The sequence below is a fragment of the Phyllobates terribilis genome, unplaced genomic scaffold (genome assembly GCF_046119375.1).
Source record: "Phyllobates terribilis strain yellow unplaced genomic scaffold, ASM4611937v1 Scaffold_1__5_contigs__length_1240528914, whole genome shotgun sequence".
Classification (NCBI taxonomy): domain Eukaryota; kingdom Metazoa; phylum Chordata; class Amphibia; order Anura; family Dendrobatidae; genus Phyllobates; species Phyllobates terribilis.
Window position 1 is genome coordinate 317,194,821 of NW_027362761.1, and position 119,825 is coordinate 317,314,645.

The window sequence follows — 119,825 nt, forward strand, 5'->3', positions numbered from 1 at the left end:
AGCTCAGTTGGAGAATGTCTCCTCACACAATTGGTCCATGAAGTTCTCTATGGTAATTATCAAGGCTGGACAATCATTTAATTATTCTGTTTCATCTTCCTCAACCATTCCTTTATGTTCCCAGCAAGCACTTTATTTGTGCCCTAGTTGACTGCCAACTTTGAATTCCCCTCACCAAACCTCTAAACTCTGGTGTCCCTGAACACCCATTCAGATGAACACTGTTGGGTTAACCATTCTTGACACAACTTAACAAAATATGTAAAAAAAAAAATTAGCTTTTAAAGTGAGTATGTTACCACAAATTGACTTTTCAAACCAATAACAAGCTCTCAATGCACTCTTAGAATGACCATACAGTTTAGCGCACCTATCCACCTCCTTATTAGCCATCTATATTTGCCTCTTAATAATAATAATAATCTTTTTTTTATATATAGCACCAACATATTTTGCAGCGCTTTACAATTCAGAGACATTATGGGCTTTCTCCCCATTTAGGGTTCACAATCTACATTCCCTATCAGTAGGTCTTTGGAGCGTGGGAGGAAACCGGAGAACCCGGAGGAAACTCACACAAACACGGGGAGAACATACAAACTCCTTGCGGATGTTGTCCTTGGTGGGATTTGAACCCAGGACCCCAGTGCTGCAATGCTGCAGGGATAACCACTGAGCCACCGTGCAAACCTCTTCTTCCTTGTTTGACAACTCTGGATTTACAAGAGCCAAAGGATGGTGGAGATAGATGAAAACAAGTTGGTGATAAGTTGCATTGAACTGTTTGGCCAAGCCAAGGGTGCACTTGTTCATTGGGTGAAAAGATTTTTAATCCTTCTCGGCAGCATATTGTTCTGTGTCAACAGATCATACTGTATGTATAGCATTGTAGAGTCTTGTCAATAGGTTTGACCAGTACAAGGCTAAATAGGAGTTGTCTTTTTTGTTGGCTAAACTAACACTTCCAACATTCCAATTGTTCATAATATAACTCGGTGCAGCGCTTCAGGAACATTACCTTGATGCATGCTGATGATGATGATGATGGAAATTCTGCCAGTCAAATTGTACTCGAGGAGTTGCTTCCATCTTTCTGACCACGTCACAGAGAATATCCCAAGAATTCACTCTTTCTGTAATACTTTTCTTATGAGGCGGTTCACAGGGCACCAGTCTTGCAGCCACTGGACCAGGGTCCAGCGTAATGATTCTCTCATCTTTAGTACCGCGTAGATCCATTACTCTTATCTACAAAGTGGAGATTCTACCAGGATAGTTTTATCCTCTGTACTATTACTAGATTATCCTAAGGATTGCTGTTATTGTGGACAACCTTTTTAATATCTTTATTCAAATATCAGTGGTTTAGGCAGAAATTAATGTTGAAGCTCATGGGCATCAATGTCACAACAAGTAGAAGACCACCACATATAATAGGAGTTTTATAATACTGGTGTCTTGCACTAGTAGTTTCAGTAAATATAGCTATGGCCTATGCTTATCTCATTTTACATTTTTTTGTTTATTGCTATAAGACCAATAGGATGTACAATACAAAAAATCTATTGACCAAATTAACCCCCTCCATCCTTATATCTGTCTCACAGCCCATACATTTATATATACAGGTATTTTTATTTTGGAAAAAATATGTATGACTCATAGAATGTACAGTATTGTGCAAAAGTTTGGTGCTTGTGTAGAAAAAAAGCTGCAAAGTAATAATGCTTTAGAAAAATAAAAGTGTTAATAGTTTGTCAATTAATAAAATGAAAAGTGAACGAACAAAAGAGAAATCTAAATCAAATCAATATTTGCTGTGACCACCCTTTGCCTTCAAAATAGCACAAATTCTTCTAGATACACTTGCACAATATCAGGAATTTTGTTGGATTATAGTCGAGTGTATGAATAACCAATTATGCCAAGCAAGTGATAATAATCATCATTTTCATATCTAGGTTAAAACACAATCATTACCTTAAACAGAAACAGCTGTGTAAATTTTAGACACACTAGGTGAGGTGGATCCATCAAGCCCAAGGTCCGGGTGAGCACACTGGCCACAGGGTTGGTGCAGCAGCTAGGTGTGGCATGTGGGATACGGACAACCGATGGACAAGAGATAGCAGGCAGGCGGAGGACGTCAGGAAACCTCAGGCAAGCATGTGGAGTGCAGGAAACAACAAGCAGGCGGAAGACGTCAGGAAACTACAGACATGCATGTATAGTGCAAGAAACCGCAGGCAGGCTGAGGACGTCAAGAAACTGCAGGCAAGCAGGTGGAGTTCAAGAAACCGCAGGCAGGTAGCAGATAAAACTTCAGAGTAATAGGAAAGTCAGCAACACAGGAAGCCACACCCAACTAGGAAGACATTCTGAAAACCGAACGCGGACACAGAGAAGAGGTCCAAAAAACCCGGGGACAGGTAGCCGACAGAACTCCAGAGTCACTAAAAGCCGCAGATAAGTAGGAAGAGGCACTAGAAGCTGCTTGTTTACAGGAGACGTCCTGCAGCCTGCAGTCATGTTGCTGTGCACACACAAACTGCAAGTCTAGTCTCAGATTCAATCCCAAGACCCAGGTGTGCGTCTTAGAAGCACTTAAATAGTCCCAGATAGTTCATCACATGGAAGCACAGGTCAACTGCAAAGCCTGATGTGGAGCATAAGAAAGTTCAACGGACCAGGGCAGATGTAGCAGAGCCCAGACCAGGGACGGGTATGTAAAAGTAAGAGGCTTACAAATGGGTAAGGAAATATAACAGGGCACGGGGTGGTAGCCATGGGCAAGGTACTAGTTTTCCGAACCCCGGCCCACTACAGAAAAACGGAGTCTGTTTTCAGTGTGTGTGTGTGAACAGGTTAACGTAATGGACATGTCCCAGCTCTTCTGGTCTGCCATACAAGGAACTGATTCCCCAAGACCCCACAACGGGAAACCACAGGACTGGTCCCAGTCCCACTCGGTTGGGACCCTGAAATGTACAGTTCAAATTCTTTATTGATCTGGCCCATTTGGCCCACACAAGTAGCCGCCCAAACATCCATGGGCACAATCCTCCTCCTGCTCCTCTTCAACCTGGCACGACCCTTGGGTTGTCCATTTAGTAATGCAGCTCCACCTGACCCCGAGTGTCCAAGTTCCTGCAAAACACGGGTCCGACTGACCCCGCTCCCCTTGCTCCTGGGTACGCGGACACAACAGGTCCGTTGACCAACTAAACCTGCTCCGGGAACACAGGAAGTTTGTTTTAAACATAATGACCCAGTGGCCAACTCACCACCGCTCCAACAGTCCAGGAGTGTGCTGACCCAGCTCGATCTTCGGGTCGTCCAGTCCCGGTTTTCTCCATCCCTCCTTTTGGTAGAATATGGCCCCTTTAAATAAACAAGTGTGCAACTCATAAGCTCCTGTGGGGGAAAGTTCAAGGGAAGAATAAAAGCAGTTAGTGGGTAAAAGAGCACAATTCACAGAGCAGTTTCACACCGTCCGTTTCCACTATAAAAAGGGGTGGTTAAACCTGTAGGGGTCTCAGTCCCGTAATCCAGTAGGGAAATGCGCAACAGGTGCAAAGCAACTTGGAGAAGGGGAAAACGCACTGCACACTTTAATCAACTGAAAATTTTTGGTCACACTGGCCTGCACCAACATCCTCCAGTGCAGCCCTCAGGGGAGCGGAACAGTCCCAAATTTTTTCTTGTGCAACTAGCACAACCAAACTAAGGCCTGACATTTCTCATTAGGGGCCGCTTTCAATCTGTTGCTTCCTTGCCACATTCTGGCCCTGTACAAAGATAAAAGTTAGACCAGAGGACGATTCACTGGAAACTGAATCCCCACTTCCTCTTCTGACCCACTCCTTCACCACCGGCTTGGTGGTCACACTGCTTCTTGCAACTGCGGTCCTGTCATTGCCTTTGATGGATCTGACCCCAGCGCTGACGACTTCAGGGGGCTGGAGCCTGTCTGTGTCATGTCCGCTTGCTGCACTGTGGCCATCATCTGTGGCTTCACGCTCACGCCATGCCCCCACTTCTGGGTCATCCTCAGGGGGAAGGAGGGCAACCGAGGGGGAGTAGGGCAAACGAGTAGGCCGCTGGTCTTCCGGCCAGCCATAGTCCCCTCTCCAGGATGGCGCAGTTTCGCCCAGACCTCTTTCTCCCTCCGTTTCTTCCCCTCTGTTGTCCAGGAGACTTGTTGTTCCATGGGAAAAGGGGCCTTCTCCCTCCCCGTACTTAAGGGACAACTCGTGATCGGTGGCGGGGAAGAATTTGGACCGGTACCGGGGTTTCAGGATTGCGTTTCACTCACCCCCAGGTTTCGGCACCTTGTCCACGTGGCTTCGGGGTCACCGCCGCGACTGTTCCATGGGGTTTCGGTGGTTCGGCCGTAGCTTCTTCCTGGTCAGGCCTTGTTCGATCTCGCTCCCCTCGAGATTACGCGGTATGTCCTCCACGGCTGCTTCCTCTTTGCGACCGCTCGTCTCTTTACAGCCGCTTGTCACTTCTGGACGACTGTTGATCATCTCCCAGAGAGGAAGGGATAGGTCCTCATCATAGGGGTCTTTGCAAGGAACGTTCGGCTTCTGAAGTTCACCAGGCCATCCGTCCTTCTCCGTGATCCTCCACCTCCATTCCACGTGGCCAATATCACCGCGATATTTCACGCTGGAGTGCTTCATCACTGCTGGTGCCTTGTCTCCTAATGGCGCTGTACTGCCCTCCACGTGAGTCTTTTTTTCCGGACACCTCCCTTCCGTGGGTGGAGCCACTTCTGGTCGTCCCGCCTGTTCTGCCTCAGGCTCCTCCCATTCTTTGGGGATCTGCTGCAGGGGATGGAGCTTCTTTTTCTTGTGCCACACCCACCGAGGGCAGGCACTGTGTACAGGGGGCTGTAACCTTGGCTCAGGCCAGCGCCCCCGCCAGACGGAATTTAGCGTTTTGCTTGGAGGAGGCCCACAATGGGTGGAGATTCCGCCTGCCTCTGCGCCATCATCCACCATCTCAGATTTTTCAACGGCCGCCATCTCTGCCATTCTAGGGGTTCCTCTGCTTTCTGAACGTGAGGAATCTAAATCCTGCCGACTATGCCAATTTTGTGAGGAACACAGGGTGGTAGTTGTGGCGAGGGGCTGCTGATCTCCCATACCCTGGCTTCCCACAAACAAAAGATAGTGTCCTGTCTGTCGTGTGGTCTGGGTGTATTGGATAACACTCACGTTTGTAACCTTCAGCCTCTGCTGGTCCCACGGTCCCGGATCCAGACACCACTACACATTCAAGGACAGACTCTGTATTCATTTTCAACAGTCCAACTTTACTCAACAATAAAGATTCTATGGCAATTTCAGTACAGCACGTGTCCATTTTTGCTGCCTGAGCTCTCCCTTTCACTTCTGGCCCCTGTGACCTCCAAGATGCTCTCTCCGGCTCCTCTGTCCTCATGTTTCCTGTCCCACTTTACTGGCTCAGCTCTCTGTCCGGCTCCTCTTGCTGGGAGATGAAAGAGGCACTTGTGTCCATATCTGATTCGGGCCGTAGGCCCCGGATTTCCTGGGAGATTGCACTGAAAGTAATGGCGGCCATCTGCATTCTGCTTTTCTGAAGTCCCGTGCTTTACCCATACTGTGTGGCCCACTAGCCTATTCTGCCTTCTATAAGATCGCTCTCCAGCACAATCTTAACGTTGCAACACTAGTACTCCACACACCCAACCAGGAAATACTACCCTTTTTAAAACCTTGTACCCCCTCCCTAACTGGCGGCATTCCCATAACTATTAACCTTTCCCTTACTTTAACTATTTCCTGGGCTACATTGCCCTCCACTGTGCTTCCCCATCCCAAACACAGATACTTCCCTATCTTATCTTTAAATCTATGTCCTACTTCCTTACATTAACACCTTTCCATAATCTGGTCACAGTATCAAAACATGCATAAGTATGTATATGAGTCGTACACAATAAAACCACTGTTAAGACATGCAGAACTGCACACAGCTTATTAGTCACATTATTATAAACAAGGTACATATGTGCATTATTCACATTACATTACAATTCCTACAGGTGATGACCTTAGGGGGAGAGGCCTGTGACAGCTCCTGTCACACCCTTACAGATAGAAGCTTCCAATCAATAGAGGGTCCAGGGATTGTGGAAACTCATAAATATTGAGAACTACATAGCAGAGGGTCATCATTAGACGATTATAATCTTGCAGCAGATTTATTATGATTTGCTTATATAGGACCATCTTATTCCACAGCGCTTTAGAGAACTCATCATCACTGTCTCCATTGGGGCTCACAAACTAAATACCCTATCAGTATGTCTTTGGACTGTGGGAGAAAACCGGATTGGCCAGTAGAAACCCACATAAAAGTGTTTTAACAAAATTACAGCAAGAAGCCCAATAACTGACACACCACTGGAACCAGGGTCACTGTCACTATTTTATGCTGCTGTCAGATGGTGCACCAAAAACGTAGTGACGGATTCTTTTTACGTTTGGAGGATAGCAATTTCTGCACTTATATAAAATGAGCAACAATTTTAAAATTACATACATGAACTTGTTCCAGGTTGAGATATGTGAAACATGACATTGAGCAATAAATCCCTCATCAATTTGTATGCTTTATATACTACATGTGTGTTTTTGTGGGCACTTGTACTTGCGGGTACGTGTAAAAGTCTGTGTGTTTGTGTGTAGCCATACAGTATTTAATGCTCGTTCAGAGGCGGTGATGACATGGCTGATGGGTCTCATTACTGACAGCCTGGGTTTGAAACTGCTAGAGCTGTTGTGTAATGAGAAGCAGAAATGCCAGTAATATTTAGCTTCTTGGAGCCCATGTAGCACATTACTGGGCTGATGTCCTCAAATCTAATTATTATCACTTGTATAGAAGTTACAGAAAGCTGCAAAGAAATCAAGTAGAAGGCATAAACCATAAATATATGAACAGAGCTAAAGTAAGTAGCATTACTATACAGTCAGTCCCCGACTTACGAACATCGAATTTACATATGACTGATAGTTACGAACACAGGATGTAAACCCTCCCCCCAAAAACAACTAATACTCACGTAGTCGCTCACCTCTCCAGCCACCCTGCTGCACGCTGGAAGTCACTGCCTGTTTTAAGGTCGCCAAGTTGTGACATGTGCCGTGACCTTATGACGCACAGTGACCTGCAAGGCTTGGACACAGCCGGAAGTCCTTGGCTATGGTGAAGAGGCTGGAGATGAGCACCAAACGGTGGAAAGAAGAGGACCAGACAATGGGCATCTTGAGAGGTGAAGGAGATGAGTATTGTTAAAAAAAAGAAACAAAAAACGAATACCTCTCCGATCTTCTTCTTTCCACCGTTGTGAGCCACATCTATGACCTCTTCACTGTGGACCAGGACGGTGCGACATTACAACACACAGTGACCTCTGAGGCCTGGACTTGGCCGAAAGTGCTCACATATAGTGAAAAGAAACGGGTGGCACTCTGAGCAGTGGGGGGCTGCCGGAGAGGTCAGCAATGAGATATTCATTTTTTTTTTCTTATGCTGACCCTGTACCTGTTCCAACTTACATACAAATTCAAGTAGACTTGCCTGTAGCTGCATGAAGGGATAATACTTGCTTACCTATGTATAGTATTGACGGCTGACGTGTTAAAAAATTGACAGCCCCCCTTCTGCAGTCACACTTCCTGAGATCACTATTCAATGACCAAAGTTTGTATGATCTCACTCAAGAAGTGCTAAGTCCTGCTAAGGTTGGACTGCCCACCATTATAAAAGAAGATTCTCGTATATGTTTGTTGCTCACGATTTTATGCTTTAAATGAACCCATAGAAATATATACAGCTGTCACGCTCAGCTTGGGAGAGCCACCGGCCAGTCTGTGAATTGCGGGCAGATTTTTGTCCGATTGATATGGCCGCCTGACTGCGCCCTTACAGTAAGTCTCAAAGGGTTCCAAAGGAGGCAACCCAATATGGACCTCAAGTCCATCGCCTCCTTCATTTGAAAAACACCTCAGATGGGAAAGCTGTTTTTCATTTGGAGGAGGATGATGGACAGGTATGGTCACATGTTCCTCCACCAGTGACCATTGTGTGGACATGAGTGGGTGTATGACGAAAGCTGCGCTAACAAGTGAAGGAAAACCTGTAATACTTACTGTATTTAAAGTGCCACAAAGTCATGTCCTCAACCAATTTAAGGAATAATTACAATGAAAAGCTTCCACTGATTGTTGTTCATGTAGGTGCTTATTTTCTTCAACCTGCTATTCATAGTCAGCTGGGAGCGGTTTGACACTCTATTCACAGGTTGACATTTTTGAGTAGCACCTGTGTCTTGCTTTTGGCCATATATTGGGAGTGGTGAACAATAGTACTCAGAAGCGCTATACGTACTTTGCTTTTCAGTCATTTCCTTCATGTGTGTACTAAACAGTTGCCTGTAGAAATGTATGACTAAATGAATTCCTCAGGCCTCATATAGATAGATGTCCCTAAATCTTTTCCCTTATGTCTTCTATCTGTGTTTTAAATGAATAAAATATGACAAATTATAGTCTAAAGCAGGGATGTCAAACTCAAATACACAGAGGACCAAAATTAAAAACTTGGACAAAGTCGAGAGCCAACCTTGATATTTATTAAAAACAAAAACCTTAATATTCTGTGAGGTCACAGAGGAGCAAATCTCACAACTTTGCAGCCCTTACAGAGTAATTTTCCTCCTAGATTGCCCTTTCATTGCCCCCATAAAATATGATGTCAACAAAAGTGCCTCCCAAACACAGTATGATACCCCCACAGTGAATTCTTCCACAGAAACTTCCACACGTATGATATGATGACCCTACTGTACCTCCCACCCCTCAACTCCCCTGGCAAAGTATGGTAACCCAAACATAGCATGATGTCCCAAGTGTGATCCCCATACAGCCCTCCACACAGTATAATGGCCCCACATCGTCCTCCATACAGAACAATGGCCCCGCATGGTCCTCCATATGGCACAGCGGGCCAAATATAATGACCCTGAGGGCCAAATTTGGAGTTTGACATGTGTGGTCTAAAGGGTTGTTCAAGTCTGAATATATATATTTTTGAAGTGCCCTCAAAATAAGCTGTATATGTCTGTTTTTGATCTGAGTCACAGGTTAACCTTACCAATGCAAGTATATGGGTCTGTGAAATACTTGGACAGTTCATCAATGGCATTTCAGTTCAGTTTTCACTGACTGTTTGCTAGGACAAGCAAAAACGGATGTGTGGTTAAAGCCTAAGTCTATTCATCCACTAAAGGTGAAGGATTAGAACAGAAGTCGTTGCACAGTGGTGCTTACTTATAAATGCATAGGCCAGGTTCACATGTTCAGTATTTGGTCAGTATTTTACATCAGTATTTGTAAGCCAAAACCAGGAGTGGGTGATAAATACAGAAGTCGTGACTTGTTTCTATTATACTTTTCCTCTGATTGTTCCACTCCTGGTTTTGGCTTACAAATACTGATGTAAAATACTGACCAAATACTGAACATGTGAACCTAGCCTTATACTGTAACTTAAAGGGGTTGTTTATTTTATTATTTTTTAATCCATTGGCTTCCAGTGCATAAAACTAATAAATACAGCTGTACATAGCCACTGTTGCTCCAGCTCCGGCTCTGCCGCTGCCTCTGGTATTTGTTGATGTGGCTGCATTGCTGACATCACATGACTGCTGCAGCCAATCGCTGGGATCAGCCTTCTGCCACCATCTACATTAGCACCACCACTGAGTTCAGTGATTGTAGTCACATGAACAACTACTGAAGGCAGCAGTGGAGATTCAGCGCTGGGTTGGTAGAGGGTAAGTATTGCTACATTTATTATTTTTATACGAAGGAAAGCTAAGGATTAAATAATAAATACATAAATAACATTTTTGGTTTACAAATACTGATGTAAAATACTGACCAAATACTGAACGTGTGAACGTGGCCTTATCCTCATCTCAGCCATGAAAGGCAGTGTTAGCAATAACCCTTTAAAGTACAATCTGCGGTTTTTGAAATCTCGATATGTTTTATCAGCATATTTACTATTAATTCCATAATAATACCATCTTTATGATTAAAGGAAAACGGTCAGTAGATTTATGTTGCCCAAACCACAGGCAGCATGAATCTTGAATGCAAGACTGCAGCCAAGTATGTTTTTTCCCCAAACTGCTCTGACATTTCAGAGAATACATAGGAGCCAATTCATTGGGACTGGCATAGCTCAAGCTAGCGCTGCCCCAGTTTTGATGGAGTACAAGGCACCAAATTCATTAAGTCGCATGCTACTTAATGAATTAGATGCATCTTACAAGTGGCGTGTGCTGTGCCAGAAATGTTACTCAAGTCAAAAAAACAGGGTCATTTGTAATGAATTGAATGGGAGGCATGGTCACACCCTGTCCAACCTCTAAATTAGCTCCACCCATTTTGGCGGAGCTGATTTAAACTGACATGGAAATGGCAAAAGTCTAAATTTTGATACAACTCTGTATTTAAACTTTTTATTACTTTTCAAAGCTTTTATGTCAGTTTTCTTGCGTAAAAGCTGTGATGAATTGGCCCCATAGTTTAAAGATCTGGCCGGGAAACATAGCTGGAGATGAAACTAGTCTGGTGCCACCTAGGCCAACTTAACCCCTCACCTCTCTAGATGATTGGCCAATATTTCCCTTTATACTTGGCCGTAGCCAGGCTCTGATTCATGCCCGTGGTTTGGGCTGCATGAATTGACTGACAGATTCCATTTAAAAGTAATTTTTAGGACAGTCCTAAATTTCAGAAACTTCAATGACTGACTATGTTACTCTGGGCATTATTTGGGTGGACTGTAGACGTAGCATCATAGCCCTGATTCTTTACATTAGAAGTATAGGGGTTATTTTCTGCTGCATGGCCGCAATAGATGTGCTCATTTGGGTGTGTTTTAGTATTTTCCGACTCATTGTGAAAGTGTTCAGTGAAGAGTGCCTCTATGTCTAGATGAGGGATCCACCTCCTCTAAGAACAGCATTTAGGAGCAGAAGGCTTAGATTAGACAGTGAGGCTCCTGACATCTACAACAGGACAGAATTATCAAATGCAAGATGAAGAAGTAAATGTTGAAATACGTGAAACAAATCATTTCACGGGCTGTCTCTTGCTTTCGCAAACTCAGTTTTTCAATGACTGCACTTTACACAATGAACGATCAATAGGTAAACGCCCTTCTGCTTGGCTACTATGTATTTTTTTCTCTTCTATTACTGAATTTTCTTTTACTTATTGAAGGTATGGACCCAAAAATGTAAAAAACATCAATGTTCCTATGTGACCCATACATTATATAGTCAAGATTTGATTTCTGATTTCCACCGAGTCCATCAGATGCTTAAGAGAGTTGTCTAGGTATAATTTTGATGACCTATCCTTAGAATAGGTTATCAACATCAGTTTGGTCTTGGTCCGGCATCTCAGCCGGTGACTGGATGTAAACATTGAATGGAGCTGCACTGTGCAGCTCCATTCAATGTGTAGTGGCCACTGCCAAGCACTGCAGAACAGGTCCTATTCCATTGGTGACATGTTCCTTTAGAAATAATTTAGAATACAATGGCCATGGGTGAGTGAGATTTATTGCTCCCATTTGGGGATGGGGAATGAATGCAGACATGCACAGAAGACAGTTCATGAAAACTTTACTCACAAAGAGGCAACAAGCTTAATGGTTACAGAGTCTGTTACTGTGCAATGTGCTTGGTGGCTACATCCATTGAAAAGAAGTAGATAGCTATTCAAATCCAAAAATTGTGGGGGCGCTAGTAGGTTAGACAATATCATCTGCTGCGAATTAAGACAATAACCACACAGTATCAACAGAGGTATAAAATAAGAAATAATAAAATTTGCACTGATCTAATTGAAGAGCATAGAGAGTGGAATAATTAAAATAATAGTTTTATTTTTAAGTAAAGTTAAAATAACTACATGCGTATTATAATTATTTAATATTAAAAAGCTAAAATAAGGCTGAAAGGGTCCTGGGGTATCGTTCAGATCTGGATGTAGATTAAGGTGGGTCCTATAAAAAGAAAAGAGGAAGAATGAAATTAATATGAGTTATGTACTAGGGTAGGTTTGAAAAAGTTAGGAGGACAAGGACGTACCTGTGGAGGGGTACGGATGCTGGAGGTCTTCTATTAACCCTATGTGGGACCTGTGTGGATCCTGGTTAAGGCCTTGGTGGATCCTTGCTTGGGCTCTCTGAAGATTAGTACGTCGGCACAGTAATATTATCCTAGAATGATTTTAGGTATGCTAGGATTATGGAGGGTGTAAACGATGGTATTGGGTATAGAGGTGTGGTATAGGAGGGGTGGTTACCTGGTAGGATGTAATAGTGAGCAGCCAGCACCTGAGGTGTCAGGTGGACAGCCAAGTAGATGTGTTCAATCCTGGTGTGTCGGTCTAGGACTTTTGGGAATTTACTCAGTAGGTGGCTGAGGGGAGAAGAGTAAAGGCCCCGTCACACTTAGCGACGCTGCAACGATCCCGACAACGATACGACCTGTCAGGGATCGTTGCTGCGTCGCTATGTGGTCGCTGGTGAGCTGTCAAACAGGCAGGCTCACCAACGATCAGGGGAGCAGCGACATCGTGGAAAGAATCTTTCCACGATGTCCTGCTCCTGGTTACGAGCCTGCTGAAGCAGGAGCAGGCTAGTAACTATGGTAAACATCGGGTTACTAGGGGCACACGCGCTCCTAGTAACCCGTTGTTTATCATGGTTACCACTCTGCTACAGTGAGCGGGAGGTTACCGCTCACTTTAGCAGGTTCGTAACCATGATAAACAACGGGTTACTAGGTGCGTGTGCCCCTAGTAACCCGATGTTTACCATAGTTACCAACCTGATCGCTGCTCCCGCTGGTCACACACAGCGATGTGTGCTGACCAGCGGGAGAGCACCGACCAAAAAATGTTCCAGGACACTTTGTAGCGATCAGCGACATCACAGCAGGGGCCTGATCGTTGCAAAGTGTCACACATAGCGACATCGCTGGTGAGGTCGCTGTTGCGTCACCAAAACCGTGACACAGCAGCGATCTCGCTAGCGATCTCGCTATGTGAGACGGGGGCTTTAGGGGCGAGGAAAAATGACGCACAGTGGGTGTGAAAATGCGCCAGAGGTTGCTGGGGGTAGCCCTAGGTGAAATGAAATACAGGAGATATGTAGTAAATAGTACCTTATATATGGTGGATATAGGAATCCTTGAAGGTACAGTGGTTCTGAAGGCGATCCTTCAGAGGCAAGTAGAAGTTGTTGGATCTTTTTGACTGACCTGTAGTCCAACTGGTCTGTGGGTTGGAGGAGTAGGTCTTTAGAGGAGCACACATTGGGCAACACTATTTGTGCTATAAGATGCCGCAGTGCTGGTGGCCGACAGTAACTGCTCATTAAGTCCAGAGGTAGAGGCTGAAAGCGCTTGCTTGTAGCTGGAGGCAGGTGTGGCAGTGTGACCAACGCTGTCTGGGGCCGCTGATGTATGGTATATGGGTGAGCGGTATTGCCCATAGCGTCCAGGGATAGAGATTGTAGAGCTTGGCTGGTGGCAGGAGCGAGTGCGGATGCGTCCCGGCCGGTGACGTCTCGCTACTCGCGGTCTGATGTGTACGTGTTGCGCTCAGTAAGGTCCGGCAAGGACCTTCGTGACGTGGCGTCATGTGGTGGACACGTGATGAGCATGTGATTCGGATAGTTCGAATGCTAGTGAGGACCAAATCCTAAGAAGTAGATAGCTGTAAAACAGTGGGATTGCACTTATGACATATTGCCTGCTGGCACTCTCCTCAGCAGCTCCACCTTTATTCCGGCACAATCTCTATGTTACGCTCAATATATCACAGTACACTCTCAATGCTTGATCGAGTCCATTCTCACTCCTCTTGACAGAAAAATACTGCTGCAACTTTTATAGCGATCATGTCGATTCCTGTGGACTACTCACTCAGTTACTGTGTATCAGTCCCTCATACTCAGGCACCAGTTTCTTTGCCATTTCTGACGTGGCACTGTGCTTCACAGTTAGACATCCGCATGCAGACTCCCTGTGGTGTCTGGTGGGTATGTGGGCAGCTAATCTTCATATGATGCACTCTTTACTCACAAGACTAACCCTGTTTCCTCCCATCTGTGGTGACAATCCCAACCTTCTCACCATGCAATGTATTAAAAACAAAACATTTTTGCAATTGGGTTTCATTACAAATGTTGCACTGTTTGGCGTTTACAAGCTTTTTATTTCCCTGAACATTCAACTTTGTCCATAAACTAGCTGAGAGGACCACAGAGAAAAGAGTTACAAACTCCCTGTCAGATCCTGATGGTGGACATCCATCTCCTTGAGAGAGTCCCTGACTTGGCAAGATGCTGTGAATGGAAAGAATTCTGTGATCATCTGCTGTACTTGTCTTCTGGGCGCTTATCTCATATGTAGTAGCTGTAAACGGTTAATGCACTATCTTCTAAATTTGTTTGTTTCACTCACTTGTATAGCGCAATTAATTCCACAGCGCTATACAGACATTATCCCCCATGAAATAAAGCTGAAGCTCTACACTTCATTTACATTTTGGTGATTTTTGTTTCAGTTCTACTGTAATCATGTACAGAGGCTAAATTATAAAAATGCTGTCACAAATACTTCTGGACTTGACTGTATCTAATTATATGGTGCCCATATATATCGGTTATGAGAGTACATCATATTTTTAGTTATTCATGTACAATGTTCATATTCTGTCACTGTGGTTACTTCTAAGGAGATGTCCTTATATTATACATTCCTTGGTAAATGCCTTCTGTGGGCGGCTATTAGATGTTTCGCTGTATTTAGGTCTTGCTATTAATATAGCTAGTAGTGTCCTCATATCATAGGTTCCCTGGTAGATACAACTACTGTGAGCAGCTATTAGGTGTTATACGACATTCCAGTTCTCCCAGTAACATCAGTGCATTAGCTCAGCTATTGGGATTTGCAGATACTGTATATGGCATGTGGTGTCAGTGTATATGTGGGGAAGGGATGTGAAAAACCACAACACAGCCATGAGGATTCTCTTAAAACTTAACCTTTTCTTATATTTATAAAACCATTGTTTCATCCATCAGCATAAAAGCATATCAAATTCTACCCCTGTTAACATCAGGACACAGATTAGTTACAGATATCAATAATGTTAGGATCCTGTATCCATAAACTTAGATCTTTATATTCATATTCCTTGTCCTGATTGGTAAATAACATCAAAAATCACAAAAAAAGTGCTTTGGTGCATAACAGAAGGAAAAATTGTGTGGATCTCACCCATTTTGCTAGAAGACACTGTCAGGGATTTTCATCCATACTCTTAGATCTTGTTCTTGGACAAATACTACCATGTTGGAAGGGATGTGTATTTACAGTTAAAGGGATTATTTCATTTTTTTTTACTACGGACCTAAGAACTAACAGGCACCGTAGTTGCTAACCATCTGCCTGTTGTATCCACCATTGATCTCGACGGCCACTGGGACAGGTTCAGACACACAAGCCTCGGGATAGCATACAGGTACCGCCGATGTGACCACGGGGTACATATAGCGTCGACGCGGTTTCAGGATTCGGATACTGCCGAACGCTCACAGGACACAAGGACTAACTATACTGGACTAATGGGACACAGCATATGGGATAACTTTAGCAAACTAGGGATAGGGACCTGGCAACATACAGTTGCACACACAAACCACCGAACACTGAACTATAGGGGCTGCTCAGGCACCTCCCTATTGGGGGGGGTGCCTTTTATACAAGATGCCTTCCAGCAATTGGCTGGGAGACACCTTGCAGGTGGAGGCTTTAACTAAATGCCTCCCAGCTGTTAGCTGGGGGCATTTACCAAATGTGCGCGCTGCCGGAACACAGTGCGGGGTACACAGGAGGAGAGGAGGAAGCAGGAGCACGGGGGGCACTGCGCCGAGGGCTGGTACAAGGAGTAAGCATCCCTGCATGGAGGCTGAAGGGGACACCATGCAGGGGTGCTGGTAATAGCTCTACACATGCCTATCCAGGGGCACAACTATAGGGGTAAAGGAGTAGAATTTGTTCCTGAGCAATGGAGAACAAGGACGCTCATATGAAAAAACATATACTAATAAAGATCCATGGTAGTTGGGTGCCCTGTTGGAGATTTTCATTGGGGCATATGAGCTCAGACTGGCCTTAAAGGGAACCTTAAAGCAACCATCTGCCACACATCTTCTTTCTCTAACCTGCTCCTTCGGCCTTTCACAGTTTACTAACTCTCCTATGCATGAGGATAGGAATACTCTGGACCTGGTCTTCTCCCGGCTCTGCTCAGGGTATGACTTTACTAACCCCCCTCTCAGGCTTTATGACCACAACCTTCTTTCCTTGTCTGTCAAGAACTGTCTCCTCGCTCAGGTCACCCCCACTTACCACACATACAGAAATCTACATGTCATCAATACCCAGCAGCTTATGAACAATCTACAGTCATCTTTAGCTTCGATCTCCTCCCTCTCCTGTCCAGACTCAGCATTGTCAAATTATAATAATACATTGCAGATTGCCCTGGACGAAGCCGCACCAGCAACACACAGAAAGACCCAACATAGGCAGTGGCAACCCTGATACACGCTGCAAATACGTTTTCTCCAGCGTTGCTCAAGGTGTGCTGAACGTCTGTGGAAAAAAATAACTTCATCCACTATAAGTTCATGCTCAAAACTTATAACTCTGCTCTCCATCGGGCCAAACAAGACTCCCTTACCAGCATCATCACATCACTAGCCAACAATCCAAAATGACTCTTCAAAACCTTCCACTACCTCCTGAGCCCTAATGTACAGGCCCCAGTCACCAACCTCAGCACTGACTATCTGGCCACGTATTTCCTCCAATAAAAGCTTGCGAGCAGGCCCCCCCCCCCCTCCTGTAACTGTTGAATTATGCGCTACTTTATATTGTTTTTATTGTCTGTATAGAGTGTTAGGGCACAGTCATAACACTCTTTAATGGACAGCATATGCTATTCGTTAATCTGTCATCAATTAAGCAGATAAAAGGTTTGGAGCTGATTCCAGGTGTGGAATTTGAATTTGGAAGCTGTTGTTGTCAACCGACAACATGTGGTCAAAGGAGCTTTCAATGGAAGTGAAACAGACCATCATTAAGCTGAAAAAAAAAAAAGAAATCCATCAGAGAGAGAGCAGAAATATTAGGAGTGGCCAAATCAACCCTTTTTTACATTTGGCAAAAAAAAGAATGCACTGGTGAGCTTGGGAACTCAAGAAGGCCTGGACGTCCATGGAAGACAACAGTGGTGGATGATTGCAGAATCCTTTCCATGGTGAAGAAAAACTACAGCTTCCACGTAAGTGGAGAACTCTCTCCAGGAAGTAGGTGTTTCAGTATCTGAGTCCTCTATAAAGAGAAGTCATAGGGGTGTTCATTGCTGTATTCAGTCCAGCTTGTCCCCGCCCACTTAATTTGAATTTCCCCCCGGTTTGCGCCGACATGCACTGTATATGTTCACCCATGCTTGCGCAATGTGTAAAGCTGCACGTTGCCGTGCAGGCGCACGCAGTGACGTGCGGCTCCCGCGTGTGCGCAGTGACGAGTGGCTCCCATGCACTTGGGAGCCGCTCGTCACTGTGCACGTGTGGTAGCCACTCGTCACTGCATGGCGACGTGTGGCTTTACACTACACATTGCGCAAGCGTGGGTGAACATATACCGTGTACAAGTGCGGGATTTAAAAAAAGACTGTTCGTGTGACATTGGTGCAAACCCGGGGAAAATTTAAATTAAGTGGTCGGGGACAAGCTGGACTGAATACAGCAATGAACACCCCTATGACTAAATGAGCAGGTATGATATAAGTAGATAAAGTGCTTTTTACAAATGATTATAGCTCTGATTTTAATGCAAAAAGTGTGTTAGTGATGCAAATTGCATCACTAACAACAACCTGGGGGCAGTTTACATGTTCCACCTGACATGACAGGTTCCCTTTAAAAATAGAAAGGCCAGATTAGACTTTGTGAAGAACATCTAAAGAAGCCAGCCCAGGTCTGGAAAAGCATTCTTTGGACAGATGAAACTAAGATCAACCTGTACCAGAATGATGGGAAGAAGAAAGTATGGAGAAGGCGCAGAACGGCTCATGATCCAAAGCATACCACATCCTCTGTAAAACATGGTGCAGGCAGTGTGATGGGGCAGGCGTGGCTTCCAATGGCACTGGGTCACTAGTGTTTATTGATGTGACTGAAGACAGAAGCAGCAGGATGAATTGTGATGTGTACAGAGCGACACTTTCTGCTCAGATTCAACCAAATGCAGCAAGATTGATTGGACAGCGCTTCACAGTACAGATGGACAATGACCCAAAACATACTGCGAAAGCAACGGAGTGTAAGGCAAAGTGGAATATTCTGCAATGGCCGAGTCAGTCACCAGATCTCAACCCCATCGAGCAGCATTTCACATGCTTAAAGCGCACCTGTGCAGGGTCTCATTGTTAGCTCTACTCCATGTCATATTTGTCCTAACAGTAAGGGCGCAGTCAGATGGCCGTATAAATCAGAACGCAGCGTACGGACTGGCCGGCGGCTCTCCTGACCTGGGTGTTACAGCTTCACTGCCGCTGTCATGCTCGGAGCCGCTGGCCAGTCCTTGCACTGCAGTCATGTATACGGCACTGACACTAGCCCTTATGCACACTGCTTTTATCTATATTGTCTTTTTGCTAATATGTATAAATGTGTATTCAATAAAGATTTTGTCATATTTTTGTACAAGAAACTCCTAGTTCCTCGGTTTTTTTTTCATGTTTTTGGAGTTGCATAGGCACACTGTTACTTATGCATGTTGATGTGCCCTAGTTTAACATGATTTTGGGAAACTTTTATATAACTGATGTATACGACAGTCTGACTGCGCCCTAGTATGTAGTATTTGTTGCATACTTATTAGGGGTGTAACTATAATGGGTGCAGGGGTTGCAGTGCCTGGAGCCTAAAAGTCCCAAATGGTCCCTTTGGCCCATATGAGAAGGCCACTACTGTTACAGACCTGTTTGCATTGGGCTCAGGAGCCTTGCCTTACATCACCGCTACATACATAGGTAGATAAAAGCCATAGGTCCATCACGTTCGTCTTCTTGTGCCATGTGACTAACCCTGCTGTGGGACCCCGGTGCCACCACTGGACCACCAGGCTTATAATCAGCTCAGTAAATAGGACCCAGCGCACACTGACACCGCGCCGGGAAAGATAGACAGCTGGGGGCGGGGCCGGCCTGTGTACTCGCTGACGCTCATTGGCTGCACGCTGTAGGCTGGGACAGGCTCGGCCAATGGCTGCAGGCGCAGCTCAGTAATGCAGCAGCAGCCTGCTCTCCTCATCCCTAGGAGTCTATTGTAAGGGAGCAGCACAAAGAACACACTGCACTGCTCACTGCATCACACACTGCACTGCTCACTGGACACCATCACATCGCAGAACATGAGCACCAGCATCAGGTACAAGAGCAAGCTGCTGAAGACAGGTGAGCTGGAGGAGCGCCCGGGGTGCGGGAGCCCGTGTGATCCCAGCCCTGACCTGTCTGTTTCCTCTCTCCCCTCTCTCTGCTGGACGCCGTGCGGCCTCCCGGGTCCCCCACAGATGAGAAGGAGGTAAGGGCCCCGTTATGTGTGGATTGTGCATGCATAGTGCTACCATGGCTGTGGCTCCTGCCCATATGGCCGGGCAGCCCCAAGTACAAGCCCAGGATGGTGACCGGTATACACGGCATCAGGATCATGGCTCCCATCATACTGTGCAGCCCAAAGCATGGCATCAGCGGATCGTGCCACCCGCCTGTGTATGATCGTGCCACCCGCTGTATGCTGGCGCTGGCCGGGGCTGGGGAGCGTCACCCGCCCGCTATTCCGCTGTGTGGCCTCCGCAGCTCCCGGCCGCTTTCTTAAGGACATACTGGATGAGTGAGGGGAAGATGTCATCTGGACGAGGACTTAACCCATTCTGCATCTGCCAGGGGAGGGGAGGCAGACTGGGAGGGGTTCAAGCGTGCTGGGGGTCACTCACCCTAATATAACACACCCTACTATAAACACACCCTAATATTCACTCACCCTAATATTCACTATTCACTCACCCTAATATTAACACACCCTAATATTCACTCACCCTACTATAAACACACCCTAATATTCACTCACCCTAATATTCACTATTCACACACCCTAATATTCACTCACCGAACATCAAGCTATTATCTATCTATCCATCTTTCTGTCTATCTATGTCATAAGCTGCACAGTTATATTTCCCCCACAGTCTTTATTACAATAATAATATGCACTGCAAACAATAATATTTACATTTATAATATAATAAAGTACAGTATACACCTACACTCGCCACTGGGCTGATATATACATACAGCAACAACCCAGCCGTACACCCCAATAATATGTGTGTACCACTAGCGGACACAGACAGAAGAGGGCCCTGTGCAGCCCAATAGCTGCTCATAGAGCACAATTCCACCTACTTTAGAGGGGTTATTGGGCCCCATTACCTCCTGGGCCCCTGGTTGCACCAATGCTATGTCCCTCCCTGGTATGTGTACACAGTAAAATCTTCTGTAACATGTTATATATACACACATAGATAGAAGCAACCATGTAAGTCCTTACTGTTAATAGTTCATATTATTCGATTTTGGGATGTTAAACAGTATAGATAGATGAAGCAAATATGTATATTTCATCTATCTGTGCTGTTTACATCCCAAAAGCTAACAAAATGAACTGTTAACAGTAAGGACTTACATGGTTGTTTTTCCCCCTAATATGGCACCTGCTTTGTTCCCATGCTGTACCTCTCCCACTGATTTTACATAGAGACATAGGCTTTTGCTCAGATTATGTAGGTAGTTTCTGTTACTTCTCAGATGCCAGTGTACAGGGTCATTATAGACATTGTTGCCATGTGCAGGACTCTCTATACACTGTGCAGCTTGTATGCCTGGGTGTATGCACAGAATATATGTAGTGTATATATACACACATATAAATATTTATACACACATCCATATTATCTGCAATATTATGCACTGTAATCGTCAGCCCGGTTCCAATCTATTGTCTTGTATATAGTTATCATATCTCGGGAATGTCTTGGATGAAAGAATGGATGTTTGTAGTGACGGAAATGTGCAGATACGAGGTCATACACATTTGGCATCTCTTAGTAAGATGCAGGTGGTGTATTATTTGGATCTATTACTAATATAATGCATGTGTTGAGCCGAAATGCCAAACCATTTTCATTAGCAGGAATGTGGGCCCTGGAGCTATATCACTCACTGAAAATATTACGGATAGGACCAGAGCTGGGCGATACCTGCTAATCTCTATGTAGCGGTCGTATTATATCAGTTACCAGGTATTATAGCCTGCGGTGTGAGGTGCGGCCCGGATGGCCGGGTGTAGTGGTGCCATCACATGGTCCCTGAGATATCTTCAGTATGTCTGTCTTCTTTTTCCTCTATTAGTAGCCTTTTTAGTCCAAACAACATTGTCATATTGTGTTATTTCTAAGTGTGGCAATAAAATTTGCATTGCTGAAAATAAAACCCACACAGTTCCCAGTGCCAGTCTCTATGTTGCTTTCTCTATATATTGGTTTATTACCACAACTGCTGCCTATGAGAACATTTATATGAGACAGTCAAAATTCATAAAGAGTCACAAGGATGTGTGCAATTTTAATGTGAACGGTCACAATGTGGTTTTAACCACATGGTCAAAAAAGCCTCATATAAATATCCCCTATATCAGAGGTCCCCAACCGCCGGTCCGCGGACCAGGACCGGGCCGTTGGGGTTTTTCAGCCGGTCCGCGGCACCGCCACAGACAATCACTAAACATTGACAGTGTGCTCTGGTCTGCGGTGGTTCAGAGCACACTGTGTGGGGTGGATGCTGCCCGCTGTTCTAGACTCCCGCAGGGTAGACCTGTAGAGGACCTGTGATGACATCAAGGTACATAACTGTGATGTCACCACAGGTCCTGAAGCAGGATGAAGCAGGGGCGGAACTACCGCCCGTGCAGCCGGTTCATTGAACGGGGGCCCCTGACTCCAGTATGGGGCCCGGCCGGTAGGAGCCCCCTCGGAGCCCCCCTCTTGTGCGTCTCTCTCCTCATGGGGCCCCCGGCCCCATGCAAAGCGCTGGGTCCAGGACATCTCATAATTCCTCTGACTTCCGGTCATGTGACGGCGCCGTCACATGACCGGAAGGGAGGAGAACCTGGTGTCAGCGATTTTTACGAGCGCCAGGATTCTGCAGGGATCGCATGGGGGTAAGTATAACAAGTTTTATTTTTTTTTAAATACAATTAACTAGGAGTGGGGGGAATGGGAGATGCACATGGGGGGAGGGGAGAGATGAGAGATGCACATGGGGGAGGGGAGAGATGAGAGATCCACATGGGGGGGAGGGGAGAGATGAGAGATGCACATGGGGGGGAGGGGAGAGATGAGAGATGCACATGGGGGGGAGGGGAGAGATGAGAGATGCACGGGGGGGTGAGAGATGCACGGGGGGGTGAGAGATGCATGGGGGGGATGAGAGATGCATGGGGGGGATGAGAGATGCACGGGGGGGATGAGAGATGCACGAGGAGGGGATGAGAGATGCACGGGGGGGTGAGAGATGCACGGAGGGGATGAGAGATGCACGGGGGGTGGATGAGAGATGCACGGGGGGGTGAGAGATGCACGGGGGGTGAGCTGCACATGGGGGGGTGAGAGATGCACATGGGAGGGTTATGTTTACATAACTTTGTTGCCTTATAAAGAGCGGGGGGGGGGGCCCCCCAAAAATTTCTTGCACAGGGGCCCACTACAGTCTGTGTCCGCCCCTGGGATGAAGTAAATGCAGCTGAACAGCAGCTGTCAGGACAGCTGCCCTGTCCTGCTGCAGGGCGTGATGGGGCCTCAGTGATGCGGCTCCTGGCACAGCACATTATGTGGGGCTCCTGGCATAGCTCCTGGCGGGGACCTGGTCTACACTATATGATAAGTATGCACTAAACTCCAAATCCCTCCATTACCCCGCCCCCATATGACCAAAGCCCCGCCCACCCCACCCCCTCCTTGCTGGGCCATGGAAAAATGATCTTGCTTCAAGCCGGTCCCTGGTGCAAAAAAGGTTGGGGACCACTGCCCTATATGATCTATAATGGAAGTGTGCTCAATATCGCTCTAGGAGACAGAGCTAGTAATGGACTACTCAGCAGCTCTCGCTCCGCTGGACCTGGCGCATCACCCTATGATACCTTCTGATCACTAGAGGATGAAGCCAGACCTGTAGCGATGGCGATCCGCTGACTGCCGGCCAGCTTTAGTATAGAGAGTGTCATGCTCAGACGGCTTCATGCTCCGCTATGTCCATGCTCGAATGGTTGAAAATGTGCTTCACTTGCTTTATGCTGGTGGGTAAATCTGATATTACAGACCTGTGTTGGCCACTTATTAGACAATAAATAACGAATACAGATCTTTATTTCAGCATTTAAAGAGTTATTCCCAAAATAACTAGTTATCCTCTATGCATAAGAAAGTGGATAACCTGATGATGTAGTCATGTCGTGAATATGGTGGAAGAGCACATTCTCGATCTCCGCTCCATTCATTGTCTATGGCACTGCTGGAGAAAGCCGAGTACACCTCATACATTTCCAGCAGTCCCATAGATGATACATGGAACAGAGGTTGAACCTGCACACTTCTAATCCATTCAAAGCAGTACTGCTTGTGCCCTGTTCCTGGGGTACCAGGATTGAGGGGTTTCTAGTTGTCATAGAAATAGGAAGAAATTATTCACAATATTCAGAGAGATGTCTGAGCTATTTCTTATATGGTTATGCTTCCATTTTGCCCTGGTTTTGTATACGGTAATTACAGTATCTTTCTGTACACTGGTGTCTTAAAGGGGTATTCCCATCTCCAAGATCCTATCTCAATATATAGTAGGTGTAATAATAATAATATTAGCAAATGCCTCCAATTAGAAATTTAGTATAGTTTCTCTGATTCGCTTTGTCTTTCTTCATGTTCAGGTATTGCAGGACCTTAGGTATCCATGGTTATGACTACTAGCTAACTGTCACTATATCAGTGGTCATAATCATGGATACCTAAGGTCCTGCAATGCCTGCACATGTGGTAGGTGATATAGCGAATCCATGATTTTGACCACTGATATAGTGACAGTTAGCTAGTAGTCATAACCATGGATACCTAAGGTCCTGCAATACCTGCACATGAAGAAAGACAAAGCGAATCAGAGAAACTATACTAAATTTCTAATTGGAGGCATTTTCTATTATTATTATTACACCTACTATAAATTGGGATAGGATCTTGGAGATGGGAATACCCCTTTAAGTTCTTAAAGGGGTTTACCAAGATTGGGTAAAAATAAACAGTGATCGGTGGGGAAGGCTGAAGTGGCAGAGGTGGGACTGAGGCCACAGATTGGCTGAAGCGGTCACGTTTGGTAGATGGCACATCATTGCTGCAACCAAGAAAACAATAACTGGAGTTGAGGACTGTAGCAGCAGTGCTGGATGGGCATCAATTTAGCAGTTTAATTCTTGGTGTTTTATTATTTTATCATATGGCTCCAACCCTGGTAAAATGTTTCTAAACCCTGGAAAACTCCTATAAGAATATAAGCTCAAAACTGTGTTGAAAACTGCAACTTCTCGTGTTTTTAACGCAAGCTATAAAAAAAACAGTATTGCAAATCAGCAAAACCCTGAAGTTTTTTTGTTTTTTTTTAGCCGTGGCCTTTACATATGGCCTCACCCCTATACAAGTCACAGCCATTCAGACTTTTCTACTTCATAATTTATTTATACTACTTATCTCCAAAATGTGGATCTAAAGCTTTTGTGAAACTACAACTCCCAGCATGTTGTGATTGTCAGAGGTTGGAAAACTGCAATTGTGGAACTATTTTTATATAGCTGTAAAAGCTTGAAATTCACAGTCATTTTTGGTAGAGTTTTTTCTATTTTACAATACTTGAAAACGCCCCGAAAAATACATGTTTTAAGTCGTATAGAGAAACTTTTCTGAAACCCCCCCCCCCCAGAAAAAAGTCATACCCAGAGCATGCCACAAATGACGTAGATTAGACATCGTCTAGACAAAATGCTAGGCTTTTCAATATTTGCTGTAGGCAACTTCTGGCCACAGCATTTTTGACAGCTAAAGGGTTATTCCCATCTCAGGTTTTCATGGATAAATAGGAATAACTGCTTCTAGGTGCCATCCACCATAAGTGGGGCTGTGAAAAAATATGCTGGTTGCGTACGTTGTTCAGTGCTATACCTGTAAGTCCCATTAATTTCTATGGTAGTTCCGCAAGCAGTGTAGCACACCTGCGCTCTGCTCTTTTCTTAACCCTGCCTCTGGTAGCTGGGGCCTAGAAGCTGTTATTCCTGTCTTGGCCATGAAAGGCTGAAAAAGGGAATATCCCTTTAAAAATGCCAGCAAATGCAAGCAAAAACTGTGTGTGAACACAGCCCTATAGCAGTTTGTATATAGAGAAAGACAGGGGAGAAGATCAGGATTAATAGCCAATGCCATGGTCACCATTATACTTAGGAAGAGGTTATCCTAAGATTTAAAGTGTATAGAGTATAACTTGGTGATCCTTGGGGGAGTGGACCAGGGGGTGGGCCCAGCATTCCCAAGAACGAGGTTGAGAATGGAGGTTTTATTCCCTATGGGACTTCTGGAGATTGCTGAGCCTTATAATAGACCAAAGCCTCTGCTAGTAAATATTAAAGCACCACTCCAGCTTTTTTTATTTATTGCAGCTCTGGAGTGGTGCCACTAATCTACCTTACCCTGCCCCCGTCTCATACTCACCAGCCACCGTCTTCATTTGTTATAGTCGCTGCTACAGTCTTCTGCAGTCTTTCTGGAAGTCACTGCTCAATGAAAGTCTGAGAGCCAGAACAAAGCTTTCATAGACTTACATTGAGAGCTTGTGACCGTCATCTCTGACTTCCGGTTAGTCAGAAGTTACGGTCACAAGATGGTGGATCAGGACCGAAGCAGCGCCGGGAACAGCTGAAGACAGCGGCTGGTAAGTGTACTACTAGGGTCAGGGAATTTAGATCAGCACTGAAAAATCCCAAAATGCTGGAGTGGTGCTCCTGCTAATGTAATCCCACAGCTAAAGCCGAGCCATGTATAGAGTGACTAATGATTGGTCATATCACACTTATGATGCTGCTTTGAATCTAAATGTCCCAATTTAATTATATTTCCTTGGAAGAAAATAAGAAATGTCACCTTCAGGTCTCATTCACATGTCTGATTTTTTCTTGTATGTGAAAAAAGGACCTTTTTTTTTAGTGTGACCGCACTTGGATACCACAAACCGCCAGCACATGGATGGCATTTGTGTGTTGTTCTTCTTCTTCACAGTCACGGCCACTTGAATACTCTACTTTGATAGATAAACTGGATCAAAATAGGACGTTTCCACTTTCTTTGGTGGATGGAGTAAAGTGACGACCTCATGTTAAATATTTGGGGAGATTTTGATGTTGCAGATTTTCTGCACTTATTAGGTAAATTGAGTTTCTTGCATTGTTTATTGTGTTTTTGGGTGCTTCTTTTATGCTTTTTTGATGCTGCTGTTTTTGACTCTGTTTGGTATCTAAGTATTAAATTAAGCTGAATTGTCTTTGAGACTTCCTGGTATTTGTATATTGATTCAGTCATGTGCGGTTTACATGAGTTTTTAGCACGTTTCTGCAGCATATTGCGTATTTTACCTGCCATGTGCATTTATTTACCGCATCTAATGCAAGTCTATGGGGAAAATCCACACAGAAACCTCCACTTACCCGCATGAGAATTTGACAGGTTGCGGATCGGGTTGACAGGTTACTGGGTGGGGCTGGCGAAGACCCAGCGGATCGGGTTGACAGGTTACTGGGTGGGGCTGGCGAAGACCCAGCGGTCATGGTCCACATTGGCACCAATGACAAAGTGAGTGGTAGATGGAGGGTCCTTAAAAATGATTTCAGGGATCTAGGTAGGAAGCTTAGGGCAAGGACCTCCAAGGTAGTTTTCTCAGAAATACTACCAATCCCGCGAGCCACACAGGAGCGCCAACGGGAGGTTAGGGAGGTGAATAAGTGGCTAAAGAGTTGGTGCAAGGCAGAAGGGTTTGGGTTCATGGAGAACTGGGCCGACTTCGCTGTCGGCTACAGGCTCTACCGTAGGGACGGGCTGCACCTCAATGGGGAGGGTGCAGCGGTGCTGGGGAAGAAGATGGCTAATAGGTTGGAGGAGTTTTTAAACTAGAGACGGGGGGGAAAACCAAGGAAATAGGTGGGATGTGAGGCAAGCAAGGGGGAAGGGGAGAAGTGAATATAATGAGGGTGGAGAGGGGGGTGGGGATAGTACAGTTAGATCGTTAGAGAAGAATAGGATGCTAAATAACCCCAAAGTTTTATCTTGCATGCTGACCAACGCAAGAAGCCTGACCAATAAGGCGGATGAGCTGCAGGCGCTTATATCGGAGGAGAGGTATGACATCGTAGGTATAACAGAGACTTGGCTAGACGATAGCTACGACTGGGCGGTAAATTTAACAGATTATAGTTTATTTAGAAGGGACCGGAAACAGGGGAAGGGCGGAGGAGTCTGCTTATATGTAAAGTCACGTCTAAAGCCCAGACTAAGGGAAGATATAGGAGAGGGAGAAGAGGGGGTCGAGTCCATGTGGGTAGAGATAGAGGGGGCAAAAAATAATAAAATATTACTGGGGGTCTGCTATAAGCCACCCAATATAACAGAGGAGAATGAGAAACTGCTATTAGGACAAATAGACAAAGTAGCAAAACATAATGAGGTGATTGTAATGGGGGACTTCAACTACCCGGATATTGACTGGGAAACAGAAACCTGTAGATCGCAGAAAGGAAAAAGGTTCTTGACAAATATCAAGGATAATTATCTCTCCCAACTAGTGCAGGAACCAACGAGAGGGAAGGCCGTGTTGGACTTAATATTGACTAATAGGCCTGATAGAATAACTGAGGTACAGATAGGGGGGCACCTAGGTAATAGTGATCATAATATTATCAATTTCAAAATGCCCTTCAGTAGGGTTATCAATAAGGGAACAACTAAAACATTAAACTTTAGGAGGGCGAAGTTTGATCAGCTGAAAGAAAACCTTCAACTTATTGACTGGGACAAAGTTCTTAATCAAGGAAATACGAATAGTAAATGGGAAACCTTCAAAATAATTCTGAATACTCAGTGCGAGAGGTATATACCGTATGGGAATAAAAGGGCCCGAAATAAGAGGAAACCAATATGGTTGAACAAGAACGTAAAAGGGGCGTTAAATAGCAAAAAAGAGGCATTCAAGAGATTAAAACAGGAAAACAGTAAGGAAGCACTAATGTGTTACAAGGAAAAAACGAGAACCTGCAAAAAACAAATAAAAATAGCAAAGGAGGAAACAGAGAGACGTATTGCTAGGGAAAGTAGATCAAATCCCAAACTGTTCTTTACGTATATAAATAGTAAAAGGATTAAATCGAATAATATTGGACCGATAAAAAGTGATGAAGGCAAAATCATAGAGAAAGATGAGGATAAAGCTAATCTATTAAATAAATTTTTTTCGTCAACTTTCACAAAGGAAAAAGAACTAACAGGCGAAATGAGAAGTGACAAACTTAATCCTCCACTAAGTATGACAAATCTAACCCAAGCTGGGGTACAGAAACGCCTCAGTAACATTAAAATAAACAAATCACCAGGACCTGATGGCATACACCCACGGGTACTAAGGGAACTAAGTAATGTGATAGACAGACCGTTATATCTTATATTTAAGGACTCTGTTGAGACTGGGTCTGTACCACTTGATTGGCGACAGGCGAATGTAGTGCCAATATTCAAAAAGGGAGCGAAAAGTGACGCCGGAAACTATCGGCCGGTGAGTCTGACGTCCGTTGTGGGCAAAATTTTTGAAGGCTTTATTAATGAGGCATTCATGGAGCATCTTGATGCTAATAATCTATTAACCCCGAACCAACATGGATTCATGAGGAATCGCTCCTGCCAAACAAACCTGATTGACTTCTACGAGGAGGTTAGCTCTCGAGTAGATCAGGGGGAACCAGTGGATGTCGTGTATCTCGACTTCTCAAAAGCGTTCGATAGCGTGCCACATAATAGGTTGGTATACAAAATGAGAATGATGGGGCTGGGGGAAAATGTCTGCAAGTGGGTAGCTAACTGGCTAAAGGATAGAAGGCAGAGGGTGGTTATAAATGGAATATACTCAGATTGGGTAAGCGTCACTAGTGGGGTACCACAGGGGTCTGTACTAGGCCCAATGTTATTTAATATCTTTATTAACGACATAGTCAACGGGATAAATAGTAAAATATCAATATTTGCAGATGACACAAAGTTATGTAAAACAATTAATACAAAAGAGGACAGTGCAGACCTACAGAGGGATTTGGATAAGCTGGGTAGGTGGAGCATTAAATGGCAAATGAGGTTTAACGAGGAGAAATGTAAGGTCATACATATGGGAAGGAAAAATGGAAGTTACCAGTACTCACTGAATGGGAAATCATTGGGGAATTCAGAGATGGAGAAGGACTTGGGCATCTTGATTGATAGCAAACTAAATTGGAGTGCCCAAAGTCAGGCCGCTGCTGTAAGGGCAAACAGGGTAATGGGATGTATCAGAAGAGGTATAGCTGCAAAGGATGAGAACATTGTTCTTCCACTGTACAAAGCACTGGTCAGACCACACTTGGAATACTGTGCTCAGTTATGGGCCCCAATATATAGAAAGGATATAAATGAGCTTGAAAAGGTACAAAGGAGGGCAACAAAATTAATAAGGGGAATGGAGGGACTGCAATACCCAGAGAGGTTGGCAAAACTAGGACTATTCAGCCTGGAAAAGAGAAGGTTGAGGGGGGACATAATAAATGTGTACAAATATGTTAGGGGACAGTATAGAGACCTTGCCCGGGATTTGTTCAAAAGGAGGGATATTACGGTAACAAGAGGGCATTCACTAAGACTGGAAGAGAAAAGGTTTCAGCACCAGCATAGGAAGGGGTTCTTTACGGTAAGAGCAGTGAGAATATGGAATTCACTGAGTGAGGAGACGGTAATGTCGGATTCACTAAACCAGTTCAAGCGGGGACTGGATGCATTTCTAGATGCCAGGCAGATTTCAGCGTATACTTAAAAATAAAATAAAATAGTAGGTTGATACAGGGATTTATTCTGACTGCTGGTTTCAGAGTCGGGAGGGAATTTTTCCTCAGGTGAAGATTGGCCAAATCATTTGGGGTTTTTGCCCTGCTCTGGATCAACTTTAGCAATTACAGAACTAACAGGTCGAACTTGATGGACGCAAGTCTTTATTCGGCTTTACTAACTATGTAACTATGGATTTAAAACACGCACTGCAGGTCAGTTTACACTGCATGAAAAAGGCACAGCGGACATGAGATTCCTATAAATCCCATCCACTTTGCTGGAACTGCAAGACGCTGTGTTTTTTGCGCAACAAAAATACGCAGCATCAAAAACTCACCAGTACAAGGTAATCATGGGAACTTAACCTAATGATCCACAAAAGAGAGTGAACATTTGAATGTACTAATTGAAATTAATGTATGACATAAAACTGAAGCTTGTGAGCAGAGCCCTCACTCCTCTTATTAATGGTAGAATTCTGCTTTACTCTGTAACGCCTGATATTGTCTGCACATGTCCTTATGAATTGTAAAGTGCTGCAGAATATGACGACGCTATAGAAATGAAATGATTATTATGTTTGCATAGATCAGCTGCTCAGCAGACTTTCTGGAAGGCAAAAAAAATCTCATCCAACCACTGCAGAAAAAAAAAAATCCTCAGCATAAGGCTGCATTCACACATCCATGTGACACGTCTGTGTGCTGCGCCTTTTTTTTCTCTAGCAGCACACAGTTCAGTAAAGTTTTGTTGATCCATACACTCATCCATTTTAAAAATGGATCCATGTGTCCGAGCCATGAGACTTGTCAAACTCTGGCCCACAGGGTGGTTTTATTTGGCCCACGACACCAGAACCACCACCCCTATGTGGGGTCCATTATTCTGTATGGAGGGCTATGTGGTGCCCATTATTCTGTATGGAGGACTATATGGGGCCCATTATTCTGTATAGAGGACTATGTGAGGCCCTTATACTGTATGGAGGACTATGTGGGGCCCATTATACTGTATGGAGGACTATATGGGGCCCATTATACTGTATGGAGGACTATGTGGGGCCCATTATACTGTATGGAGGACTATGTGGGGCCCATTATTCTGTATGGAGGACTATGTGGGGCCCATTATTCTGTATGGAGGACTATGTGGGGCCCATTATTCTGTATGGAGGACTATGTGGGGCCCATTATTCTGTATGGAGGACTATGTGGGGCCCATTATTCTGTATGGAGGACTATGTGGGGCCCATACTGTATACTGGTTGACCTGCGACTTTGTTCAAGTTTTTCATTTTGGCCTTCTGTGTGTTTGAGTTTGACATCCCTGCTTTAGTGGAGGAGACTCAGCCATTAAAGTCTGTATGGATCCGTTAAACATGAATGAAACTTCCACCAAGTGTTCCATTCACGTTCCATTTGTTTTTCTCTGATTTATTGCTTAGAGTCAATGGCTAAATGAAGTTCAAACAGTCTACCTCCTTTAGTTGAAACAAAAAAAAAGATGAGAAAAAAAACTGATGCACAACGGATTCAAAACGGAGGCAAAATGGGTACAACATGGATGAAAAATGGTCCAAATTCACACAGATGTAATGTGGAATATGTGAATGTGGCCTAAGGCTACGTTCCCATAATGAACTTTTGGTGAGATTTTCTGCACCTATTATGTAAATTAGATTACTTGCGTTTTTTTTTTTCATTACGTTTTTGAGTGCGTATTTTTACATGCGTTTTTATAACGTTTTTTGTCTCTTGTTGGCATGTCATATTTTATATAAAGCTGCTTTGTTTTTGATACTTCCTGGTATTTGGCTTTGACAAAAATGTATTTATGTGCGGATTACATGTGTTTTTGATTCATTTCCGCCTCAGAAGTACACTAAAACACATGTGCATTTTTTACCTGTGGATTTTCCGCATCTAATGTAAGTCTATGGGGAAAATCCGCACATAAAACTCAGCGTACTCGCAAGAAAAAAAATGACATGTTGCGGATTAGAAACATGCATCACAGGTCAGTTTATGCTGACTAAAATAAAATCACAGCGGACATGAGATTTCTATAAATCCCATCTACTTAGATGGAACTGTAAGATGCGTCAGTTTCGACACAGTGAAAATATGCAGCGTCAAAAACTCATCATGGGGCACACAGCCTAAATTGAACGGTGCTGTGGATGTCACATCTGCACCATGTCAATTTATACTCTGGATTTTTACTGTGAATTTTACCTTTTGCAATGAAGAGGATGAATTGTGCAATAAATCTAGAGGAATCCGCTGCAAAATCTGCTTTGGAAAATCTGCAAAATATCTGACCTGTGTGGATGTAACCTAAGACCTTCTGCATACAGGCAAAAAATTAAGATTTTTCAAGTCATATAAAAAAAGCTTAGAAGGGGAAAAAAAAACTGAACAAAATCATATTTCTAGAACATGCTGTGCCAAAAAAAAATGGTGCCAAAATGCCACAAACCAAATGCATTGCATGTAGTGCTTTTTATATTTCAACACATCTGGATGCAAGATAACTCGCAAAAACATGAAAAAATGTCCCAAATAATGTGGTGTTCCTCTAAAAAAGAAAGCTTGTGTGTGAAAGCAGTCTATAACTAGAAACACACATGCCGTTTTTGGAGCCAAAGCCAGAAGTGGATTGAAAAGGGATTGGATTTATGCAGGATTTAGACTTCTTCCTGCTGCATCCACGCTTGGTATGGCTCTTGTTTCCAGCCTTTCCATACGTATGGGGTAGCTGTATGGATTCCCCATGTGGGAAAGTGATTTGTGTTTTTTTTTCTACGTTAAAAGATTGAGAATTACCACTTTATAACCTTATAAAAGAGATTTACTAGATGTACTGAAGCTACACAGCCCATTTATAAATAGGTGTGGTACCCCAGACCAGCCCATGAATGCTCTCCAACGCACCAGCTCTGCTGCTTACATTGGCAGAGGAGCCGGGATGGCGCTCCATAGATCTATTATACATGTGGACCTGAAGTATTGTGTGTGCCGGGAAAGTCTTTTATGTAAATAATTGACAAAATGAAATCATTTTTGGAATAAACCTTGTTTGTAGCTGTCAATTACAAAGCATTGTTATCATTGGACACGTTACACCTTTCCCAGTCTTTGATGGGTCAGAGCTGTTGTTCCTGATTATCCAGCCAGCGCTTACTGTTTACCTGGCACGACTTCATTACTAAACGACTTGTCTCATTGTAGTATCCTGAGAAGAGCTGGGTAACACCTAGGGAGCTGTGCCGGGGCACGTACGTAGTGGAGCCCGGCCGCATTGATCATATATGTCATTAGAGGTTACACTTGTCTTCATTTTACATTGTTTTTATTATATTATTATGTAATGCTTTTTTTTATAGAGACGACTTTTTAAACTCTTTGCTGCACAGATTATTTTTTTTTTTACCAGAATGACAGATATTTCCTGCTACATGTGAATGAAACAATTGTTAAAACATATGGGGAAATGCTTTTGTGCTTCTCCTTTAGTCAGAAGAGCAGATTTAAGGCTTTGAGAATACAGGCTGTATTATAGTGATAGCCTGTTCGACTAAAACTAATTCACACATCGTTCAGTATTTGGTCAGTATTTTACATCAGTATTTGTAAGCCAAAACCAGGAGAGGAACAATCAGAGGAAAAGTATAATAGAAGCACGTCGCCACTTCTGTATTTATCACCCACTCCTGGTTTCGGCTTACAAATACTGATGTAAAATACTGACCGAATACTGAATGTGCAACAGTGGGCTATGTTATGAACTCACTGTAAGAGATTAGGGGTTAAATGGAAACCAGATGTAGAGGTGGCCATGCATGTGAGCCGATCTGACCTCAGATATGATATTTGGGTGAACCTTCGATTTCTCAAACACTTGTGATATTTTCTTACACACTAGGAATTGCTTCTCCAACAATGGCTGGTTGTATCCTAAAAATTAATAGAAACAGGGGTCTATAAAGAATTTGATACGGATAGCAACCCCTTGGTCTTCTCTCCTTGTAACTTTTGCCCTCTTTTCTTCTAAATATCACACGTATGGATTAAATTTCGGTGCTAATATATAGGGTCACATGGCTTAATATTAGTGATCTTGCCTTGCTATTGCTCCTGGTTGTATAGTCCATGGGATATACACCGATAGGTCTCAGTGTACACAGTTGGTTGTTTTAGGGCTGCTTTTCCTCTTTTTCACATTGTGACCCATAAGTTTGGGTTAACTATTTGCCGACATGTATTTCACCATATGCAAATGGAACAAATAGAGAGGAAGGATAGGGTATGTTGAAATCCAACATGCTCAATCAGTCTCAGTGGACATCTGCCATTGAAGGAGATTGGGGAGACCCCTATACACAATGGCACTTATGTAAAGGGGATGACCAGTTTGAGGTGGTGTTAACCGTGTATGAACTGGCTGCAGGTCTCCTAATCCGAACTCAGCAGCTTCATAGGCCATTCTGTATATCTCTGTCCGTACTTGGACCATGAATCATAAATGTGTGAAGCAAGCCTCACTTGAGTCTCTCTCCCTCCTGGGAGGGGTGGGTATGGTTAATGTGCTATTTTTTATGTTCATAAAAATAGCCTGATTAAAATAAAAAAGGGTTGTCTGAGATTAGAAGAAGGTGTCTTTCGTTCAGACACTGCACTAAACAGTCCATGGTTCTGTTTGTAAACCGAAAAGAGACATTTTATACATAAGACCAATATTAAAAGAACAATTTTTGAAAGTGGCAATAAATATATATTGTCCTAGTTGCATGTATATTTAAAGGTTATGTAAATTCCCTTATACAAAATATATGAGTCAAATATATTAAGATACAGTGGTGCCCAACAAATTACTATGGCACATAGAACAAACAAGGCAACAGTGTGCCAAAAAACAGGTATCACCATGCAAACAAATAAACATTAGGATATTAGCAGCACATAATTACCTAAGTAGGAGCTCCGGGGGACCCACCACCTCTGACGCTCGTTTCACACTGAAATGCTTCGTCCGAGGACAAGTGTGGCCTGTTCCTGGACAACCCCTTTAACATTTCAGAGACAGTTGGACAATTTCTGTAACATATTATACAATCTAACTGTACGGGTTCATTCAAGGAACAGTGATAGAACTTCAATAAAAGTGCATAGGACCTCTACTGTTTCTCAGCATAGCACTGATTTGTCTTTATTCCGAATGAATGAAAAAAATTATATGTTTAGAAGTATTCAGCCCTAGAAAACTTGATTCTAGGGGAGGATATCTCTGTGCGTACAGCACCTTATGGAGCGTTCATCGCTGCACACGAAGGTTGGGCCGCTATGTAATAGAGTGCCGAATGACCTCCACACCACATTTTGGGCATAATGAGTTGAGGCATGTTTTCTTATCCCTGATGAAAAATTGTATACGGCAAGCAGCTGTATTGAATGGTGTGGCAGGTGTGAAAGGGGCCTAAGGGTATGTGCGTCAGTAGGTGACAGATTGCAAAACTCATGTTTTTTTTTTAGATAATTGTAGGACGAGAAAAATCGAAATATGAACATAAATGTTATGACCAGATAGTGGTGGGTCCCATGTTATACAATGGTAATTCATCCCCCTGCATGATTTATATACCGACTGCATAAATGTGAGGTCTAATCAGATGCATTTTAGTTTCAAGACTGTACTGTGCCCTGAAATGTTTGTCTCATGAAGACAGGTTCCATCTTGGGATCAATAGTAAATGTATTGTAAATATGGCAATATCACAAAGGGGTTATCTAGGAAATGCTTTAAAATAAATCAATAAACATTAATCGCCTGCTCAAACAGCTCCACTGCCCTGGTGGACCCCTCGGTCATTGTTGACTTCCCATGAAACGACGTAAATTCATGACCTCAGCTGTCTTGTTCCTCACATATAAGCATCACCGCTTGACCACCGCTGGTGGTCGACTCCAGGGAAGTAAATAGAGACCGGCAGTGACCACTGAAGCAGTGATGCTGGAACAGAATGGGTTTAATGCGTGAGCAATATATATTTATTTTATTATATTGAAGCATACCTTGGATTACCAAAAAATTACTATTATGGACAACCCGTTTACATTTTATTTCTAAAGATCTTTAAAATATTCTAATAGATCTTAAAAAGAAAACATTGCATACAATAATACAGTATAATGACCTGCTGTACAGTATAATGACCTGCTGTTACGGACCAAGATTGTGACTTCCTGGAGAAGAACTGATAGGCAGCCAACATAGAAGGAAGTAAATGCAAGGTAAGGATTACCCATAGGTGGTGACTTACCTAAAAGTTTTCACACTCCTGATAGCTAGTTGTTAATTAAACTTCTCCAAGGTCTCCTTGTTTTGTCTGCGGGAGCACCTGAGGGAAAGTGATGCTAGAATTGATGCCATAGTTTTCTGTAGGATCATTCCCAGTCATCTTGCCCATCAGTTGTTGTGCCAGATTGGGCATAGAGACAGATAAATAAATACAATTTTTGATAAGCCTATGGACCCCGGACTGATCCACAAAGTGCACAACTTTTCACCAGTTGTGTCCAGCTCATGCATAAAACAACTGTCTCGAAACAGCTGATAGATGTAAACCCAGTCTTAGTTCCTAAATCTCGAAAATGAGATTGTCTAGCCTTTACTCCCATACCCTAGATTATCCACTGTAATACTGTATAATTGTATTGATAGTTGTGGTGTCAAATGTGAAAAGTTTATGTGTTGCTGCAGAGTTTGATGTTGATGTCAGATATGATAAGTGTAGTATGCAATTCCAGCGCAACCTGCCTAGCAGCAAAATCTTCCTGGAAGTTGTGTTCAGAAGTTGGTCGGTGTTATAAGTTTTTGCCTTGTCATAAGTTTACAGTGCAGATGTTCCCACAATCATGAAACTTCATTATTACTGTTTTGACAGTTGCTAGAGGGCTGCCAATGACCCAAGTAGTGACATGTCGGACTCATTTTCTTTCAGTATAAATGTAAAGTAATACCAGTGGCTTGTACTCATGGCTAATATTAAGCCGGAAGTTCAGTATCAGCAACCTTTTATATGCGGAGTATACCAGTGTGATATTCAATATGAAAGACATATAGGACTAATGTCCATTGGACTTACACGTTACGAGGTTGGGTCTGCTGTGTACTTGTGGTGTAGTTATGTTGGCTGTTCTGTTTGTAACTTTTTGTAGTTGCTGTTTCCTACATTTTTTGGGACTCCTGAGAGACACCGTGACCTTTGATTTATGTAATGTTTTAAATGGAAGCTGTCATGAGGACATAACCAATATTATTTAGACCCTATATACAGTTACTTAGTAAAGACTAAAGCGCTCAGTGCCAGGCATAGTGATACTAAATATATTGGCTCTGCCACCTTACCAGCCAAGCCTCAGCCACACTTGCTCAATATATACCTTGGTATTCTATTAAACTTATATGGTAATAATGAACATTTTCCAGCCTGGTTATCTTACTAATAAAGGTTGCCAGTACACAGACTGGCTGTTGCTACAGTCCAAATTGCCTCTCACGGCCGGTCAATGGTTGCCGGTTAAAACTTCAAAATAAAGTGTCATTGATGCGACTTTTGGTGGGAGACATTTCAGCTATTAAGCTAAACATTTCCTCCCGCAGTTTCGCCAATGGCTGCACCATTTTAGGTGCATGCTAACCAGTGTACTGACTGTTGTACATGTGCCAAGACTTACCCCTCTTATTATTTGTGCTATTTTTCAGCTTCATTATTTCAAATTCCTGAGAACTTGCATAGATTGTCCTGTCTAGACAGTTATGGCTCATGTTTCCCATACCCCACATCAAGCTAATTACAGCACTCCTGCTGAAGGGCAAACGTGTAATGTGCTGGTCTACATAGAAGCCATAACTGAAATAAATTACCTTTCATCATCCAGGCCATTACTGTGAGATTGGCCATAGCCCCAGAGTAACTGTTCTTGACACCTGTGGAAGCTCTCCATTCATGCAACTGACCGCATCGCTCACTAGACGTTTCCAAAAGATTTCAGGTTGCATAGCTGTCAGGATGTGAGAGTGGGTCGATTGGTTGCCTTGGCATTTGTATAATGCTGTTCTATGATCCATTTTATAGGGGTTAGACCAAATTTGGAGATTATCCCCGAGATTATCCCCTATCCAAATGACAGGAGATAACTTCCCAATTGCTGGGGGTCCGACTGCTGGGACAAGTACGATCCTGAAAACCAGGGTTGTTTGGAATGGCGGTCGATCATGTGCACCTCTGCTCCATTCATTCTCTATGGGACCACTAGAGATAGCAGATACAAGATTCGTCTAGTCTTCAGTACTCCCATTAAGAATGAATAAAGTGGAGGCGCACATGATCGACCTCTGCTCCATAGAGCCCCAATTCTCCGGATCGGACTCTCCAGCATTTGGGAAGTTATCCCTTATCCTATTGATAGGGGAGAACATCCAAACTTGGTAGAACCCCTTTAACGTTGGCAAACCTGCTGATGTTGGTCGAATCTGCCAATTTCAACAGGAACAGCTGACAATCGAATGTGTATGGGGTTACCCTTGCTTACCCTTGATGTCAGTGGGAAAGAAGCATAAGGTATTTTGTATTTCAACATGCCTGATTCTTTTGTTCTCATGGAAGATAAATTACCATCATAGTTGTCTGGCAGATACATACTCTCCTTTGCCCCTCGATAACACATGCATTCTAGGCCGAAACAAGCGCGTGTGTGACTTGGTTAGAGGAATAGTTGTTAGCAAATGACTGTCTAATGTACAGTGGGTACGGAAAGTATACAGACCCCTTTAAATTTTTCACTCTTTGTTTCATTGCAGCCATTTGGTAAATTCTAAAAAGTTCATTTTTTTTCTCATTAAAGTACACTCTGCACCCCATCTTGACTGAAAAAAACAGAAATGTAGAAATTTTTGCAAATTCATTAAAAAAGAAAAACTGAAATGTCACATGGTCATAAGTATTCAGACCCTTTGCTCAGTATTGAGTAGAAGCACCCTTTTGAGCTAGTACAGCCATGAGTCTTCTTGGGAATGATGCAACAAGTTTTTCATACCTGGATTTGCCATTCTTCCTTGCAGATCCTCTCCATTGCCGTCAGGTTGGATGGTGAACGTTGGTGAACAGTCATTTTCAGGTCTCTCCAGAGATGCTCAATCGGGCTAAGGTCAGGGCTCTGGCTGGGCCAGTCAAGAATGGTCACAGATTTGTTCTGAAGCCACTCCTTTGGTATTTTAGCTGTGTGCTTAGGGTCATTGTCTTGTTGGAAGGTGAACCTTTGGCCAAGTCTGAGGTCCAGGGCACTCTGGAAGAGGTTTTCATCCAGGATATCTCTGTACTTGGCCTCATTCATGTTTCCTTCAATTCCAACTAGTTGTCCTGTCCCTGCAGATGAAAAACACCCCCATGGCATGATGCTGCCACCACCATGTTTCACTGTTGAGATTGTATTGGGCAGATGATGAGCAGTGCCTGGTTTTCTCCACACATACTATTTAGAATTATCACCAAAAAGTTCTATCTTCGTCTCATCAGACCAGAGAATCTTATTTCTCATAGTCTGGGAGTCCTTCATGTGTTTTTGAGCAAACTCTATGCGGACTTTCATATGTCTTGCACTGAGGAGAGGCTTCCGTCGGGCCACTCTGCCATAAAGGCCTGACTGGTGGAGGGCTGCAGTGATAGTTGACTTTGTGGAACTTTCTCCCATCTCCCTACTGGATCTCTGGAGCTCAGCCACAGTGATCTTGGGGTTCTTCTTTATCTGTCTTGCCAAGGCTCTTCTCCCATGATTGCTCAGTTTGGCTGGACGGCCAGGTCTAGGAAGACTTCTGCTGGTCCCAAACTTCTTCCATTTAAGGATTATGGGGGCCACAGTGCTCTTAGGAACCTTGAGTAATGCAGAAATTCTTTTATAACCTTGGCCAGATCTGTGCCTTGCCACAATTCTGTCTCTGAGCTCCTTGGGCAGTTCCTTTTGAGCTCATGATTCTCATTTGGTCTGACATTCACTGTGAGCTGTGAGGTCTTATATAGACCGATTTGTGCCTTTTCAAATCAAGCCCTATCAGTTTAATTAAACACAGCTGGACTCCAATGAAGGAGTAGAACCATCTCAAGAAGGATCACAAGGAAATGGACATCATGTGACTTAAATATGAGTGTCTGAGCAAAGGGTCTGAATACTTATGACCATTTGATATTTCAGTTTTTCTTTTTTAATAAATTTGCAAAAATTTCTACATTTCTGTTTTTTTCAGTCAAGATGGGGTGCAGAGTGTACTTTAATGAGAAAAAAAATGAACTTTTTAGAATTTACCAAATGGCTGCAATGAAACAAAGATTGAAAAATTTAAAGGGGTTTGAATACTTTCCGTACCCACTGTAAATGGCCACATTTATATGATCCTCTGCTCCTACATTATGTCCAAATGCTGCAGAACGTAATAGGGTCCATGCAGTTTAAATCATCTGAAATCAGTGTGCCCCATGTTCATAAATTATAAGAGCTGCTCCAGATTTCCTGTAGGCTTCTGCCTATACTTATAGAGACAGCTTCTGTAAAAATGGCATGCATAAAGCAGATAGTAATCATTATTTAGGTGTAGTGTGAGCTTATGAGATTTAATTACTCCTTGTAATCTTCCATTAAGGTGAAGTAGATGATTAGTGTACCCTTCAGTGCATAGTTATAATGTAGTCACATAAACATAATAAATATCCTTCTTCTTGTACTCAGATGTTTTGCATTCCAGGCAGAAAGTACAACCATGAAATAAATTGTGTCGTGCTGGTATGATAACAATGTATGCAGCATCAGGGCATAGCCGCTGTGGGAGGAAGAGTGTATAGGAGGTGAAGAGGTACATACACTGTTAGAAGAGGCCGGATTCCAGTCTGTGCATGATATACAATAAAGTCATTGAAGCTTTGCGACTGCTACTGGCATTGTTGGCTTTGTAAGGTGGCCGTGTTCACACCGTGCAGTAACTGAGGCAGTGACCCAAGCAAATCCAACATAAACCGCTTTTATTTCAGCAACTCACGGGTTAACAGAAAGTCCTCCGGTTCGCAGCCGGGTTAACAGAAGTCCATACACAATGGTTGCCGGGGGCAACGGCCGCAACGGGCCGCTCAGAGCCTGACGGGTGCAGAGCCTTCCCAGGCGTGGGTTCAGCTATACAGAGTCCCGCTGAGCTCCCCTGCTGTGCTCCTAGCAGGTCCCAACACAGAACAACACTAACCCTTAGTGCAGGGTTTTTAAAGGACCTGTAGCAATAGTCACTGGAAAACCCTGGTTGGAGGGAGGAGGCCGCCCCACTGCCTTCCTGTAGCCTCCCCCAAGAAATGGAGGCCCTGCCGGGTTTTACTTAATCTGCCTTAGCCAGATAGCCTGACCAGGTCAATGCTCACCTTGATTCCTGCATTGCAGCCGCAGGTGTGTCTGTGACTGCAATGCACTCCAATGGATTTAATAGGTCTCTCTACACATTCTGGGGGATATATAACGTCCCTCGTATACGATCCCGGTCACTGCCTCACAGCTTGTATAGTTTTGATTCATTGTTTATGTGGGTAAAGTGTGAAGTTGTTTGTTGGGTATGTTTCTAAAGTCAACCATGCATACAGATACAACCCCAATTCCCCAAAAGTTGGGACACGGTGTAAAATATAAAGAAAATAAGAATACAATGATTTGGAAATCTCTGATAGCCATATTTTATTCACAACAGAACATAGAACAAATATCAAAAGAAGAAAGACATTTGACCTTTTCATTGTTAAAAAGTAAATAATTTAGAAATTAATGGCAGCATATTCAATTAAAAGCTCCCAGCGTATACTTAAAGGGGTTGTCCACTACCCGGACAACCCCTATGTATCTAACTTGTAAAACAATAACTCTTATACTCACCACCGTTCCAGCGGTGTCGACACTGGCACTCCCATGGGGCGTGTATCATTGTTATGTCATGAAATCCCTGCGAGCAATCAGCACTGGCTTCTCTCTCCCCGCCTTCAGATGGATCACATACACCTGGAGTATGTGAGAGAGCAGCATATACAGTGGTATGAAAAAGTGTTTTTGCCCCCTACCTGATTTCTTATTCTTTTGCATGTTTGTCCCACTTAAATGTTTCAGATCACAAAACAAATGTAAATATTAGAAAAAGGTAACACAAGTAAACACAAAATGCAGTTTTTAAATGAAGGTCTTAATTATTAAGGGAAAAAGAAATCCAAACCTACAGGGCCCTGTGTGAAAGTGATTGCCTCCTTAACCTAATAACTGGTTGGGCCACCCTTAGCAGCAACAAAAGAATAAGAAATCAGGAAGGGGCAAACGCTTTTTTCACACCACGGTATGTGATTTGTTCTAAGGTAGGGATAGTGAAGCCAGCACTGATTGACCACAGGAATTGCATGACATAACAATGTTACACGATCACTGGAAGAGCCAGTGCCAACACTGCTGGAACGGCACAGGTGAGTATAAGTGTTATTATTTTACAAGTGGGAAACATAGGGATTGAGAAGGAGTTGTCCAAGTAGTGGACAACCCCTTTAAACATTCATATAGGCACCTATTTAACCAGACAGATGCCAAAAGAGTGTTCTCTCTAATGAGCATATATGGCTAACAGTGGCAACAAACACAGTGTGCACTCAGTCTAATTTGCTTACTCATTCTGCAAAACACCAAGATGCAAAATTACAGAATCTTATGCATCATGACCTCTATTTTAGTATAATTAAGGAGCCCTTTATATTATGACTTTAATGTGAATCTATCACCATGTTTTTGCCTGCTAAACTGAGAGGAGCATGATATAAACACTGAGACCCTGATTCGAGCTATGTGTAACTTACTGGGCAGCTTGTGTGTAGTTTTGATAAAATCATTGAGATTATCACTAGAGGAATAGTAAATCTACTACCATGTGGTCCGCCATATTCATGAGCTCTGTATAACCCTGTCTTCACCACATGATCAGTGGTATGGGTGGGGTTATACAGTACAGGGCTCAGCATTTAGAGAGCTGCTAGATCTACAGCAAATAAAACCAGGGATTTTATCAAAATTGCAGCAAACAGCCCAGTAAGTGATACATCGCTGGAATCAGGGTCTCTGCTCCTACACTATATTGCTATCAGATGGGGTAGCAAAAATTTGATGACAGATTCCCTTAAAATACTGAACATACACATGCCTTACCATTATCGACCATTTATCTCATGTTGTAATCGTCCAAGACCTTAAACTCCTTTACACAAAATCCCTAATCCCCGTTTTATATGTCTGGGTTTCTGTGTTCTGCTGTCATTTTAAAGGAATTTGTACTTGATGTGACTTTCTTAGTAAGGGAATGTAGGATTTCCTGCTCCTTGTCCTGGCATTGTTTATCCATAGATATAGATATATAGCAATCGGCTTTCTAGGTTGTCACCCCTTAAGAATGCACTAAGTAGACCTAGACTTCCGTAACATCAGTCATTCTCCAAAGTACTAATGGGATTGTATAAAAAGCTAAACGTGCCTGACTGCAAGGAAAGCAATCTGCACATTAATAAATGCTCTGCCACTGTGCACATGACTTTACCTGCCAGTACAATCTGCACATTAATAAATGCACTGCCACTGTGCACATGACTTTACCTGCCAGTACAATCTGCACATTAATAAATGCACTGCCACTGTGCACATGACTTTACCTGCCAGTACAATCTGCACATTAATAAATGCTCTGCCACTGTGCACATGACTTTACCTGCCAGTACAATCTGCACATTAATAAATGCACTGCCACTGTGCACATGACTTTACCTGCCAGTACAATCTGCACATTAATAAATGCACTGCCACTGTGCACATGACTTTACCTGCCAGTACAATCTGCTCTAAACGTTACCCCCTAATTTGTTCATTTGATGCAATTTGACAGGTTGGTAGGCCGGGCTAGAAACTCCATAGCAACAACTGTAACTATAGTGATAGTGATAAACTTTTCATGATTGGAGTTATTAGAGGTGGAGATGCAGTTTTAGATAGAGGGGATATTTTGACTGGAGTCGTCTGTTGTTCTTGGCAGGCAGCTGGAAAAAAAGTGCTGTAGAAGGAAAGAAAGGTATAATCTGGAAAACGTTTGGGTGGAAGAACTGCATTTTCAAACAAAGGAGCGCAGATATATACAGAGCCATACACTGTATACTAAGATATCATAAACTGATCGTCCTTTGTGGTTTGTAGGAAACTGTGTAGTCACAAATGTAGTAAAAATGATATTATTACAATGTGGCCAGGAATGTAACAAGTCACAATAGGATCTCTATAGAGCACACATGTCGAACTCTGGCCTGTAGGGTGATTATATTTGGCCCGCGACACCAGAACAACCTACCCTATGTGGAGCTATTATACTGCATGGAGCACTATGTGGGGCCCATTATACTGTATGGAGGACTATGTGGGGCCCATTATTCTGTATGGAGGACTATGTGGGGCTCATTATACTGCATGGAAGACTATGTGGGGCCCATTATTCTGTATGGAGGACTATGTGGGGCTCATTATACTGCATGGAGGACTATGTGGGGCTCATTATTCTGTATGGAGGACTATGTGGGGCTCATTATACTGCATGGAGGACTATGTGGGGCCCATTATTCTGTATGGAGGACTATGTGGGGCCCATTATTCTGTATGGAGGACTATGTGGGGCCCATTATTCTGTATGGAGGACTATGTGGGGCCCATTATTCTGCATGGAGGACTATGTGGGGCCCATTATTCTGCATGGAGGACTATGTGGGGCCCATTATTCTGCATGGAGGACTATGTGGGGCCCATTATTCTGCATGGAGGACTATGTGGGGCCCATTATTCTGCATGGAGGACTATGTGGGGCCCATTATTCTGCATGGAGGACTATGTGGGGCCCATTATTCTGCATGGAGGACTATGTGGGGCCCATTATTCTGCATGGAGGACTATGTGGGGCCCATTATTCTGCATGGAGGACTATGTGGGGCCCATTATTCTGCATGAAGGACTATGTGGGGCCCATTATTCTGCATGGAGGACTTTGTGGGGCCCATTATACTGTATGGAGGACTATGCGGGGCCCAGTATAGTGTATGGAGGACTATGTGGGGCCCAGTATAGTGTATGGAGGACTATGTGGGGCCCAGTATAGTGTATGGAGGACTATGTGGGGCCCAGTATAGTGTATGGAGGACTATGTGGGGCCCATTATACTGTATGGAGGACTATGTGGGCCCATTATACTGTATGGAGGACTGTGTGGGGCCCATTATACTGTATGGAGGACTATGTGGGCCCATTATACTGTATGGAGGACTGTGTAGGGCCCATTATACTGTGTGGAGGACTGTGTGGGGCCCATTATACTGTATGGAGGACTATATGGGGCCTATTATTCTGTATGGAGGACTATATAGGGCCTATTATTTTGTATGGAGGACTATGTGGGCCCAGTATACTGTATGGAGGACTATGTGGGGCCCAGTATAGTGTATGGAGGACTATGTGGGGCCCAGTATAGTGTATGGAGGACTATGTGGGGCCCAGTATAGTGTATGGAGGACTATGTGGGGCCCTGTATAGTGTATGGAGGACTATGTGGGGCCCTGTATAGTGTATGGAGGACTATGTGGGGCCCAGTATAGTGTATGGAGGACTATGTGGGGCCCAGTATAGTGCATGGAGGACTATGTGGGGCCCAGTATACTGTATGGAGGACTATGTGGGGCCCAGTATACTGTATGGAGGACTATGTGGGGCCCAGTATACTGTATGGAGGACTATGTGGGGCCCAGTATACTGTATGGAGGACTATGTGGGGCCCAGTATACTGTATGGAGGACTATGTGGGGCCCAGTATACTGTATGGAGGACTATGTGGGGCCCAGTATACTGTATGGAGGACTATGTGGGGCCCAGTATACTGTATGGAGGACTATGTGGGGCCCAGTATACTGTATGGAGGACTATGTGGGGCCCAGTATACTGTATGGAGGACTATGTGGGGCCCAGTATACTGTATGGAGGACTATGTGGGGCCCAGTATACTGTATGGAGGACTATGTGGGGCCCAGTATACTGTATGGAGGACTATGTGGGGCCCAGTATACTGTATGGAGGACTATGTGGGGCCCAGTATACTGTATGGAGGACTATGTGGGGCCCAGTATACTGTATGGAGGACTATGTGGGGCCCAGTATACTGTATGGAGGACTATGTGGGGCCCAGTATACTGTATGAAGGACTATGTGGGGCCCAGTATACTGTATGGAGGACTATGTGGGGCCCAGTATACTGTATGGAGGACTATGTGGGGCCCAGTATACTGTATGGAGGACTATGTGGGGCCCAGTATACTGTATGGAGGACTATGTGGGGCCCAGTATACTGTATGGAGGACTATGTGGGGCCCAGTATACTGTATGGAGGACTATGTGGGGCCCAGTATACTGTATGGAGGACTATGTGGGGCCCAGTATACTGTATGGAGGACTATGTGGGGCCCAGTATACTGTATGGAGGACTATGTGGGGCCCATTATTCTGTATGGAGGACTATGTGGGGCCCATTATTCTGTATGGAGGACTGTGTGGGGCCTATTATACTGTATACTGGTTGGCCCACGACTTTGTCCAAGTTTGTCATTTTGGCCTTCTGTGTGTTTGAGTTTGACATCCCTGCTATAGAGAAAGATTCTTCCAGGTGTGAACACCTTCTATTCTAGATCTGGATGAAGCCGATGTCAGATGTCGCTTGTATCCATGAGACCATTAAATTCCCACGATGAGTTTTTGATGCTGCATATTTTCGTTGAGCAAAACCCGCAGCGTCTTACAGTTCTAGCAAAGTAGATTGCATTTCTAGAAATCTCCTACCCACTGTGCTTTTTTTTCTTACAAAGCGTAAACTGACCTGCGATGCGTGTTTCAAATCCACAACATGTCCTTGCGCTGCGTTTTATGTTCAGATTTTCCCCATAGACTTTCATTCTATAAAGAAAATTCACAGGTAAAAAAATGCATGCACATTTTTAGTGCGTTTCTGCTGCGGAAACGCAGACGTAAACCGCACATGACTGTATCAGTAAAGTTTTGTGAAAGCCAAATACCAGGAAGTATCAAAAACAAAGCCGCTTTATTTAAAACACGACAGACCAAAAAAATACTAGAACCACAATGTCAAAAAATACAGTCAAAATGCATGAAAAAAATGCAGTAAAAAACCCATCGAAAATAACCTAATTTAGCAATTAGGTGCAGAAAATCTGCAACATGAAAAACAGCAAATACTCATCATGTGAATGTTGCCTACTATGTTCCCACAATGAACTTTCGGTGAGTTTTCTGCAACATTTCTTCACCCATTAAGTAAAATAGGTTACTTCCATTTTATCAAAAATACGTAGGTTTAAAAATTCACCAAAAATTCATTGTGGCCTAAGGTCACGTGCACACGTTGAGTATTTGAGTTTTTAACCTCAGTATTGGTAAGCCAAAACCATTAATGGGTGATAAATACAGAAGTGGTGACGTGTTTCTATTATACTTTTCCTCTGATTGTTCCTCTCCTGGTTTTGGCTTACAAATACTGATGTAAAATACTGAACAAATACTCAACGTCTGCACGAGGACTAATGGTCCCAGGCCTAAAAACTCTTTTAGATGTCAGCAGTGCTTTCATAGCTTCTATCCAGGGCTTCCATCTGAGCCCCATAGACTTGCCCTTATGGAGCCAGTCAGGAGAACAAAGCAAATGGAGTACAAGTATGTTCCATTTCCTTTCCTTTTTTTGGCGGTGTTCGTCATTGCAGATGAGCACAAGATCGTAGTTGACTACTGTGAAAAAAATGGAGCACACATGGATTTGTCTCATTGTAAAGAATGGCTCCATCAGGTATAAAGCTGAATCTTGACTTTCAGGGAAGCCATGAAGGCACTGTAGAGAAGGGTTTGCTTTATTTAGGGTGAATTTTACCGGAATTGTATTGGGAATCTAACCTTACGGATAGAGCACTCTCCAAATCCAGCATGTTTCTCTTTCAGCTTTGTCTCTTTCCTATGTTCTGGACTCACACCCACTAATTAGCGTGACCACATTACTTCAGCCGTTGTGCTTTGAAGCCAGCCATTTGTATATAACGTTATTAATTTGGGAAGTCATTATTCCTTTGTAAATGAGGTGTGGCTGTGTGGTCGTCTCATAAGTCGCACTGCCAAGTGGAAGTAAACATTCAGCTCTGCAGGTTCTGCATTCCTCTTGCCGCCACTTGGGGAATGCTGTGTTATTGCTGTCAGAGGAATCTCCTTAGAAGTTACTTACACTGGCCTCCAGCATGGACAGAAGAGGAAACTGGAGCTGGAACTTTGCTTGAAGAAAAATGGAGGGCAGTGATTTAGTGGTAAACCCAGATATCCCACCCAAATACTAAAAATAATGAACCCATTTGGTAGTAATAATAATAATAATAATTTACAATTAAGGGAAGTGTCCAAAATTCAGAATTTAAAAAAGGTGGCTAGCTATGCAAATGCATAGATCCCCATTATTGCAACTTCATGGATAATAGCAGAGCCTAAAGCCCCCCACACGCATTAGATAGAAGACGGCAGAATTACCATTCGGATGACATCTCCCTTGCCTCTCCCATAGTCAGAAATACTTGGCTTTGCCGAATGGTCCTGTGAGAGAGCTGCTGTCAGAATCATCCAGCAGCAGTTTATCTCCCCGTTGAACAGAAGGATGGGGCAACTGAATTCTAATTGCCTGACCCTTAAAGGGAATCTCCCCAGGGAGATATCAGACCTCCTATATGGACATACAGGGTATATAAAAGTAAATCTATACATACCTGTATGGCCCATGGTAGAGGTCTGATTGCAGAGAAAAGTAGTTTTATCTTTTTGGTTTGCAACAGGCTTGGCGTCCGGGAGACGCCAGGCATTGCCCGCCTATCTGATTATTATTCCCCTAAATTGCTGCCTATCAGCCTAGTTACCATTTTCCCTCCCTCCCCTGCACGTCACAGGGCGCTGTGACGTGCGCCTTCCTTACATCCCGGCGCATGCGCAAAGCGCGACTCTTATAGACCGCGCTTTGTTTCCTCTTGGCCGAGTTTGTATGAGTGCAGTGCTCTATTGCACAGGCGCCGGGGAGTCACTGTGACTTCCGCTCCAGTGACCCCCGGCGCATAACAAGAAGCTTTTCTGCGGCACTGTGCTCATACAAACCCAGCCGGGAGGAAACAAAGTGCACTCTATCAGGAGATTTGGTCGACTTATGTAATGTGTTTTGGGGCTATAACACCTTTTAGTATAGCAATTATCAGTAGATCACAAACCTCATAGTCCATTATGTTGTAGAAAGGACAAAAATCCTTAAAAGCTGTGTGGCAGCCCACCTGGACAAATAATATCTTAAAGAGAATCTTTAATCACTGGAGAGAATAGCCCCGATTCATGAAGGTGATCACACCACAATTCTGGTTTAAATCACTTTCAAATATATCTACATTTTTGTGTAACTCTAAGTCAAAAAATTTGTAACTTTTGGAGTGTTTATGCCAGTTTTGTCAAAATGGACAGCGCTTGAATGGGTCATGGCGAAGCTGGCCAGCAATTTCTTCAAAATATATGCATAAATTCCACCAGTCCCTGAGTGGAGTAACATTTCTTGCGGAGGTGAACGGCACATGTAAGATGCACCTTATTCATTACGAGGCATGCACATTTTAATGTATTAGGCACACCTTACTCCAGCGGTACCTTCATAAAAGAGAACCTTACAGCACGATTTGTAATGCAAAGTCGCTGTAATACAGATTAAATTGATAACTTTGGTGAAAAAATCCGCTTTATTCTTCTACTTTAATCACCATTTGAAGTTTTCTGCTAATTCGATTTCAGTGCACTGGGTCCAGACTGTACACTGGCTCTTCTCCTCCCTGAATGTGATTCTCCGGCCCCTCCATTTTCCGCCAGGCTTTGAAATCTCCTCTTCAAACAGAGGAGGCAGGCGGAGGGGCTGAGGAATCACAGACTGCGAAGAGAAGACCCAGTGCACAGTCCGACACCTGTGTACCGAAATCTAATTAGCAGAAAACGTCAAATGGTGATTAAAAAAGAACAACAAAGTGGATTTCTTCACCAAAGGTTTCAATTTAATCTGTATTATAGCACCCCTACAGCCATGTCTTTACTTTACATTACAGCCATGTCTTTACTTTACATTACAAAATTGTGCTGTCAGGTTCTCTTTATGTGTAATGCCAGTCTTAATTGAGCCCAATGTGTGTGTGTGTGTATATATATATATATATATATATATATATATATATATATATATATATATATATATAATATATAATATATATATATATATATATATATATATATAATATATAATATATATATATATATATATATATATATATATATATATATATACCGTATATTCCGGCGTATAAGACGACTTTTGAAGACTGAAAAATCTTCTGTGTAGTCTGGGGTCGTCTTATACGCCGGTAATGCTTTTGAACTTTCAGAAATTGACATGCGGGGATACTCTGGGGGTGTTAATAAGCTGCCATGGCCGTATCCCTGCCATGTGGGAGTTAATATAAGGTGGAGGGAGTTAAAATACCGCGGCGGTACGTCCAGACAGTCAGCGCTTCCGTGCTGAAACTGACACATCGCTGCGTATTCCCAGCTCCGGACACAGCGCAGGGCTTCTGTGCCGACAGCTTTCACTTGTCACAGAAGCGCTGCGCTGTGTCCGGAGCTGGGAAGTTCGCATCGCTTCTGTGACAATATATGAAAAGCCGGCAATTCAGCAGCGGCATAAGCCGGCACCCGACAATTTAGAATAGAAAGAATAGAGCTTCACACATAGATTAGATAGATAGAAACATGTCAGTCACATATATATGAAGTACAGTGACAGTATTGCTTACTGTACTTGTCATTTAGTGTAAAGGATTTATTAAAACAAATAATAGTGTTTTCATGCACTGTCTCTTTAAAAAAGCCGGCCGGCAATTCAGCATCTGTACCCGACAATTTATAACAGACAGAATAGAGCTTCACACATAGATTAGATAGATAGAAACGTGTCAGTCACATATATATGAAGTACAGTGATAGTGTTGGTTACTGTACTTGTCATTTAGTATTAAAATAAAGGATTTATTATTAAAAAAATTGGCGTGGGGTTCCCCTTAATTTTAGGCTCTAGCGGAGGTTAAGCAGACAGCTGGGTCAGATGTTTGAAGCCTGGGAAGGGGGTAATACCCACGGAGCTTCCCAGGCTACTAATATCAGCCCCCAGCTGAATACCTAGTCTTTACTAGCTATTAAAATGGGGAACCCCCCCAAAAAAATGACGTGGGGTCCCCCCTAATTTAATAGCTAGCAAAGGCTAGGCAGACAGCTGGGGGCTGATATTAATAGCCCAGGAAGGGAGCCATGAATATTGGCCCCCTCCCAGGCTAGAAACACCAGCCGTCAGCCGCCCCAGAAATGGCGCATCCATAGGATGCGCCAATTCTGGCACTTAGCCTCGCTCTTCCACGCTGCCCTGGTGCGGTGGCAGGGGGTAATAGGGCTGGGGTTGATGTCAGCTTATAATGCCAGCTGACATCAAGCCCAGGTTAGTAATGGAGAGGCGTCTATAAGACACCCCCATTACTAACCCCATAGTCAAAGTTAAAAAAAACACAAACACCCAGAATAAAGTCCTTTAATTGAAATAAAGACACAATTCTTTATTGTTCTAAATTAAACCATACTTACCATCACGCCCATTCCAGCTGAAGCCAACGATCTCCTGCAATAAAAGTAAAATAATAAACCAACCTCATCCTTACCTCTCCATGGTTCCCAGGACAGCTTCAGCTCTGCTACATCGAGATGACAGGCTGGACCGCAGCAGAACGCTGCCATCCAGCCTGTCATCCCGCAGACACTGAGAAGCGCAGGCATGCTTGCGCTCCTCAGTGTCTCGCTGTGACGGCATCCAGATGAGCCGACAATGAACTCAGCTCACCTCCTGGACGTCCGTCACTGACAGCGTGGGAAACTTCTACTGCGCATGCGGGGAGCAGGAGAATTTTCCCACGCTGTCAGTGACGTGCATGAGGTGAGCTGAGTTCATTGGACATGATCTCGGCTCATCTGGATGCCGTCACAGTCAGACACTGAGGAGCACAAGCATGCCTGCGCTTCTCAGTGTCTGCCGCATGGCAAGCTGAACGGCAGCGTTCTGCTGCGGTCCAGCCTGTCATGTGAATGTAGCAGAGCTGGACCGGTCCTGGGAACCATGGAGAGGTAAGGATGAGGTTGCTTTATTATTTTACTTTTATTGCAGGAGATCGTTGGCTTCAGCTGGAATGGGCGTGATGGTAAGTATGGTTTAATTTAGAACATTAAAAAATTGTGTCTTTATTTCAATTAAAGGACTTTATTCTGGGTGTTGTGTTTTTTTTAATTACTTTACTAGAAATTCATGGCGGTCATGTCTAATATTGGCGTGACCCCATGAATTTCGGGCTTAGGGCCAGCTGATAATGCCAAGCTGGCCCTAACCCCTTTATTACCCAGTGAGCCACCGCACCAGGGCCCTGGATGAGTTGGGTACAGCGCCAGAAGATGGCGCTTCTATGAACGCGCCATTTTCCGGGGTGGCTGCGGACTGCAATTTGCAGCAGGGGGGGCCCAGAAAGCTTGGGCCTCCCTGCGCTGCAGATTCCAGCCCCCAGCTGCCTAGTTGTACCTGGCTGGACACAAAAATAGGGCGAAGCCCCACGTATTTTTTTTTTTAATTATTTCATGAAATAATTAAAAAAAAAAGGGCTTCCCTATATTGTTGTGTCCGGCCAGGTACAAATAGGCAGCTGGTGGTTGGGGGCAGCCCGTTCCTGCCTGCTGTACCTGGCTGGACACAAAAATATGGCGAAGCCCCACGTCAACATTTTTGGGAAAAATTAATTACAAAATTAATAATTTAGGGACTGCATCTTTATTAACCCCTCAATTGTCATTTAGTGTTAAAATAAAGGATTTTTTAAAAAGAAAATTGGCGTGGGATCCACCATCATTATAGTCTCTAGCGGAGGTTAAGCAGACGGCTGGGGCAGATGTTTGAAGTCTGGGAAGGGGGTAATACCCACGGAGCTTCCCAGGCTACTAATATCAGCCCCCAGCTGAATACCTAGCCTTTACTAGCTATTAGAATGGGGGACCCCCCCAAAAAATGACGTGGGGTCCCCCCTATTTTAATATGTTTATGAGTGACAGTTTTCCTGCTATATACCTGCATGTCATAAGAATTTAAATTAAAAAAGGACCATGTTAAATTCAAATCTGTTTTTTTTTAATTTTTACCGGTGTTTGGTATGCGTTGGAAAAGGGGTAGTCTTATACGGTGAATATATCCTAAACTCTATATTTTAACAGGAAAGTAGGGGGGTCGTCTTATACACCAGGTCGTCTTATACGCCGGAATATACGGTATATATATATATATATATATATATATATATATATATAACTTTTCAAATAACCCTAATTAAAATTTGTAAAATGTTTTGTGTCTACAGCTCCTGTTCAGATCTGTGCATTTCCTTGGTAACAAACTACAAATAACCCTATGTAATCTGATATACATAGGGGTACATCAGTTGTAGTATTTTCCCTGATGAAGCTGCATAACAGCAGCGATACGCATGGAGTCTATCCCCACTGATGTGTTTCATGGTATACCTTTGGTTCTTGGATCCCATATTATGGACCTGATCTGATTATTTTCAGCTGGGTGTATTGGCTTATTACCTATAGGTACTTTCTATATATATGTGGACCTTTTATTTATATAGTTATACTTCTCTCATCTAGTGGACTATATTGTTGCTCATACGTTTTTTCATATGATGTTTATACTGTATGCCATACAGATTTTGCTTGCACCTTATTTATGACACTTTGATGATATTATATAGGTAGAATCACAGTATGTTAGAGTTGGAAGGGACCTTCAGGGTCATCGTGTCCAACCCCCCTGCTCAATGCAGGACTCTCTAAACCATCTCCGACAGATGTCTGTCCAGCCTCTGTTTATAGACTTCCATTGAAGGAGAACTCACCACCTCTGGTGGCCGCCTGTTCCACTCATTGATCACCCTCACTGTCAAATTGTTTTTTTCTAATATCTAATCTGTACCTTCTTCCATTCAGATTACATCCCATTGCTTCTAGTCTTTCTTTGTGCAAATGAGAATAAAGCTGATCCCCCCCACAGTGTGACATCCCTTCAGATATTTGTAGACAGCTATTAAGTCTCCTCTCAGTCTTCTCTTTTGCAAACTAAACATTCCCAAATCCTCTAAAGTCCCCGTCACACTAAGCGAGATCGCTAGCGAGATCGCTGCTGAGTCACAAGTTTTGTGACGCAACAGTGACCTCAGCAGCGATCTCGCTACGTTTGACACGTAGCAGCGACCAGGCCCTTGCTGTGAGATCGCTGGTCGTGTCGAAATGGCCTGGACCATTTTTTGATCGTTGAGGTCCCGCTGGGTAGCATGCATCGGTGTGTTTGACACCTTACCAACGACCTCGTTGGCGACTCAGAACTGAGACACATAGGCGTGCATTTGCGTTGCATCGTTATACAGGTCGCTACGGGTCGACGTATCGTTGCTGCGTCGTTGGGAAGATCTGTCTGTTTGACATCTCACCAGCGACCACATAGCGACGCAGCAACGATCACTGCCAGGTCGTATCGTTGTCGGGATCGCTGTAGCGTCACTAAGTGTGATGGTACCTTAACTGTTCCTCATAGGACATTGTTTGCTGACTGGTCACCATTCTTGTCGCTCTTCTCTGAACTTGCTCCAGTTTTTCAATGTGTTTTTTAAAATGTGGCACCCAGAACGGAACACAGTATTCTAGATGAGGTCTGACCAAAGAGGACTAGAGGGGGATAATTACTTCATGTGATCTAGACTTCTCTTAATACAACCCAGAATTGTATTTGCCTTTTTTGCTGCTGCATCACACTTTTGACTCATGTTCAGTCTATGATCTATAACCAAGTCTTTTTCACAAGTGCTGTTGCTTAGCCCTATTCCTCCCATTCTGTATATGCTTTTTCATTTTTCTTGCCCAGATGTAGGACTTTGCATTTCTCCCTGTTAAATACCATTCTGTTAGTTGCTGCCCACAGTTCTAGTTTGTTTAGATCTTTTTGAATCCTCTCTCTCTCTTCTCTAGTATTAGCTATCCCTCTTAGCTTTGTGTCATCAGCAAATTTAATCCGTTTACCCTCCATTCCTTCATGTAAATCATTGATAAAGATGTTGAACAACACAGGTCCCAGGACAGAGCCTTGTGGTACCCCGCTCGAGACATTCTTCCAACCGGATGTGCAACCATTTATGACCACTCTTTGGGTCTGATCACTGAGCCAGTTATGAATATTCACCTAACAGTTGCCTTGTCTATTCCATAGTTGGTAATTTTTTCAATAGAAGGTGTTCCTTCTCAGGTACCATTTGGAATATACCTACTTATACTTGATCTTATTAGGGTCGTATACATATAGATTTTTTGGACCATTGCTGTATATTTTTGGGGTTCCATATCATCGCTTCTATTATGTATATGTCAGTATTGGGGTTATCTTGGTTTTAATTGGTTTTATATTAGTGCTTGTATTTTGGTCTCAATAAAATTTTTGTATATTTTTATACAGGTGTGCTTATCATTGTGTAATGCTCTTTTCTTTTTGGTTGTACGTTAGTTTTTGCTTACTGATTAAGCATTATTAGCTGACCGTCTTTTGTGTGTTTCGGTACTGAGCAAGAGGCACACGTCTGTTAATGGATTTAGCACATCTTACTCAGGCGGCCCCTGGATCGAGACAGTCATACTAAATGTCAGTCTTGATGAATGGCACCCATTCTCTATTCCATCGATTTTCGTTCTTCCTGCTAACACACTTTAGGTAGGTTAACAAAACAGATGGACTGTGGCAGCAGACTATACAGGGTTTGTTTGTAGGCTGTTACTATGGGGACGCATAGATCTGATTGGGAGCTGTAGACGCAAAACAGGAGATTCTAATTTAAGGATGTACAAGCAAATGTGCAGAATTTTTCTGCTTCCTTCTGAAAGTGTCTCAGGATTTTATTCTGTAACTATCATAAACATATACAATCTTTTCATATAACTGATCTTTGGATTCATTTTGTGAGGTAGGTCAGCTATGGATGCTTTCTTGGTCTAGGTCTCCCAGTTGATAAGAATGATAATGCTATATTGAGGTCCTTTATATATCCTTTTCCCCCCATACGGATGTGTCACACAGGAGCTGGCTTCATGAATGGCTTCCTTTTTTAGTCCAGACATCCGTCCATACTTAGGAGCCAGGACACTTGGACACCTGGCCGTACTGAGAGGCAGCTTTGTGTTATACTCCAGTGCCTGGCACTGCAGCTGCTCCGGTCATATGCTGCGCCTGTCACCCACTGTCCCTGCCCTATAATGCTCCAGTGTTGCAATCTGAGGCATCTTGTTGTCTTCTTATCTATGGATGTGGGCGAATACTACCAAGGATACTGATGATGATGATGATGATCGTTGCTGAGGACATTTATGAATGTACACATTACTAGCTTTCTCAGGGTATACTGGCATGTGGACTATACGCTCAAGGCTTCTGTAACCTGTATATTACTGCCTAGAAGCCATATTGGCTTCTGCTTTCTTGCCAGGGCTACTCCTACACCATAAATTTCAGAAGATGCCACCATCCTTGTCTTAAGGTGTGTACATTTGCTGGAGGGTAAGGTGTATTTTACTTATTCAAGTTACAATGTCCTATCATAAAAAGGAGCTCTCCTGACAGATCTCTCTTAGGAAGTATTTCTATTTTCTAATTAAATAAAATTTCTGAATTGTTATTCCTCCTGTCAATGTTGCACTGACTAGATAGTGTCAGAGTGTGTAGGACACAAACCCAACATCATCCAGTAGTCAATGTATTCATACAGAGGAACGCAGAGATCTAAGAAAAGGATGATTCAGAATTGTTATTTAAGGGGGAATTGAATTATTAACTAAACAGTAGAGATGATCAAAAAGATTCACAGGCTCCTGGTCAAGCAGCCACTTTGGTAGTCCATAGCTGCCAATCAGACCCCTATGAACGTCCTCCTACCAGCCGGAATCCTTGGTGCCTCTTCTGATTTGTAAATTATATAAATACCATGGCAAAGAAATATTTGCAAGTAAAACAAGCGTGATTTATTGATTCAGCCTAAATTATCTGTACATGAAACAGGCCGACGTTTCGGTCAGAATGACCTTTATTAGGGGCAGTATGAGGAGACAGATAAGGGACCGCTGCATGAAGGGTCCGGGGCAAGCAGCCACTTTGGTAGTCTATAGCTGCCGATCAGACCCCTATGAACGTCCTCCTACCTACCGGAATCCTTGGTGTCTCTTCTGATTTGTAGGCCTAGGACAAAATCATTGCTGTGGCGCGATGAACACATGACGTTGTGCTGGGCCTACTAAGTAAAAGATGCCAGCCGGATGGATGAGGTTTGCAGGGCTCTGGTCTATTGCCACAGACTACCGACATGGCTGCTAGACCGGGGTCCTGAAAATCTTTTTGTTCATCTCTACTATACAGACATGTAAAGAGAGCTGACAGGTTCTTCCAGTTCTTTGTAATCTCTGATACGACTTATCCTATAATATTTGGTGATAAGATGACTGAAGCTTCAGGAATAGCGTACACCATTAGTAATAGTTTTAGTGCATGGATATCAGTTGGTATCACTGTTGCTAATATTCACATCTACATGGGTTGTAAATTTCCCAATTGCATGTTTTAGCTTGGTTACTTGGTGCTATCCAACATTCGTAGATTGATTTGTCTCTCTATGAACTTAAATGTGAGAAATATAAATTAGATTGTGATCTGAATTAGGAATACTATCGACATACAGAAAATATGTTTATTTTTGAAAATTTGGTGTCCTCTGGCCATCAATAATTCTATATGGTGCATTCTTAAAAAGTATGTTTTTTTTAAAAGAAAAATAAAAGAATAATCTACACATGTGGTAGGAAGTTATTGGGAACCTCATTCCTTAACCTACTCCTTAGAAACACAATCTAATTATGTCTGCCATCACATATTAAATTGCTTTTGCCCAAAAAACCCTACTTATTCAGTCCTCCTGACCTCCTCTTATATTTCGAGTAGGGTAAGGCACTGCTGGACATTCTGACGGCAGCCTATCTCCTTTAGGATAAAGCAGGATTGAGCACAATCCTTTTGTTCTTGACATCTGCGGTTGGGGGAAACTTACCAATTTATGTTTATTTCATAAATTCACTGCCTCTTGTGGAAATTACGGGCTAATTAATTGTTGCATTTTGTAAGCAGTGAGCGGAGGTGGATATCATCCTCTCCATTGAGTCTTTGTATACAGCCTATGAATGCCATGTTGTTAATCTTTTGCAGACTGCAGGGTTTGATGGCTTCGGAAGTGGTTTGACATTGGGCTCTCATGAGGGCCGCCCTCAGACCCTTGCTACGGTAAGAAGACCCATGTCCACCTTCTCCTTGACTCTGGGTCATCATCTTGACTCGACAGGGCCTTTACCTTGTGCTGAGCACCTGTTCCTTCCCTGCACAGCTTTCCTTATTTACCCTAGGTTGTAATGCTGCACTGTGAATGGCTCCAGCATACAACGTCTCCCTTCTTCTAGCATGATGTTCACACCTATCTTCCGTAGTCTTATACCACACCCCGCTTCCTAAATCTTCCCTTTGTATTAGCCTGTACGTTATCTCTTCTTGGTGGTGCGTACCTTCTACTTATCTTGTCGTTTCTATGACCATTACTTAATACATTTTTATTCTAGGTTGCTGCAATGAATTTCACTTGGTCCTATGCAATGGCAGTATATGCTGAGTGCTCTGCATTCTATACACAGAGCATACGATGGATTTGCTTGTTAAAAATAAAATAGGTCAAGAATGAATGAGCTGCTTTTATAATGCTGATATTATATTAATATTGTTGAGGTGTATGAGGGATGACTAGATATGAGTGTGTAGAATAGTAGTAGACCATACGATTCTGTGTCATAACCTTCCCTGGGGATACAACAGCTTTTTCAGTAGAGAGCTTTAAGATCTTATGTAAAGAGTGGATACTGTCTGTGCATCTTTATAAGTATTTGTACCAGTTACCTAAGTGGAAAGAAGCACCACAGTTAAACCAGTGTGCAATGGTGCCCAAGGAGTGTGATGCATACAAGGGTACAGTAATGCCCTGTGCCCCGCTATGGGAACCCAATTGTGGCTTTGTATAACATTGTACCGTACTACGGACATGTCTGTGAGGCCTAAGATCCATATTCATATATTATTGGCCTATGTGTAGTCATTAGTGCTTTTGGACTTCTATTTACTTAGTAGACTTGGGGTATGTGCACACTATGTATTTTTCAGCCTGGAATCTGTCTGAAAAAACGCAACAAAACCACTGGAAAAAATAAACTTAATGCACATCAATGTAAAAATGACATTACTGTGCACATGTCCAGTCTTTCATTATTTTTTGTAACTGCTTTAGAGTTCGAAAACCATGGAGCAGTTAATAGAAGTAGCATGTTAATTTTTTCTGGTGGCTTGTGTAAGAAACCCCCTCGCCACTGATGGCAAAGCCGCATCAGGAAAAACCCCACTGAAGCTTTGTCTAGAAACAATTGTCTACTTTTAGGGTATGTTCACACAAGTTTTTAATCAGATTTTTTTTGGAGCAGAAACTCCAAAAATCACAAGTTTTGTTTGGAGAGTTTCTATTTCGAAAACTCAATGTGAGCTTATCATTAAGGGCAATTTAGACAGGTCAGTTTCAGCCCGTTATGGAGTGCCGATTTACTGTATACAAGTTGATTGGCATCATTTACTGGCCTGCTTACACAGGCTGACAAATGCTGATGGGAACAGAACTATTGTCACCATACAGCATCATGTTATCATTAATACTTCCCGTTTACATGCGGTGATGTGCTAACGATAATAAGGATTTATTTATTCCAGAATGCCTGATCCAATCATCCAATGAGTCATTGTTCATAGGGTGATCACTGGCATTTTTACATAGGGCTGATAATCAGGAAAGAGTGTTCTTTGAATTCTAGTTTCCCAATTGTCGGCTCGTCTAAATGTACCTTAAAGAGATTGTCCAGGACTTTAATATTGATGGCCTAAGTTTAGGATAGGTCATCAATGTCTGATCGGTGAGGGGTCTGACACTCGGCCGATCAGCTGTTCCTGGTGCCTGTATAGTGGCCCCAGCTGGGTACTGCATAGCTGAGCCCTATTACCTGCCCGCAGCCACTATTCGGTTGACAGAGCTGTGCTGTGCCGCTCCACAACTGAGCAGTTCCGTCTGCAACCGGGAATGGCTGATAAGTGAGGGGTGCTGGGTGTTGCACCTCCATCAATCAGACATTGATGACCTTATCTTATGTATAGGCCATCAATGTTAAAGTCCTGAACAACCCTTTTAATCAGCCCTTGCTTTGAGTTACACAACAGGAGAAGACAGTAATGTGCGTTGATCACCTATTTTGGCTGCTAAATGCCTATAAGTGGACATCAATAGTTAGCCTTAGGCCACAGCCCCACTATCAGTATTCGGTCAGTATTTTTTCTCAGGAGTTGGAGCCAAAACCAGGTGAGGAACAATCAGAGAAAAGGTATAATAGAAACAAGTCACCAATTCTGTATTTATCACCCACTCCTGGGTTTGGCTCCCACTCCTGAGAAAAAATACTGACCAAATACTGATAGTGGGGCCGTGGCCTCAAATAGCTCCTCTGCACTCAGTATAGATGCAATTTCTTAGGGCAAATGTGGGGGAAGAATTTCATTGACATAAAAGAATATGTACTGTGAGCCTGTGAACGGCCAGTGATAGCGCCACTCACAGGCAATACATACAACTAAAGGTATTTACAAAAAAACTTATGGCCACATGCTAAATACATTGGGGCTATTCAAAAAAGTAGTGGACTACTTCTTTAAGCCATTAGAGATACCTTTTCCAATAATAAATTCCTCCAGGACCTTTTTCAGTGCCATCTGTTATGGTGTTACTACTCTGACACAGTGGGATAGGACACTATGTAGCAATCCCATAACTCATATCATTGAAAAAACTACACGAGGACTGAAATGTGTGTTCTGTTGTATATCTAACTTTGCAACAAATTATCGGATTAATGATGCACGTGACTAACCACTAATGGAGGTTTCCTTCATGGTCAGTATTTTCCCCTTTTCCCTCTCCATTATTTGAATATATAAATTGAGGTTGCACCTATACTGAGTTTCTGGAAATTTTGTTTGCTATCTGGTGGGACCCTAACAAGTCATCATGTGGCACCTAACAAGGGGATTAGATGGAAGGAGTGCTGAACATGTTGTTATTGGCCCAAAGTTAAAGAGAGGTAAATGCACTTTATGGGAAAATGTCTCAGGCAGCTGAGCCAGAAGTCTATGACAACAGTCATTAGAACTGGAATGCAGGAACAATAGAGAACCAACACAGAAATGATAGGATGCACAGCCAATTATTATTATTTTTAACTTCATGCTGCCAAAAAAATGCGGTACTTATAAAGCAGTTTATGTAATATGCCCTGTTGCAAACCTGTACGGCATAACAATAGCTTGACTGTCAGACCACTATGACGGCCTTCTTTATGATTGCCTGAATATCATATATGCTGGTTTTCTGTGGAAAGATATATAGCTATGTAGAACCCTATTCCTGACATGTAACAGTGCTGCCCTCTATAGTACAAAGCTTACATTGCAGTAATTATTAGGTATTTGTTAAAGGAAACCTGTCATGTAAAAAACGCAATTAACCTGCAGATATGGGGTTAATCTGCAGGTTAATAGCGTTCTGAAGCCGTGCGGCCATCACACAGAAAGACCGGCTGCCAGGAGGAAATTAACTTTTACTCCTGGCAGCCTCTGTCTTTCAGTCGTAGAGGCGCAGCCTCAGTTACAGCTCAGTACATAGTTAGTGATGTCTGAATGCGCGCCCCCGACACTGACTGACAGCCGGCTCTGCATTGCATCACTATAGAGCTGACTGTAAGCTCTCACTACCTTTGGATGTATGTGATTTGTTCGAAGGTGGGGAGAGTAAAGCAGCCGCTGATTGGCCGCAGGGGTCATGTGACGTAACAATGTTATGTGATCCCTGGGATGACCAATGCCGACACCTCTGATGTCACCCGAGTGCAGTGCGATTACCACAGACACAGAGAATGGAGAGAAGACGGAGAATTTACCTTCTCCGTCATCTCCACACCTGTGCTGCGATTCTATCATGCGAGAAGATCGGAGCAAGAGCACTGACACTCAGATCAAACACTGACAGTTTGGTCTCTCGGATGAGAGAATCGACGGCCGTCTGACCCCGGCCTAAGAGCTTCACCCATCTGCCTTTCTCAGCACTTAGATACCTGCTGTTGTACATAGAGAAATCCCTTATTCCGTTGGTGTATAGCTTGTTGCAGATGTTATAATTTTCTAGGCAAATCTTTTGTAGTGTGGGAAGAAACCGACGTAAACATGGGGAGAACATACAAACTCCATACAGATGTTGTCCTTGTCAGATTCAGTCTCAGGATCCCATGCTCGATACAGATGTGGAGGAATGAAACTAGAAATCAGAACTTTTCATGGCAATTATACTACAGACTATGGCTCAGATTCATCAAGCTGTTTTTGACAGAATTCTCAGGCAAAACTGCTTGAAATGTCACAACATTTTTGACAAAAATGTACTCTAGCCCTTGAATTTGGGACATCTTATTCCAGAGATCCCTTCATTAAGACTGGAGCATAAAACAGCAGTCTTAAAGGAGTTAACCGGAACTAGTTTATTTATTTTTTTTACTATGGACCTAAGAACTAACAGGCAGGTTGTTGCTAACAACCTGCCTGTTTTTCCTGGCACCGACTCAGAGTGGTTACTGTCAGTGGACCGCACCTGCCAGCAATTTTGCTGCTTCACATCAACAGCAGCTCTTTCTCTTCTTTGCTGCTCTGTCGACAGGCGGTGACTGCCGACCTCATGCTGATTGACATCTGGCTTCCTGCAGTTAGGCAGCAGGGGAGTCGGCTGTCAATCAGCATGTTATTGGCAGGGACGCCCCATTAACAGAGCAGGGCGGAAGCAGTTGCTCTCAGGGCTGTGGAGTCTGAATCGGTGTCCATTTTGGTGGAATTGAAGTCGGGATAAAATGGACTGACTCCAACTCCTAAAATACACTGCTCAAAAAAATAAAGGGAACACTTAAACAACGGAATATAACTCCAAGTAAATCAAACTTCTTTGAAATCAAACTGTCCACTTAGGAAGCAACACTGATTGACAATCAATTTCACACGCTGTTGTGCAAATGGAATAGACAATAGATGGAAATTATTGGCAATTATCAAGACACCCTCAATAAAGGAGTGGTTCTGCAAGTGGAGACCACAGACCACATCTGAGTACTAATGCTTTCTGGCTGATGTTTTGGTCACTTTTGAATGTTGGTTGTGCTTTCACACCCGTGGTAGCATGAGACGGACTCTACAACCCACAGAAGTGGCGCAGGTAGTGCAGCTCATCCAGGATGGCACATCAATGCGAGCTGTGGCAAGAAGGTTTGCTGTGTCTGTCAGCGTAGTGTCCAGAGGCTGGAGGCGCTACCAGGAGACGTGGAGGGGGCCGTAGGACGGCAACAACCCAGCAGCAGGACCGCTACTTCCGCCTTTGTGCAAGGAGGAACAGGAGGAGCACTGCCAGAGCCCTGCAAAATGACTTCCAGCAGGCCACAAATGTGCATGTGTCTGCACAAACGGTTAGAAACCGACTCTATGAGGGTGGTATGAGGGCCCGACGTCCACAGATGGGGGTTATGCTCACAGCCCAACACATTGCAGGACGCTTGGCATTTGCCACAGAACACCAGGATTGGCAAAGTTGTCACTGGCGCCCTGTGCTCTTCACAGATGAAAGCAGGTTCACACTGAGCACATGTGACAGACGTGACAGTCTGGAGACGTGACAGTCTGGAGACGCCATGGAGAGCGATCTGCTGCCTGCAACATCCTTCAGCATGACCGGTGTCGCAGTGGGTCAGTTATGGTGTGGGGTGGCATTTCTTTGGAGGGCCGCACAGCCCTCCATGTGCTCGCCAGAGGTAGCCTGACTGCCATTAGGTACCGAGATGAGATCCTCAGACCCCTTGAGAGACCATATGCTGGTTATGCTGGTGCGGTTGGCCTCCTAATGCAGGACAATGCTAGACCTCATGTGGCTGGAGTGTGTCAGCAGTTCCTGCAAGATGAAGGCATTGAAGCTATGGACTGGCCCGCCCGTTCCCCAGACCTGAATCCGATTGAGCACATCTGGGATGTCTCGCTCCATCCACTACAGACTGTCCAGGAGTTGGCAGATGCTTTAGTCCAGGTCTGGGAGGAGATCCCACAGGAGACCATCCGCAACCTCATCAGGAGCATGCCCAGGCATTGTAGGGAGGTCATACAGGCACGTGGAGGCCACACACAATACTGAGCCTCATTTTGACTTGTTTTAAGGACATTACATCAGATTACATTCAGATCTAGTATGTGTTATTTGAGTGTTCCCTTTATTTTTTGAGCAGTGTATATAATAAATTGGGTACAGTAGTACAATGCAGTATGTGCTGTAAATGTTTTCATAAGAATTTGGTAAAGTTATGAAATGTCCTATAAATGTCTGTTCTGTTCCTGATATAAGGATCTGGGCTTTTAGTTGAGATGAATCTGAGCTGCACTTTATGTACACGCTCAGTAGTGAGGCCGTGCTGTGGAGTCGGGAGTCAGGGAAATTGAGGAGTTGGTGGTTTGGCTTACCGACTCCACAGCCCTGGGCGCTCTTTCGACATGACGTCAGAGGAAGCCGCAGAGTCGCCAGCCAGAGCAGTCTGTGAGCACTGAGCCAGGAGAGATTGGCAACGGGCTGGTAGTTAGAAACTACTGGCTTGTTAATTCTTAGGCCCATAGTAAAAAGATAAAATATTCCTGGATAACCCCTTTAAAGAATCAGGACCTGGCTCGGGACCAGGCTCGGGACCCTGTTTTTCCTATAATGAACTGTGAACTACCTTTTTCCCTTAAAATAGCTATGGCTCTCAATGATAAAATGCTACCTGCCTCTGAAGCATCCTGGATTTATACCACCTCCATTAAACTCGGTGCCACCCACAAATCTGTAGGCAATGAGCTTCTCCTATTAGTAGAAGCCCCCCTTATGCTCTGGGCTTTCCGGCAGTGTCTGAATAGTTATCCCACCCTGAGTGCTCTTGAATGTGGAATTCAAATAAACATTTCTCATGACTTGTAGATGTGTATTCTGCTCTAGTGACCCCTGAAACTTCTACCAAAAAATCATTGTATTTATTTAGACATCACTATTCTCTGTGGGAAAAAGCTGCTGAATTGTGAATGTACTGTGCAGTCTGTTTCCTATCTGGAATTTAGCTGTTCATTCATATGAAGCAATGAATATCTTGTAAAGTTAATTACTATATTGTTGGCATTACTACATTGAGAGAAGCCGGAGAGAAAGCCGTTTGCACCTGACCGCAAGTGTGTAAATCGCAATAAAACGGTTATATGATGACTGCTGGAAATGTGAGACGGAGCGTAATCCTAATAGTGCGTACATCTCACACTGGTAGGATTCCCCATAAGGCCACGTTCACACGTTCAGTATTTGGTCAGTATTTTACATCAGTATTTCTCAGCCAAAACCAAGAGTGGAACAATCAGAGGAAAAGTATAATAGAAACACGTCGCCACTTCTGTATTTATCACCCACTCCTGGTTTCGGCTTCTAAATACTGATGTAAAATACTGACCAAATACTGAACGCGTGAACGTGGCCTTAGACTTCATGCCTAATTTCATACCTGGCCTAAAAAATGCTTTAAAGGTAATCTGTTAGGTCATTTTCGGTCATGCAAGTAATGTATGTTTTAAATAGTGCTTACTGAGATTTTTCTGTACAAGTAATTTTATTGTTGTACTCGCCCACTTTTGTCTGCTATAAGCTTGTGAAGCTAGCGCGCGCTGGCTCTAAGTAGTCTGCTCATTGTGTCATGTGCCTCCTAGCCTCCCATGTGCTAATGAATCTCTATGATGCGTGCTCATCTGTGCCTTTACTTGGTCTTTCAGACCGGCCATGCCGCTCTCGCACATGCGTGGTTACAGAGCGCGCGGAGCATTCGCTGTGTGATTTTTCCCACTGAAGTGCACAAACTATGTCCTGGCACAGCGCCTGCGTAATATATTCCCAATTTGTAGGTGCGGTGAGTTCAGTCTTTCAGATTGGGAGTATACACTATTTTAGGCATACATTACTTGCATCCCTGAAAATGACCTGACAGAATAATTTTAAGCAGGGCTGTGGAGTCGGTAAGCCAAACCACCGACTCTGACTCCTCAATTTCCCTGACTCCGACTCTCCGATTCCACAGCACTGCTTCACTACTGAGCGTGTACATAAAGTGCAACACAGATTCATCTCAACTAAAAGCCCAGATCTTAGATCAGGAATAGGACAGACATTTATAGGACATTTCATAACTTTCCCAAATTCTTATGAAAACATTTACAGCACATCCTGCATTGAACCCAATTTATTATATATTTTAGGAGTCGGAGTCGGTCCATTTTATCCTGACTTCTATTCCACCAAAATGGACACTGACTCCACGACTCCGACTCCAGGCCATGGAACTTTCTTAGTAGATGCTGAACGCACAAGTTATTTGGACCTCCGTCAGGTTGGTGGTGGTGTCTTCACCATTGTGACGGAGGTCGTGTTCCACAACAAATTTCTACTGCTGTTCAGTCCTAATGTCTTATTCATACTTCCAAATTTTAGGGTCAGAGTTTCTTAAGTAACGGTATTTATAAATCAAAACTGGGAATGGAACCTACAAGGAGAAAACTATAATTGAAAGACTATCACAGATTTTTCAAGAAGAAAACCTGGAGTGGATGCAAAAATGTTGCTGTGTAAACTACTTTGTCGTGTTTAATTTCCACTTCTAGTATTGGCTTCAAAAAATAAGACCAAATTTGCACTGTGTGAAATAGGTCTAACTCCTGTCCTTATTACATGGTCTCCCTCAGACCAATGCTGTATCCTCAGCTGCTAAGAACTAGATGCCCAGCTGAGGCTCATGAGCTATGCTAGTCACATTGCACTGTAGTAAACCACACTATATAGATGCCTGCAAGTAACTAACTCTTTGTTATCTGTCTATCAAAGTCTTTTCTTGTAAGGCAGCTATGGACACTGCCAGAACTTCAGAGCACTTGAGAACCATGTGAATGGATGTCAACTACTTTAAAGGGGTAGTTGGGTGAAAACAAGTTATCACTTAAGCGTTGTTAAAAATGCTTGTTTCAGTATTATCTTGCTAGGTAAACAGGCTGCTGATCACCCGATGAACAAGAAAAGCACTCACTCATCAGCATAAAAGATCATCGTTCTTGGTGGTACATTGTCCTGTGTAAACAGGACTCGCACTGCCGACAATTATGGGGCCTATGCGCACTGAGCGATCTGGTATAGATCAGTGTGCATTGTTTGCTTTGGTCTACCTACGTAGATAGGCATTCAAACGACTGCCGATTGGTAAAAGTTTACAGATTGGATGTTGTATTGAGCCGCTGGTCAGTCTGTGTAAACGGACCCTAATACATCGGATAGGTGATTACCTATTGATTAGTGGCGGTCCAATTACTGGGAATTTTTATACCCAAAGGGGCACTTTTATTCCCATTACAAGATGGAACAGAAGTGCTCATGCCCGCTCCATTCATTTTTTATAGGGCTACCAGGAAAAAGGCAAGTACAGCCCTTGGCAGCCGCATACGGAGTGAATGGAGCGGCAGTCAATTGCCCCATTTTGGAGCAGTCTGCTGCTACATTACAATGGGGATTAAAGTGCAGATTGATGATCTTGGGGATATGTGATAACTTGTTTTCACCCCTTTAACTGAGACTCCTCATTTTTGCTGTTTTGTTTGCAGTAGTGCAGTTAAGAAGTGCTACAGTATGTTCCACTGGCTTAATACTGTTGAAGTCATTTTAGCACGGTGGCTCAGTGGTTAGCTCTGTTGCTTTTCAGCACTGGGGTCTTGGGTTCAAATCCAACTAAGAACAACATTTGAATACAGTTTTGTATGTTCTCCTCGTGTTTGTGTGGGTTTCCTCCGGATTCTCTGATTTCCTCCCACACTCCAAAGACATACTGATAGGGGATATTGATTGTGAGCCCCAATGGGGACAGCGATGAAAATGTCTATAAAGCGCTGTGGATTATGTTAGTGGTAAATAAATACGAATGAATTTAATCTAAAGATTCGTGCAATGGGGCATATTTATCAAGCTCAATGCTGGCGTAAATTGCACCAAATACTGTCTTTCATAACTTGCACCATATTTATTCTGCATATGAGACCCTTTTAATGGCTTGTCTGAATAGGGGGCATGACCTTGCCTGAAAAGGGTGTGGCTTATTATGAAAAGGGCGTGTCTTAACAAGAAACATAATGCACTAGAAAATGTGCCAAAATTGCGTCACACATTTCTGGCACAAAGTAAGCCAACTAATTGGTGGTGTAAACTTAGGCTAGAGCGAAATAAAGTTTGATACATTTATCAAACCACTTTGATAAATATAGTGTATTTTAAGATTTGCAGTGTCTAACAATTAGATTTTGATCAATCAGCCCCAATGTCTGCGCTCACCAACTCCTTAAATCAAAGCTTTTATTAAACATTGGTAGGCGTATAGACCATAGTCCATAGACCTAACACAAACAGGCATGGCCTGAGGACGTGTGATCACGTGGAGCGGTTCTTACCTACCCCTTGTCCGCTTTTTGTATATTTTGGAATACAACTGAATTTTGAGAAACTGGTGAGTGCCACTTTTTGGATTCTTTTACTAGAACACTGTTGGAAATGCTGAGTCACCGACTTACACCAGACGGGTCAGCTGCTTCATATGAAAGTGCTTGCAGAGCATGGCCAACGTCGCCTTCTTTCCACCAGGACTGCGGCACCTCAAACATGATGGCATATTTAGGAGACAATCTCTAAAAGTCACTCATAGATGTAACATCCGGGATAGGCAGTGGATGTGTTTCCCTATTACAACGCCACGGTAAAGTCAGCTTGTTCAATGCCGAGGCCAGGTTCTCTGGGGTTAATGGGCTTTTTCCTCTTCTGTCTCTCCCATTATCCGCCTTCCCTGCTGCTAATCTTCTTTCCAATGGGAAGTTACAGGAAATTCCAGAGCCGAGGCTGGGGAGGGCAGTCACACATGCTGCAGCCTCCACACACATACACATACATATACATATGGTTATGGTCAGTGGTGGGAGGGGATGGATGGGTGTGTGTATGCTTGGCGAGGTAGCTCTGTACTAGCGGCTGCTGCTCGTGGGTATGGATGCCATTATAATTCAGGAACTTTTGGCCGAGAGATTGCTGTCGCCCAGAACTCTGACACAGAGAACATACCCCATGAAGCTGAAGGTAATTTAAGGGAGCCAGCAGAGAAGTGGGTGACGGAAAGAGCTTGGATCTTTTAAATGTATATGTATTTTATGTTAATGCTTATGTATGGAAGAGAGTTAATTCTTCAATTCCGCACTTTGTACAATGCTCCCCTCTGTTCTGGAGCTCCAGCATGTATGCACTTGGGGAACGCGTATTTACATGGCTTTATCAGGACTGTTTAACTTCGGTAATAAATAACTAGATAGAGAAACGGAGTAATGTTCTGTGCACAGGAAGAAGTGGAGAAGAGGGGGGTGACAATGTGACATGGGAAATGAGGCTCACAAAGAACATGAAGGGGTCGAGCAGCTGGTAGATGAAGGGACTGAGACCAGAATGAAGAAGAAAATGAATGGGATCAGTTGAGTCCAGAGACCTACGCTGGGCCATGTTTTCTCCTTGCATGTTAGATTGTCATATAGATCACGTAGATTCCCTTTTAGGAAGTTTTAAAAACTAAAATCAAAAAGAAAACTTTATAAACAATATATTCAAGTATACTAACAGGGTGCAACCCTATCATATATATCGCAGTATGTGTTATTGATGATTATAAGCGCACATTATCAATGACAACAAAATGTATTTCCATGAAAACTTGAAAGGATTGTTTCTATGTTCATAGATTGTCAAAAAGTACTTGTAAAAGCAAAAAGCAAGCACTATTGCAATTTACTGCTTATTAAAATTTGCAGCCATTCTTGAGATATTAACACTTCTTTTCTTTTATTTACAGCTTGTTACCTAGGAAGACTGAACAACGCTGCTGTCGAGCTTGTAAGCACTGTGCTAAAGGTGTCTTGGATTAGGATATAACAGCGCTCTCCAGCGATCCCAGACAGCTTCAAGACAGTGCTTACAAGCTCAATAGAAAAGAGCTCCTATGCACTGGGAAGGTTTTGCTGTTTAGCAATGGTGGTTGTTCAAGAAAACAATGAGTTGAAAAGAAAAGTGTTACTCTCTCCAGAATGACTGAAAATTTTAAGAAGCAATAAATTGCAAAATTGCTTATGTAAAATTATTATCTGAAAATACCCATTTATGAAGATTGGAATAACCCATTAAATAAGAGTTTTGGGATTAACAGGATTTCCTTGTCGTTTTTTACTGTTCTTGACAAGCCTTAATTCACACATCTGGGGCCTTTAGGTCTGTAACTTGTGCTGTATTGCTGGGTACTTGGGGGCATTTGTGGGGGTGCAGTTGGTGCTTTGCACCAAGGATCTGGTACCTGTGTAGCCCAAAGATATTATTGCCACATAACAAGACAACAGCAGTAACATGGTACTACTACTACTGGAGATACACTTTGTCTACGGCGGTCATTGACTAGATCTGGAGGTCTAAGCAGGACAGGATGGAGAGACTATAGATAAAAAGATTAGATAGTGAAGGTCCGAAACAAGGATATAAAAAGGATCAAAGGCCTTGCTTTAATATTGTAGTTCCTATCCACAGTTTAATCCTTGTCTTTATGCTGTTACTTCATAGTTGTGGCAAATTTGCCTTAATAATCGTTGTGTTTTTGTTTCTGAGAAGTTGTTAGGTTGTCTTATCACACTTGTATAGCCCAAGAAGATAACACTGCTTTGCTTGGCCATTGACCAGCAGAGTGTCTTACAGAACACTGTTAGAAATCTCGCTATATTTACTTTAAATGTTTCCAGATACATTTTTTTCTAGTAACATCATAAAGACTTATACACTTTTTCTAGATTGTTGGATGACAAAAATGTCTGAATTATTGACTTTGTGTGTATTGCAAACTTATTATGCTGATGGTCAGTAATATGCAACTTTGGGATCAGAATAGGAGTTTCATCCTTCTAGATTTGTACATCTCTTGTATAAGGGTAATCATTACAATTGTTTGCTTCCATAGGACCAAGAAAAGCAATATGTTGGGTTTGCAACGTTACCCAATCAAGTTCATCGGAAATCTGTTAAGAAAGGGTTTGACTTCACTCTCATGGTAGCTGGTGAGATGATCCCTTCTGCATCCTATGTTTCTGAGCATTTGCAATGTGTGTTCTTAGATAAAGGTCATTGTTATGACTTTCTATATTGTTAGATGACCGTAAAATTTTCCTGTCTAGTATTTTGCATCTTTATGGCTGTAATATAACAATTCTGTGCTTCAAGGGCATTTACACAAAAGGGCAATCGTTTGGCAGCTTGCCAAATACTAACTGTGATATCCATGCTATAAGGATTCATCTCTGCTAGCTAGTTTGCGCGGTCTACATGTGATTGTAAGCATGCAATTTGCATACTTAAGGTCGCGTGGAAACTGGATTCTCATCTGCTTCTCTCAATAAAACATGACAGAAGTGAATATGAGAATCTGGTTGGCACGTGACGACTATTCAAGAGCAGCATGAGGTGGGAGCTGAGAGCCTGGTTCCAGTGATGTGTCACTTACTAGGCTGGAAGGCTGTATGTTGCTGTTTCAGTAGTCAGTGCTTTATCAGCACTACAGGACTAGGTGTCTCGTGCCTCCCTAGTCAACTGCTCTGTGTAACCCCACAACTGATTATTAGCTTGCTGTCATTGTACAATGTACACAGAGAGCTGCCAATCAGTGGTGTGATTTGGTTATACAGAGCTCAGCATTCTGAGCACTGCAAGATTTGCAGCAGAGAAATCAGTGATTGTATTCTAATGACGTCATGCAGACCGGCGTACTTCACTGGGCTCAGGGCCTCAGCCCCTACATCATGCAGATTACAAAGTAACAACCTGGTGAAAGATTCCATTTAATAATTTCTAATAGGTAAAATTGTTCAGTGCTTGTGAAAATAAGCAACCTTGCAACGTACCTCTTATTAAAAATCCTCATTGTTCTCAAAAAATGGAGAGATTTTTACTTCTGTAGTTTACTGCTTGTTGCCTAGGTTATTGGCCACCTCTGCAGTTTGAGCAGTGACCGTTCTCCTAAACAAGGAGCACAACACTTACAAGCTCTTTTGTTGTAGAGCTTGCAGGCGCTGCTCTGAAGTATAAAAGGTCACACAGTTTGGGCCAGCAGCGCAGCCATGCTATAGGTCCAAACTGTCAGTCACCAGGATTGGACCTCTCTTAGTCAAGCCATGAGGCTGAGGAGCGGTGCGTTCCTGAAGATAGGATCACAAGATAATTCCTGTAAAGTGCCTCACAGTGATATTTCATTAGTAGCCAAATTATTCACTGACCAATCAAAATAAGGAAGTAGAGTCAAAATATAACAAGTTGCGTTTAGTAGAGATGGGAGAATCAATTTGTATGACTTCAGTCATTTGGCCGGATTAGTAATCTATGACTGCTGGATGGGAGGTCTGTGAACCTTCCTACCTCATGGATTCTTGGCAATTCTTTTGATTTGCCAGGCTGACGCAATGTTGTGTGTGCATCACGCCGCAATCATGCCTTTGTGCCATCTCGGCTAATAAAAAAAAGAGCCGAGATGTAAGGAGATTTGCAGACCTCTCATCCAGCGATCACTGACCTGGCTGATAGACCATCAGATGCGAATACGTTCTCCCATCTCTGGTGTTTTAGTAATTAAAGATTTTCTTAGTGCTACAGATATTAATCATTTAGGATCCACATATTTATCATGCTTTTGTATGAGAACTATTATCTGATTGACTATCAAACTACAAGCAATATCCAGATATCTGTATCTAAAGCTTAGTGCCCACAAAGGAAAAACGCATGCGGTTTTTATATGCGTTTTCCTGCCAGGGACAAGCGGATGTGAAGCGTTCTTCACTTGCATTTCCGCATGCGGGTTGACAAGCGCTTTCCAAGCGATTTTAGCATCACTTGGAAAGTGCTTGACAACTTGGTCACTCTATATAAATCCATGCAACCTGCATGGATTTATATAGTGTGACCAAGTAATAGTTTAAAAAAAAAAGAATAAAAAAAAAAAAAAAATAAACATTATACTCACCTTCCGATGGCCCCCGGTCTCCTGTATGATGCATCCGGTGTCTTGTACTGCTCGCGATGGTCTAAAAGGACCTTTCATGACGTCACTTAGTCATGTGACAGATCGTGCGACCGTCGACGTCAGCAGTTTATTATATAATGTTTATTTTAAGTATAATGTTTATTTTTTAATTGAAATTCTTTTTTTAACAGGTACTATGGTACCCGGGTATTTTTCCGCAATGACCATGGGGCACGTATTACCAAGCGTTTATTAAGCGTTTTCGCTGCGGAAATTCCGCGGCAAAAACTCTTGAAAAAGGCATAGTGGGCACGCAGCCTAATTATCTGAATGTCGATTTATTTGTCAAAATTGGTTTAATAAATGTTCATATTTTTGGCTTCCAGGAGAATCTGGCCTAGGGAAATCTACGTTAGTTAACAGCCTATTCCTGACGGATCTCTACAAGGACAGGAAGTTGCTTAATGCGGAAGGTTTAGTATTTTCTTTTCTTTTCCTCAAATGTATTACATTGTGTATTCCTGATATTCTATATCTATTCATTTACATTGTATCATATGTCTTGCTGGTTTATCTATAAATGCAGATTCTACTGTCTAGTGCAGGGGTGGGCAATTAATTTTCCCGATGGGCCACATGAGAGACCGTGACTGTTGTGGAGGGCCGAACCAATAGGCTGAAATTAATTCTGTTCAATATTATTTTATTATATTATAATTATTATTTTATATTAAAAATGTTTTCACTTAATATTGAGCAGGATTAAGTAGGCTGACATCTACTCCTAAATACAGCATAAGCCCAAACACAGCTCCCTTATACACAGCATGAGGCCCAAACACAGCCCCCTATTTACATCATATATATATATACAGTATGAGCCCCCACACAGCCTCACTATATACAATATAAGCCCTCCTACACAATGTCCCCGTATACACAGTATGAGCCAACACATAGCCCCCTTATATATAGACATACATCCCACACTCATACAAAAAGCCAAACTCATATTCACCTTGCTCCCGTTCCCCTGGCGCCCTGCTCCAGTCTTTGCTGTGTGCACCGACGCTCCGCACAGCAGGCGTGATGTAGTGACGTCATCACGTCTGCTGTCTTAGTCACACACGCTAAAAGAAGAAGGCGCTGGCAGCTCCATCCTCCACCATCATATTCATCACAACCTGCATCCTGAGGATGTAGAAGTGGTGAAATCGGGATGCCAGGTTGGGGAGGGCGGCGGTATCGTGTGTGTTTTCAGCCTTTGAGCTATCTTGGTCCTCGGGCCGGACTGAAACCGCTTGAGGTCCACACTTGGTCCACACTTTGGACACACACATGGTCCACACTTTGCCCAGTTGTGGTCTAGCATATTTTTGTTTTCTGTGGTATTCAAGAGTGAAATGGAGGACTGAGGAATGATTTCCACTGATTGTTCACTTTCTTTAAAATCTTTGCTTAAATCTTACTGTCATGATATATGTGCAGTTCAATACAATTTCTACCCGTTCTATATCTTACACTACACACGTGGTCAAAATTGTTGGTACCCCTCTTTTAATGAAAGAAAAACCCACAATGGTCACAGAAATAACTTGAATCTGACAAAAGTAATAATACATTAAAAGTCTATGAAAATGAACAAATGAAAGTCAGTCATTGCTTTTCAACCCTGCTTCCACAGAATTAAAAAAAAAATTAAACTCATGAAATAGGCCCGGACAGAAATGATGGTACCTCTGAAAATAATGTGACAAAAGGGACATGTTAAATCAAGTTGTGTCCACTAATTAGCATCACAGGTTTCTACAATCTTGTAATCAGTCAGTTGGGCTGTATATAGGGCTACAGATACTCACTGTGCTGTTTGGTGACATGGTGTGTACCACACTCAACATGGACCAGAGGAAGCAAAGGAAAGAGTTGTCTCAGGAGATTAGAAAGAAAATTATAGACAAGCATGTTAAAGGTAAAGGTTATAAGACCATCTCCAAGCAGCTTGATGTTCCTGTGACTACAGTTGCACATATTATTAAGAAATTTAAGATCCATGGGACTGTAGCCAACCTCCCTGGATGTGGCCACAGGAGGAAAATTGATGACAAATCAAAGAGACGGATAATACGAATGGTAACAAAAGAGCCCAGGATAACTTCTAAAGAGCTTAAAGGTGAACTTCAAGCTCAAGGAACATCAGTGTCAGATCGCACCATCCGTCATTGTTTGATCCAAAGTGGACTTCATGTGAGACGACCAAGGAGAACACCATTGTTGAAAAAAAATCATAAAAAAGCCAGACTGGAATTTGCCACAAAGCTTCTGGGAGAATGTCCTATGGACAGATGAGGCAAAAATGGAAGTTTTTGGCAAGGCACATCAGCTCTATGTTCACAGACGGAAAAATGAAGCATATCAAGAAAAGAACACGGTCCCTACTGTGAAACATGGAGGAGGCTCTGTTATGTTCTGGGGCTGCTTTGCTGCATCTGGCACAGGGTGTCTTGAATCTGTGCAGGGTACAATGAAATCTCAAGACTATCAAGGGATTCTAGAGAGAAATGTGCTGCCCAGTTTCAGAAAGTTTGGTCTCAGTTGTAGGTCATGGGTCTTGCAACAGGATAATGACCCAAAACACACAGCTAAAAACACTCAAGAATGGCTAAAAGGAAAACATTGGACTATTCTGAAGTGACCTTCTATGAGCCCTGACCTAAATCCTATTGAGCATCTTTGGAAAGAGCTGAAACATGCCGTCTGGAAAAGGCAAACTTCAAACACAAGACAACTGGAGCAGATTGCTCATGAGGAGTGGGCCAAAATACCTGTCGAGAGGTGCAGAAGTCTCATTGACAGTTACAGGAATCATTTAATTGCAGTGATTGCCTCAAAAGGTTGTTCAACAAAATATTAATTAAGGATACCATCATTTATGTCCAGGTCTATTTCATGAGTTTAATTTTTTTTACAATTCTGTGGAAGCAGGGTTGAAAAGCAATGACTGACTTTCATTTGTTCATTTTCATAGATTTTTAATTTATTATTATTTTGTCAGATTCAAACTATTTCTATGACCATTGTGGGTTTTTGTTTCATTAAACGAGGGGTTCCAACAATTTTGACCACATGTGTATGGCAATAGCATTATTAGGCTTTATTATAACGTGCTGTAAGAATGTATTGTAATAAACAAGTAGCGTGTAGAAGTTAATGTTAAGAGCTTGTTACTAATCTGCGGAAAGTCAACCTCAAGAGCTGGTCACGGCGCGAAATGTTCAAAAAACGCATAGATCCTTTTCCAGAAAAAAACAACATAAATAAGTATGTCAATGTGTGAAGTTCTTTTCTGAATGTTTAGTCCAGTGGATTGATCATTGTGATCAGCAGGAAGGATTAGCCCTTTTGGGGTGGTCTGGATAATGCATTATGGTGGTACATATACCCCTTCCTTTTATAATTATCCATCCTTCAGTAGACCATGTGTTTGTTTTCAAACATGTTAAAGGGGTTGTCCAGGACTATTTAATTTTTTTACTATGTGCCTAAGAACTAACAGGGAAGTAGTTGTTAAGTATGTGCCTGTTGTGCCAGAGCAATCACAGATCACTACTGCTGGCGATTCATCGGCTGATGGCAAGTCAACAGAGCAGTTCCTTTTCTTCTGCTCTGCTCTGTTGATGGGGTGTAACTGTCGACGTCCTGCTGATTGACAGCCGGGTTCCCATTGACAGCGGGCTCCCTGCAGATAGTGCTCAAGGGTATTGGATAAATAGAATATGGAACATCAATTTAGTGCCAGAAAAAATACCCTTCCTATAAAATACATAAATCTTTATTGGTATACATTAAATATACCCTGTTAATTAAAATAGTGACTATTTAGTGGCAACCCTTTAAACTACTCTGTGTATTATTACCTTACCTTGGACCTTTTGTTTTTCCCTGCTACTTTAATATGCACCTGTTTTGTGTATTATCCCGATAGGGCTGATGGTTTATTGTCTTTGTTGTGTCTGGACTGACTGTCCATAACTACATTTCCATTTTAATTAATGGGGTATTTTTAATGTATACCAATAAAGATTTATGTATTTTATAGGACGGGTATTTTTTCCCTGCAGTTAGGCAATTAAAATGACGTCAGTAGGCACGCCCCATCAACAGAGCAGACCGGAAGAGGAAGAGCTGCTTTGTTGATGTGGAGCAGGAGCGATCGGTGACTACTCTGAGCTTGATACAACAGGCAGGTAGTTAGCGACTAGTTTTTAGGCCCATAGTGAAATAGAGTCATCATTAATCATTTGTGGCTTTCATAAAAGTTGCAACTGTATTCCAGTCCTTGGAGTAATTTCATGTATGTCAGACATTTTCGCACAATGTTTGCGACTTTTTGTGAAACGTGCGACTTTTTGATGAGTTTTGCGCAAAAAATGTTGGCGAATAGCAAAGGATAAACATAAGTGAATTAAAAAAATCTTCAATTGATGAATCTGATTTTCTGTTCTACTCTGCTTGTTTCAATGTAGAAAGAATTAACCAAACAGTAGAGATTGTGAAGCACACGGTGGACATTGAAGAGAAGGGTGTGAAGCTGAAACTGACCATTGTGGACACTCCTGGCTTTGGAGATGCAGTGAACAACACGGAGTGGTAAGAGATCTGTCCTCCGATCAGTGGATACATTGCTGTACAGGATGTATAATCTGACATTTTATTTTTCTTCCTGGCGCAGCTGGAAGGCCATTACTGACTACATAGACCAACAGTTTGAACAGTATTTCCGGGACGAGAGTGGACTGAATCGGAAAAACATCCAGGATAATAGAGTGCACTGCTGCTTGTACTTCATCTCACCGTTTGGCCATGGGTGAGGAGAATGTGGGATTTCATGATGCATCCTGTAAATCCAATCATTATATGGATAATGATAGAGTCACATACAAAATCTAGTGTAAATAGGAAGGGTGGAGTTGCCATGGTAACCGTTCACATTTCCAGCATTTTAAAGAACGATGGCAAACCTCTAATACGTTTCCATGGTTATCACCACTGTTTTTCCTACACATTCAGCTGTATTTTTCTGTATCTGCATTTAACTATCTGTCAAAACATTAGAAATATTCACAGATCCACATACTGGAATCTGGAGCTGTACAGATCAGTTATTTTCCACTATAGCAGTTATAGTATATTGTAGAATATGCTATCATTTAGTGTTCAGGAATGGTCCAAGTTTCTCTCTCTCTTTCTCTGTTCCTCTCTTTTTCTTTCTCTCTCTCTTTCGCTATTTCTTTCTCTCTTTGCCTTGCGCTCTCTCTTTCTCTTTCTCTCTGTCACTGGTACACCGCAACAGAGTGGGGCTAGATGATTGCGGTGTCTGGTTACACGAACTCCTGCACTTATTTGAACTGTTTCACCATCCTCTTAAACAGTGCAGGTTTTCCTTGCTGTCATGGCAAGGGTTAATCAGTTCAGTTGATCTCCTGGAGCTCTCCATCCAAAATTGCCTCAGCTGTTCTGTGTTGGCCACTCCCCTCTGGTATATATTCTCACCACTGGCACTTGGGAGTTGCCAGTGATAGTTTTTTCACTTCCTGGTTTGGAGTTGAAGGAGAAGTTGAGTGTTTGGAGTTGGAGAGTTTTTCAGGATATTTCTGAATTGAGTTGGTTTGCGTGTTTTTACGTATCCTCTCACATTTGGTTTCCCCTTCCTTTTATTCCCATGTTTCTCTCTCTGTTATTTTGTGAGTGTATTTGAATCATTGCAGTTTTTTTTATCCCTGTCTGTTAACCCTGTCTGTCTGGTTAGTGTTTTCCTATACACTTCAGCCCCTCACCTCCCTGGGTGGGGGAGGGATCAGACAAGGGTTAAGATAGGAGCATAGCTAGGTAAGAGAATCCAGTGTCTCCAAATTCAGAAGTGTTCTGGGAGACAGGGATAGACTAGGGCGCCCCTAGTTCGAGGGATCAGGTAGGTGCCCACAGTCGCTTTACACTATGTGACACTCACTCTCTCCTTTCTCTCTCTTTTTCTTCAAATCTCTTTATCACTGTTTCTCTTTGTCTGTCACTCTTTCTCTTTCTATCTATTTCTTTCTCTCTCTGTTTTCTCCTTTCTTTCTTTCTTTCTCTCTCGTACCACAATTAGTTTCTTTAATTGCGTTACATCATACAATTTTCCATTATTCCAATTTAATGCAATATTGCCCCAGCCAGTAATAAAATGTATAATTTTTTTTTTCAACATAATTTTTATTTGATTTTTCAAAACATAAATACATAACATACATCTAATCTGGTACATAGAGAGGTAAGAGTGCCCGTACGCAGACTGGGTCTATAACAACTCTTTTCACATAATTAATTGGTATAACAGATATAACAAACAACAAAATGAATTACCGGTAGTTGGCAGTATTTCTTATATCTCATTGAAGCCATCATGGATAATTAATGCATTTATATCTATGCCAAAAGTCCTGGCTCATTGATTGTTCTCTTCACCATTCTCTTCTTCATTTTAAGTTAAACGAAGTGGACCTAAGTTATTTTTGAGATCTTCTAGTATATACCATGCTGTAGATGTAAAGGGTTCTACCATTTTCCTTTTGTCCTATATTGAACAACAATTTCTAAAAATATATAATTTTTTGTTAACATGGGAGCCTGTGGGTATCAGATGGCCAACAAATAGCATCCTTTGTGGCATCCATCCAACAAATACTTTTTTTCCCCCTTTTTATTACCTTGCTGCTGTTTAATCCCTAAATGCCGCTTTCAATCTCTGACAGTGGCATTTAAGGTGCTCAATGGCTGATATATTCTCAGCTCCCATCACCATTCACCCCCCACTCCACTCAAAACGTGGGGATGTCGATGGGTTGTCATGGCAGTCAGGAGCTTGTACCAAGAAAATATCTAACCTAGAGGTAACCAAACCTTTGTGTAAACATGCAAAAACCTCTAAAACTATTACATTTTATTTAAATCTCATTAAAAGTACTCCAAACCCATGTGCTCAGAGAATAAAACCAACGTCACTCAGTAGTGATCGTTCTATAGAATCAGTGTCCCTATGGGACTTCATATAGTCAGAACAAATGATAATAAAGATACGGGTACCAGCCTGTTATATGATAGAAGCCTTAACTTACCCTGTCTGTAGACTATACTGATGCTGCCTAACGTGGGTGTTGGCACCCTAAATAACAAGTTTGGCGCCCCCGTTCCTCGGTGGCTGTCCCTCACTCTCCCTGTTTTGCCCTGATAGTGAGCTATATACAAAAAAATGAGTGACTGCCTCCTCTAATACATTATAACACTATGTTGATATTTGTATAGATAAAGATGCATATCCTGATAATTATAATTTATCTCGTATTCTGGAAACCGCCTCGACGCGTTTCCCCGTCCTGTCGGTTCATCAGGAGGCCAGGTATACAAACATCCAGAGAGATATAAACGTAAATGCATGGTGGATAAAGGCAGGCTCCTGATGAACCGACAGGACAGGGAAACGTGTCGAGGGTATGTTAAGGCTTCTATCATATAACAGGCTGGTACGCGTATCTTTATTATCGTTTGTTCTGACTATATGAAGTCCCATAGGGACACTGGTTCTATAGAACGATTACTACTGAGTGATGTTAGTTTTATTATTTATTATTATTATTATTATTAATAATAAATATTTATATAGCGCCATTAGGTTCCATGGCGCTTTACAAGTGTAGGGGCCGACGGGGACATGAAAACGAGACATCAAAGGAGGCACACTGGTACAGTAGGGTAGGGGGTCCTGTCCACACGGGCTCACAGTCTATGGGGGGTGGATGGGGATACAGGAGGAAGGGGAGAGGAGAGGGTGAGATAGTGAGGTGGATGGGTCTCAGTGTGGGCTGTAGGCCTGAAGGAAGAGGTGGGTCTTTAGGTTTTTCTTGAAGGTTCCCAGGGTAGGGGAGTGTCGGATGTGATGGGGGAGAGAGTTCCAGAGTATGGCGGAGGCACGAGAGAAGTCTTGCAGGCGGTTGTGGGAGGAGGAAATGAGAGGGGAGAAGAGGAGAAGTTCTTGAGAGGAGCGGAGATCGCGCGGGGGGACATATCTGGAGACCAGGTCGGAGATGTAGGGAGGGGACAGTTTGTGTAGGTTTTATTCTCTGAGCACATGGGTTTGGAGTATTTGTAATGAGATTTAAATAAAATTTAACAGTTTTAGAGGTTTTTGCATGTTTACACAAAAGTCAGGAGCTTGCTAATCTTGTTGCCCAACTGTGCCTCATAAAAGACCATCATTTACACTGTATACTGCAATATTATATACAGAGTAAGCGATTAAACCACAACTGGTTCACATTTACTAACGGGACTAAGAAGTAAGGTAAAACATATATGTATATAAAATTTGTGTCACTTCTCCCTCGTTATATCAGTGTAAAACTAAAGAAATAAAAAAGGTAAATGAACAATTTGATATTGCCAGGTCTGTCAAAGTCTGCGCAATCAAACTGTAAAAAGATTTATGCAATAAAGCAAAAAAAAAAAATGAAACACCAGAACTGCTATTCTTTTAGTTGCCGCACCTCCCCCAAACTGCAACAAAAAGCAGAAAATTGTCAAATGATGAAGGGGTTAAAAAAGTGAGTGTACATGACTTCAAACAGGCACTGTAGGTGACATTGTGAATTTGAGACCCCCAAGAATCTGCTGTATATTATATAATGCATGTATTCATTTCCATCCAGACACCCCCACTTTCCACACTTATAGAAATATATGCGCCATTAACACCCAGAAATTTCTGAAAAAGTTGCAATCATCATTGGCCCCAATCTCCTCCCTCTCATGTCCCGACTCTGCATTGAAGCATTATAACGAAATAATGCTATGCGCCCTGGATGAAGCCGCACCTCCTACATGAAGAACAATTCGGCATAGACGGCGACAACCCTGGCACACACCTCAAACACGTCTTCTCCAGCGGTGCTCCAGGTGCGCTGAAAGGCTGTGGAGAAAATCTAATCTGCCCTAAGATTTCCTCCATTATAAATTTATGCTGAAAACATATAACTCTGCCCTTCACCTCTCCAAACAAACCTACTTTAACAACCTCATAATCTCACTTTCCAATAATCCTAAACACCTCTTTGACACGTTTCATTCTCTCCTCAATCAAACAGCACATGCCCCGATCACCGACCTCAGCGCTGACTATCTGGTCAATTATTTCAAAGAAAAAATTTACCATATCCGACAGAAAATTTTCTCCCAATCCCCAAACGTTATGCATGCTCTCCCCCGCCACATTGTATCTTGCTCACTTTCTGACTTCGAACCAGTCACGGAAGATGAAGTGATCAGGCTCCTTGCATCTTCTCGCCCTACCACCTGCACCAGTTTGCATCTTCTCGCCCTACCACCTGCACCAGTGACCCTATTCCCTCACATCTCCTTCAGTCCCTTTCTCCAGCTGTCACCACTCACCTAACTAAAATTTTCAACCTCTCCCTCTCATCTGGTATCTTTCCCTCTTCTTTTAAACATGCCAGCATACATCCATTACTTAAAAAACCATCCCTTGACCAGAACTGCACGGCCAACTACAGACCTGTTTCCAATCTTCCCTTTATCTCTAAACTCCTGGAACGCCTGGTCCATTCCCGTCTAATCCGCTATCTCTCAGACAACTCTCTTCTTGACCCTTTACAATCTGGTTTCCGCTCTTTACATTCTACTGAAACTGCCCTCACTAAAGTCTCTAATGATCTACTAACAGCTAAATCTAATGGTCACTACTCCCTGCTGATTCTCCTGGATCTCTCTGCAGCATTCGACACTGTGGAATGGATCATCAGTCCTCCTCACTATGCTCCGCACTATTGGCCTCAATGACACTGTTCTCTCCTAGTTCTCCTCCTATCTCTCTGACCGCTCTTTCTCTGTGTCTTTTGCCGGCTCCTCCTCCTCTCTCCTTCCCCTTACTGTCGGGGTTCCTCAAGGATCAGTCCTAGGCCCCCTTCTTTTCTCCTTATACACCGCTCCCATTGGACAAACAATCAGCAGATTCGGTTTTCAGTACCATCTCTATGCTGCTGACACCCAATTATACACCTCTGCTCCGGACATCACCCCTGCATTATTACAAAAGACCAGTGATTGTCTTTCTGCTGTGTCTAACATTATGTCCTCCCTCTGTCTAAAACTGAATCTGTCAAAAACTGAACTACTCGTATTTCCTCCCTCCACTAACCTACCTCTGCCCGATATTGCCATTTCCGTTTGTGGCTCAACCATTACTCCCCAGCAACAAGCCCGCTGTCTTGGGGTCATTTTTGATTCAGATCTTTCCTTCACTCCTCACATCAAATCACTCGCTCGTTCATGTCAGCTACACTTCAAAAACATCTCAAGAATCAGGACTTTTCTCACCTTTGACTCGGCAAAAACTCTTACTGTAGCTCTTATTCATTCTCGTCTGGACTACTGCAACTCTCTACTTATCGGGCTCCCTCTTACTAAACTCTCCCCTCTCCAATCCGTCCTTAACGCAGCAGCCAGGATCATATTCCTCGCCAACCGCTACACCGATGCCTCTTCCCTGTGCCAGTCATTGCATTGGTTGCCCATCCAATATAGAGTTCAATGTAAACTTATCACGCTTACCCACAAAGTGCTCCATGCTTCAGTACCCCCCTACATCTCCTCCCTTGTCTCAGTCTACCACCCTACAAGTGCCCTCTGTTCTGCCAATGACTTAAAACTAAAATCCTCCATAATCCGAACTCCCCACTCCCGTCTCCAAGATTTCTCGCGTGCTGCGCCTATTCTTTGGAATGCACTACCCAGGACAGTTCGATTAATTCCCAAAATCCACAGTTTCAAGCGGACCCTAAAAACCCATTTCTTTAGACTGGCGTATCGCCTCCACACACTATCTGTCCGTCCCAGTTTTCCCCCATATTAAAATCTTCTTCAATTTCAGGTTCATACCAACCATGCACTTAATAGCCTCGGTCAGGATTGTACACATACTGGCAGGCGACCAGTCCATGTATTATTTATCCTATTTAGTATATCAAGGCTGCATTATACAATATATGTACATTCTACCTTTTGTGTCTCCCCCCATTTCCTCATAGACTGTAAGCTTGCGAGCAGGGCCCTCACTCCTTTCGATATGAGACATGCTTATTCTGTATTGTCTGTATAAGTCCCCCCTAAAATTTGTAAAGTGCTGCGGAATATGTTGGCGCTATAAAAATAAAAATTATTATATTATTATTATTATTATATCCATTAGAGGCACGCTGTAATGTTAGACAGTGTGTGAGGCATCCCAGGGAGCACGTGTGTGCCATGCTGAGATCCTGAGCATGAGCTGATAGCTGTCCATTAGATGACCTCTCTGTGCTTTCTTTCCATTGTGTCAGGCTGCGGCCAGTGGATGTGGCTTTTATGAAAGCTCTGCATGAGAAGGTTAATATCGTTCCTCTGATCGCCAAAGCCGACTGCCTAGTACCCAATGAGATCAGAAAACTGAAAGATCGGGTGAGTTTTCTGAGAATCGTTTCTGTTAAAGGAATCCTGAAAGGTCCCCCATGTCCTCAAACCCACCAGCATTTGTATATTCCTTTATAAATACCCCGCCTAACAAAACCTTTATCCTGGACGATACATAAACAGATGTTAAAGAAAAGTGTTTTTACAGTCCGTTTTTAATATGCAAATAACCTTTTGACTAGTCGAAGGCTCGTTTGGTGGTTGGAGGGCATTGGGGACCTGTCAGATTCCCTTTAATGATAATAGCCATAGATGATAGGATGTAGCAGAGCATGGGTACTACAAAATAGATTTTAATTGGGCAATGGAAATTATGTAGTTACAATACTTTGTACTTGTATGTTCTGTTCACAGTCGTGTTAGTCTGTTGTGTTAGTCTCTTTCCATTAGTTTTACTTTGCTTATGAATATTAAAGCATGCAATCTAAAGTAAAGGCAGCCCTGAGGACAGACCAGTTCATGGGGACAATATGGATTATCTCAAATGAATCATGATGTACCTACAAAAATGGAAGTAATGATACGAGAGTGAACAAGGCCTTAAAGGAGTTTTCTCATGTATGAAATTGGTATAGATAGTTAGACAGCATGAAAATAAACACATTTGCAATCGACTAACTTTTTCTATCTGCTGTTGTTCTGCTATGAGAGCTTTTGTCTTACATTGTTTACAGCTCTCTACAAAGGAGACTGACCACCAGAGCCTAGCTGAGTATGCACAGTAGCAACATTTTAGGCTGAAGAGCTAACTACTGAGATCCAATTTTTCTCTTTCCAGCCCATTCATTTCTATTAACAGTTAGCTGCTGATCTCCCCCTCCCTGTCAGCCTCTGACCTGAGCTGATGTTATCAGTCCTGCAAAATGACAAGCTCCCGACCCACACCTGTTGCGGCTTCCAAAGCAGTTTTGCTCTCACTTTCCAGTTTTCCTGATCACTGCTCTCACTTCTGGAGCCATGTGCTTGTTGAAATGCACTGTTATCTCTTTGCTGATCAAGTGATATCAGTGTAGACTTACAAACCTGACTGCTGAGTCTGTCACAGTAGCACCAAAAGCTCAGCAGAAGGACAAACTGCTGAAGTAGAACTGTCACTCAGGAAGGAGTGCCGTTCCCTCAGCAGCAATGGAGAGAAGAGACTGGACTGTGTGTGATGCTGAACACACATGTTGAGAATAACCCTTTAAACGATTATTTGAGAATTAGCATTGATGACCTGACTTTGGGATAGGCCATCAGTGTTTACTCCCTTTTGGAACAAGTTCTCAAAAGGCAACGGCAGAGAGCTGTTGCTGAAGCTTGGGAGGGTGAATACCTGCTGTTGTTTCCTATTTTACAAGTATACAGCTGCTAGTACTAAACTTCTGCAGATACTTCACTTAAATAGCCAGCACAGCAACCTACTTTTCTTTTTTGTTGTTGCTGGAGCTACATTTTGACAAAGGGTCACATTGAGGGTGACTATGACTTTACTTCAAAGTTTCTTTATAAGAAACAAGTTTGCAGTTGTTAATAAATTCCACCATCATCCCTGGACCCTTCCAGGAAGCTGTCACTTTTATTACAATTATGTTGACATGTTTCTGTGAACTGTTGATTGTTGTTAGCCCACATTCACACGTTCAGTATTTGGTCAGTATTTTACATCAGTATTTGTAAGCCAAAACCAGGAGAGGAACAATCAGACGAAAAGTATAATAGAAACACGTCATCACTTCTGTATTTAGCACCCACTCCTGGTTTTGGCTTACAAATACTGATGTAAAAAACTCACTAGATAATCAACATCTGCATGTGACTTTAGAGGGTTTTTCCTCAACAATAAGCTGATAATAAAGTGCCCCCAGCAATCCGAGGAAACCTTTTTTTTTTTTTAGTAAACATTTTTCCTGCAGTGCCACCACAGAGAAAATAAAGTATTACATAGTCAGGGTCCTCCTGTGCAAGACGTGATCTGTGTAACTGCTCCCCACTTTGCCCAAGAGATGAGGATGATCCTGAAACCCCCTTTATAACTCAGGATTCACCGGGTATTTGAAAATGGGTTTCCTAAAGTGGGCAACCCCAGCTTCAACCCCTTTCTCTCCTTTTTCAGGTGAGAGAAGAGATTGAAAAGTTTGGAATAAAAGTCTATCAGTTCCCAGAATGTGATTCAGATGAAGATGATGACTTTAAACAGCAAGACAAGGAGCTGAAGGTGAACAGAACAAGTTCTATTATTTTCTTATCTCCCTAATAATATATTTTGATGTATAATATAGTACATATTATCTTACACTGTCCTATAAAATGTCGTCTACCACAATGAGCCGGTGCAGTATAGTTTTTACCTGACTAGTCTTATTCCTTTTAGGTTTATTTAAGAACTTTATGTTTTCTCTATGAATTTATCACTTACTTTTTTGGTTACAGGAGAGCGTACCTTTTGCTGTAATTGGAAGCAATACAGTAGTAGAGGCTAAAGGCCAGCGGGTACGAGGTCGTCTCTATCCATGGGGTATAGTGGAAGGTACGTTAGAACTTCTAGTGTCACTGCCAGTGTGAGGGTTCACCCACTTGTCTTAGATTCTATCAGCGTCTATAGAAAGTTTTAAACTTTATAGTGAAGTAACCTAATGGGTCATCACGTCTGCCTACTTTTTTATTCCTACATGATTTTTTTTTTGCTTTTGAGATATATACATAGTTTGTATTTATTTCAGAAGTATGAAGTATGGTCTATTTCAGAGATGGACAATGAATTTTTCCAAAAATCCACATAAGAGACTGTGAGTGTTGTGGAGAGCCAAACTTAATTTTGCTCATTATTACTGTTTTATATCACTTTCTTAACTAAGGGCTCCCTGATCCATCATTGTATTCACCGGTGTCTGCAGATACCAGTGAACGTGAGATGCTGGACAGGGGGTAGCTGTGTGGTGACACTGTATCCGTGGGCCGCACTGGAACAGACAGAGGGCCGCATGTGGCCCGTGGGCTGCACTTTGCTCAGGTCTGGTCTATTCTGTACATATCAAGCCTAAGGTTCAGGTAGTATGAGTAGTACAAAGCTTTAAAGTGAAACAGAACGCTCAGTTTATTATTGAACATGGATATATGGAAGCCCCATTTAGATTAATAGGATATAGGCAGACATTTTTGCAACAAATCTGTATGTGAACATACACTTATGGTATATTCCACTTTTAGGCAGTTTTAGTACATTTTCTTCAAGAGCGCTGTGCTCCTGGCATCCTGCTTTGCTGTGTGTAGTGCGCTCCTGAAGACTGACACTTAGGACCAGTGGCATGGTCGCACTGCTGGTGTGAACTGTGCATTCACCCTCACAGCTAGCTAGATTCTGCATCATGAGAGCTGGTGCCAGGGAACTGAATCTGGGGGTATCCAACAATCCCGCCAACTTCAGAGCGTCTTGAGAAGGCTCTAAAGTATAGAGTCTTGCAAGCGGTGTGAGTTCCTTGCCTCGGAAACTGGCCACTCAGTGACTGCAGCGTGGCCAGTGTCTTAAGCAGTGTACACTAGAGAATTAAAAGCCCCCTGTTCTTGAGAATACTAAATTGCAAAGTTGCTTATTTTTACAACCGCTTTGCAATTTTAACCACATAAGAACTTGGAACAATGCCTTTAATGTCTTTAGAAATTACAGTAAAATGCAGGGGTGGATACAGAATTTTTAAAGTAGAGGAGGTTTATTGCTTTTATAGACACAGGTAGATAGTCCACAGGTACTTGTACAAACACACACTGTGACACCATTAACACACATATATCTGGCTATGTACTGTGTATTTGTCACAGTGAGTGTGCGCGTGTGTAAGTGTGATTGCGCTATGCAAGTGTGATAATGCTTATAGCCATGGTCCTCAAGTTTACAAAATTGTACAAAATCTTGTACACGCCCCTGACTGGAAGGTGGAGGCCCTGTTACAGTGTTTGCATTGGGGCCGAGGAACTTTAAGTTGCATGCTGTATGTATCGTGTATATAGTCGAAAGTCAGGTAAGTGCCGGCCAGTTGTGTGTGTGATGACCTTAAATACATGGCATGTTAGAAGAAACAGGAATTACAGACACTATATTTGGAAGCCGTAACAAAAAAAAGAACAATTCTGCTTTTATGTCAGCTGTTTGTTCATAGACATAATGCTTAGCTATTCCTACATCAAAGCTCTGATTGCAGCGGTGATGGCCGCACTTCCTCTCCTTCGTTAAAAAACCTTTGCCTGCTGCCAAAAACAATCAAAACATCTCCACATGTCGTGTGTATGCGGATGATCCTACTCCCTTTAATCATTTAAAGCGATACTGTCTTATATCCTGTTCAACCTGTAATTGCTGCTCATACCATTAATGACCATGGGCCCAATTCATCAAAGCTTTCACCCCAGAATTCTGTCATAAAAGCTTTGAAAAGTCACAACATTTAGGTGCAGCTTGGAGTTGGGCCAATATTTTGAGACTTTTGCCACTTTCACAACAGTTTTTCCCAGCTCCAACTAAATGGGTGGAACTGAAGCCGGGGCGGGACCCCACAGCTCATCTTAATTCATGACAAACTCTGGATTTCCCTACTTTGGAAATTTCACTCCAGTATCTGACTGGAATAAGATTTCTGGTGTAGTGCACGGAAGGGCACGTCACTCATCAGACGCTCCAGATTCATGAAGAGCCGAGAACATGTTCATGAATCAGGAGCGTCTGACTCCACCATTCCCCATCAACACCAGTCTAGATGAATCGGGGCCTTTGTGTATAAAAGAGTTGGAAGGAGTTCATGCCTACAGATAAGTGGGATAAAATATCTAACTTGCCTTCCTCTAGCCTGACATGGCCAGTTTTAGGGAATAATAGATTTGTTTAAACTATTCAGCACATACAGATAAGATATAGTGCAGTATGGTATGACGTCCTTTAGGTCCAGGTAGCATTTGTCTCATTCACACTTCTATGTTTTCTTCTATCTGCTGACAGTAGAGAACCAGGCACACTGTGACTTTGTAAAGCTACGGAATATGTTGATCCGGACTCATATGCATGACCTCAAGGATGTTACATGTGACGTACATTATGAGAACTACAGAGCCCAGTGTATCCAGCAGATGACAAGGTAAGGAGCCCTTAAATAATACTGGCGCTCTCAGGAGATAGGTGGACGGTTCCTCCTATACAAATCTAACTGCTCATTATTAGCTTGACTTAATTGGGGATTAAATCTGAAATACAAGTTGCTATACATTTTTACGATAGTAGTTTATATCTTCTTTATCTAAACACGAAAAGAAACTGGTAAATAATCATTTCCCAGGTACAAGTACATAACAAAGGTTGTCTAGGCATGTACCTTTGAGTTAGCTCATTAATATCAGATTGGTGAGGGTCTTACGCAAGGGACTCTCACTGATCAGCTATAATAAGCTGATCAGTGTGGGAGTCGGATGTCAGACCACCACCAATCTGATATTTATGACCTATCCTCAATACTAGATGATCTGACAACCCCTTTAATGCTTTCTATTTTTTAACGGAGGAGGGTTATTTGACGGATTTACCATAGTAATATGCATATACAACATATTTCTTACCCTTTGATGGATTGAGAAGCTGTAAGAACATTGCCACAGATCCCCCATCTAATTTTGTATCTTCCGTCAGTTTCCTCTTGGCCTTATGAATAGTCTTATGGCCTTAAATTCTGCATTACTGGATTATTGAAGGCATTTTCTGAACTTAATATTTCTTAAAAAGCCGACTTGTATTTTAGACTTGGTGAGAACTAAATCACTTTGTGTATTAAAGCATCTTTGTGACTTACACAAAATAACCCAGCAAACTTATCCCGGAATAAGTTTGTTCAGTAAAGTCTGCTGAATGTTCCCCTTTGGTGTTTATTGATGTGGTGATATATGCTAAGAGCGCTGCGTATTAGCTGGGGCAGTAGATAGAGGCATATACTGATGGGTAGTTGTCTTAAATAGTGACGGTGTTTGAATACGACATGAAAAATAACTTATATCAAACTTTGCAACTTTAAAAAATTATCTCTAATCTAATACAAAATATAACAATAAATCAGGAAGCCTCAATATTGTAAAGTACTGAGTCACACCCACCACTGATTGAATATTGATGGCTTATTAAAGGAAAAGTCATCAATCTTTAACTTTCCCAAAACATCTTTAACCCCAGCATTGCCTTGGTATAGAGCTGTTCACTCATCAATGAATTTCCCTTATTTATTTTGCTCACTTATATAGCGCCATTAATCTCCACAGCACTTTACACATCTCATTATCTCTGTCCCCATTGGGGCTCACAATCTATATTTCCTATCAGTATGTCTTTGAAGTGTGGGAGGAAACCGGAGAACCCGGAGGAAACCCACGCAAACACGGGGAGAACATACAAACTCCTTGCAGATGTTGTCCTTGGTTGGATTTGAACCCAGAACCCTAGCAATATAATGCAACAAAACTAACCACTGAGCCACCATGCTTCATTATTGCATATTTCAGGAGTAAAATATGTTTCAGCAGTCATTTTTGTATTACTAAAATGCATCTTATGAAACCAGGTGTTCTTTTGCTATGTGTCTGGTGCCACAGTGCTTGAATCTTAGACTCATCTGGGCTAATTTATAAGTTTTGTTACTCTCTCATTCCAAAATAACTGGTTTTGGACTGTACATGTATAGAAAGTTAAACCCAAACTGCATAACTACATGCTGGTGGTTTATTGGCCTTAAATTTAGTGCCAGGTTTGCCTGAAAGGGGTTGTCCCATAACAAAAGTACATTTTAGTCAATAGGTCTTGGAATATTGATAAGTTCCACAATTGTTTGTATTAAAAAAACAACTGTCCCTGTGCAGAGATAAGCTTATAGATGTGCCCATGTTGTGCACTGTGTTATTTGCTGTGTCCAACCATGTAAAGTTTCTGCATTTTATGGTCGCACATACACCGCTTTTGGCAGGGAAGAAAGCATAAGTGAATATACGGCAGGGACTCTCAGCTGTTTGTGTGTGAGGAAACACATTTCCCTACCTGTTTGTTTTATAGAATGGTAGAATGTTAGAGTTGGAAGGGACCTCCAGGATCATCGTGTCCAACCCCTGCTCAATGCAGGATTCACTAAACCATCTCAGACATGTCTGTCTGTCCAGTCTCTGTTTGAAGACTTCCATTGAAGGAGCACCCACCAGCTCTTATGGCAGCCTGTTCCACTCATTGATCACCTTCACTGTCAAAAAGTGTATAGAATCATCACAGGAGCGAATTTTTTCTGCAGTGTCACCAGTCAGTAGCCTAAGAGCTATGGCGGCTGCCAGAGTTCTTACCTCACTGACTTTATTTGATAATGAGCTCACAGGGTTGGTGACACAGCTGAAACACTCAAACACTTGTTCCTGTTACAAAACAAGCAGGCAGGGAAATTTATTTCCTCACACGGAGAGTCCCTGCCGTATACTGAGAGTCCCTGTCTTGTCCCTGTATATTCACTTATACTTCTCTGGCCAGGGCTGTTTATTCGCGACCATGAAACTGCAGCAGCTCTACATAGTTGGACACAGCAAAAAACACAGTGCATAGCAGAGGCACATAGAACAACCCCTTTAAACCTAAATGTACCCATGAAATGTCTGTTGAACGAATGCTTGAATAATATTTTCGGAGTCCCCCGGCTGAGCGATCATGTGTTTACAGTGGGGGTAGAAAGTTGGCCACTGTCAGACACCTCTGGCAATGGTTTATCTCCTCTGGGAAGAAAAGGATCAAAAGTTTATTAATTCCCAGTTTTTCTCTCTCCCAACAACTGATTTGATAGACGAGTGAGAGGGAGAGAGATGATGGTTAGCTGGCCCCACCGAAAGCTGACTTTAATGCGTATGGAGCCGTACGTCATAATTTGATCCTAAAGAGAGAAAAATGTACAGAAAATCCTTCAATTTCTCTTCTTCTCTTTAAGCCAGGGATGTCAAACTCAAACATACAGAGGGCCACATTGAAAAATTTGTACAAAGTCGTGGGCCAACCAGTATACAGTATAATAGGCCCCACATAGTCCTCATACAGAATAATGGACCCCAGATAGTCCTCCATACAGAATAATGGGCCCCACATAGGGGTGATGGTTCTGGTGTCGCGGGCCAAATAAAACCACCATGCGGGCCACATTTGGCCCACGGGTCAGAGTTTGACATGTATGCTGTAACTAGCAAAAACTACAGGAAAGCTGCGCTGTGTGAGCAAGGCATAAATATCTGGTATGCTAATCAATGATTACTGACAGGGTTGGCATCGGTTGCAGCTTGAATTCTGTGGAAGGCTCTGGGCAAAATGTTTGGGGTCTTACCCTTACTCAGCCTTAGTAAGGTGCTTGGACAACTATTGTCTGCCTGTTTGCACAGTTATTAACACCATGAATGTGATAAGGTAATAAAAAAGATCAGTATGTTCTGTTTATTGGTAAATCCTGTCGTGTACAAATAAAGTCCTTGGATCCGAAATGCTGGAAAATTCTAACTTTAATACCATTAACAGAATAACGCTTGTGCCATCACAGAGCTTTCAATTAACTTATCTTATAACCCTATTAACCTACAGTCTGATACATATTCAGTTCTGAATTATTACATTTTATCACTTTTTGTCTTTTAAAGGCATGAAGAAGTTTTGAACACAGCAGAAAGGTTAGGGTTAAACTTAAGTAACATTTTGCCGCCGAATGTTCACATTATATGCTGTCTAATAATTTAAGACAATTTAATAAAACACTTAGGGTCTTACTAATCTGTATGTATGAATGTCTGCTCCCCTGTGGCTGTAAGAAATAAAGCCTGAAGTGACTGTCATCGTGACGATGTCCTTCCTTGGCAGTCATATGATTAAATCACTTGACCGCATTGCCTTGGCTTCTTCCGCTTGGGATGTGGGTGCCGGGTGGCATTAATGCAAAAAAAGAGCAGAATAAGGAATTAAAAATCTGCAGCATGTTTTGAATTGTACGCAATTTTTTTCCACTACATGTGGATGAGGATATGCCATTCACTTACATTGTACTGTAAATTGCTGCAAAGTTTTGCAACAGAGTCATCACTTAATAGACTTTGCTTCATGTCTGTACATGGCTCAACTCTTTTGTGTCTGTCTACAGCTTCTGAAATAGGAGCTCTACAGTATAAAGTAGGACTGTAAATGGAAGTTAACGTTACCTAAGACGTGTTTTTCTGTTTTATCTTTAAAGGGGTTGGCCAGTACTAGGACAACTCCTTCTTAAACCAAATGTCTGGCCCCAATAAAATAATAAAGCTTATACTCACCTCCCGTGCCGGCTCCATTCTAGTGGTGCCAGCACTTGCGGTCTCGGGGCTGTGATGCAGTGGAATGACAGGTGATGCCCGGCGCCCAATCAGCGCTGGTGTCACAGTCTCTACCTTTGGACAAACTAAACATGAAGAGTAAGTCAGGGCTGCAGCTGATCCCAGACTTCCTCTTCATGCTCAGTTTCTCCAAAGGTAGAGACTGTGACACCAGCGCTGATTGGGCGCCAGGCATAACCTGTCATTCCACTGCATCACAGCCCCGGGACCGCGAGTGCGGACACCGCTGGAACAAAGCCGGCACGGGAGGTAAGTATAGGCTTTATTATTTTATTGAGGCCGAACATTTAGTTTAAGAAGGGGTTGTCCTAGTAATGGACAACCCCTTTAAAGGTGATGGACTCCTTTGACATTGAAAAAAATTGTTTTACATATTAGTGCTTACTTTTATATCTTAAAATATTATTAAGTTTGAGTCTGCAATCTTCCTTCATTCATTTTCAAACTCCTTCATATGTAATTTATAGCCTGATCCAAGTTTCAGATTTTCCTTTTGTGGGAGTGTCTCTCCCAGTAATATAGGCTGGATGTGATGTCTGTGTGTATCCAGGGTGCTGCTGTCTTCACTTGCTTTCCTGTATCAGCACAGCTCCAGAACTGCACATATTTCCTCTCCATATGCTTTCCTCCTTTTCTATAGCCTGTTTTCTCTGCCCTACAAGATGCTTTATAATTGACCATGCTGCGGACATATGTGTATAATCCCCTTCCTTCCTGCTATCCCTAACACTGAGAGAAAGGAGGGGAGGGGAAAAGATACCAAGTCAGGAGCAGGAGCTCTGACACATTTGTATCTTTTTTGCAGAGCATTCAGCTATATAAAGGACTTGGGGTATGTGCACACGATCAGTAATCGCTGCGGATTGGATGCAGTGCACTTGCGCTGCGTGCAATCCGCAGCGGCCAGATGTTACAGCATAGTGGATGTGATTTAAAGAAATCCCATGTCCACTATGTGTCTCTGTGCTCCTGTGGATCACCCACGGACATGCGGCGCATCTTTCCAGACAGCAGTATGTCAATTTCTCTTGTGGAGTCGCTAGTCTCCACAAGAGAAATTAGATCAATACCTTGTATTGATTGCGGTGAATCCGCATGGTTCAATGAACACATGCGGATACACCTGCGTGCAGCACGTTGGACGCAGAATAAAGTATACTGCATATGCTGCCCATACCGATCGTGTGCACATACCCATACTGAGTAGAGTCACTGAGCAACAAAATGGTACATTTTTAATGAAGACTGTTTAGAAGGTTACTTAATTTTGCATTTTAGAAGCAAATGAACAATGAAAAAATCTGTGCAAAGGTGTAAATAAGCTTTGAGTGCCTGGTTGAGCACCCTGTGCAGTTATATACTGTGGAAGGCCTATATGCAGTGGGAAATATGCCCAGTACGTTAAACGGAACCTGTCATGTAGAAACAAGCTATTAATCTGTAGATATGGGGTTAATCTGCAGGTTAATAGCTATCTAACATTGAGCGGCTGCCGCATTGTGAGCCTCACTGCCGAAAGGAAATTAACTTTATTCCCCCGACAACCTCACTGTTTTAGTCATAGGGGTGCACGACTTTAATGATGTCAGGCATTGTCGGGGGCATGGTTACCACTACTGTTCTCGATGCACTGAGCAGTGACTGCAACCGTGCTGATCGCACCCCTGTTGGCTGAAAGAGCAAGGCTGCCAAGGGGAATGAAATTAATTTCCTCCTGGCAGCGGGGCTCTCAGTGCGGCGGCCGCACAGTGCCAGAATGCTATAACCTGCAAATTAAACCCATAGTTGCAGATAAATTGCGTATTTTTACTTCCCTTTAATGGTTAAATACCAACTACTTGCAGTGTGAAAATCAAATAGTATGAGGAAGCTACTGGTTACAGATCCCTTATACAGTAAAGGTAGTCCGGTCCGTCAACAGGTTTTTGCTCTGTAATCTGACAGCATTGTGAGGTAGGGACAGAGACCCTGATGCCAGCGATGTATCACTTAGTTTGCTGGGTGCAGCAGATATGATAGAGAGACAGTTTTCTCTGCTACATATTGAGCAGAGCTCAGTTGTTGAGCTGTGTATAACCTTACCCACACCACAACTTTATGTGTACAATGTATAGTGACAGAAAACTGCTAATCAGTGCTGGGGTCAGGGTTGGACTACCCTGCCTGCATGTGCCAAGTTGTAACAATGTTAATCTCCTGCTGATAAAATGCTGATTGTATTGAAACCACAAAACCCAGCCCAGTATGTGACACATCCCTGTAATCAGGGTCTCTGCTCCTACATTATGGTCCTCTCAGATTACATAGCAAAAACCTGCTGACAGATTCCCTTTCAAGGGTGACTAAACATTTCAGATAGTTTTGATATGGTATATCCACTGTTTAGTAGTTTTGAGTGATGCGGGTCTGGGGTCTGACAGCACCACCGATTGCTCAAAATAAGATTAATAGTGTCCAGGTTATTCTCAAGCTTGAGCCGAACAGGGTATGGGCTCAATAGAAAGTCTGTGGGTTCTAACACCACCCTGCTCGCTTGCGAGGGTAAGCTGAATACTTTCAACTTTTTACTCTGGGCATTCAGCTAGGGTTTCAGGACATAGACCCCCACCCATCAAAACTGCTAAACAGTGACTTCAATATGACAAAACATTTTTAAATGTTTAGTTTCCATTTAAATTCACAATAAATGTTAGGTATGTTAAGAAGAGTACATAAAATATATTTCATGTAGAAAATTTTTATCTATTAGAAATTTCTAAAAAATAATGACTTCCTCGATAAGAACCTTGAGGTACATGAAGTTAGCTAGGGGATGATATTCTTTCAGCAAAGGTGATATGCAAGTAACAATGACAGCCAAACAATTCTTCTTCATTGCTTACTCATTGCTCATACACCGCGTCTTGTCTTTTGCAGCAAACTGACTCAGGATAACAGGATAGAGAGCCCCATCCCTATCCTTCCACTGCCAACCCCAGACGCAGAAACAGAGAAGCTCATAAAAATGAAGGATGAAGAGGTAAGTAATACGATCGCCAGGCTGTTCTGCTCATTGCACTGGACACGATGATTGGAGTAGATGATGAGCCTTTCTTAGAATTACCTTAAGGTGCATTAAGACAAGTTGATTTTGGATTCCTACTTTAGAAGCCAAGCTACTATGATCCACAACATTTTTTAATTAACTATAACTAAACTGAAATCCTGTTTGTTCTCTAAATTAGAACCGTCAGACCTATAAAATCCACTGTCCTATTAACTGAGATCTGTTATAGCATACAAATAGGATTTACATCGGAGCGAGTGATCTACTTTTATTCTGTGAACTTTTAATATGATGATCAATAAAGTAATGCTGCAAACTGATACAGGTTTGAGATGGTTGTAGTTTGTATATATTGCCACTAGGTGGCACACTGGTTCAGTGATTGGACTAAGTTCTCAGCATGGAAGACTACCTCAGGATGGATCGCCGTCCTCTCTCCTTAGGAATGGTTTCAGAGTTATAAGTTTACACTGGAGATTAGTCGTAGAGGAAGCATATATGATATGGTGGAGGAATGAACATACATGAAGAAACACACATAGAAAGGATATGCACTGTAATACTGCATTGTGAAGAATTCACAGTGTAAAGCTGTCGTATGAGATAAGAGAAATGTCTGTTTTTGTTTTTGCAAATAACACTTGTCCATGGGCTTTAAAGCCGGCCACACATATTAGATAACTGTCGGCAGAACATATGTTCGGCACTCTGCTACCTCTCTCGACTCCTCATACCCACAAGCGCCCCACTCAGCCACATGAGCATTTGTGTTTTAGGGTATGTGCACACGATGCAGAAATGAAGCAGAAAATTTCTGCATCATTTCTGCATCTCCCTGGCAGAAAAAACGCAAGCAGATTGTGCATGCGTTTTTCCTGCAGAATACATGCGGATCCACATGCAGATTCACATGCGTTTCCGCATGCAGATTGACAAGCGCTTTCCAGGCGATTTTAGCATCACCTGGAAAGTGCTTGATAACTAGGTCACACTATATAAATCCATGCAAACAGCATGGATCTATATAGTGTGACCCGAGAGAGTGTATATACTTACCTCCGATGGCCCGCGCTGTCCTGCTCACTCCGTTCTCCCGGCTGCCGGCAACTTTGAATTGAAAGACCTGCCGACGTCAGCGTCACGTGACCCGTCACATGACTCTGACGTCACCGCAGGTCCTACAACTCACTGCAAGTGCCGGGAACCAAGCGGGAGCGCTGCGCGGGCCGACAGAAGGTAAGAATACATTTATTATTTTTTTTATTCTTTTTTTTTTAATGGTACCTGGGTGTGGATGAGACTCTCCTCTCCTCCACACCCGGGTACCATCCGCATATTAGAACGCGCTAATAACGCAAGTACAAATGCTGTCTTGCGGAATTGGCGCGTTCTAATGCAAGTCAATGGCGGCGAAATCGCCGCGTTTCCGCAAAATTAATTGACATGCTGCGGATTTTTGACCGCAGCGTTAACGCTGCGGAAAAATCCGCATCATGAGCACAGCACATGCGGATTTCCATTGGGGAACATTGCTTCCCTTCTACCATGCGTTTTTCATGCGTTTCCGCGGCGTTTACGCAACTGAAAAAACGCCGCGGAAACGCATGAAATACGCATCGTGTGAACTCAGCCTTAAACAGGAAGAGATGGGAAAGCTGCTGCCAGATGCCTTGTCTACCTCAGAAACAAAAGGATTGGGCTTTGAAATTCCTGTTAAGGTCTCCATACATATCAGATGGTCGTCCACTCCCGCCGAAATTGGTGGATTCAGCTGACTTTTATCCAGTGTGTTTGCGGAGCCTTAAAGGGGTTATCCAGGACTTTTAATTTTTTTTTTTACTTCAGGCCTAGAACTAACAAGAAAGTTTCTACCTGCTTGTTGTGCTCCGTTCCAATCTCAGCAGCTTCTGCTGACGTCACGTCCACAGAGCAGCTGCTTCTCTTCCACTCTGCTCTGTTGATGGGGCGTGACTGCGGGCATCATGCTGATTGACAGCCGGCTCCCGGCTGCCTAACTGCAGCCAGCTGTCAATCAGCATTAGATCAGCAGTCATGCCCTGTCAACAGAGCAGCCTGGAAGAAGAAGAGCTGCTCTGTTAACGTGGGGCAGCTTAATCGCCAGCAGGAGTGGTCACTGAATGCTTTGTTCCAGGTTAGTATTTAGACCCATGGTAAAAAAAAAAAAAAATAGTCCTGGACAACCCCTTTAACTAGTCTGCAAGTAAATGGTGCTGAGTTGCAACAGCATGCACAGCCCAGGGGCGTAAGTGCCAATGTTTTTGGAAATAAAGAAGACCCTATTTCTTTTCTCCGACAGCCCCTTTGGAGCTTTAACCTTAACAAGTATATGTATATTATTAGGTCTGTTTTGTAACACTTCTAGTCAATTTAACTTCTGGTCAAAAGTTGTTAGTCTGACAGTTTTTTTTATCTAATGTACCCCAATAATGCACGTTATGGTCTGTTTGTGACTCTTCTGTTTGTTCTATGGAGTGAGAAGAGATTACTGTCAGCCTGGCACCTGCAGCACTGTTTATCCTGGAGGAAAGTTTCTGGCAAGGTGTTAGCACATTAAAGACTAAAGCTGGCAGGTGAACAGCTCTCTCCCCCATAAACATGAGGCATGCATACTTCTTGCCATAGGGAGCAGGGAATAACTGACATCACTTGTACAGCTTATCACTGGGGAGTAGCAAAGAATTGGATATATTGCATTTTAAAAGGTTTGCCCAGGAATTTTTTTTTAGAAATGGTCTATGAGCAGGAAATATGTTAAAATAAGAAATACCAGTTAAATGCTCCGGGATCCAATCTTAATGCTCTATGGGTCTGAGGCAAGTGATTGGCTAGAGTAGTCATGTGCTGCTGTATAGTAAAAAAAAATGGCGGGGACCAGGAGTGACAGTGGATTATACAGGTAAACCTGTTTGTTTTTTTGTTTTTAATTATATTATATATTTCTTTCTTCTTTCCGACAGCAGACGTTAGCAGACTGATGCAAATTAGATTTCGTTAGCAGGTTCCACTGAAAAATATCTACAGTATGAGTGTAGCCATTTTAGCCAGTGTATCTTATAGCCTACTTTCAGTAAGTAGGGATGGTGCGTATGGATTCTCAGGACCTGGTCGATCAGCCATATCAGTTATCTGTGGCCGCCAGATAGAAAGACCTGTAAACCGCCTCCGACCCAACAGCATCCTCGGCTCTTCTTTTGATTTAGGTGGTCTGGCACTACATCACATTGCAACGATGATGTTGCACACGGATCCTAAGAGGTGGGAGGCAGTTCTCTTTGTTTTCCGATCACTGATGTGGCCGTTGCATCGGGTCCTGAGAATCGATTCGCACCATCTCTATCAGTAAGATAATGTTTTAGGTTTTCACCCCAGACAAAGCCTCAGCGAAACGCAAGTCAGGTGTGTTTTTCCTGGGTGGGTATATGTATATGATTTGTTATGGCTACATCTTTTACCCATAAATATTTTGATTGTCCTCTTTTTGGCTGTTGAGAGATCCATCTCCCAATAACTGGCTGTACTAAACAGTACTTTAGTACACGCAGTTATTGGGTAGCTTTTTATATTTTGGTGGTATTCTTTATACATATCCATGTGCATGTATAGTGACGTAACTGATATACGGTAACTATTTAGCCACCACTAATAAACCATTCACTTCACATACCCTTGGATTTTCTTTTATGATTTCCATCATGACAGCTACCTGACTGACTATTGCTGAGTGATGAATGTTTTGGGGAGTAAATAGTTTTGCGATTCAATCCCCGCTACTATTGTTTATAAACTCTGTCACTAGTGTTTTTTCTACATTATGATAGCCATTTACTCCATTCACTCAACAAAATGCATTTTTCGTATGCCTGTTATATTTATAGTCTCCTTTTTATCATAATTGGAATCTTTTTCTACATAATGTCTTGCACTTTTTCATTCCTTTTTTTCGGAATATTTTAGATAGCTGATTTACATTTCTTAATATGTTGTGTAGGTGTCACGCCAGGTGTAGGAAAGACTTAGTGCAACACAGAGGGAAAGGGAGCCCAGACACTAGGGAAAGGGGGGAGTGGAGACTTCCTAGCCTGGTCTAGTGTCACCTTGTCTCAACTACTGTCCCTATATTGCCTCTTCAGCAATTGCCGCACGCGTGCCTCGCCCTGTCTTTCCCTGGCGTATGGCTAAGGCTAGGGATGGGAAGAGATGAGCACTAGTCGATCTCCACTAAACTCTATAGACAACAAGGGTAGACAAACAGGGGGAGAATGCTTAGCTTTAGTTCACTCCAGACAAATGCGAACTCGGCCTCAAGCTCCAGAGAGGATGAAGTACTGCTCTTGCTAATCCTTCACAAGTTGAAATGAATATAGCCTGCACCTCCCTCTCAGATACACCAGGTATATATACACTCAGGCCAGGGAGCTAATTACCAGAGGGAGGTAGCAGCTAGGTCCTTGAGACAGGCTCTCATCTAAGAAGATGTCTGTAATGCCAAACGTAGAGATCTCCTGCAACCAACTGCAGGGCGACTGTCTGTCACCTCTGATACACCCGTAACAGTAGGGATGATCACATTTTTATTTGTGATGATTTTGTAGAGATGAGTAATGTCCTTAGCTTTATCTGATTCAATCTTTTTTTCTTCCAGCTGCGGAGAATGCAAGAAATGTTGCAGAAAATGCAGCAGCAGATACAAGAGCAATGAAGGTCCAATCCTGATGGCACTTATTCCTCACATTGCCTGCTTCCCAACCTGTCACTTCAAGGACCAGTTTGGAGATGGATGTGGTACCCTTGGACTCATTACAGTATCTTATTTATTGTCCTCAAATACCCGTCCAATATGAACTCCTCCCTCTGTTGGCTCATCCCGTTTCTCTAGAACGTCCCTTCTTGGAGCCAAGCACATATCAAGCTGAAGTCTGCTCTCTGTTACAGCCGTGATCATCACCAATACAATAACGAGTTGCAGCAAATCCATCTTTTATGCCATATTCGAGGTGTTGTCAGGACTGTTGCAAACATGTATTGGAAGCCGCACCCATGGACCTACTGGGTGATAATTCCTATGTATCCTGCATCTTCCACAAGGCTCTGTCCTTTACACAGAAGGGATGTTTTTTGGGAAGGGAGGCGTCTGAGTAATTGTTTTCTACCTACACATTACCCCTGCTCTACAAGAAGCTTGTGTTTTTTTTTTTATTTGTACAGTGTTGCAGTTTCTTGGACTCAGGACTTATTTTTTTGTTGTTTTGCTGTACCAATGTTTACTCAGTTACTTGACCAATAATCCGCTAATTATTAGAGAGCACCAGAGGAAGTATTGCCTGGACAGCAGTGCAAAGGGATGCACAGCGCTTACACTGGGTTTCACACATGACGTCATCAGGTGCAGGTAGCGCTCTACTGTTCTCCGTCAGGCTGCGTCCATCCATTGAGGGGCTGTTGCTGCATGTAGATGGATATTAAAATGAAAGCTTTTTTATTTGGAATAGTTTCTCCAAAGAAATACCGTTTCAGCATTATTGCAACCTCATTGTACGGACACAGCTTTAAATGGAATCTGTCAGTACAATTTTACTAGTGAAACTAGTGGTATGACTCTAAGGGCACTAATGCAGCAATAAAAACAATACCAGTTTTGTAGTAATCTGATGTGGCATTGAAGATAAGTCAAACTTTAAAGCCAAATGCAAAATAGTTCATTGGGGGTGTGTTCATACACTTCTTGTGCCTGGATACCCCCCCCCCCCAGTGCACTATCAAGCTAATTTAAATCCTGATTTCTCAGCGCTGGCACACCAGATTATTACAGAACAAGTAACTTTTTAATTGTTTTGCTAGAACCTATAGTCATACCATTAGTCTCAGTGATAATAAGTTCCCTTTAAACTTTTCAGACATTAATATCTACATACATCAGTCGTCTACCATGTTATTAATGAATACATATATGGTGTTTGCCTTACTAAATACCCTTAGTAGTGGAAATAGAGTTGCAGCCTCTACCCAGAATTCACACATTCATGGCCTTTACTGTATTTATGGCCCCATCTGGAAGGGACCAAGCATATCACTATTATTGTGCACTACAGATTGGGGCTGATCATATTTCTATAGCTTTTTGCTTTTTATGTTCTTCTGCACCTAGAGGTGCTCACATATAATGTCTTATTTAATCAGATCACAGTTGGATTATGGAATAGATACATCATTTTACTTTATATATCCTTATTCTGTTTTCCTGCCAGTGTACAGCTGGGCATAAGGAGAAATTCTCTGCCACACTGAAGTGCTATTGCTCCAGGGCTCAAAGCCTATAGTTTTTAGGCAAGTGGATATTCACATTGGCAGGTAGGGTGCTCTGTGGTTAAAACTCGTCTAGAAAAACACATACATTTTACCATTGCTGGTGTTTTATGACGTGGTTTAGGTGTGACATTTCCAACAATTATCACTTATATAAGAAGCTGTGCAGCCATATACCACATTGCAAAATCATGGTAAATGCAAACAGCTTTTGACCGCATGGAACCTATTCTCTTAATTTATGATTATCCAATTAGGTTTTTTTTATGTATGTGTGTTTTACCAATTATCAACTAATGGATTAATGGTTTTCCTTCTTTCAGTAGCTGTGGTCGCTGCACATCAGACATAAAGATTTCTGGTAAAGTACAGAATAAGACTAGGGCTACACCTAGACTTTTTATAGTAAGGCTTTTTAATCTATTAAGTAATCAAAACCTTAATTAGTGATTTTTATCAGATTTCAAAGACTTGTTTGCTTTCCTCTATCACAGAATATATAGCTACTACTTTTTCAATACGCTTATGCAGCAATGATTCTGGGGAGGGATTCTCCATGCATATGATATCAGCATTATATGTGAAGTATGAAATCAGAGGCATACAGAGATTGTATAGGCCTGGTTTATTACTCTGGTAGCATTATTTCTGCTCTTGAGCAATAATCCATAGGACCTAAAGGTGAAGGTGGCCATACACATTCAATAGCTGATGGTCAATCACTATCCCTCTGACCCAAACACACACATGTATGCTCGACTTAGCTAGGCATGCATGGGGTCTGCATGGGGGAGGGGAGTAAGCCATTGACAGACACCTCTGGTGGTGGCTTATTTGCTATGAGAACAAGGGATCGGCATGTTAAAATTCAACGGAAATCAAATTGTCAAGTTTGATTAACCTTAGCCTAAAGTGTATGACCATCTCCAAAGTTCTGCAGGCCCCAGATCATGAATGGTTAACAAGAAGGAATTGAGAGCTGTATCATTACCTGTATGCTCTCTGTTTAGTCATCATTTTTTATATTCTCGTAGAATTACTGTGAGAGAATAGTCTTCTCCTGGAGATCGTGTACACAGTGTCCACATATCACATGTTCTCCACAGCTCGTCACATCCAAATGTCTCATTGTACTATGCAGTTACAGATCATATTTCTACATTGTGTATTAAATACCTATCGCCATCCATTAGTTTTCTATTGTGTAGTTACCAGTGACCATTTTATTCTTGCCTTTATATATATGCTGGTATACACAAACAAGTTCCTTTAATCCTATTAGAGGCATTTAGGGACACAAATAATACTCCTAAATATATAAATCACAGACAAAAACAACTGATTATTTGCTAGGTCGATTTGATCTAAGGTTGGATTCACACATGCCATTTTTTACACAGTTTTTTTAAGAGGATCTTTCACCAGTTTGAGCATGTTAAACTGGCTATATGAGAGATGTAAAAAAACATTGTTTTTATTATTTAATTTCTCCTCTTTGCTGTTGAGATATTAACTTGTATAGTTTAGGGTATAATTTATTCTAGATTTCAACTAGACATTACTGGAGATTTGTCTCTGGGGGCGTGTACTTCTTCTCCTGCATGAGGTTGACCAATCATAAGCGAGCAACGATACACAGGGAAAAAAAAGAACAGAACTTTGCTGAGTTATATAGCACTACAATCCCTTTCAGATCTCATTTTACGGCAGTTAGTGTGAGGAAGAGGGTCAGAGCTGACAGCACTGTGAGATGAGATCTGGAAGGGTTTGTAGTGATACATAACTGAGCACTACTGTATCTCTACATCGTAGCTGCATTTATTTTTTAATTACAAACACTTCCATATTTCATTCCCAGGCAGTCTGTGTCGGAAGGGTGAGAACTGACAGCACTGAAAAGGAGATCTGGAAGTGTTTATAATGATACATAACTAATCTCTGCTGCATCTCTAAGGCTCATTCAGACGACTGTATTACATTCATATTGCATCCGTGTGCTGTATGTATTTAACATTGCAAAGGATAGGAGAAGCTTTGTAATTTATTTATCCATCCATGTAAAACACTGATGACACACTGATGGTTAAAACGGACACACTGATGATACACAGTTGCAAAACACTGATGGCACCGATACCATTTTTTCAAATATGTGTTTAAACATGGAGGTGTGAATGAAGCCTAACAAATTATAACCTAAAATTTGCAAGCTAATATCTGCAATGAAGAGGTGAAATAAAAACTACATTTTCCTCAGCTCTGCAGCCACTATTCCATGATGTGGTCAGTTTAATGTGCTCATACTGATGAAAGGTCCTCTTTAAGGCTTTAAGGAGAGTGGAAACTATTAGGCTGGCTTCACACACACAGCGGTTTTTCCTGCCTATTTTTTTCACTATTTTTTTGTGCATCCAGATTTACATACAAGTCTATAGTGAAATACTAATCACACTACAAACTATTAATTTTTCTCTGTTGCATTTTTAAAAACACAGTACGCTTTTTTGGCCTTTTCATAGGCTTCTTTATAGAACAGTGGGAAAAAAACTAACAAATTAAAAAATTCCACTAAAAACCTATTTGAAGGAGGCCTTAAGGAAAGACTTTGCTCTCTCCTTTTTGTGTATATAAAAAAAAGGAACACTGCCTTAAAAACTGCATGCATAAATCCAGCCTTTAAGAGGTATTGCCGTTACAATAAATAAATGCTACTTGTATAATTAAGTTATACAACTTTCCAATATACTTTCTGTGCCTATTGTGCACGATTTTCAGGATCTCTAATTGCAGTAATTCAAAATGAACCATTTATTGTTTTCTTCCCTGGGCATTGAAATCTGTCCTGGTCATATGATGGACACGCAGCTAGTGACATTGTCAGAGGGGTCACCCCAGCTCTCAGTGTGTGAATCTGGCCTTATACCTGCACTCGATTTCTAAATTGAAAGTGATGCAATATATCAAGTATACAATTCTGTATTCAATCAAGGAATTTCATGTATACAATTCTCTATGTGGAGTTTCTACAAAAATGGCACCACACTTTGAGATTTTATACTATGGGACAGAATTGGACGGAACTAGCAAATTTGATTCCATTAAGTAAAATTTAAAGCTGCATTATTAAATGTCAGATTCTATGATTTTTTTTAACTCCTATGGGTCCGATTTACTATTGCATTAACTCCTGTTTTCTGTCTAGTTTTTGGTGTGTTTAGTCTATTTTTCATTTGCACCTAATTCTTTTAATATTCGCCTTTTTTTAAAATCTGTTTTATATGTATTTACATGTTGTTTTTTTTCATGTTCAGCATTGTGGGTAGAGTTTAGGTTTTACAGATGTTTTTGCCTGATTCACCATTTGTGATTTTTCGCTAATTCGAAAAATTTCTTGCAAATGCACTCCTTGGGTGATTTTATGCACGCCAGACACTTTGGTGCAATTTTTGTGCTATTTTGCAAAACCTGCATTTTTTTTTTTTTGCTCAAAAAAGTCAGAAAAAAGTTTAAGACAAAAATAAAGACCATTTTTAAGATTCCACAAAATGAATCAACTGCGCCATTTTGATGAATTTGGCATATAAAAACCATCTGCGGAAAACACAAAGAAAGAAAAGTGACTTAAAAAAATTGCAAATGATGAATCAGGCTACATGTCTGTCTACATGTTTTAGTCTTTCTTTTTAAGCAGTTTTCTAGTCTACCTTATAAGTGGGAAGCCATGCTTTTCAAGAAAAAAAAGAAGGAATACTTATCCCCAAAATCTCACTTTGATGATCTCTGCTGGGCCGGAAGAGATGGCATGGCCACCCGTGACCAGACTGCTGAGGCCACTGATTGGCTGCAGGGAGAGGTGGCTAGTGGTTGGGATGTCATCTCTTTCATCCCGGCAGAGACATTCTGGAGGATGGATTTTGAGGTTAAGTATACCTTCTTTTTATTATCGTTTATGAGCATGTCTTCCCACTGTTAAGTTATGAAGAAGAGCGGAAAACCCTCTTTAATACCTGTTTTTCAAAGAGGTTTTGCTTTACCATGCTTTGAAAAATTCATATCCCAGAGCTGTATTTGCCCAAGTTTGGATTCTATATTTTGACTTCTGTTTTCTTTGGCATTTATGGCTCTGTAATAGGAAATGAACTCTGTTCGTCTCCTTACTGCAAATATTTGATAATCCGGCACTTTTCAAGTCCAGTGAACCAAAGGAATTTTACTTGTAATAGACTTTCCAATGAACTTAGATGACATATGAGACCATTTATTATTCCTTATCGACTTATTCCTCAATTTCTAGACTCGTCAGTATAAACAGTTACTTGCAGAATAATAGGTACATAAAGTTATAAACTAGAAATGTTTAACATTAGAGCCTCCACATTCTTCCATACTTGTAATATATTAATAGACACTGACTAGTTGACATTCTTATATTTTGGGAATGAAGGGGTAAGCAAACCCACTGCCTGTTAATCCGGTGCCTCTGTCACCTTATATGTAAGGTGGAACCTGTGCCCTATTGTACGACTGTCTAAAAGTAACCCGCCTCCTACAGTGCATATCCACCCAGTGATTATTTTGTTATACTGATTGTTGCTGTAATTAATGTTTACAACCTGAGAATCCTAATAAACCTACATAAAATATGTGATCCCGACTGTTCTGTAATATTCTGGACCTTCCGGTGTTTCTTCATCTTAGTCTGCACAAAGACACATAGAGATCCTGGCAAATTTACTTTAATGATTGTCAATAAAAACAAACTGGATACATGTGACATATAAATGGTCATGAAAGATTTTTTTTTTCTTATTCATAGTTACTGAAAGTCAAAGCCACGTTCACATGTTACGGCCGTGGTGCATTAAATGCAATGTGACTGCAGTGTCTGAACAACCTAAATATAGTTGTCTGCTTTGGACAATTCATTTTCCTTAGACTTCATTCAGACGTTCGTATTTTGCGTCAAGTTCTATCCGTGTTTTTCACAGATAGCCATTCACATGTCCGGACCGAGCAGCCTGTGCAAAATTGTGGAGACATGTCCGATTTTCATCCGAGTGTTGGATCAGAATCTGCAATTCAAGTCTATGGGTCCTTGAAAAAATCAGACAACACTCGGATGGCATCCAAACGCGGTCCGATTTTCTGGACTGTTACTTAGGAAAACGAGGAGAAACTTTTTTTTTTTTCTCCATGTACGAGAAAAACTGAGACCCAGACCAAAGTCCGATCAGAATAATCGGTCCATTTTTTCCATATGTGAGAAAAATGGACGTCTGAATGAGACCTTAGTATGGACTCACAATAATTGTCTGTGCCCACTGTCGGGTGCATACGCTCAGTAGGTATGTGCTCAACTGTGACCTCTGTCAGGAAGTATGCCGAGGCATCTGTTCACCATAGGAACCCACTGTATAGAAACGTATACCTCACCTTATATGTTTCTTTGCTGTAACCTACTGTATGGGAAAGTGCAGTCTGCTGTGCTTTCGTATACAGTTAATAAAATGGTATGATCGCACATAGTCATGGCCAAAAGTGTTGGCGCTCTTGAAATTGTTCCAGAAAATGTAGTATTTCTACCAGAAAATTAACCTTCCCTGGTTATTATTATTAGCCCACAGCTGTCGGCTTAGCCTTTGCTGGTTAGATTTAATAGGGGGACCCTACGTCAATTTTTTTCTGGGGTCCCCCTGTAATCTAGCCAGTAAGGCTAAGCTAACAGCAGTGGGCTGTTATTAAAAACCAGGGAACATTTTTGGCTAGAAATATCAGCTTCCCCGGGTAGTAATATCAGCCTCCAGTGGTTGGCTTTCCCTCTGCAGGTTATGAAAATGATGCGGGAGCCCACGCTATTTTTTTAATTTAAGGGTATGTGCCCACTATCCGAACGTAGCAGCGCTTTGGACTCTGCATATTTTTGTTGCCTCCAAAATGCTGCTTTCTATTGAACACAGGTAAATATGCATGTGTTCACTGAACCATGCGGATTTACCGCATTCAACACATTATAGTGGTCCAATTTCTGTTGCGGAGACGAGTGACTCCACAAGAGAAATTAACATGCTACGGTCCTGAAAGACGCACCTCATGTCAGTGTCCGCGGGTGATCCGCAGCCTCAGATACACGCATAGTGGACATGGGATTTCTAGAAATACCATCCACTATGCTGTAACATCTGGCCGCTACAGGTTTGCATAAATACACAGCGTCAAACCAGCAGCATTTCCTGATCATGAGCACGTACCCAAACTCATCCACAGCATGTCAATTTCTGTAGCGCAAATGCTAGTCTCCGCTGCAGATTTTGACCTATTGAAATGTCATTACATGAGGTGGATTCGCATGTACTGACAAAACAAGTGTGGCATTAGGATTAATGGGATTAGGCTTAATGGGATTAGGTGTCACCTAACCCTAGCATTAGTAATGAAGAGGTGTCAGCCAGACACCCTCATTACTAAGTAAAGAGTTAAATAAACACACACTGAGAATAAAACACTTTATTTGAAATAAAACAGACATTCTTTAATCCTTTAAATTAAGCAATATACTCACCCCTGGTCTAACGGTAATCCAAGGGTTAAAGCGATGTCTCACATTTCTTTTTTCAAATATCTTTATTTGGCTCCAAAAAGCATTCATTGCTTTACAAAAATGCAGCAAAAACGATGCATTTTTGCCACAGCGTTTTTGCTGCCAAGAGATGCTGAAACCTTGCAGAAATTTCTGCAATCAAATACTGAACGTGCGCACACAGCCTTAAAGAAACTGTACATGAAACCTGGCCAAAAAGGTTCTCAGGAATTACCGCAATATCAATTTGAACAGTATCCATCATGGAAAAGAGAAATGTTACATTTTGTCATAAATTGTTCCTTGAGGAGGAAGTGGTTTGAAGATTATGTGACAGACTTGTGCTCTGTAATATCAGCTGAGTGCAGAATATCTTCTGGTTTCCTACCACTTGCCACAATGATCACATAAATGCCTCCATATAAGGAGTATACATATGCCGTATACCCAAATGTTCTTCTATAAGAATGCTACATATAACTTAATGCTGAAATATTATATCATGGCATAAAGCTTTGAAATTTATTTCAGTTTTCCTTACAGTACAGTACGGAGTAAAATCACAATAAACAGGTGATCATTAAGGCAATGTTCACATTATGTTTCTGGCTCATGTGCTGAAATCATCCTTAGGCCACAACCTCATCAGTATTTGGTCAGTATTCGGTCAGTATTTTTTCGCAGGAGTGGGAGCCAAAACCAGGTGAGGAACAATCAGAGAAAAGGTATAATAGAAACAAGTCACCAATTCTGCATTTATCACCCACTCCTGGTTTTGGCTCCCACTCCTGACAAAAAATACTGACCGAATACTGACCAAATACTGATAGTGGGGCCGTGGCCTTAGGGTCCCATTTACTTTATTTACCGTATATAGTATTTTTTATATTTTACTACTTTTATATTACACACTAAAAACTTCATCTGTTCACTAAATTTGGTTTTGCCTTTCTACGTTTAAAGATCCAAAGCATTTTTTTCCATCCACAAAGCTGTATGAGGACTTTGCAGGATAAATGTGTTTATCTCATTGAACCGGTAGTCAAAGATACCTATTTCTGTCTATTTATTTGTAGTTTTAAAATATTTTATTTGTTTTCTCTAAAAAAAAATAGCCTGGCTACAGCAGGGCTTAAAAGACACAGACACATAGTGCTCAACATAAATGAGTACACCCCAACAGATTTTTCAGAAAACCTTTAAGGCTATGTGCGCACATTCAGGATTTGAATGCAGAAATTTCTGCAGTGTTTCTGCATGTGTTGGCAGGAAAAACGCTGCGGAAAAAACGCACGTTTTGCCGCAATTTTGAAGCGTTTTTTAATGTATTTTTTTATGCATTTTTGGACATCAATGAATGCTTTTTGGAGCTAAATAAAGATATTTGAAAAAAAAAGTGGGACATTGCTTCAACCCTTGGATTACTGTCAGACCTGGGGTGAGTATATTGGTTAATTTAAATAATGCGTCTGTTGTATTTCAAATAAAGTGTTTGCTCTGTGTCTCTGTGTTTATTTAACTCTTTAATTAGCTTTTAGTAATGAAAGGGTCTGATTGACACCAAACAAAAGGGCTAGGTGTCAGCTAATCCCATACACCCAATCTCATTAGCGTTTCCATTCAAGTCATTTCTGGGGCAGCTGAGAGATGATATTTTTAGCCTACCAAGGTGCCATTAGGCAATTAATTAATTAATGACTATTAATAGCAGCTCACAGCTGTTTCATTAGCCTCTACATCCTCGCGAACAGCAACAAGCAGCGCTTAATTAATTAATGGCTATTAATAGCAGCTCTCAGCTGTTTCATTAGCCTCTACGTCCTCAGAACAGCAACAAGCAGTGCTTTAGACGCAACGTATTTTCGCTGCGTCCAAAACGCTGTGTTCTAAATGCCACACTTTTGTTGTCAATTCATGCGGATCCACCTCATATAATGACATTTCAGTCGGTCAAAATCTGCAGCAGAGACTAGCGCTCCGCTACAGAAATTGACATGCTGCGGGTGAGTTAGGCTATGTGGCCACGATCAGGAGCAGCTGCAGGTATAAAAGATGCGTGTTTATGCAGCGTCAAACCCGCAGCGTTCAGATGTTACAGCATAGTGGATGAGATTTTTAGAAATCCCATGTCCACTATGCGTGCATCTGAGACTGCAGATCACCCATGGACACTGACATGCCGCACGTCTTTCAAGACCACAGCATGTCAAATTTTCTTGCGGAGTCGCTAGTCTCCACAACAGAAATTTGACCGCTAGAATGTATTGAATGCGGTAAATACGCATGGTTAAATGAACACTTGTGGATTTACCGGTGTTCAACAGAACACAGCATTTTGGACGCATCAAAAATATGCTAAAGCGCTGCTACGTCCGGATCATAGGTACATAGCCTAAAAAATAAAATAAAAAATGACGTTGGCTCCCACGTCATTTTTATAACCAGCAGAGGGAAAGCCGACCACTGGGAGCTGATATTAGTGGCCGGGGAAGGGGCCATTAGCTAAAAATGTTCCCTGGCTATTAATAACAGTTCACAGCTGTTTGCTTAGCCTTTACTGGCTAGATTACAGGGGGCCCCCTATAAAATCTAACCAGAAAAGGCTAAACAGACAGCTGCGGGCTGATGTTAATAGCCAGGGAAGGGGCCATGGATACTAGCCCCTTCCGTGGCTAATAATATCACCCCTCAGCAGTCCCAGAAATGGCACGTAAATAAGATGCGCCAAATCTGGCGATTAGCCTCCGCTCTTCCCACTGCCGTGTTGCGGTGGTGGGTAATGGGGTTGGGGTTCATGTTAGCCTTGTATTAGTGGTTAACATGAAGCCCAGGTTAGTAAGACGACCCCATTACTAACCCCATAGTTAAATTTTCAACGCTTTTTCAACAAAGACACTGCCAGAATAAAGTATTTTATTGAAATAAAATTACACACGGTTTTAATAATTTTTTTATTGTTCTCTCAATCCCCAAAGGCCTCGTCTCCTGAAAAAACACAAAAATAAAAAACAACCATATCCCTCACCTGTCCGCCGTCATGACACAATCCCGATTGTCCCTCGGCGATCTGGGTCACTTCTACAGCAGCCACATCAATCACTGATGGGACTGCTGTAGAAGACAGCACTGTACACTGACAAGAGTGTAATCACTCCTGTCAGTGTACATTGCTCTGCTGCAGGCTGAGGTCAGGTGAGTTCATCAGCTGAAGATCAGCTGATCAGCCCCGGTGACCTCATACTGCATCAGACTGCGTGGGAACATATGTGAGAATATTCCCACACAGCACCGGTGCCGTAAACTGAGGTCCCGGAGCTCTCAGCTGATCTTCAGCTGATGAACTCGCGTGACCACAGCCGGCAGCGCAGCAATGTACACTTCCGGGAGCAAGCGTGCTCCCGTCAGTGTACTGCCGGCCACTGGGATGATCGCATCGCGGAGGACATCAGGAAGACGGCGGGACACCGTAGGATTACGGACAGGTGAGGATAAAGGTGTTTTTTTATTTTAAATAAATTTTTACTTTTTTTCACAGCGCGCACAACCCCGGCTTGGCTGAGGAGACTACTTCTCCCCTCAGCGGAAGCGGCGGTTGGATGATTGGAGAAGTAGTCTTCTTCCCCGGTGGTACCATTCTTTGAGTGTTTTTGCACTGCAGAAATGCCACAAAGAATGGACATGCTGCGTATTTTAACGCAATGACAATCCTGACGGAAATTTCCGCATCATGTGCACAGCACATCAGGATTGCCATTGCATTAGCTGGCAGATGTATTATCTAGCATTTTTGGTGCATTTCCGCACGGAAAAAAACTTGTGAAAACTTATCAAAAACGCTCAGTGTGCACTTAACCTAAAGCCGATTAATCAAGAATGGCACTGTTCACGCCGGTCATGATGAGGGGGCTGGAGTTAGACTCTCCTGATGCAGGAAGGTGTGCAAGTCTCGTCATTAATTTGGGTAAGAAATACTGAGGGCACCACTAATGAAATGGGATCACCAACTACAAACTTATACGAAGAATGTGTGTGAGAAAAGAAGTGTCTAAAGCCGTCGGGATCACCAAATGTATTAAATACAATTATTTTATTTACCCAATATAATGAGACAAAGACATATATAGTAAAAACAATTAAAAGGCCAAATACAGCTTAAATATACTACCGAATGTGTCCGTGTGAGGACCAACACTCCTCCTCCAATGTGCACGCAGAGGTGAACCACAATACTGTTTAAGTTGTAGAAGTGTAGGAATGAGGAACCCTGGATTAGGTAGTAATCAACTGATCAGCCCTAGATGAATATAATCATGTAACAATCTAAACAAGCCAAAAAAAAACAATAATAGGTACCAAAATAACTGATCAAATCAATCAATAATAATCAGAAATATATTCGCAAATGTGCCAAGAGATAGAGCTTGTAGATAATTATCATGCAAATAGTATGATATAGATTAGAAGACTAATATGCTGAAAGGAACACCCAGGGTAAGATGAAGGCTGTCAGCCAGAGAGATAGTCATACAACAGTGGGACCTGTATGCGGCAGCAATGATATGAGGAGCAGGAACCCCACACGTTACAGCACAAAATGTGGCTTCCTCAGGGGTAATAGTTACTCTCTTCATGAATTTGGAGCATCTGACGAGTGGTGTGTGCCTCTGTGCTCTGCTCCCAAAATCTCACTCCAGTCCCTGACAGAATGCCACAGCTCATCATGAATTAGAAGGGCTTTGGCATCCCACCCCAGCTCCACCCATTTCATGGGAACTGGGAGTAAATGACGTGAAGACGCCAAAGTCACAAGATTTAGACAGAACTGCAGAATTCTGGTATAAATGCTTTTCTGAATCAGGCCCTTAGTTTCCTTTTAGAATCAACATTTTCCATGGGATACAATTCTACAAAATTCTCCCACAAATGTGGCCATTGATTGCAAACAAGATTTGTTAATTTCCAAATCCAAAAAAGAAATTTTTCTAACAAATTAATTAAAAACCATGTTGTAAAATGAGTACACCCCAATGAAAGTCGTAGGAGCAAAGCTAAAGTTTAGACTACAAAATTCTAATTAACAAGAATTCAACCACAGGTAAGTCTAATTATTCATTAAACAGGTGTCCAGCATAAAGTTGACAATAAAGGTGCGTTACTTATCAAAGAAAAGCCCTTCCCGTTTCATGCTGCCTGCAATGGCACCATATGGCAGAGAAATGTCACAAGCTTTACTTGTATCAGTCAGAACACTGTAGCAAAAGTGATACAAAAATGTAACAAAGATGGAAATGCAAACATCTCACAGAGACATCCAGGCTGACCATGAAAGTTGACACCTTAAAAGGAGTGTCTTCTGATGAGAAGGGTTGAATGAAATCAACATTCAAGTTCACTACAGTTAGATTAAAAAAGTAGAAATCCAAACCGGGGTTAATGTTTCCCATAACACAATGTGGTGTACACTGCAGGTGAATGGCAGTGAATGAAAGAGAATGAAAGTGCTTAAGTGGCCAAGTATGTCTCCTGATCTGAACCCAATTGAACACCTATAGGGAATTCTGAAGAGAAAAGCTGAGCATCACTACTCTCCTTCCAGCATCCAGGCTCTAAAATAGGTCGTTCTTGAAGAGTGGAAAAAGATAGATGTTGCAATTTGTATCTAATTTGTTCAGTCCATTCCTAGAAGACTTGGTGCTGTCCTTTAAAATCCTGGAGGTCATACAAAATACATGTAGTATTTTTGATGTGGGGTGTATTCATTTTTTCATAAACTAATTTGAGTAAAACAAGATTTTGTAATGAAAGTTATATTATTCACCTTCCTTTCATGTTTTGGGTTAAAAAAATGTTCTAGGAAACTTTTGGAAATTGTTTTTGTCTTCAGTGAAAAAAAATCCAAGTGCGGTGAAATTCCAAAAAAAGTGCAATTCCACATTTTTTTTTTTTGCCATGTTTACTAAATGCCAAAACTCACCTGCCATTATGATTCTCCAGGTCATTACAAGTTTGTAGATACCAAACATGTATAGGTTCTTTTTTATTTAAGTGTTAAAAAAAATTCCAAAGTTTGTAAAAAAAAAAATGGCGCCATTTTCCCGAGACCCCTAGCATTTTCATTTTTCATGATCTGGGGCTGGGTGGGGGCTTATTTTTTGTGTTCTGATTGGACGTTTTTATTGATACCATTTTGGAGTAGATACGATGTTTTCATCGCCTGTTACTGCATTTTAGTGCAATGTTGCGGCGACCAACAAAACGTAATTCTGGAGTTTTGATTTTTTTTCTTGTTACGCCGTTTACTGATCGGATTAATATTTTTTTATATATATTGATTGGCCGATTGTGAACGCGGCGATACCAAACGTGTATTTTTTATTGTTTTATTTTGAATGGGGAGAAAGGGGGGTGATTTGAACTTTTTTATATTTTTAAAAACATTTTTTTTTTTACTTTTCATTTGCTTTATAGTAATATAGTAACATAGGTTGAATAGACCTAGGTCCATCAAGTTCAACCTTCCTCCCCCAATTGTACTCCCTACACTAACTTACTAACTAACTGGGACTAGGCCTCACCAATGTATCATTATTACCATTTTTATTATTGCTGCTTTAGTTGTTTTTACTTTTGCACCACCCTGGACCCATAAATAAATTGATGGCATACTGTACAGGCTGGTAAGTAATGGGTGCTCAGGAGTAAGACTGGCACTTTTTGATCCTCATGTCTTGGTCAGAGTGGATGGAGGTTGCAATGCGCATTTCTCGCTCTGAAAGCCCTGTCCTGTCCTGTCTTACCCAGACAACCCATTGATTTAAATGAGAACTGTACAATGTTTAATTTTCCCAGTGGTGACGCTGCAGGAAAATTGAACATTTACTGCAGGTATCCCCATGTAGTACAGCTTATTGCTGGGATTCTTGCAGGAGGACACTTTGTCATCTGCTTAAAAAATCAAACTAAACCTTAAATTTTATTCACTCATCCATGTCCATATTGTGTCTGCAAAAGAAATGAAAAGCAGAAGTTTCTTTATCCTTATCATCCATTTTTTATCGCTTTTCTTGTATGCAATACAAGATCAGATGGAGGTTTCCCAAGCTTCTCTTAGCAAATCAGTCAGTGAAAGGCCTTGTTGACATAGATATACTTTTGGTCAGGGTGTTGTGCATTTGCGCAACGATCTGCCCATAGACAGCCCACTTACTAATGAAAGCCAATGTCCTAGTGTTGATGATGGTCTGTGGGAAAAAAAAATCAGCATCTAATAGTCTCGTCTGTTTTGAGAACAAGACAGAGCTAGTGTTAGAACCCTCCTGTTTGCTTTTTTCATCTTGTGTTTTGCGGTCACGTGACCATCTGCCTTTATTTTCCATCTCCGCCCTTCTGGCTGTGCTGGACTTCAGTGTTTTACTGTCTCTCTAGCCTGGTGCTTCGGTGCCATTCTCTGTCAAGTTCGCTTGGTCCTCTGGGACCTCTAGTACATTTTTGTCAGTTTGGCTTTTTGTGTTCTGCAACAACTTCTCTGTTTAGGAGGTGTCCCATTTTTGTCCCAGTCCTTAGTTCTTTTAGGGACCCCTCCCTTAATTCTATAGGTCTTCGTTCAGACTAGCCAAGGACTAAGGCGGGTCTGTTCGCTAGGAACAGTCAGCCCGCTACATCATAGGGATTCAGCTTAGTTTTACTGTAGGGACAGCTTTCCCCTATCTTTCCTTAGTACTTGTTGCAGATCATAACAGTAAATCCAGCCCAAAAAACTAAAAGGAAAGAAATTCGGGGATCAGTATGGTTTCCGTCCAGGATTTGGCTCAACGCCTGCAGGGACTGTCTCTGGAGGTGGCCGAGCTTCAGCAACACGTGAGTAGCTGTTCTGGAGCGCATTTTTTCGAACCCAAGGTAGGAGTGCCTGATGTTTTTTATGGTAAACAGCAAGATTTTTTTTCCTTTAAAAATGCATGTTTGTTATATTTTCGTTTGAGACCAAGGTCCCCTGGGAATGAATCACAGCGCATTGGTTTTATTATGTCACTTTTGCGCAATGAACCACAGGGGTGGGCCTTTTCTCTCCAACCTAATGATCCGTGTTTAAGGTCTGTTAAAGAATTTTTTTCTGCTATGGGACTATTATATGACGATCCTGATCGAATCTCATCTGCTGAAGCAGAACTCAGGCGTTTGAATCAGGGGTCAGATGATGTTGAAAATTATTGCACACACTTCAGGAGATGGGCTTCAGAAGTTAAATGGAATGATCCTGCGCTGAGATGTTTATTTCTTGCTGGTCTGAGTGAAAGGGTTAAGGATTTGCTAATTGCATTCCCTGCACCTGAGACTCTGCAGGATGCCATGCAGTTAGCTGTTTGTGTAGACAGGAGACTGAGGTGCAGGCTTAATGAGGTAAAGACTCCTGTAATGTCAGTTCCTAGTCCCCAGAAAATCTGCTCTGACGGCGGAGAACCGATGGAGGTTGGGGCGATGTCACTCCGCTCTCAGGAAAGAGACCGGAGATTTACCGAGGGATTGTGTCTTTATTGTGGTAAAGCTGACCATTTGATTAAGTATTGTGAGCGTCGTTTAAGTAAAGAAAAAAAAAAAGGTCAGTTACCCCTGTATAGCTTGTTTACGCTCTGCAGGAGTATTTCTTTCTGGGAGTACTACTTTGCAGGGAGATTTGATTGAATTTCAGGTATTTGTGGATTGTAGTTCAACACTTAATGTGATTGATAAAGGGTTTTTGGAAAACCTTAAATTGAAATC

General features: G+C 42.4%; 1 protein-coding gene across 8 annotated transcripts; it reads left to right on the forward strand.

The window, feature by feature from the left end:
- Window positions 1–19,459: 19,459 nt before the first annotated feature.
- Window positions 19,460–109,134, forward strand: SEPTIN5 (septin 5). Of its 8 annotated transcripts, none has more exons than XM_073675334.1 (13): window positions 19,460–19,655; window positions 59,069–59,143; window positions 72,142–72,238; window positions 74,580–74,666; window positions 78,717–78,840; window positions 78,923–79,057; window positions 85,617–85,734; window positions 87,842–87,943; window positions 88,159–88,255; window positions 90,716–90,851; window positions 94,402–94,431; window positions 98,038–98,140; window positions 102,831–109,134. In XM_073675334.1, the coding sequence occupies exons 3-13, from the start codon at window positions 72,229–72,231 to the stop codon at window positions 102,885–102,887; spliced, it is 999 nt and encodes a 332-aa protein (XP_073531435.1). In that variant the 5' UTR covers window positions 19,460–19,655; window positions 59,069–59,143; window positions 72,142–72,228; the 3' UTR covers window positions 102,888–109,134. The 8 variants fall into 8 exon arrangements, with proteins under 8 accessions (XP_073531435.1, XP_073531427.1, XP_073531445.1 ...); XM_073675290.1 differs by lacking the exon at window positions 19,460–19,655 and adding an exon at window positions 33,753–33,779; XM_073675326.1 differs by lacking the exon at window positions 59,069–59,143 and having other exon boundaries at window positions 19,460–19,782.
- The last annotated feature ends 10,691 nt before the right edge of the window (window positions 109,135–119,825 follow it).

Bases quoted from the DNA above. Each gene is read 5' to 3' on its own strand.
- SEPTIN5 (XM_073675281.1), top strand. From the start codon at position 70,146: ATGGATGCCATTATAATTCAGGAACTTTTGGCCGAGAGATTGCTGTCG. The intron at 87,944-88,158 runs GTGAACAGAACA...TTTTGGTTACAG, and splicing joins AGCAAGACAAGGAGCTGAAG to GAGAGCGTACCTTTTGCTGT. The intron at 94,432-98,037 runs GTTAGGGTTAAA...TGTCTTTTGCAG, and splicing joins GTTTTGAACACAGCAGAAAG to CAAACTGACTCAGGATAACA.